Source organism: Phodopus roborovskii, unplaced genomic scaffold (genome assembly GCF_943737965.1).
Source record: "Phodopus roborovskii unplaced genomic scaffold, PHOROB, whole genome shotgun sequence".
NCBI classification, from domain to species: domain Eukaryota; kingdom Metazoa; phylum Chordata; class Mammalia; order Rodentia; family Cricetidae; genus Phodopus; species Phodopus roborovskii.
In genome coordinates, this window is record NW_026126459.1 from 20,050,449 (window position 1) to 20,194,627 (window position 144,179).

Below are 144,179 nucleotides of genomic sequence, written 5' to 3' on the forward strand. Positions count from 1 at the left end.
GTCCAGTTTATTCTCCAGGGGTGGAGGGTGGGGCAGACCAACCCTTGCCCAACAAGGACATATTACAGAGGACAGAATGCAACAGAACCACACACACACAGTGATAGCAGTAGGTGTCAGAGCTATCACATCGACTCACAGCCTCAAGTGTATAATCTTTTACCTATACCCGGGCTTAAAAGTCATTGCTACACTGCCCTCATGAGTTTGTAGGGTGTGGTACATGCCTTTAATCCCAATACTCAAGAGGCAGATAAACATCTGAGTTCCAGGCTAGCCTGATCTACATAGTGAGTTCCAGAACAGCCAGTACTTTGTAGAGAGATGCACTGTCTCAAACACACACACACACACACACGCACACACGCCATATAAATTGAATGGTATCAGCTTTATTCCTAATGAAGCTAGGTTGGGCTTGGACACCCAGAGATCTGCCATTGTAGCTCTGTAGGATGGGCTGTTATCATCAATAGGACAGCTAGCCTCATATCCAGTCACAGGAAAGAAAACAAACAAACAAAACCCAAGGGATCTTTGTGGTTACTATTCACAGAAAGAATTTGTGTATCGGATCCTGGCCTTCCTGCTTGTCCATCAGAACCTTCTTAAGGTCACAAGAGCAAGTGACAGAAAGAAACAGCAAAGCTCAAAGGCTAGATTTCTCCTCAGAGGTAAAATGTGTGTGTTGACAGGATTCTGGATCTCATGGTGGCTGCAATGTGAGCAGGGAGCAGAGTCCTTACTGCAACGTGACAGAAGTTGGCAATTCTGTGTCCAACCCACTCTGATTCTAAAGAACAGAGAAAAACACATATGCCAGATCAGATATCATTCAAAACAAAACAAAAGGACTTTGAGTATAGCCCAGGCTGGCCCACTCTCCATCATCACAAGTTGCTAGGGTCCAGGGCTGTATGTACCATCAGGCCCAGCTACAGTCCGGGTGCTTGAAGAGGAACGTCTATGGTGCAGAATCATGTGAACACGCCCCCCCCCCCCCCCCCCCCCCCCCGGTAACTTAGCAGCACACACAGCACCGCTGCCCTTTCATCATGGCTGCCTGGAGCATCACACGAAACTCACAAGTACTTTTAATTCACATTTTAATATTTTAAAACTATGTTAACACTGCCTTTAAAGAACATAACTTCTTACACTTTCTTATTTATACCACACCTGAAGGAGAAAAAAAAAAATAGCAACAACAACCCAATTTTATATGATGGACAGTGAACAGCAAAGTTTTGTGACTTGTGACTCACTTTGGATGCCCACCAGAAATCATTTACAAGATTTTTACATTAATAATAACAGTGGTGTGCTACATGTACTGAGTCAGAGGGAGCCTAAGACACACTGGACTCTAGAGATTGTATTATGTACCAATGGTTAAGTCTCAAGTGTTGGGTGGTGGGGAGGGGGGGACAGACAAGACAGTCTGTGTTGGCATCAACACTAAAAGGCAAACATGCAAGACCTTCCAAAGCGTAAATAACAAGATGTTTTCCTTCAAATCTGTGCTCATGAAATTCAGCCCTCCCCTGAGGATCCCAAAGTTTGGGAAAAGAGAATTCCATTTTGGAAAAAAACAAAACACCCTAACTTCTGTTTTCTTACATACTATGCAGTAGCATCAGTATGAACTGAAAAAGAACATTGTGAAGAAACAACTTCTCATTTGGGGCATATCTGTTTCTATGACAATGATTTTCTTCTAAGCCATCCTCATTTGTATCATCTAAATAATAGATCATAACACCAGCATAAAAAAAAATCAAAACAGTTATTTCTCAGCACTTTTTTCTGAACCATTAAGGTTTTAGGCCCCAGGTTTACGTTCACAGAACTATAGGAGAGAAGGTTAAAATTCTTCTAATTCCCAAACAAAACCACTAACATCTATGAGAATGTATATGTCCTATACGCAGATACTAGTGATCTCTATTTCTGTGTGGATCATCAACTGCAAAAATATACAGCCTCCTATGTATTTACAACATATTTACATACAAATGAAGGATTCCTAAAGAGAGCTTCATATGCATAGATTCTTCAAGCCTGTACACAGATAGGCCCAGAGCTCTACGGCCCTTCCTCAGGGAAACCCCAAGAAAGACATCTGCATCCATGCGAATTTTGCATTATTCAAGAACCCACCCCTTTAGATTTTCATCATCTTCAGTTATTACCCACAAGCCCAAAGTCTTTTATTACAATCAACAATTTACTTCATTTTAGAGGAGTATGTTCCATTGCAGGATTCTCAGCTCTGCCATCATGAGGAAACCACTGATTAATACTGCTAGGTGACAGTGTGACTTTTTCCCCCAGTGCCCAGATGTTCCCCTGAATAGGCAATGCCATTCTTAAAGCCTATCCTCTTTCTAAGTGGATGAATGGGCATACACCAGGCATATGATGACACCACCGACCCTGCCCTACTCCAGTTAACAACTTGCCTCACACCGTGTTCCAATGATATAGGCTGGCTCTTGCTCTCCCTTTACAGCCCCTGCAGCTCCCTCAGCAGTGTGGACCTTTCACTAGAACAATCATTGTACTGGTTTTATATTTTACAATGGCAGGACTGCACTTCACCAGGGCCTCGCACCTAGCTCTCTGCCAACCATGAACACAGTCCTCTTGGAGAACTGACTCCTGAAAACTCAACAGTGCTCTTAGAGTCGCATTTACAAAAAGACATTTTAATTTACCTACATTTTTTAAAGCCTCAATTTGGTATCTTCATAGCTGTAAGGAAATATATTAGTGCCTTACGCCATTTTCCCTAAAGTGCAGGCACTAGAGTTTCACTAATGCCCCTGTATTGCATTTCCAGCAAGAAGGGACTCGGGTAGGGTCCCCGCACTAGATGCCTCCTGCATTTGCACAGACACTGGCTGTAGTTCTTTTCCACCCTTTCTGAGTCCTGGCTCCAATTCCTCACCCCAGAAACTTCCTTCTGACTGACTGGTTCCCAAACTCGATGCCACTTGTATCACTGGGAGTCTAGACCTGATGCTTGCAGAGAGGTTTGTTTTGTCCAGTCTGGTGGCGATGAGGATTTGTATCCTGAGTCTGCAAATGAGGTCCATGCTGCTGGTCTGGGGGCCACAATTTGAGAGACATCAGCCTGAGTTCAACTTCAGAATTCTTGCCATAACTGTTGGATTCATCCTCTGAAACACTGAGACATCTTACCGCAGACCTCGGTCCTCTACAACCCATCCCAAAGGCGTCATTATGTTTCTCAATATGATCCATAAACAGACAAGATGGAGACCCCTTTTGTACTTTTCATCTGATTACCAAGCAGTTCCATCATGGTTGAAACAGAAGACATTGAGAGTGCTGTATGCTGGTCTCAAAGCTGACACCTGAGAGGAGCTTTGATGTCTGTCAGTAGCCAAGGAGGTGAACACTACCAGGGGAAGGCCACAGGACAGGAAGTGCCAGGCCAGGCTTGAGAGTTTCAGAGAAAATAAGAGGTGGTAGCTAAGGAATTCCTCTTCCTCCCTCATCACCATCCTACCAGCAGGTTTCTGAACTTAGTTCCTCTAAAGTTGCAGGAGCTCAGGTTTCAGGCCACTGTGGTGGAACCCCAAACCCAGTGTCCAGCAGATACTGTGGCAGAAACAAAGTCTGGATTCCACAACAACAGGCAGAGCCTTACTCCTGGTGACTCTGATGTGAACCCCACCCCCATGCCTCCATTCTATCTGGGGAGCTGGTTCTTCTGCGGCCTGGCACACTATTGTGTTTCAGCGAAACTGTGGGTTTGGTAGTCTCTTCCAGCTGCTCTGGGGGCCTAATCTTCACATATTTCAGAAAATCCATCCCAGGTTACAAAGCTTTGGAGTATGTTCTCCCTGTGACTTAGGGACTGCCCGTCCATGTCTAAAAGATGGGTTTTCTTTCTGCACACACTTGGCTAACCCTACTTCTAACCAGCAACACTAAGCTAGGAATCTACAGTATTCTGTGTTACAGTAGCCAGAGAACAGATCTAGACCCAAAGTATGAAACTGGCCCTGGCCAACAGTGTGGAGATCCTATGTGCCACAGGAAAACATTGCTCTACTGTGGTCAAGGCCTACTACTCCAGAGTCTACTAACTTAGCAGAAAAATGTCTATTGCATTTAACTGTGCTGTTGAATTCTACTGAACATCTGTGGTACAGGTACGTTTTTTGGCTACCAGTTCACTATTCTGAACAAGAGTAAAAACAGTATACAGGAACACCACAGAAACCATGGAATTAATCTGAGGTACCTGACAAATGACAGCAAGGTCTATTACATTCAAACAAACTCAGGTACATACATAAAGGAGCCTTAAAAAATGTAAATAATACATTAGTTTTACCAACACATAAAATCCAGAGATCCAAAATCACAACACATCCCAGAGTTAGTGATAGATTTTGAATTCACTTCACGAATGTAAAATTAATGAATGGTTACAAGATAATGAGGAAAACAGAAAGTAGTATAGCTTGCAAACCGAATCAATGTATTTTTTAAACAGTGCCAAACAAGCTACAAAGGTTGGCAAGTTTCCTACCATTCTCTGTGACATGGAAAGAATTCCCAAAAAGGGCAGAGGCAGCTGTGGGCTTTCCCCTTTTCCTGTCTAGGGCCTAGTGTTCAGTTGCCTGAACTCAAGGTGGACAGAACTCTGAAGCACTGTACCAAGGGGATAATGTGATACAGGAAGTAGCTTTTCCTTCTTCGAGAGGATGGTGGCAGGCGCTTTGATGCCTACATTATCTGTGGGACTTCAGTGTCTGAAGGGACTTCTCTGTGTGACTCTCATGAGATTCCTGGAGTTTGGGGGACTTCAGTGAGTAGAAACAGTGTGTAGAGCTGAGTGTCTGTGCCCTCTGCCAACTCTCTGTGTTAGATCTACCTGTCTCCAGGTAAGAAATCTGTGCTCAGTGCATTTTTGTATCTGAGAATTCAACCAGAATGCATCTGGATGCACTACAAGCCCTGTGTGCAGAGTGGTCGCACAGCAGGTGCACTCCCTACTGTAGCCAAGCCATGGGCAGCCACAGGTATGCCCACCAGCAGGACATGCTGCCCTGGGCTCCCTAGCTGCAGTGTCCAAAGCTCATGTAGTTTTCCGTCTCCTTGTCATTCTCTGGTCCCCTTTGAGGGGGCTAGGGAGACAGTAGAGGCTACTCTGCCCTCCTGTGTGGGTCACATGGGACAGGCAGTAAAGTGATAAAAGCAAGAAACACAGACAGGGAAGGGCCTCTTGTCTTCCCCAGTGGGAGCAAGAGAGGACACAGGGACTTCAGAAGTTCTCCACAAAGACTATCTCAGAAGGTTTACTTTCAAGATTGGATGGAGAGTTAATGGAGAATAGAAATGAGGCTTATTTAAGATACAAAAATCTTGTATTTGTAATAACCTAGATTTATAGATATAAAACAAGTCTTTTAAAGACTCCCCTAAAGTAAAGTACCCGATATAAAAGAGGATGACCTATCCTGGGTCATCCTTAGGTACATATTCTCTGTTGTAAAAAGCTGGTGGGCATGACCAAATGCTGCCAGGCTTATGAACCAACAAACCATCGCCCCCTTCAACAGTATGGACCCAGATTGAAGACTGTCTGCACCTGGAGTATTTCCTTAGGCATCTTGGGCAGACTTGTTTGTTACTGTGGGAGCCACGGGACCCCAAGCAGGTGACTCCACAGCCTAGAGTAACTGTTGACACCAGATGCCAAAGGGGTAAGCAAAGTTTAAATGTGTGAGCTCTCCCAAATGTGCATTTAATATTTCCACAAGTGCCATGCCCACCCCTTTCCAGCCACAGACACTCCCAGGGAATAGCTCCGTGTGGAAGCAGGATGGAGTACCAGCAGGTCTAGGACAACCCACATTGGGCGATCAAAGCCGCCTCAAATGATTCTCAGGGCAAACTCAGAAGCAGCAGTGGCACCAACCTGTCTCTCAAAGGATTACCCCTGTGTGCTATGGTAACCAAAGTAGGCAAAGTATTTATGAAACCTTTTTTTTGTTTTTTTTTTTTTCCTGAAACCTTTTTTTCTGTAAAGCAAAATAAATATATACAATTCAAGATTATTTTCTCTTCTAAAAAGATACAGAGAGCAGAGCAGGGATGCTAGTAGGAAAACGATTTTAGAACCTGGGTGTCTAACAAATGAATACACCTGATGATTGTGTTTCCAAAGTTCTAAGAGACAGAGAAGAAGCCACAGAACATAATGCGGAGAGGGAAAGATGACTTCGTGAAATCCGGAAAAGATAAAATCCACAATCCCTAAGTGGATATCCTGGGAGGACACGAGGCATTCTAGAAGCAGGTCTCTGTGTCATAGCCCGAGGGTTGTCATGTGCATTTCTGTCTGTCTGTAAACTTGCAAAGGCAGTGACGAAGGGGCCGCTGATGAGTGGTGGCTGGATGGGCAGGGGCAGGCGCTGGCCTTCCTTGCTGGTCTCAGTGGCCTTCGTCACTGCTGGATGAGCAAGCCCAGTCGTAGATGACCAGCGGGATGCTGATCAACGAGAACAACACCCCCAGTGCCAAGAAAAGGGCCGCCTGCAGCAACAAAACATGGGTTACTCCAGTGTAATCAACATTTCCCACATGCACATGCAGGAAGAGTGGAACTCTCCGCCTGCCTCCTTTGTGTCCCATGGTATTTGGAGTTCATTACAACCGTGGCTAAACCTTGAAGACTCTCCTACACCTGGGTAAATGCTGTCCTGCAAGGATGTGCAAACAGAAAGCAGCCCTGGTCTTCCACATTTTACACTTTGGCTTCTGGGTCACCACGGGTGTGTCCATGCTACAAATGACTCCTCATGAGTTCCTCTCTCAACGGATTACAACCTAATGAACCAGGTATGGGGTTACATGCCTTTAGTCTCAGCACTTGGGTTCCAGGCTAGCCTGATCTATACAAGAGGTCCAAGCCAGCCATGCATGGTTACACAGTGAGAACGTATCTTAAAAAACCTAAAAAGCTTTTGGAAGTGTATCAAGCCATTTTTTTGGCCATTACCTATCAACCTGCATTGTTACTGGGAAGCAAGTGTTTCTGTTTGTAATATGTGGCACATGGTGGCTCGATCTCAGTGTATTGGCAACAGGGCAAAACTAAGTTACGCAACTGAAAGTAATGTTAGCAGACTTTACCTGCAAGTTTAGCTGGTTTTCTAATCAGAAAAATTAGAGGGACAGACATACCCAAATTCTCTGAGTGCCTTTGTCTCCATCCTGGTTTGTGATTTTTAAATAAAGAGATGAAGGAAGAATGAAAATGAGCATGTTAGCAGACGTCACTCCTGCAAATTAAGAGAACAATTGTTTAGGGCCATTATTTGGAAGTTTTAATCAGAAACAGCTTCCAGATACTGTAAAACGACTATAAAACCGTACCTACGACTCCAAAAATATCCTTCATGGAGGGAATAAAGATCACCAACAAGTTGATAATCACCAAGAGTATGATGGTCACCAAGACATGGCGGCACAAGTGGAACTTGGTCTTCTTGGCCAGTTCAAACAACGATGAACGAACCTGCAGGAGAAGCAGAGATCCCAAGGGCCCTGGATGTTCACTGACTCTCTACTCTCATCAGACAGCTGAATTATTTGCCGATGCATGGAATTTGTCAAGAGTTTTCTTAATGTTCAGCAAACTTAGAGATGGCATAACAGTTTGAAGATACGGGGACTCGACTGCAACTGTTTGGATCCTCATGTATGACATAGCAAGCTTTCCTTAGGGTGGGGTAATTTCCACTATGGTAAGGTAAGGCAGAGATGCAACCACTCCACATTTTTTGTAAAAAAGAGGAAGGTGGATGGTCAGAATGCAGATCCAGCCCCTACATGCTCATATGGATCCCATTTGCTTGGGCTGAGCCAAGTGTCAGTGACCAGAAAAGCCTCTCCTTTGGCAGGCAGGCCTTCTCTGGGAACAGGAAACTGGAGTCAGAAAGAAAGTGCAAAGGCCAGTGTTTCTCCTATGACCCCAAGGCCCTTTACTTACAGTGAAGAATAAGACTGGTACGGTGAGGATGACAGCCATAATGACAGCCAGTTGCACAGTCAGGATGAGAATGTCATTTTCACTCTGGTACTTGTGAAGGAGGTCTGATTGCACCTTTTCTGAAACGACGGGGAGTCAGAAGGTTTTAAAAGGCGACCAGAGCACTGCTTAATGACATTTCACCTAAGCCACCAAGACTCTGTAAAGAGAAATGGAGCCAAGGTTTCGAAGCATCAATTACAACAATCCATAAATTCAAAGAAATGCCCAAATGGGACACCATCACTGCACATGCACTGTTAGCTAAAGGGATCTAAAGTCAGCACTAGAAAAAGCTGTGGACAGCTTCATTTGCACTAACACACACGGAGGATGCCCAAAGCCCTTCGTACCTGACTTTCCACACTGGGAGTTCATAGAAAATACTGTCCGTCTCCCTGCAGGAACCATAGGCCACACAAACATCTCTCCTTCCAACCGGCTCCCTGTAACTCAACTTCCAGTGGCAAAGCAGCAGAGGGTAAGCCAGTCAACCACCCTTGGGAAAGAACCCTTCCTATTCATGTTCATCTCTCTCACAACAGTCTTCAGTGCACAGATTCCGCTGATTTCCCTCAACTCACAACTGTGAAAAGTGTCATTGCTAAGGCTCTCTTGACAAGCGCCTACCCCTCATCACTCTCTTCCAGGGGTTCTCACTGCACCTGTCTCAAGGTTGTGGGCAAGAAATTCAGATTGTAAACAGTTTCACAGATCATGGCATCAGCTTCTGAAATGGGACTGGAGGCTGTACTAAAAGTCTCAGTAGATCCAATTTTCTTTACTCAAAATGCATAACCATCTATCTATAAATAGCTAATCATGTAAAAGGACCGTGTGTTCTATTACAGGTGTCAAGATGAACTTACAACGAAGATTAGTAATGAGCAAGGTAACTCAGGCCTTGAGTGCTACCTCTCGAGTCTCCCTTCACCCACCAGCCCTGTGATGCACGGAATCTCATATACACCATTTCTATAAAAACGAAATGGCAGAGGTTATGTCCTCACTCGGCAATGCCATCCTCTATTGCTTACAAAGTCAATGCCCTTTTCTTCAAGCTGAGTTAATCTGTAAAAGTGTTTAAATTTTATTTATTTTTATGGTGAGGGGGGAGTCCTGAAGAAGCACGTAATAGAAAAGATGGTAAAACCTACTTAAATAGTTCTTGAATTATGACAATCGGGGGCACTCCCAGCTGCAGGGTCAGCGGACGAGAAGCTGAGGCAGGAAAAGCCACAACTTATCCCGACAGTCAGCAGCACAAAGGGAACACACTTTCTTCCTCAACCTCTTTTCCCTTCCTGTGGGGCCCCAAGTTCCGGCGAACAATTAGCTGCTTTGTTTTTAATTAACGCTGAGTGTCATGAGTGTGGGCTCTGCTCTCTCTCACTTTCAGCATCTCTTTCTCTCTCTCTTTCCTATTAATGGAATCTGACCCAATTTTCAGTGTCAAGTAGGAAAGTCTGCTCTGATGCCGTTTTAAATTTTCCTAAGACGGCATGTTTCTAAATGTAATTTTTCTGAAGAGGAGAAAGAGCCAGAGGAAAATATTTTATATTATTTTTCAGTGATCATTCTATTATGCAGCCTGAATGAATACGGAAATAGCCATCAACATTTGCTATAAGGAAAAAACCAAAATGGAACAGAACAGAAAGCATGGACCCTTCTGTTGCCCTTTGGCTTCCGTGTGAGGTCACTTCAGTTTTGTTTTCCTGTCGATTTTAAATACAGAGAGGCACACACCACTGGAAATGACTTACCATAAAATGTCAAGTACCCAAAGATGGCGGTCAGGAAGTACATGACAAACATGGCAAAGAAGGAAATATTGGAAACCATCTGCATTTTTTTCTGTGATCGGCTAAAAACAAAGACCAAGGAATTAAAAAATTATAATAATAAAAATACACACACACACACACACTTGAAGCCATAAACTAAATACTGACAACTCAACTAACACACACACACACACACACACACACACACACACACACAGAGATACTTAAACCCTCTAAGTTTAGGACCATCAGGTAAGAACAAGGTATGTGTACAGAGATGTAGGTACTTCAAAATTTAGCCATTTGTCAGTTAAATAGGAAAGATAAAGACTGAATAGGAAACAGTGCCATGTGCTAAAGGACATCTCAAAATGGGAACGGCAAGCATATTGTGTCTTTCTTCTGAACTTAAGACTATGTGGGTGACCATCTTTATGTAGATGACAATGATGACTGTGGGCTGAAAGGGGAATACACGGGGAATTTATAGGCAGGCCTTTAGCTCTGCATATAAGGCCATAGGAAGGCAGTGGAGGTAGGATACTACTAGGAAGTCTGAGACATGGGGACTGTGAACTTGAGGGTAGCCTGGGCTTCCTAATAAGTAATATCCTAACTTAAAAATAACAAATTCACCTACAAAACAACCCTGAGTAACAAAATTCAGTACAGATACTTGAATTCCTAAATAACACAGTATTTACAGAAAAAAAAGAAAAAAAAAAAAACCCAAAAAGCCCATACGTGGGGATAGGGGGGTGTTGGGGAGATGGCTCAGTGGCTAAGAGCACTTGCTATGCAAGCATGAAGAAAAATTCAAATTCCCAGAAACCAAGTAAAAAGCCGGCATAACAGAGTATGCCTGGAACCCCAGTGTTTGGGGGTGGGGGATGGAGGGGGGTGGAAAATTGTCACTGGGTTGCTAAATGCCAGCTTACTTAGAAACTCTGTCTCAAGGGAGCAAGGTGGGGACAGTGACAGAACTTGAGTGCATGCAAGCGCACACTCACACACACACTCACACACACACACTCACTCACAAATAATTACTTAATTAAGGCCACGTGGCTTGTCATTTTCTTATTTATAGCCAAAACCACTGCAGATTTCAGAGCTTCCTTAATACAGAGCTTGTTCAGGAGTGGCAGTGGACATTGAAGTCAGATGATGAATCTGTGTTTATACTCACACAAAACCTGCCCATTAGTAGGAGGTGGGTAATGAATGAGGCATAACAATGAGACAAATCTTACTCTTTGAGCTCGCTGTAGATTGGCAGGACAGATGGGTGGCAGACAAACGCAAATGCAATGGTTGGTAAAGCATACACCGTCTATTTGAAAGAAAGAAAAAGACATACTGTCATATTTCTGAGCTGTCATTATGAGCCCAGGATCCTGGGATTATGAGGTTATTAGGAGGGTTTTGGTCTCCAGATAGAAGCAGCTTTTCCAAGAAAGCTCATCAAGCAGAGCCACAGGGCACTTCTGACAGACCGGCTTTACACACAGCTTCCATGGTGAGTATCAAGTGCCCCAACACACCTTTGCTATGCTTATGCTGCACTAGCCAGGTACATGAAACCCTAATGCAAATGGCAGCAGAGGGCAGGACGTTGCTACTCTCTGGCATCCATCAATAACCAAGGCAACTTGCCCACTGCACACTTAGAAAGACGATATCAAAGTCCAGCACGGTGATGCACACCTTCAATCCCTATAATCCAGAACCAGAGGGAACTGAGTTCAAGGCCAGACTAGTCCACAAGGCTAGTTCCAGGACAGCCAGGGTTACATAGTGAGACCCTGTCTTGACAAACAAAATAAACAAATAAACAGAAAACAGATGGTATCTAGAAAAAAAATTACTACTTTGGCTATATTTTTAGAATCAATGAAGAAAGACATCTGTTAATTTTTATTTTTTTCATTTTTTGGTTTTTTTGAGAAAGGGTTTCTCTGTATAGCCCTGGCTGTTCTGGAACTCTCTCTATAGACCAGGCTGGCTTTAAACTCAGAGAGATCCCCCTACCTCTGCCTCCTGAGTTTTGGGATTAAAGGGATGGACCACCACACCCAGCTCAAACCTACCTTTTTATACAAAAAAAAAAAAAAAAACCTGAGAGAAAGAAAGGGGCAGTAACATACATAGCTTTTCTCTAACCATACCAAGCACCTTCCAACTTGAACCTGAGATACAAAAGTAGGACCCTCATCTTCACATGGCAGTTGGGAGCCCCCTAAGGATTCCAACCTGTGTGACTGACTGCAGAGGCTACTACTGTCTTCCAAGCTGCCAACCAAACCCCAACAGTACGAAGGTCTTTAAAGTGTCTTTATGGAGTGTTCCCTCTCACATAGCAGCAGTAGGATGAGGGTGTGATTGATCAAAGTGCCAATCAGCACGCCACATAGGAAGAGAGATGTGGAGACCACCATCTAGAGAGGCCGTCACAAGGATGTGCAGTTGTCCTAAGCTAGATGAAGGGTATGCACAACAGTGTTGGGTGCTTCTAAAGAGTATTAATGGATTGTAAACTACAAAGGAGCAATTCTGTGATTCATTTAGGGATGAATACCTCCAGACAGGGGATTACAACAAGCACAAGAAATACTACCCTTACTCAAACAAGCAAACTCACCTTTGAGTTGAAGGTAACAAATTTTGGCGTACACATGTCAGTGACATTGGCACTAATTGTTGAGTTTTGTTCTATACTCATACATGAGATTTGAAATTTCTTGTAGATAACCTGGTATTGAGAAACACAGGAGAATCAGCAGAGATTGTATTAAAGCCAAATCACGAACTATTACAGAGCTTTGAACATCAAAACCATAGCAATCGCCTCAATCAGAACTTACCACTATTAGGAAAAAAACCATGCAGCTCAGGGAAAATCCACTAGTGTAGCCAAGATACCCTTTTTAAGAAGAAAACAATAAATTAGTATTTTATTAATAATTATTATTTATTATTATTATTAAAATATCAATTACTTATCCATATTACTTCAAGCATGTTTGGGACTTCATGATGTGTCCATATGAAAACAAGTTATATCATTTCCTAGTGCTATCTTATTTGGCAAAATAATAACAGTGATAGTAGGGCATATTTGTAAAAGCATATTTGGTATTTTGATTCCAGGCATCCCAGGCACATCCCAGAACACAGATTTCAGAATCTAGGAAGAAGGTTGTGTCTTTGTGTTGTGCACTCTAGTGTTAAATCAAAGCTCTTGTGCACCTACTGTGGAAATCCTGAATATTACTGATTAGCTTCTCTCTCAGTGAGAGGCCAGCACAAGTCAATGTGAGCTTCAAGGACAGAGCAGTGGTTCTCAACCTTCCTATGTTGCAACCCTATCATAGTTCCTCATCTGTGCCCCCCCCAGCATGAAATTAATTGTGTTGCTACTTTGTAACTATCATTTTGCTAAATATTATCATAATGTAAATATCTGTGTTTTCCAATATCCTTAGGTTCTTTGGCACTGCCCCCAAAGGGGTCATGACCCACAGGTTGAGAACCACTGAAATAGAGTATTTATAGACCTTACTCCTCCTGGAATACCAGAGAAAGGTGGTCACCACAACCTCCACAATGGCATTACATTATTATATACCGGGGAAGGATTGTTCTCTATAGTAACTGGAGGGTCAGAACAGCTCACAAAAATACAAAGAGCACAAAAATAAGTAGTTAAGAAAAATCTACTTGTAATCTTCATAGATACTGTCCAGCTCTAACATATCTTAGCTAAACTAAGACAAAAATAAATAAATAAATAAATAAAAATATTAAAACATCCTACAATTCATAATTATTTTTGAGAGAACTTCAATGCAAACATTTGCCTTGAATTAGCCCAGATTTTAAAAATGCATCTCCGAATCTTTAGAGAGATGGCAATCTGGCCTCATTATTCATTGTATGAAATTCCCGTAACTCCAGGCAAGCCTGTCTCCAAATATAAGCATAAAAACAAATGTCAAGACCAAATGGATGGCATGGAGATCATCTGCCATTTTTTTTTTTTTAAACTTTAATTTCTCTCTTTTTTCCTTTGGTGGGTGAAGTCACGGAGACTGGCTACACTCTAAACTGAGGTGTGATTCAAACATCCCTGTGCTGTCTTGCTGTAAGATTTGAAATCTCTACGTATGAATGATCAGAATATTAGACACTACAAAGCAGTCAAGGTGGGAAGATCTTGAGTTTAAGACTTAGGGAGAGCCTGTGTCTGAATTCACAGGGTAGGGTAGGGGTGTCACTCAGTAGTAAAGGACTTGGGTAGCCTGCACTAAGCCCCAACACTGTGAAACAAAAACAGGACAGAGCTTTTTAGGAGAATTCCATTTTCTAGACGTTTCTCACAGCAGCCTGTAAGCTGTGCTACTGAAAACAGGAAGAGTCTACTCCAGTCCTAGAACCACTGTCCTTTCAGCTCTGGTTCAATGAAGGGATTTCTCAGAAAGCCACATCATGTCTTCAACCTCACATTAAGATCAGGCCTCATTAATAGTTGCAATTTATGATTTATCTTGTCATTATGCTAATGAAGGAAGGCAAAGGTGTTCGTTTTTCAGTGTTTCTGATTCATCTGGAACCAGAGAGCCTGAGATAAAGGCCAGTCTTTGCTCACCCAGGTTCTTCAAGAGACACAGCGGGAGAATTATGCAGAAGGTAACCAATACAACCAGGACGCGGCCATCTACGTACCAGGCTCTGAAAGGCATGGAAGTGTCGAGGTTACAGTCTCCAATTAAGAATTTGTTTTTCCTCCAATGTAAAATTTCCCAATGTAGTATAATTATAATGACTTTCTATCGCTACCTTTTACTTTCTTTTTGAGGAGTATTCCTCAAAAAGTTATCCCCACTACTAATTTACTACTGCCTCATTCCCATGTGAATAACGAAAGGGGCACCCCCCACATTGGCTAAATGTGGCATTCCTATGAATTATTTACATGGCTTCAAAGCCATCTGTGTATGTGGCATTCTGTCAGATTACAACTTGTCCTATCAATTATTTAAAGAGAAAGTCCCTTTTTGTTTTGTTTGGATGCTATCAGCAGGAATGGAGTCTCCACTGGTAGGCATCCCATCCTGACTGACTCTTTAGATTTGACCTTGAACATAGGGAATTACAGCTTCCACAGTTTCCCTCCAAGAAAAATGGAGAGACTAAGGCTGACAAGGACTCTTAGATGAGAGGTCAAATGATGTGCCAAATGATAAGGCAGCACTCCCTAGGGTGAGCTACATTTTTTAATGATGTCAGTTCCCAAAATGCCACGAACTTTCTTTAAGAAAGAAGGGAGGGTTTTCTCTCTTTTCTTCTTCTTTGTATGCCTGACTTCTGTGTTTAAACTATCCCATGTGTATTCTCTCTCAAGACATAGATACACAGTCCAGGCTCCCTGCTATGTTTAGGGTAACAGATAAGGCCACGGTTAGTGGGTCTCTGCTTCTTCCAATTATATTGTCTCAGCACCCCAACCCACCCCACCAAAAAGAAAGAAAGAAAAAAAAAAAACAGGTTTAGGAGCATTTTATTTCTAAAACTTTCATAAAACAAAACTTGGTCATCCTTCATTTAAGCCAGTGGTTCTCAACCTTCCTAATGCTTCAACCCTTTAATACAGTTTCTCATGTTGTGACCCCCAACCATACAATTATTTATTATCATTATCATGATTACGTTTTTGTTTTATTTTTTGAGACAGGGTTTTTCTCTGTAGCCTTGGCTGTCCTGGAACTCACTCTGTAGACCAGGATGGACTTGAACACATAGAGATCCAATTTCCTCTGCCTCCCAAGTGCCGGGACTAAAGATGTACACCATCAAGGTCCAATGTATTATTTACATATGTATGCATGCATGTATTTTTTAAAATATTAGATATTTGAAATGCGACCCCTGTGAAAGGGTCATTTGACCCCCCCCCCCAAAGGGGTTGAAACCCATTGGTTGAGAAACACTGGAGCAATCTGTTTAGTTACATCACACACCAGAAGCAAGAAAAGGTCGAAAGCTTACGAAAATGCCTCCTCCTTTCCCATGAGGAATTTTATGGCAGAAGGAAGTTCGTTTTTTACTATGAAGAGGTAGCTCAGCATCGCTGTGGAAGGAGAACAAGTTTAGAAAGGCAATACCACAGCTCTCGTTACAAGGCACAAGAACAGTTGGTAGCTGTTCCCAAGTTCATCATCATTGCTAAGTGCAGACAACCTTAGCTCCCGCTGCAGTGACCAACAATGCCTCTGCTGTACTGGCCATGTGCCACGTAAGCAACAAGGGCTCTGCTTGGATTATGTCAAACTGCATGGGGACACCCAACCACCAGCACCAGAAAAGCCAATAACATCCATGTTCCCCCAAGTCTTGTAAGAGAAATAAGCTCTTACCGCCAGTGTTCTGTAGAGAGGTGGCTCCAAAAATCACCAGCTTCCCCGTGGTGCCAAAGACTTGTTCTCCCAGCTTTTCATAAACCATGCAGCCTATTTACACATTGAATTTGGGAGTATAAGAAATGACAAGGCTCTGAGAGTCAAGTGAACATCTTATGCTGCACACTACTCTTCAAGCCACTCTGGGCCTTTCTCAAACGCATACCTTAACCTAGAAGGGTTAAGGCACTGTCAGTTTGAACCACCCTGACATGTCTAAATGTCAGACACCAGCACCGTTTCTCCTTTGTCACCCTGGCTTACAGAATATTACAAGGAAAGGTTAGGTCATACTTAGTGGAGGGATCCCACACTGGCCTTCTCATGGATCTGGTATGTAATATTAACATCAAGATCTGAGTTTTAAAGACCCTCATGTTTGAGACTAATTAGACTGACATTCTCTGTCTTCTACTTGAAGTAGGAAGCCCACCCATATTTTGACACCCCCCCCCCCCGGCGCGCCAGTCCTGCTTCGCCATTTGAGGATAATGCCTTCCTGCTGTAGGGGCCAGGGGTTAATGCAGAAGTCCATAACAGGTCCCAGTGCTAAGGACAAGTGATGGTGGAGTGCTTGGCCTCAAATACAAAAATTCTATCACCTCTGAGGGTCAAGAATATCATGGAAGAGGGGTTGGAAAGAGCCAGAGGATGTGGAGGGGCACAGGAAGATACTGTCTACTGGATGTGGTTCAACTGTTGCACTCATGAGCTCATAGCACCTGTGGTTGTCTGCACAAAACCTGCACAAGATTAGCCCCATACACACCTCAGGCTGGGCAGTGCCCACATGGCTCCACCCTTCCCTGAGGGGCTCCTGGTGATTAGTGGTTGGAGAAGGGGTCATTTTCTTGAGTGGTGTAACCACCGACAGTGGCCCTTGCCCTAATAAACACTCTTCCACCCATGCATGAAACTACTAAATTCAGCAGGCCACATACAAGAGTAAGGAGGGGAGGACTTGTTGAGAAGGGTGCCAGTGGGAAGGGGTGGGGAAGAAAAAAGATGGGTGTAAAACTACTAAAATTCACTCTCGAAACTGTCAAACACTTTTTCAAAACCTAAGAGAAGTATCTTCACAATATCCCAGTAGTCCCCCCGTTCTAAATATAACTATGACCTTAGAAGGTCTAGCAGTCACTACAGAAGAGTTTTCACCACATGCAAATACAGTTCAAACATATGCAGCTGCCCAAGAAGCAGACCAGTCTGCCTGGAGAGAATTGTGGCTGTAGCAAAATTTCCAAGTGGCCAACCAGCTCATTTCAATAAACAGTAAATTTCTAAACCAATTCACACACACACACACACACACACACACACACACACACACACACACACACAAGTTTATCTTCCTTGATGGCAGTTCATAATTCCAAAATTTTCACAAGAAGCAATTGGGTCAGGCTATAATTAAACCTTTGCTCAACTTCATGTAAGACTGGTGTTTAAACTAGATAATGGCTAGACCCTGAATTTATTACAAAACATTCCAGTCATCTGTATACAATAGCTGGCCAAGGTGGCTTTAGCTAATGTAAAAGTCAGAGTATTACAAACATGATCCAGTGCCCCAGCAATAGAAAATAAACACTTCAGGTGTTACACTGCCCAGAGAACTTGAAGTCCCCAGTAGCATGCTCATTCCCACAATGCCTTTGGAGTAACATTTTCTCTCCGTGAAATACACACAAAGGAGCATGAAAGACCTGTTTGCTTAAGACCTTGGAAGCTGTGATATGAAAACACAGGATCTTTGTCTGAGGTTTACAGAGGCCCAAGGAAGCAGCAAAGCCTTTAAAAGGATGTGATCTCAAACTACAAAAAACAGGTACGATCGAGGAGAGTTCACTATAAATGACATGATACACATTGTCCATGAGCATCCTGCCCTCAATAAAACCGTACATCTCAGCTTACCCGTTTCCTTGGAACAGATCAATAGTAGGTTTATTGAGTATATAGACAGCAATGTCACCGAAGTCAGAAGTATCCTGCAGCAAAGAAAATAATCCAATTGTAGTATCTAGAAAACACAGTTTGGAAGGGCAAAGGTCTCCTTTTGGTTAACGACTAATTAGCATCAAGTTAGCTGCCCGCTTAAAATCCTCACGAAAATTCTATCAGATGTACCAGGACCCTTCTGTGATGTAATTCAAAACCCAAGCAGCCACATGGGGACACTCAGGTAACAGGACTGTAAGATCAAGTTATGAAGCAAGCCTTTGTAGCCTATGGCATGAATGCTCTCGGGTTACCTCTGAGTGGGAATGTGGTTTTGTAGATGGGGTGGCAGGGAAAGATGTCAATGGCCTTTCTTCAGAGAGTGACCATGTCACTTCAGCAGATCTGCTTGACTTCCATTAACTCTCATTTTCCACGTATGATCCTAAAGCAGCACGCCAGGTGATTCGACCTATCACTCAGAAGCTATTCCTCAATCTTCGTATTATGCTGCTAATTTAATTTTTTTTTCTTCGCACCTGGTTCCTCTTAGATAAATGCCAAGCCTCTAAAATGTGGGGCCTTTTCACAACCAAGCACAACACAACAAATTCCTGCTTTTGTTTTAGTACACCTGGCTCATTAACAGGCCTTTCTCAAGGAAAGGGATATTTGAAATGATGTGGGAGGTGATACAGATAATGTCTATAAAATGCTTGGGTAAAGCAGACATGATAACTGACAATAAAGCTTGTTTATTAAAAAAAAGAAGAGGAAAACACAATTCCAGTCCTTAAACAAAACCACTTACTTCCTCATACAAGGAACAATGCCATGCATATATTGGCCCCACATTAGCCTTAGCATAATTAAAAGCAGTTAATTTTCCTAGTAAGTGCTGTTGGAGAGGCATTTGGCATCGGGCAGTTAATGAGCCCAAGCTTCCAAATCTCCTCCCACTGCACACCTGTGGGCCTGCAGCTCTGGGGCCAGAGGCCACCTCTTCTGGCCTTTCTCCCCTTCCCCTGGGCCAAATGGCTGCTCTCTCAGATTCCATAGCATTTTGTTTCCCCTGCCCACCATGCTGCCTTGGAGAGATGAATAGGGAGTTCATGGTCCCCAGAACAGACGGACTCCAGACGCACATCCGAAAACAAGAAGGCCAAGTTCCATAGAGGCAAACCAAACCCCAGGAGAAAGGAGACAAAAACTGAACACTGGGAAAAGTTAAAGCACCTGCTGAAGAGGGCAGCTGAGGTTATTTATGACTATTAAGAAAGTGCATTCAGGGGCTGGAGAAACAGCTCAGGTTAAGAATACTGGCTGTTCTTCCAAGAGAGCCTGGGTTCAAGTCCCAACACCCACATGGCAGCTCACAACTGTATGTAACTCCAAGATCTGACATCCTCACACAGACATACATGCAGCAAAACACTAATGTAAAGAAAATAAAAATAAATTATATATATATGTATACAGATATACATATATATACATACATATATAAAGTACATTCAGATTTATATTTATTTGACAAAGATCCTTCATTCAGGCAGGAATGCCCACACACAAATTTTTTTTTTAAAATATCTTTTTTCTACCAGACCACTAAAAAGCAAATTGTGCATGTAAAATTCTAAGAATGTGGGCTACACCAAAGTCTAGCTGCTAATTTAGCAAGGTTTGGTTTAGATTTTAGAAAGAAGCAATGTTGTCTAATATGTTGTCTAACATACCTAGAAGAGTTTAAGGAACTCAAGTTAGAGATGCTTTAAAACCCAAACACCTGAAAGAGTGGGCCAAGGGGAATAATGCAGAAGTGTGTGTGTGTGTGTGTGTGTGTGTGTGTGTGTGTGTGTGTGTGTGAGATAACTTATCTGAACACTTGGGTTTCAGGCATAACAATGACCCTACTTGTCCAAATAGTCAAACACATAATTATGGTTTCCTGCAAAGACACAAGCCACCTAGCGATCACTCCAGCCCCCACACCACTAGGGAAGAGCTGGCTGTATGGGACACTGCATTGTAGAGGTGCCACTCTCTCAGTCTTATGTCAACTTTGCCAAGAAGGGGTCTAGAATGAGAACCTGTGTGTGGTAGGAGGGGGGTGAGGGATGTGGTTAGGAGTTTGAAGAATCCTAGCATCTGAGAGGCAGGGAGATCAGGAGTTTAAGGCTAGCCTCAGCTACTTGCATGTTCAAGGCTAGCCTGTGCTAATATGAGACAGAAACAATATGACCCCCAAATTGAGAATCTCTCCCCTAAGCTGTGGTACAGGAATATCATTAGGGGACTTTGTTTCTCCTGACAAGAAGCACAAGATCTCTGGATCAGAGCGCAGTCCTGACAGACTGCTCGGCACTTCACCCCAGAAAGCAGACCTCTGTGCTCTGTGTCAGCAGCAGATACCCAAATCTGCGATGCCTCCTAACAGGAAAGCAGTAGGCAACCAGTTTCATTTCTAGAAGTTCTGTGTGAGAGGAATGAGGCTGAGCCGACACAGCTACAATTACTTCCACACTTGTGTCTTCTTCACTTTACTTCTTGGCCTCTCTCCAAGTACCTGAACTCTAACGACAGCTCTGCTGAACCTGACTCTAACCCTGTGTGCTGGAACAAACACAAATCACAGCATCACTTTGTCTAAATGGTGCAAAGCATGATGGGATCTTTAAATTCTGAGCTGAACTTCATACAGTTGGGAAAAAAAAAAAAAAAAAGCTTGTTTTGGATTCATTTTCCTGGCAGTCATATGCTGCATTCAGATCTTTCAAGTCTCATGACAACTTCTTGAGTTGTTAATCCTCCTTATCCTGAACTGTTCATCTCATCAGCTTCCTGTCTTCTGTGCCTTCCTGCAAACCACCCGTAGGGACTGTGTAGAATCCCATGGACTACACATGCATAAAATGACACAAAATAGCCACTTGTTAGGCAACTATTCAAGCCCAAACCTGCAAGTCAGACAGACCCGCCACCTATTGTCTCAAGCCTCATGTCTTCCCAGCAGTAAGAACTATTTCTATTGCAAGCATGTCCCTCTGTGGCCGTCTCCCTTTTCTTGCTGAAACCTCCTCTCCATCAGGCATCCAGAATTTTCTTCCTGTCTTATTGTTTTACTATGTGTCTTCATCATTAATTACAGGTCAGGCAATGATGATTTAATTCACCTATTCATATTCAACATCAACATACAAATGAGCTAAGAACCAATGAACTCACAATTAGGATAATGTCTGAAGTTATTCAGGCTACACCAATACCATGGTAAAATCAAGATGCATCTATCTACCTAAGACAGTCATGTGACCTGGCCATTCACACTTATCTCAATGGCTGACATTATAGTCTGGCAACTCTAGAGGACAATGCTGGGGCTGTCTCCTGCAGCAACTGTTTAATCATGATTGTACATGTGAGTCTAGAGGCCAGAAGACAATGCAGGTGTCACTCCCTGGAAGCTCTTCACCTTGTTTTTTGAGATAGTTTCTCAGTGATGTAGAGCTTGCCAAGTAGGTGAGTCTGACTGGTCTGCAAATCCCAGGAATCTGCCTGCTTCCACCTCACCAGAGGATTATAAGTTTGAACCACCACAACACTTTTTAAAAACACAAGTCAAACCAAAACCAAAACCAAGTTCTGGGAATTGAACTCGGGTCTTCGCACTACATGTTACCAACGACACCATCTTCCTACACACCTTTAATTAAAATTTATTGTTATTACGTTGAATTATGTATATATCTGTATGTGGGTACCTGTACCTAGATGTCAGTGTCTTGGGGACCAGAGGTGTTGGATTTACTGGAGCTAGAATTACAGAGAATTGTGATCTACCTGATGTGGGCAATGGGACTGAACCCATGTCCTCTAGGAGAGCAGAATGTGCTCTCGAGCCCTAAACCATCTCCCCAGCCTCACTATCTTTTTAAAATGCATATGTCATTGTTTTGAATCTTACAGGACAATAATTCCTTAGACTTCTATAACATGTAAAGACAGTATAGATAGGAGGCAGGGAGATGATTTAGTTCTTATGTGAGGACGAGAGTTCAGCTGTTCCAGGGGCAGAGACTGGCTTAACTGGTGAACCCCAAGTTCAAGTGAAAGACCCTGCCTTAATATATAACATCGGGGTTGATCGAGGTAGACACCTTTGGCATCTCTATACATGCATACACATGCATGTGCAGCCCTGACATACATGCAAATGAACATGCACATCTGAAAAGATTATATAGGTAGCACGACTTTTAGATTGGGAGATTTGATTGAAAAGCAACCCTGAGCCACCATCACAGACAAGTATGTCATGATATATTAGGAGAGGTGACACTGGATTGGAAAGGTCTAATTATATAGCCAAGTGCTCACACCTCAACAGCTGAGCCCTTAGAAGAGAGGGGTGAAACAGCAGCCATTGCTGTGAAACCAAAAGTAGCTCAGGTGGCGGGTATCTGGGGCTGCTGCACAGCTGAGAGCTTACACGTCCTCTGAAGAACAGATCGCCCTTTCCTGCCCTGCCCTGCCCTGCCAAAGTCTGCACCACACCTCGGAGTGCAGCATGAATTACCGGGAGGTCTTGATAAGGTAAATATTCTATTCAGCAGGTCTGGAGTGGGGCCTCAGTTTGTGCATTCCTAACATCCCCAAGTGCTGATGCTGGTGGTCCATGGACAGTACATGAAGACTGGAATCTCTCTGCTGAGGAGAAGTGTATAAGGGCAGGACATCTCCGAGGACCTGCTGAGGGCACAGACCAACAACTCAAAGTGATGGCCTGTGTCTGATGGGAAAGCTCAATCTGGGGATTTTGCAGGCTCATGTGATAGAGATCTTAGCAGGGAGGAAAATGGTTAAACAGTGACAGGAGCAGGGCTGGAGAGATGTTTAGGGGTTAATGGTTTGTTGTCCTCCAGGGACCATGGTTTGGTTCCCAGCACTAACATCAGGTTGCTCACAACTGCCTGTAATTCCAGTTCTAGGGGATCTCTGGCCTCCCAGACACCTGCACTGGTCTGTGTACGTACACACACACACACAGACACACACACACGCACACACACACACTCAAATACATGCACATTCACACACATACTCATATATATACATAATCACACTTAAATACAAACGCATAGTTTCACACACATACTCATATATACATGCACACCCACTCACCCTCCCTCTTTAAAGTAATAAATCCTTTTTATTATTTATTATCTTGACCATACTCTTTTCCTGAGTAAGGGTGGACCCCAATATTGAAAGTGCTTGGGGAAAGAGACACCGACTACAGAGTCTGAGGGGTTCCAGCAGTGGTGGTCCCTGCCCTGGGGAGCCAAACCAGTGCAAAGTGTAAGTGCAGAGACAAGGGACACAGTGAACTTCACTTGCTGAGAACGCGACGGGAAGGAGACACACACTGAAAGTGAACAGGGGGACAAGGGTTTTTAGCAATCCACATGAGCATTTTAAATGTTTTGAAAAACTCAAAATCCTCTTAGATGAAAAGGAATTTTTAGACATTTAATGTCATGGGATCCCCAATATAATTAATAAAGCACTGTATTGGTTAATAACAAACAAACTTAGGAGTGTTCATCCTAAGCACTGGGTGTATTTCACTTCTCAGTGTTATCATCCCATTTACAGGTCACCAGGGCACAGAGAGGTTAAGTATTCCGCCCAAAGTAGCAGAGCTAAAGATTCAGTACACCACGATCAGGTGGTGTGCGATTACTTGTACTGTTTACACGACGGCCCAAGAAACGCCATGGTTTTTTTTAATCTTTTATCTGTTTCCTTGTAGACAAGTCTAAATTCATCCAAGCAAAATTTACTTTGAACAAGCCCCATGGACAGTTGGCTATTTCTGTCCAGAAAGCAAATCATCTCACTGATGTCTGAATCTAATATTACACTATAGACGGGTGTTTAAAAAAGACATGAAGACAAAAATAGGAAGCAGGAGGCCTGAGCTTGGAGGAGGAAGTTGTACTGGTTACAAAGCAAGCAGCTCCTTGTAATCACTTCCTGTTTTCTCAGTAATGGGTAGAGGACTGTGCATTTGTGCGGGACTTGTGTAACTGTTGACACTGTCCTCACTCCCCTTGCTGCATCCTACAAGGACAACTGGCTTCTCTTCTCTGCAAACCTACAAGTTTACCCTTTAAAATAATGTCCCGCCCACTTTTAGCCTCTGGAGATGTAACATTTCATGAAAGGTAAATTCTTTATAACAAGTGGAAAATGATTTAGACTGGGTTTAGATTCCAGCTCCAGAAGCCTATTGGGCATGTGCGGGCCCCGTCCATGTGCTCTCCCTCACTCCATTTCCATGGGAACTTGTGCAAATATACACCCATGGATACGAAGTTGATCAGGAATGCACAACAGATGACCCCTGGCCCCCAGGAATTATTGTCACTCAAGAAAAGCTATTTTGAATCTCAATTTCTTCATCTATAAAATGGGAGGGGGGAGGTGACAAATAAGGTTCTTGGAATTCCATAAAACTGTTTGTAGTTTATGGCTGTCTTCTTTATATTCTTTTCAAAAATTAAAGGCCACTCTCAGGTACATAATGTGATGCTGCTCTGTCGGCCACTGTGTGGCCACCCTTGACACAGATGTTGACTTTGATGCCATGTGTCTAACACAGAGCAAAGCAAAACCAACTGGACCACACAGGAGCGGTTCTCCTTTTTACTAAGTTGGTTGTTGCTCTGGGAAATATAAATTAGCTTTGCAACCTCCTATCTTCAGACTATATTTAACCTGCCCAGCTGTGCTGATGCATACCCTGTCTACTGTGAGCCAAAGTGAACGGAAAACCATTCTATGCATCATGGAGCTGAATAATGGGGAGAAGACAAAAAGATGACATAGTCGTCTTTTGCAAGCTAAGAAAAACACAGTAGGACAAAACAGAGGCCATGGTGCTTATCTTGATATGACTAAAGCATCAGAGGCAATGAAGTATAAGCAAGGTAAAATGTTGCACATGTGCATAGCACACATAAGCATATACAAACACAGGGGCTCCAACCTGAGACCAAGAGAATTGAATTCTTAGAACCAGTTTAGTTCATCAAGGGCATCTCAGATGATCCAAGCTAAGCAATAAGAATTCAACTTTTGAAAACAATGCATTGGGACCCATCTCCTCCAGTCAGCTCTGTCTGTTTACAAAACAGGCCTTCATTGTATTTCTCTATTTTTGCAAAGCTTCTAAATCCAATGAATTTCAATAGAGTTCAGCAGCTCTAGCCCTGCTCTTTCTACAGTTGGCAAGCTGACTGCACCCCATCTCCCCTCCTGTCATTATTCCCAAACAAGGGCCTCTGATGCCACTGGGTTTTGCTGCCAGCACAAGAACATTTTTTCTCTTCAGATCATTTCTAAGGAACCATGACTATAACTCAAAGAATTTTAAAAACAAGTAACTGATTGACAAGAAGGGGCATGAATATGACCATACCCAAGGACCTCCTAGGATCACCGGAAGAGTGAGGTCTCCTTGTTGTTGTTGTCCCATTTAACCACTCCATTTTTTATATTACATATTTGTCTTTCCTTGGGACTGCCCAGAGAGGATGACTTAGCATTAACAAAAAGTTTGATATGTAGCACATAAACCATCTTTGCTTGGAGCTAGATTGTCATCTTAGGGGGTATCCTTTTGGGAATACAGACATGAAGTAATAATGACAGTTTTAAGAATAGATGGGTCTTTGGAAAGATGCACCATGAACTTCAACTTTGGAATTTGTGATGTTGTTTAACTTAATAACTGGTGTTTAGCTTAATAATAAATGACTAGAAGTTCATACCCTTTTGAACGGGTTCTTTAGAAGGTCTTAAATTGAAGTGTGAGGGAGGGCAGGAAAACTGTGTGACAGCCGCAGTGGTGGACTGAATGGAAAATGACTCCTATAGGCTTGGGCATTTGAAGACTGTGTCCTGATTAGTGCCATCTGAGGAGGTTTAGGCAGTGCAAACTTGCTTGAGGAATGTGTCACGGAGGGTGGGCTTTCCAGAAAAAGCTTCCATTTCCTTTTCTCCCCCACTTGTTGCTGTGCTTGCCTGACCCAATGGACTCTTAACCACACTAGGACCTTAAGCCCAAATAAGCCCTTTCTTGTCTTGGTAATGATATTTTTATCACAGCAGCAGAAAAGGAACTCATAAAGCCGTATGCAGTTTAGAAGGCTTACTGTTTTGCAGTAGACTTTAGGCATGGAGTGTATCTGCTGCTGCTGGAAACTTAACTGTCTCAGATCTACAACTTGCACCATCTAACCCTGCAAAGCTGGTTCCCTGACTCTGGAAGATCCTAATCTTAAAGAAACATTAGCGAGATCATTTAGGGATGCTGGTGATTTCACCATCCTAAAGCTACATTACATTAGGAAGTAAACTGTAACTGACTGACACCCATTGGTAAGGTCGCATTTCCTCCAATGCATCAATAACATGTCTGGTTCCCGAGGATCAACAGTGAGGGCTGTCCCTTTTTAAACCACATAAGCCTAGATGGAATCCTGGCTCCTTATAGTCTAACTCACAGCCATGGATAGTTACTAAGCCTCAGTTAAGCTTGTGGGGATAGTTAAATGGAACTAATACTACACCTGTAGTGTTGGTGGTGGTGATTAAACAGGATAATGTGGTCTGTATATTTATCTATAGTTACTGTGCAATAAATGGACATAAGCACTTAGTGACTATTAACCTAGTACTCTACCAAATACTGACTACAAAGTGCTTCCTCTGCCAGGCACAACTGGCTGTCTGCATTCTTTCTCAACCACACACACTCACACATACACACACACACACACTCACACATACACACAGATACACACACACACACACACACACACACACACACACACACACACACACGCCTACCTCTGCATAACAGCCTGGGGTCCTTGGGGCCGGGTACCACTTACCACAGCTGCTCTCCCATGGCAGCTTGAAGAATGTGTTTTTAGACGCCTTACCCTTCTTGTTTCTACAGTCACTACCCAAAGGCAACCAACTTTTCAGGAAGCAAACCCCCAAAACACCTGACACTGTAACCAACCAAATTAAAATGTTTGTTTGCACAGACTGCCACACTGTTTCAAGAGTAACATGTGCAAAGGGTTGCTCACAAACTCACTGTCTAAAGTGAACTGATATTTCAGAAGTTGTCTCAGAGTGTACACTCTTCTTCATGGTTTTCAGTTTAACTGCAGGGTGAGGGAGATTGCATTGCAGATAAAAATACTTGCTGTGCAAAGCTGACAGCCTAAATTCAGTACCTGAGTAAAATGCCAGATGAAAGGCATCCCTCTGAGAGACCTACAGTGAGAGACAGGGTGTCTCTATTATGTAGCCCTAGCTATCCTGGAACTCCCTATGTAGATCAGGCTGGTTTCAAACTCAGAGATCTTCCTGCCTCTGCCTCTTGAGTGTTGGGATTAAAGACATGTACCGTTTTGCCAAGCTCAGTAAATTTTTTTTAATTCAAAGTGACTATAAATTTAATTTAAAGATAATATTGTTAAAATAAGAAATAATAAAAAAATTGATAAGATGTTATGTTAAAGGATAAAGTTTATTGCTTCACCAGATCCTGTCACTCAACAGAATATTTCATTTATTTAGTACTACGGAGAATAATATATTCTAAAGAGATTCAATCCTATAAAATGTATGCCTTTAACAAAAATATTTAGGAAATGTAAAAAATATAAATAAACACCATTCTTCCATATCAGTACTGATTGAGATTGTACTTTTGGTTTTTAGGGGCTATTTGTTGAGATGTCTTGCTGTGTAACCCAGGCTGGCCTCCAACTTGTGATCCTCCTAACTCAGTGCCTCCAAATACTGGGTTACATACAAGCAGGTGCCACCAGTACTGCTCAGCTCAGCTTATTATTATTATTACTGCACTTACCAACTTAGTTTATTCTAGGGGCACATCCCACAGTGCACAAGTGGAGATCAGATGACAACTTGCAGAAGTTGGTTCTCTTCTTATACCACAGGGGTCCTGGGGGGACCAAGCTCAGACCCTCACTGAGACTTGGCAGCAAGCTGCCTCGTCTGCCCTCAAAAGTGCTTTCTAACCCTTCGTTTTGCTAAGACGGAGCCAGGGGAATGCATGTAAAAAGACTAGGGATAAAGAAGAAATAATAGTGTGTCTTCTGCAGTTACTCCTTCATTGGAGCTCTACTCCTGTGCAAACTGCATTCTATGGTAACTTTAGCCTATTTTGTTTTCCACAGAAAAGGAACCCTTTCTCTGAGCTGTACTTTGTGATTCCTTACCAGCACACTTCCTGTTCCCTGAATGTAATGTTAAGGACCTAAAATCCAGCAAAATCCAAGCCTTAACTGTATTCTTCTAACAGGCCAGAACCCGTCGATTTAATTGAATTAGATGTGGTACATGGCAATGGCAGCCGTTATACTAGGCCAGAAACTGAACCTGAAACGCACCCAAGAAAAAGAAGTTACACCAAGAAGTCTCCAGGAGACCCAGTGAAGAGCTCTACACGAAGCGACAGGGAGGAGCCTTCCCAGCTGTGGCTCTAAAGCCTGGGCAGCCTTGGACCCCCCCCCCCTTCCCTGCTGGCCAGGGAGCCTGGACCAGGGCCCTGGAGCAGCTGATACCTAAGCCTGCCAATGCTCACTGGCTGTGAGCGGCAGGGGCAGCCGGTTTTAAAACAAAGCAGTGCTTCCTTGTCCTGAAGCCATGAAGTTCCATTCCATGCTCTGGGAGAAACTTTTGAGTGTCTACGACTGCCTTTGAGAGATTTCCACCCTGAGGTTTGATAGGCTGTGCAAGCTCTTCGTGTGTATCAAATAGAATGACTCCTAACAGCTTCATCCTGGGGAAACACTCCTCCACCGCCACCACTCCCCTGTTAAACACTAAGCACTGATTTACCCAATCCTTAGCTTCTTCCAGAGATTAAAAACAACACACGAGATCAATTATCCCTAAACCAGTATAATTAAAAGTCATTGATTTTCCTAGGAATAGAAGATTGGATTCAAGGATTTATTCCAGCTCCCCTGTGAAAAGCCATGGAGGGGATTTTGTCTTACTTTATTTGTACATTTTCTATTAAACTGCTAAGTCAGTGACACACAAGAAAACATCATTGGAGAAAGATTGGACAGAGCTGGAAACTGAACCGATAGAAGGGTCAAGACCAATCTAGATCATTCCAGAAACACCCAAAGGTACTGGAAGCTTTCCTAGAAGCCATCAGCAATGGGAGGGTGGGCTAAAATGTGCTGAGTATGTTTAATTTCCTTGAAGAAGCTGCTAGATGCCCCCAGACCACAATTATAAACCATAAAGACTGTTTTGGCAAAAATCTGAAGACGTTGGTCAACATATGGTATAGGTCTAGCTAGGCATAGTGGTACACATCTATAATCCTAGCATTTAAGCAGCTGGAGGCAGGAGGACTGCAAGTTGGAGGCCAGCCTGGGTTATACAGTGAGACCTTTCTTTAAAATAAACAAACACAGTTTCAAGGTATAGAATAGGCATGAGTTGTAACTCAAACTGGACATTCAGGAACACATACATGCTGGGACATTCTCCCTATTCCTTTGGTCCCCACAAAGATGGCAGCCATGGCCATGCTGTGCAGATAGGATAATCTGAACAGCCAAAGAGGAGAATCCTACAGAACCTACATTGTTGGTCCCTGGAGTGAAGAACTTCTGCAAGTAGCTCAAGGGAAGCTACTACCTACAAGCCCTGTGCATCTGTGCCGGGCTCAACTCAGCCTTGTCTTCCCATTCTAGACCAGAGACAAAGTGGGAGCACCACCTCACACTAAGGAAAATGTGACATGGAAGGCTGCATCCAACAAACAAAAGTTAATGGGGAGCATGGGGCTCCATCAGCAAATGCCAATGGCTTGGAATCAGTAGACAAAATTCCCAGTTTACCCAATAAAAGAGAGAATGGGGAACCATCATAGATTCGAAGGGACTTAAGGCATATCAGTCAACTGCAGTCTATGGACCTTATTTGAATATCCCAATTGTTTGTTTGTTTGTGGTGATGTGTACCTGTAATCCCAGCACTGGAGAGGCAGAAGCAGGCAGAGCTCTGAGTTCTATGAGTAGCCAGGTGTCTACATAGTAAGACACCACTGCAATAAAATAAAAACCACAAATCAGAGCAATTTTAATATCAGCTGGGTATTTGCTATTAAAGAACCATTTGCCTGTAGGTTTTAGCTACGACACTGGGGTGCTAACAATTTAGAGCAATGCATGGACATGTCTGTGAATGAAGTGGGGTGATGTGGCTGGCTTTTCAAGGGAATCTAGGGGTGGAGTTGGTCAAACAAGTGTAGTTGTAGAAGGAAGGGGACATGAAAATCTTTTTATTCCACTCCATGTTTGAAACTTTCCATACTAGAGAGGAGCCACTGTTAGGAGTCCTCAGAGAACATGCTGAAACCATGACACAGAGCCAAGTGACATGGATGCGAACAGTTTAAATAAGCTTCTCCAAAAGAAAGACTAACAGATGTAAAATAACCAAGAGTTAGAGGAAAATTGACAGCCTAGGAAGTAGAGTGAAGTCAGTAAAGGTGGGGAGGGGGAAAGGTCCAGAAGGTAGACAAAACAAAGATCACCAATACACAATGATGGAAGGAAATGCTCCCAAACGGAAGGCCATGCACTGAATTTCAAAATGAAGAAGATGACCAGATGTGGTGGTGAGCACCTTTAAGACCAGCGCTAGGGAAGCAGAAGCAAGATCTCTGTGAGTCTGAGGGCAGCTTGGCCTCCATAATGAGTTCCAGGACATCTGCGGCTATGGAGAGAGACCTTGCCCCAAAAAATAAAACTAAGAAAACAAAACAAAATGAAATGAAAAAGATGACCCAGGGCCTGATATGACTAAAGAAGTTTCACATCAAGGAACTGCAGGACAGAGGGGAAAAAGACATGCAGTACATTCCCAGTAAAAACAGAATGTGCAGAAAAGATCTCGGGTGAGAAGCACATGAGACCTCGCCACAGGAAGGCCAGACAGCAACTTCCTCAAAATCCTGAAGGCAAACTGTTGAGGGCTATGGCTGCCAAAACTGCTAATCAAAGACAGGTACATCAGAAGTATCATTCATACGGGCATGTGTCTCAGTACTGAGGGTGAGGAAGCAGGCGATGGATGGATACAGGACTCCAGAGATTTGGCAGGGAAGATAACTCCCAGGAGAGAGAGAGAGAGACTAAGACCCCAAGCCCAAGAGTCTCTAAGCATCAGTTCCATCATCTGTGAAACAGGAACAGGGAACCGGCAAAAGTACCTTTCCCCATGGTTGACACAGAGATTCCATGAAGACCCACCCGGTGCAGAGTCAGAGCTACAGGAGTGGTTGTGTCGGCAGGGAGGTGATGCTTAACACCTCGTCCACACATAACTTGATATATGTTACAGTACATTTAAAACAAACAAAAAAATGCTGAGGCATAAGACAGCTAGTTGAGTACAGGCATTTGCTTCACAAAAACCTGACGGCTTGAGTCAGGCACACATACACGCCGTAAAGGTGGAGAACCAACTTCATAGGGTTGTCCTCTGATCTCCACACTCATGCACAAGCCCCCATACTAATAATAGTAATAATTGAAAAAGAAGAAGCAAAGGAAATTGATAAAAATACACATTTCCAAATAAACAGATGGCTAGCACTGGAATGTCTGAAAAGTCACAGAGTCATGGGGATTTAGAGACTGGTAGCTCTCCGAGACACTCCTAACAAAACTTTATTTTCCTGGAAAGGGAACCCAAACTCAGAGGGGTCCAGTTAGCTGCTTAAGACAGCACTGGTGTACAGAAGAAGAGATGGGGTGGGGTGGGGTGGGGTATGACACACAGATGCTCTTCTGATGTACAACAAAAATCAACTGTAACTACCTAAGTGTGTCTGTGGCATCTTCAGAGGTTCAGAGTGTCAAGCAGGAAAAATAAATTCACCACAAAAGTATATTTCCAATATCACCACTTTATTCTTAAACTTGGTACCTGGCTTGCCATATATAGCACATGCATACATGAATTGTCTGTTTGTCTGTGTGTCTCTCTGTGTATACATTATCTGGCCAGTTTGGTCACTGCTTTGAACAAAAAACAAAGGTTCCATTGAAAGGACCAGAGGAGCACGGTGCTGGCCAACAGGAGGGTGTGACATCCCAGACACCTGAGCGTGAGTGTCAACAGTCAGGACATAGGACAATTTTCCATGTAGCCCATTTCAATCAAATTCCAACTGAAAATATTTGCCAAGCCCCACCTAACAGTTTGAGACAAACTTAGGCAAACAGAAAATTGCCTGTTGTCAGTGACTCTGAGGCAAGGTACACACCAACTGCTTGTCTCCAAAACAAACAATTCTTTGGTACTTGTGGGACAGTTACCACAACACAATTACCTTCCAGCCCAGTCCATGCCTCAAAGCAGCCCAAATACCAGAATGATGAAAGTCTGGGTTAAATATGTTTTAATGATGTGGCCATGTGGCTGAGATTTACAGTGACAAGAGTCCAGAAATAACAAATATGAAAAAAGTTAAAGCTAAGTTTGAATGTTTCGGTCTGATTAAGGAAGAATTTCTTCTTTATTGGAGGCACCAAGTGTAGACCTGAAGGTATGTACTGGTTCCTTAGCCAAATTAATAAAGAAGCAGATAAATAAAATTCTTTTTTTCTATGTCAAAATGGAAACATGCTCGCTCCTGGGTATGGCTGAGGAGGTTTTTATTATAGATATGAAGGAGAGTAGGGCCAGAGGCACATGGAAGAATCCAGACTGAACCAGGCCACGAGGAGTGTGTGTGCGGGGGGGGGGGGGGGGGGAGGGAAATAGACCAAGAGTGAAACCTAGACAGAGACCTAGGGAGGAGAGGAAAGAATCCATGGCTGAAATGACAGGTGTATATAGGGATAAGGAGCTGGGGGAAGGGAAGGGAAGCCCCCTGGGTGGGGGAGGTTTAGGGTAGGGAGTTGGGTGAGAAGTGCTGGGAGGTACTGAGTGAGCCTAGAGGCCAAGAATGATCTTTGGTAAGCTAATAGACACCAGAGTTAGCCACTCATCCTGGGTTTCTTTGGAATCTGACAGGAAGCACACATAAAACATGTAAAACAGAACACATGGTCATGTCAATACTCACAGGAAAAGGAGGATTCCAGTGTTGGCCAGGGCAAAGGCGAGTCCCAAAATCCCACTGCCCATAATGGCGTTGCTCAGGTTAAAGACAGACATGCTCAGGGAGGTCGTTCCTGGAATCTGAATGGTAGAAACAGACATGCTCACTAGGCACATGGTTGAAAGGCAGTTAGTTCTTCAAGCCAAAGCCTTCAAATGCTACTAAGAACCCAGACAGAAATGAAACTGGAAAACTTTTTTTTGCAGTCTAACTTTTTGAATGGGCTGCATGAGAAAACGCAGCCAGCAACACAGTCACATTTTCAGCGATGAGTTATGTGAATTAAAGTGCTGTCTCCAAAATGCATCTGACTTTTATACTACACACACAGAACCGCTGTCCCCAGTCACATGGCTAGACAGAGTCAGTGTGCACACCGGTGACACTTACATATTCATCACATTTCCTTTTCTCCAAATGGCTGTTGGTGAGACTTCTTCTGCTTTCACGGTCGGAGATGAATTTGCTGAAAGACACATAACACACCTTTACCTTTCTGCTAATGACTAAGGGTTTAGCAGCAATGCCACATGATTTCTTTCCCAAAACACCCTGCACACAGCAAGCTGTCAGCTGGATGCCTGTAACTGTCTTATTCAGCACCTCCCCACTGTGTGTGTGTGTGCACATGTGATATTCACACAGTAGCTACATTCTTGCTTTATCAAATAAACTCTAAGCACTCTCAGGGCAGGCCCTTCGCCTCGTTCTTTTTTCTATCTCTCACTCTACTATCTAAAAAGGTAATAGTAGCTTAACTTGAATGAGATAAGGCTGTTGTAAGCTCTAAAAGAGCTGTTGTACATTTTGAATCATTTTCAAAGTAAACTAAAACACCACACAAAATACATATTTAGTTTTCGCATAGATTTTTCACTAAGCAGAAAATTAGATAAAGCCAAGACTGCTATGCCGCCAGTATTAGAAAGAATACTGGAGGCAAGATTTCTCCTGGTATCCTTTCTAAACACAAATCCCCCTCTCCCTCTCTCTCCCTCTCCCTCTCCAAAAAGACAGCAGCTGTTTCACCATCAAAAGCTGAGTCAGGGGGACTGGGAAAGACCTCTAGGTTATCAGGATCGAGACCAGGAAGTTATGGTAGAGCAAGTGGACCACAGTGAAGAGTCAAAGCTGGGGTTTAAGGAAGTGTGAGGGACTCAGAATTTGAATTCAGACTTAGGCTAGGTCCAAGGGCCTGAGCCTTAGGGTTGTCATCTGTAAAATGGGAGTAATACTATCACAGTGGCTGTGGGAGAATGGAAGGGAAGTAGATCCAACAGCGAGCTCTGAGCAGGTGCAACAAAGGCCAGTGGTCCTCTCCTAGGGGCAGGGCTTGCATTGGAATGGGTGAGATCCAGACAGGGGAAGAAACCGCAGCAGGAGACCCAGACACAGCCACACAAGAGACTAACATAACGCATTCATGGTTACTTTCTGAACTTTAAGCTTGTCATCTGTAAAAAGTCAACATTAACGGAGAACCTCAGTCAAAGAAAAACCTGCACTGACAGACGGATGCTTTTATCCTTTTCTTGTTTGTGGGTGCAGACATGCATAGGCGTATCCTGTGTGCCATGGCACATGTGTGCATGTGGAGGTCAGAAGACAATACTGTGGAGTCAGTTCCCTCCTTCCATCTTTACACGGGTTCCAGGGATTAAATTCAGGCTACCATGCTTGCACAAAAATGCCTTTACCCACTGAGCCATCTCATGGCCCCTCTTGTGTATAGTCTTAAAACATTTTAAGAATGAGTTTTGGCCCTTGTGGTGATTAGTTTTAGGTCACCTTGACACAAGCTAAAGTCATCTGTAAAATGGGAGTAATACTATCACAGTGGCTGTGGGAGAATGGAAGGGAAGTAGATCCAACAGCCAGCTCTGAGCTGTTGAGAGCTGAGGAGACAACCTCAATTCAGAAAACACCTCCATAGTATTTGAGCTGTAGGCAGGCCTGTAGGGCATTCTCTTACTTGGGGATGGATGGGGGAGGCCCAATCCATTGTGGGTGGTGCCACTCCTGGGCTGGTGATCCTGGATTCTATAAGCAAGCAGGCTCAGCAAGCCAAGGGGAGCAAGCCAGTAAGCAGCACTCGTCTGTATCAGCTTCTGCCTCCAGGTTCCTCCTGTTCCTGTCCTGACTTCCTTTGATGAACAGTGATGAGGAAGTGTAAGCCAAATAAACCCTTTCCTTCTCAACTTGCTTTTTGGTCATGCTGTTTCATCACAGCAATAACAACACTATCTAAGACAACCCTTCTAAAGAAATTCAATCATCTAGTCATCGTCAGAATGAATCACAGTAAATTTTTCATTAGTAAATCTAAAACCACCTGAATCTAATTCAAAGAAACATCTTTAGATGGTGCTTAGAACTTTATATTTTTTTAAATAATGCTACATTTCACAATAAATGTTCTTTTAAATGAACTGTAGGTATCAGTAGCATCGATCTTACTTATCTGCTATTTTCATCTTTAACCGAGGGACCTGATTCTGACTGCTATCACTTCTCAAAGTGTTCACATTGTTTTATTAGAATAAGCCAAAGGCTGCTACGGATGCACATATGACAAATTTACTCTTGGACCCTTGCTTGGTGGGAACTGCAGTCCACAGACCCTGTTTTGCTTAAGGAAGAAAGAAAACACTGGTCTCCTAAAACATAAGTGATCATGTTCCAACTGAGAAAAGACCACCCAGCTAACACCTGCATAGGAGTGTGGGGGTGTACAGAATGAATATTAGGAATCCTAAGAAGTCAAAAGCAGGGTTGGGTAGAGTTAGGCAGGACAAACTCAGAAGCAGAAGCCAGAGTCAGAATTATTTATTCTCAGCAGGGAGAACAGGAATTTTGAGATAACTGGCATAGCATCATCCCTATCACTTCGTGTGGCCCTGCTTTTGTCCCCAGCATTTCAAATCTTTCTACTGAAGGGAGGCTTGCAGACCTGGTTGCAGAGAGGCAGGGAAAGCCAGCCCAATGGCAGATGGGTGTTGGGCTTGTCCAAATAAAGACTCCTGCTTAAGCTACTCAATAGACTCAACCAGGCTAAATTTAATAAGAAACACGGATCTGAGGTATCCTGGTAGAGCAATCTTATGGAGGATGCTTGTTTCCCAAAGAGAATTTCCACTGTTTTTTTTTTTTTTTAAACAGAGGAAAAGCCCAAGCACACCAATAAGTCTGATGTTAGAACAGACCTCAATTCCAGGGCTGGCAGCAGTCCCTGCAGCTGGAGGCAGAGGACTGCTGGACAAAGAAGGGAGGGGTGTGGGAGTGAGTGGCCTGACAGGAGGCATGGGGGCACAAGGGGGATTCAGCAGGCTCAAATGCTTGTGCAAGTAGAGAGGATGAATTCGGAGGCCTTACGCAGAACAAGAAGAGTGAAACTGACTCACAAATCATGGCCATCAGAATACTTTAAAACAATTCTGTCTCTCTCACCTCCCTGCAGCATAACAGTAGATTGCTCAAATATCTCTTTCCTATTGCTGTGATAAAACATCATGACTAAGGCACCTTATAAAAGAAAGCATTGGGGGCTCAAGGTTCCAAAGGCTTAGCATCCATGGCCATTGTGGTGGGTATCATGGCAGCAGGCAGGCAGGCATGGCACTGGAGCAGTAGTTCCTGATCCACAGACATGAAAAAAAGAGAGCTGGCCAGGTGGTGTGGGCTCCTCCAACTAGGCACACCTCCTACTCCTTCCAGAACAGTTCCGCAAACTGGGGACCAGCCATTCAAGCAGATGAGCCTATGGGGGCCATTCTCACTCAAACACCACAGGTGGCTTCTCCACTGAGCACTTTAGTGGATCCTTTCGAGTGCAGCTATGGTTATGATGGAGACAAGAAAATACAAGGCGACAGAAGGAACCTGCTCTCCCGACCCTGAGTATCCCCTCGCCAAAGTTCCCTCCAGCCAATTCAGACCCCTCAAACTATCACAAGTTTCCTGATGTTCCTGTGTGAACTAACCTTTCTGACCTATTTACTGCACCACTTGTAGTGTACACAATGCCCTGGACTCATCTAGGGCACCAGGAGATGCCCAGTGTCACTTACCTCCCAAAGTGTGCACCTTCCCACACAGGAACTCAGAAGAACCCTCTACTAACTAAGGAAGCATCTTCTATTAGTAATTAGGAACTACCTTAGGCTGCAGGAAAATTTAGCTATGTAAGATGGAAGTATTTAATTATATTTATTTATTTAGTGTAGGTGTGTGTGTGACCACATGCATGTGCATTCATCTGTGTGCAAACGCATGTGAAGATCAAAAGACAACTTTTGAGAGTAGGTTCTCTTTCTACCAGAATTAGAACTCAGGTTGCTAGGCTTGGCTTTGCAGACTCTAGAAAATTTATTTTCAACCTGTGTGTCAGTGTCTTTGGGGTACCAAAAGACCCTTTCAGGGGTGTCAAACATCAGATATTTATGATTCATAAGAGGTGCAAAAATAGTTATAAAGTAGCAACAAAGATAATTTTATGAGGAGCTGAATTAAAGGGTTGCAGTGTTTGGAAGGTTGAGAACCACTGCTTTAGAATGAGGTATTTAAAGATAAAGTCTCTTTATTCTCTTTATTGCTTTTTCTTCTCTTCAGTTCTTAAATCTTTACTTTGTATTCCTGTAAACCTAAAGAGAGAAAAACCAATCTCTCTCTCTCTCTTTTTTTTTTTTTTTTTTGTAATGGAAAATTCCATTCAAACAAGTAGGTCACACAGCTTTCCCCACAAGTTTTATCTCACCCTTTTAAAAACGCAACTGACTATTTAAAATCACTGACCTCTGGCACTGAAATTGACATAAAACTTCATTTTATTGACTTAAAAAGTACTGTGGGAGAAGGTACCTGTGACAAGTGATTTTAAAATGCAAACTTATTATAAAAAGAGTTTACTCTGGCTCAGTCTGTACCCATAAAGCAGAATTTGATAGAGCATCAAGTACTCCACTGCTCTGAGAATAAAACAAAATGAAACAAAGCCCTAAAACTGATGATTTAGTGGTTAAAAAAAAAAAAAAAGACTTAGCTGTTATATTCAGATACAATGTGAGAAGAGACAATATAAAGCTAATTTTTGACATTAAGAGTAAATGAACAGACTAGCTAAGGATGTGTTGTGCAACAGGGAGATAATTCTTAGACCAGCATCTCAACTAGCTGGGTTCTCATTAGATTATGGTCCTGGGTTTGAGGATTTACAACACAAGAGATGAAGAAGAGAACCTCAATGCTGGTTCCCAGTCCTTCCCCTGATGTGCAGATATGCTACAGAGAAAGAGAAGGGAGGAAGAGACAAGTAAAAAGGGATTGGGTCAATGTGGTGGCATGTGCTTCTAACACTAGCAATCAGGTGGCAGCAATGAGTTCCAGCTAGCCTGGGATATATGTCCTCCCCCCCCCATACATACATACATACATATATATATAGATACACACACATATACATACATATATACACATATATGTGTGTATGTGTGTGTATCTATATATATATTTAAAACACACCATAAACCTTTAGAGGTTTTTCTTAATCTGAATCTGTCTTTACTGTAAATCTTTATCTTTTTCTGGCCACGAGTCTTTTATCTGATGTATGTATGTATGTATGTATGTATGTATATGTACATATACACATATGTATGTTTGTATACCAAGAAGTATTGCGGGGTATCAACAAGGGGAAGACTGAGGGTAGACTAAACCTTAATTTTGTTACAAACTCTACTGACCACAAGAGAAAGAAAACTGAACTGTTACAGATTAGCAGAAGAAGCAAAGGAAAAATTTTCTGACATGTTTTCCGCCCTGGTATAGAAACTATTACAAACAAACAAAAAAAGCTAGGATAACTGATAGGCAATGTCCTTCTGTATATATGTTTCTCTTATTGGTTGATGAATAAAATACTGATTGCCTGATTGGCCAGGCAGGAAGTATAGGTGGGGCTAGGAAATGAGAAGAATTCTGGGAAATGTAGGCAGCACACGGAGTCGCTGCCATGTAAACTGCCAAAGGAGTAACAGGTCCCGCATCCGCTGGTAAGCCAAGACCACATAGACATACATAGATTAGTAGTTATGGGTTAATAGTTAAGACAGAGTTAACCAATAAAAAGCCCTAGCCACCAGCCAAGAGTTTTAAAATATACCGTCCGTGTGTGCACTTAAGGCTGAGGGGCGGTGGGACCAGCCAGGACAAAGACCCTCTTGTTACGGATAACTTTTCATAGGTTCTCTCAAGTTGATTGTGGGTATGATAACAATCACCTCAAGTTTTTTAAAAAATACATTTTAATCAAACCGTATTCCTGGTTCATAATAAATAACTACACACAGGAGTAAAGAAAACAGCACATTGATGGGGAAGATATATTTGACTTTCTGAATATATTTAAGACAGTCTCTCAACCCATGGGTCATGACTGTTATGATAAAGCAGGCGGGGGACCTTGGCAGTTTCCATGGCAGGCAAGTGTGACCGAGGCGGAGGGACAAACACGCCAGGCAGACAGAGCTTAGGCGAAAAGTTTTATTAAAAAGGGAGGGAGGGGGAAGGAAAGAGAAGAGAGGTAAAGAGACACAGAGAGAGGACAGAAGAGAAGAGGGAGCCAGGAAAAGTCCTGTCTGCCCCAGGGGAACAGCGGGAAAGAGAGTGGGGGAGAGAAGAGAGCAGAAAGAGAAGGGGTCCTTTGCAGACTACACAATCATGGAACCCTGGGCTGCCCAGGCTACTGCCTGAGTGCATTCTGGCAGGTGATAGGGGCAGGCCAGCACAATGCCTGACTCCTTATATTCCCATCTTTATTTGTTATTAAAAAGGTGAGGAGATAAGTGTGGCAGGTTAGGGAATAAGGGTGTGGAGTTCTCAAGACTACTTCCTGCTGATCTGGGGTGGGAGCATCAACTGTCTTTGGGAGACCTGAGAAAGCTGGGGTGCTGCCACGTCCTGGGGTAGTTGGTTGTTTCACTGCAGTTGAGCCTGTGTGGAATTCTTTGGTGCCTCTTAGATCTGGCAAGATGTTGGCAGCGCAGCGGACAAGGTTAAGTTTAGGGGAAAAAAACTTCTTAGGCTCTGGTACTTGAGGGAATAAGGATCATATGATGAGGGAGGGTTCCCAAAGGGGTCCCAGGATAAGGGAAGGGGGTCCCAGGACCAGGGAAGGTTGAATGATATTTATCTGGATATCTGGAATGAATCTAACCTGTTTGGGTGGGTCCAATTCGGCTCCCTGGAACTTACAAGAATCCTTTGAGTTTGGGAACGTACGTTTTAGACATATTATCATTTCCATTGTTTCTGATATGTACTGAAATCTGCATTGTAGAAATGGCCATATACTCATGTCAGAAATGATTTGGTTGAAGGCATTAACTCTTTTAAAACTGACAGGTATCTTTAGCACAATGAAAAGTACCTTAATTTTGAGCTTGCAGTTATCATATAGTGGTATAGTTTGGTGTTTTGTACTCTGTCTGAGTTAGATTAGTAGCTTATTAAGACTTTACTGATTAATGTTATGACTATGAACAATAGCATAATGAGAAAGAAATCTGATAACTTGCATATGTATACCTTAGTTTTTTTTATACCTTAAAACAATTTTAGATCCTTACATCTTAAGCTTTTATGTTCTTACATAAACTTGATACCTTAAAACATCTCTTTAAACAAAGGAAATGGTAAGAAGTTATACTGAAACCAACAGCCATCAAACAGCATCAGAGTTCTTGAGAAGGATAAAAAAAAATTAGCTGAATTAATTAGCTGGCTGAGATGTTTTTTGTATGAAATATGTGCCCTACCGGGCCCTGGAAAGGAACACCATTACCAGAACAACCATACAAAACAGCCAGTGAGAGAAGAAATTAGAGACAAAGAAATAAAAGGCAAAAGGCAAAAAGTGCATGAATTATAGCACCAGGGTTTGTTGGCAGAAACTGGCTAGACTGATGGAAGGGAGTAACCCATGGGTGGGTGGACCTACAGCTAGGCCACACGGTCATTTTCAGTCCAGATGGCGGCTGTCATAAACAGGTTCCCCATCCACTGGCAGAAGTTAGAAAAGTCCCATAAAGTCTTGAGATACCATTTTGTGGCTTGTTTCCCAAGAGTGAGGCAAAAAGATATGTGAAACTCACTGGACACCAGAGTCCAAGGAACAAGACATTCAAAAAGACCATTGTAGGTCTGAGAAACGAATGCACCAGTCAGTATGGATGGTGATAGGGTACAAAACCCGAAAAGCTCATTTGTGGGGAAAAGATGAAAAATAAAGAACTCTCAGAGCATCCTGAGCAGACGCTGTCTCAGGCCAGCCCTCTGTGAGCCGCTGGCATCTGCACAGAGAAGAAACACTGTAGAAGGGCGGCTGGGTGGAAAAGAGAAACCCTCCATCCCAGGCTGAATAGCTCAGCAGAGATCGGACAAACAGGAGAAAGAGACATTTTGAACAGGAGCACAAGATGTGGAGCAAAACTGAGTGTTCCCAGGCCGAGGGAGGATCCTGCCCTGAGAAAGGCTTGGCTAGGGTGGGAGGAGGCAGAGAGTTTTAGCATGCCAGGAACAGGAGGGAAACAGACAAGCGAAAAAGAGCAGAGGCTGCACTGCCAACTATGGGTCACCAGTAGAATGTAGGGTGCCAAGAAGCAGGCACGTGGTTTGATATGGGGCCCCAGTTTCCATGAGTGAGGCAGAGAAGATCCAAAGCCTATAATCTCTAGCATCCCAGAGGACTGGCTGAGAGGCACAGGCTGATTTTGCGATCAGTCGAGCACAAATCAGGGGCCAGGGCTCCTGGAGACCGAGAGAAGAGTAGTCACCCAGTAATAAGGTTTTTTTGTTTTATTTTCACTGGGCCAAAAAGGTGAGATACCACAGTCTCGATATGAGTCCTAACTCATGGGAACATCGGCAGAGGTAGAGAGAAAGGGATGAGCTTACTAGATTTGGCAGTGGTGGACAGAAGAATCCAGAGATCCTTAGTTGGAAAAGTGGCCAGGTTAAAGGTTACAGGGTCCGGGCATATCTCAGACTGCCACGGGCAGGAGGAAATGCCAGGTAAACTTGCTGGGTCACGTGCATCAATGTTATAATAAAGTGTGAGGGGGGCCTTAGCAGATTCCATGGCAGGTGAGGGTGACCAAGGCCGAAGGACAAACATGCCAGGCAGACAGGGCTTAAGTAAGAAGTTTTATTAAAAAGGGGAGGGTACTGCCTGAGTGCATTCTGGCAGGTGATAGGGGCAGACCCCTTTAGAGGGCAAAAGACCCTTTCACAGAGATCAAAATAGTAGATATCATACACATCAGATATGTACAGTATGACTCATGACAGTAGCAAAACTGCAGTTATGAAATAGAATGAAATAAATTTATGGTTGGGGTGGGGTTACCACTACATGAGGAACCATATTAAAGGGTCACAGGTTAAAAGGTTGAGAACAACTGATTTAGGGTAACCTACAAATATTTAACCAAACTGAGAACAGCCATAACAGCAATCATTAAAACCAAAAGCAAATCATTGCTCTGTGTGGAGAAGCACTAAGTCCTGGCCAGGAAGACAGGGCTACAGTTTTACAGATGCAGACACTTCTCATACTAAGAGGCTTAGAGCTGCCAAGCCAGACACCGGGCCAAGGGCTTTACATGGATGCGCCCATCCATTTTCATAACTGGGCTCGGTACTATTTTAGAGACATTAAATAACCTGATTGAAGTTACACTGCTAATTCCTGAGCCGCTAAACTAGAATCTGAACCTAAACAGCCAGTGATCTCAATCTACTGAATATACAGCTATGCTGATTCTCACTGCTCAATAGCCCGCCTCAGGGTGATAGGTAAGCCTCCCAGAGAAAAATCACAGAAAGTCTGTGACAGCACCAGGATTCTACATGGGTCTAAACCCAAAGCTATGCTGTCTCTCCCCATCTCTTCTTCATCCTCCCGTCTCTTCATTTACGATTCGCTAGGTCCACGCTGTGTCAGGTATGGTGGTAAGTAGTAAGTACAGTAATATCACGATGCATTAAGGGCTGGCTACTCAGTTTGGCTTCCAAAGAGCAGTAGGAGCATCTCTTCTCTAGCTTGCTAGAAATCTAAACTCAGGACCCACTCTGGACTTCCTTAAGGAGAACCTGCACTTTAACCAGCTCCTCGGGAAAGGTTTTCTGTACCCCAATATTAAGTCTCTAAGCCGAGGCAGTAAATCAGATCAGACTGAATTAATAAGATCTGGTTTAATCCGAACAAAGCAACTTCTGAGTGATGGGGGGAGGGGCATGTGGCAGGTCTGAGGACCAGCTCTTAAATGCCCCGTAGGCATGGTTTTGAGCAACTGGAGGAGGAGTGGACGGGGTGGCAGGGTTTGGAGAGGGGAGGGCGGTGAGGTGGAGTTTCAAACCAAACACTCAGTGTTACACACATAGATGAAAATGTCTCTGGTAAAGGTCTAATTGGCGATTTAGAAGCTTAAGCTCTTCACTATCAGGCAAAACTTAGGGCATAAAAGAGCTAACTGGCCTAGAATAATAACAAGCATTGTTTGAATGCGATTAATTAAACCTCAGAAATGATTGTTATTGTATCCAGGTAAGTTTCCAGACAATGCTATGAACTAGGTGACATGTCAGCCAAGATCAGTATCAACCATCTTTAGTGTTTTCTTTAGTTCCCTACAAAGAGACACTGACTGGGAGAAGCTCAGAGCTTGGGGGACTTTGTTCTCTTAGACTGATATAATTGGCCCCACCTTCCCACAAAGTGAGCTAGCTGCAGGAAGTTCAAAGGGTAGGCTGTCAAAGAGCTGGGACCAAAGACAGACTGGAATGCACCAAGGAAGAAATGCAGGTCACTCAATGGGGCCGTCAATAAAATTGGCTGCTTTTTTTTTTTTTTAATGTTTGTTTGCTTTTATTTGCTTCATGCTGCCATATGTTGAATTGTCAGAGTCAGAAATGAAGGGCTGGGGCTCTAGCTCAGTGGTCAGGCTCTTGCCTGGCATACACAAAGTCCTGAGTTCAATTCTTAGTACCGCTAAAACAAACAACAACAACAGAGCCAGAAATGAAGCAAGACTTCTGAATTATGTCAGTAAAGAGAATGAAATAAAATGAGGTTAAAACAAAACAAAAATATCAACAACAAATGCAAGGCACTGAGTTTGAGAGGGTGGGACAAAAATTCCATAAAACATCAGCCACAGCTCTCCTGCACCAGATGTGGGCTAGCCACCGTCACCATCTGTGGGGGAAGTGAGCTCACCCCACAGGAGGCCCAAGTCTTGGCGAGCAATGGGTGTTCCTTCCACCTACTGCAAGTGACAATCACCTAAAAACCCAATGAGTGGTTAGAGAATGCCCAAGAGCACAGTGCACAAACGACATGTCACTAACAGAGCCCAGACTTCTAACCAAAGGCCCAGAGGGACAGAGAAGAGAGACAGATTTAGACCAGTCAAGATGGTCCCTTGATTCACAGATTTTCTTACTTTAGGATGTTTGCTTTGAGCTATGGCCTAAGGATCCACAGGAGATATGCAAAACACTTAGACTCAAGAAATGGATGCAAGCTCTGTGAGTTCAAGGCCAGCCTGGTTTACATAGAAAGTTCCAGGTCTACATCTAGACCCTGTTTCAAAAAATCAAAATAATAGCAATAATAACAGCAACAATAATAGTAATAATAATAGTCATATTAAGGCAGTTATGAGGCCAGAGAGATGCTCTGTGGCTAACAATACTTGCTGCTCTTCTGCAGTAGTACCCAAGTTCAATTCCCAGCTCCCATGCTAGGAGGCCCACAACTGCAGGTAACTCCAGCTACAGGAAATGACACCCTCTTCTGGTCTCCACAGGTAACTGCACTCATATGCACACACTCCTACATACACATTCTCATATACATAATTAAAGACTATTAAAGACCACTCAAAAAGGTAGAAGAAGTAAGTAAATTTGATTTCAATATGAAGAGATGCCACTTAACACTGTAAACAGACTTGGCCAGTAATGAGGAAGTGTCTGTACGGGAGGCTTAACCATCACTACAGGAAGGAAAGGGAACAGTGTAAATAATGACAGCCTTGAGTTGGGCTTTCCATGGCACGCTACATCAGAATGTCCTGCCGACTGTTAGAAATGACTTTTACAAAGATGCCTGCTTGTGCCTATGCTGTCCCTTCCATCCCTGTGCCCTTGCAGCCTTCACAAAGTACACCACTGATGGTGTTCTAATAAACAGTTCTGAAGGACTGGTGAGATGGCCCACGGGTAAAAGGCATGTGCCACATTTGGAAAGAGGGGACCAACTCCCGCAGGTTGTTCATTCTTACCATGACGTCACACACATCCAAAACTTTTTTAAAGGAGTACCACTCTCCTCCAGCATTTTAGGAGATTGTGCCCCTAACTCCTGTAGAAGGGAGGCTTCCTGCTAAGGATCAATAAAAACCATATAAAAAGTCACTATGACCCAAGATGATCTCAAGTCATTTAAAATAAAATAAAAATAAAATTGGTTCTTCCCTGGTAATTTAACAGTCTTAGACTCAGGAATGGGAAGGACCCGAACCAGCCAGCCCTCTCCCCTCCCTCTATATTCTTACTTTCTCTCTCATGGACTATTTCTCTTCCACAGTCTTTCACAGAGCCATCTGGACCTACTGATGGCTATTATTATTTAAAATCCATAGTTCAAATGCTGTTCATGATGATGATCCCCTTGTAGATTTTACTCATTTGTATGAAGACCACACAAAGGCAACTTGGATAGTTTCTTGATTAAAATGTATAGCAATGGTTATGGCACATTTGGATATGAGATGTGATGAAATTCTATAGCTTGTCTAATTCACAGGCATAGAGTTTTGAGAAATCTGGGCTGGTTGGGGTCCAATGTATTTATACATTTTTATTAGACTCAATGGAAAAATTTGAAAAGATGAATAAATTACTTTCCTATTCCCCTCATCTGATATTCCAGACTATGTCCAACAGATGTCACATAAGAAATTCAAATTGCATCTTCAAATGAAGCATAACTTTAGTAAATGAATAATTCATGAGAAGAACTGAAAACCAGAACAATTTTCTAAAGCCATTGCTTCACAGAGTGACACTTGTGGAAAAATACTCACCTATTTATCTGGCCATTCTCTACTTCAGTGAAGTCATTAGACTCGTTGCTGATGTTGTCATCTTCGGGCACCGTCATGTTCTGCAACTCCGTTAACTCGAGGCCACTTTTGAAATGCATCATATTCAGGCGTCTGCAGTCAAAAAGTCAGTCCAAACTTCTTCCGCGATTAGTGTCCTTAGAAGTAGACAACAGCAAGTATGGATTCTTGAGACCCCTAAAACAAAGCAAAATTAAAGGATCCTTAAATTGATGAAAGACAGCACTCAAATCATCACTAAAAGCAAACAAACAATAGCAAAAATGCCACCTTAAGATTTTGCTACCAGATGTACTAAAACAGGGTTACCTCTGAATCTTATGTCTTTTACACATCCCCCTCCATTTTCAACTATAAAGCAAGTCACGTCCCAGGATCTTCAGCTCTCATTTAAAGAAACCTCATGTTAGTGACAGGAAACATACACTCTTTTATGAACCCGGGCTTAAAAATGAGAGCGTAAGGCCAGCAAGTTGAGGCACTTGCTGCCACCAAGCCTAAGGATCCAAGTTCAATTCTCATAACCCACACAGTAAGATGAAAGAATCAACCTGGCAATAGCTTTGACTTCCCAATGTGTGCTGTGGCACACACGTGCCCCAACCATAAATAAACAAATGACTTAAAATGTGACAAATCAGCCATCGAAGGAAAGTGATTTCAGTGATCTTCATGTGCTTGCTCGCAGGGCACAGAGGTCTGGACTGCAGGCACATGCGCCTTCATCCCGTGAGGCAATCCCAGATGAGTAAGAATGCAAATCATTAAGTGGCATCCCCGGGGATCAGTCTACATCCTGGACGAATTTTATTTTGGAATTTAGCAAATAGTTTATACGTCAACAGCAAGAGATTAAATCAATCTCTTCAATGAAATCACTCCATGTTGGGGAATTAGGGAATTAAAAACTGAGTCAGAGGATTTTGGTTAATCCACCTGCTACACCATTTTCTCGTCAGACATTAAAGACAACCAGAGATGGGCGGCTGTGGCATCAATTTCTAAGGCACCACTGACAGAACGAATGGGAGAGAGTTTGGGGACACTGCAGCAGAAGCCAAAAGGATGGCCACAAAGGCAAATGGAACTTCAAGTGCTACGCCAAACAGGGGTGGAGGCACAGGCCTGCCGGAGTGACAATCTACACTTATGTAGCAGGACTCTGCTTCACAAAGAGGAGGAGAGGAGAAGTCCTGTGCGCATGGCTGCCTCATTAGGTTATTCAAGTGTCACTTCAAGGACATCTTGGAATGTCGTAGCATGTCAAAAGGACATGCCCCTAGAATGTAGTGCTAGAGCAATGGTTCTCAACCTTCCAAACACTGTGATCCTTTTACACAGTTCTTCATGTTGTGGGGACCCTCAACCATTAAACTGTGTCCTCAACACTTTATAACTGCAATTTTGCTACTATTATGAATCGTAATAAAAATATCTGACAGGTAGGAGGATATCCCATATCTGACCCCTGTGAAAGGGTTGTTCAACAGCCCCCCCAAAAAAGTGGCTTAGATGAAGAGGAGTGAGGGAAAGTCAGTCTCCCCCAGGGACCAGTGTCCCGCTCCCAAAACATTATCCAACCCCAGTGGTCAACCATGAACACATATATATGAGCAGCACTAAATGGACACAGCAGGTTGTATTTACATTTGCACATATGTGTACAACAGTAATAATTAAAGAGGTCATAAATTTGAGGAGTAAGGGACATGGGAGGAGTGGCTGAAGGGGGAGAGGGTAGGAGAGATTATGTAAGTAACAATTATTCATGTATGAAACTCTAAAAAAATTAGATGAATGTAAAAAAAAATTGAAGTTTAAAGAAGTTACTACAAATAAACAAATTTTCTACGGACTACTTCCTTGAGAACATCTGATGTATTGTCTGACCCTGAATACCAAGAGGAACGTGACCTAGTTAAGTGAGATCTGATACTCCTATGCAGGCGTTCCGGAGGCACAGGCCAAGAAGCATTTTATCCACTGATCTCTAATGAACCCGCTGAAGTACCTAGAATAACACAATTTGAGGTGTAATCTCTTGGCACATGGAAACCACACGGTTGTCCTTTGCCTTCCAGGTCTCCCATGTAGAAGGCAATTCCTCTGGTGTCAGGTGTTTAAACTAAGCATAAGCAAACTGTAGTATCTCAGGTTCTGGGAGCCTCTCCCTTCTGCTGCACGGGCCTTCCACACCAGGCACCTCTGGGAAGTCAGAAAGCCAGGAAGGTGCAGCTGAGTCCAGCTCTGACTGCTTTGGGGTCTTCAGATAGCGGTATGGTCATCCCTGTCTTCTCTGGGCAAAACTGAGTGCATTCAAGAGGCTGAATCCACTCTCACCTCTGGGCCCCTTTAATGAAAACTGGCTACAAAGCAGGCTGGGTAATTTCTAAATTCGTGACATTCATTCTTGTTTCTAAAACTACATGATAGGCTACCGAAGTGAGGCTACACGCCAGAGAAAAGGGGATGGAATTTCTAATCTGCACTGAGAAGTTTTTCTTTCCAAACTAGAAGGTAGTGGGGTACCCGGCAGGGATTTTGTAAGAGCAGAAGTTAATCTTTTATATCTCTCAGTGTGTGCATGCACTTCCAAATTGCTGTTCATCACTGAAGGAAGTCAGGGCAGGAACACAAACAGGGCAGGAACCTGGAGGCAGGAGCTGATGCAGAGGCCACGGAGGAGTGCTGCTTACTGACTTGTTTCCCATGGCTTGCTCAGCCAGCCTGCTTTCTTACAGAGCCCAGGACCAGCCCAGGAATAACACCACCAACCATGGGATGGATCTCATGGAGACAGTTCCTCAACTGAGGCTCCTTCCTCTCTTAAGGAGGTTGTCGAGGATATAAAAGGAAGCCTAACAGGTTCTTGAAGATGAAAACTGGAGAAGGAATGGAAAAGCACAAAGTCCATCATGCCTCTCATCTCTCTTGGGCTTTACTTGGGAAATACCTGATGCTCAAATTATCAGTAATCGAGAATAAAGTGATGATAAAGTTTTAAAAACAGGATCTGGGACAAACAGTGTTATAGAAAAGTTAGTTGGACTGGACCATGAATCTTCCTTTTTTCCCCTGAGAGTAATATACACTTGATGTAGAGCCTCTAGAACAAACATAAAAGAAAGCCTGCCACCTAAAAATAGGCCACCGAAACTCGCTCATTTCCTCCTCCTCATTTTCATTCCTTTCTTTCTTGTCTCTTTTTCTACCTCTACCCCCACAACTTCCCCTTGATTTAACACTGAAGATTTTAGATTGTTTTTAACCTACTTTTTTCACGGAGCACCAGACTGTAAGGGTTCTGAAGGGCACAAGTGGTTTTGCTGAGCTGTTCGTTTCAGGGACATGGCTCAGGAGTAAATCACAAGAACCCAAATTCAAGCCCCCCAGTCCTCAGGGAAGAGCTGTGAACACTGGCTGTGTCTGTCGTCCCAGAGTTGGATCCCTGAAACTCAAACTGGGGGTGGGGGTTGAGGTGGGGGGGCTGACCTTTGATCTCCACATGCATTCGAGGGAGCATGAACACAGGAGCATCCACACTCCTGCACACACAGGAACATGGACACACATACACATAGAATATATGCATACATGCATATGCAGAAGAAAAGTCAGTCCCTTGATAATAAATAATAAAGGTTTTGTAAGAAATACGACGTTACAAAGGAAAGAAAACACATCTAACGGTGATCTGTTGTCTCGGCAAGCAGTTACGCTGCTGTCAGTAAGTCACTGTAGGTTGTCCAGTCTTTTGTGGAGATGCTGCCTCTCACAAGGGCACCCCCAGTAAACCTGTCAAATAAATGATGACTACAAATGAAAATGTACACAGTCAAGAAAATGAGATTCAGACAGTCCATTGAGAGATTTTCTTTCTTTCTATCTTTGTGTTTTGTTTTGTTTTTGGAAGCAGGGTTTCTCTGTGTAACAGTCCTGGCTGTCCTGGAACTTGCTCTGTAGACCAGGCTGGCCTCGAATTCACAGAGACCTGCCTGCCTCTGCCTCCCGAGTGCTGGAATTAAAGATGTGTGCCACCATCACCAGGAAGAGATTTTTTTTTTCCCCCTTCGAGAGTGTTTTCATTTTTTATTTTATTTTTTTAGTTTGCTTTGCTTTGAAACAGTCTCACATAGTCTAGGCTGTCTGAGGACACCCTTGAATTTCAGAATCCTTCTCCCTCTACTTTCCACTGCAGACATTACACTAGGGCCTCATCGTACTTGGCTCTGAATTTTTAAAAAATATATTCATTTTCATTTAAGGTGTAATTTTCTACCCTGAGTTCTGTCAACAAACACAAATCTACATGATCACTGCTAATGCCTGGTTAATGGCTTGATGCTCAGTGATACCCAAAGGTATGCAATGGTGCCCAATGGTACCCAACAGTATGAAATACCACCCAATGGTGCCCAATCTCTCACTAATGATGCTCAGATGCTTGATGGAGAGATTGACAGGTAGAGATGGGGCCAGAATTGAGACTTTTGGTAGAAGTAACACACTCAGTCAATAGAGATAAGAAGTACAGGTTGGATTTAAGAAAAAATAGCAATTATAGTTTCCCTGGATGATAAGAGCTACCAGCATTAAGGTAGTAGCACACGCATGTGATTTGAAATGTGGGGTACTAAAGCAAGGATAGTGAATGTGAGACCAGTCTGTGCTACCAGAGAGAGCCTTTGATTCAAAAGAAATGGGAAAAACAAAACAAACAAACAAAAAACAAAACAAAACAAAACAAAAAACCATCAGGATCTGGGGAGATGGTTCAGTCAATAAAGGACTTGCTGCATAAGCATGAGGACCCAAGTTCATGTCCCCATTGTCCAGGTGAAAGCCGGGCAGACTGCCTATTACCCCAATGCTGGGTTCAGGAGTTGAGGGAGAGGAAGGAAATTAATGTATCCTTGGGCTCACTGGCCAACCAGTCTAGTGGAAATAGTAAATTTGAGGTCCAATGAGATACCGTGTCTCAGAATATAAGAAGATGGCCCAAAGAGGGAAAGTAGGTCATGGGTAAGTAGGTCAAGGTGACACTCACCACCAAAGCCTAATGACCTGAGTTCAATGCCTGGGACCCTCATGGTGGAAGGAGACAGCCAATTCCCACAAGTTGTCTCTGAAGTCCACATGCTTGCTGTGGCATGTGTACACACACACACACACACACACACACACACACACACACACACACGCATGCACATGAATAAATTCATACATTTTTTTAAGTATAAAATGGGGAATGATTGAGGATAACATTTGATGTATACTTTTGGCTTCTACATGTTTGTGCATATACATAAACACACATGTGCACGTACGCACACACAAACAACAGACTATACAATTAATTAAATAAAAGAAAAAACACATGAGGATCTTAATGTTAACCTGTGTTACTACATCTCCACATTTAAAATAATTACAAATCATAGCTTACTCAACACAGAGCACTTTTTATCCTTACCACAAGAATCCTTGATCTTGAGGCAAGGATTATTATCTTGGTACATTTTAGCATAGCACTGATGTAAAATACATAATACTGTATTCTGTTATGTATTAGGAGGGAATATACCTCATCAGATAAACTCATCAGGCTCAAGCCACACAGACCCTGTTTAAGCACACAAGACCATCCCACATAAGACGTTAGTACACAATAAAACATTGAGGATCAGAGATCAAACTAACAGAACAAAGACAAAATCCAGGAAGATTTCAGAAATATACATGTACATGTATTGTATGCATGAGGACAGAATGATATAAAGAAAAGAAAAAGGAGGAAGAATAGGACCTGTAGAGAGTTTCTTAAACTGGGGGATGATGGTGAGGAGCACACTACTTACACTGGGGACAGTACTAATATGCTTAGTGCTAATATGAGGTGATGTGTTGGCCAGCTCAACATTACAGATAATTATCAGCTGCCCTGTGGTGCTGGTACCTGGGTCCTCTGGAAGAAAAGTCGGTGCTCTTAATTACTAAACCATCTCTCCTGATGTTTTGTTTTTATTATGAAGAACTAATATGATCATAGGTATCCTAACTGAGAGCCAGTAGGTATCCTAGGTCAACAGGTGGTAGATATCCTAGGTCAACACCTGGTAGTTATCCTAGCTTAACAGTTGGTAGGCATCCTAGGTCAACAGCTGGTAGGTATCCTAGCTCAGCACCTGGAATCAACGATAACAGCTAAGTCAGCAGTTTAAGGAAGTGTTAACAAAGAGGACATGCCAATAGCTACCCAAGACACAAAAAGTACTCAGCATCACTAATAACTGGGAATGCAAGTAAAAACCACAGAGGAACTACAACTTCACACCCCTTAGGATGGCACTCAGCAAAAACTCAAGAGATAACAAGCGTCCGTGAGGGTGTGGAGACAGAGAGGCCTTGTATACTGTAGGTGGAAACTTACATCGCAATTCCAAAGAAATTAAAACCAGAACCACCATATGACCTAGCAATCCCTCTTCTGGGCAAACACCCAAAGGAAATGAAATCACCACATCTTGAGGATATCTGCACTCACGTGTTCATTGCTGCATTATTCTAATAGGCAAGACACCAAAACCAGGGATGTGTCTACTGACTGGATGGATGTGGAAACAGTTACACACTCACACATGCACGCGAGCATACACACACACACACACACACACACACACACACACACACACACACCAGACAGGCAGGCAGGAAGGCAGACAATGGTCTTATTCTTCCTGGCTGCCTCTTCTCAGCACTAATTGAGTCTGTTTACACACTTGAGAGTTCCAGATCTCTGCACTTACACTACAGTGATAAGTATCCACATGCCATCATGGGTTCATTTCAAAAGGCCTCACCTCAGATAGACTAAACAAGTTAACTATCATGTCATCTTAAATGGCATTATAACATATATATAACCCATCTTTTAGTTGGGTTATCTTAATTAAAGGTAATAAGCCAATGTCACATATCACTAGGTAAATAAAACAAGAAAAAAAAAAACCCAAAAAACCAAAAACAAACACACACACACACACACACACACACACACACACACACACACACACACAGTAGATAGCCATCCTCAGTAACCCTTACACACAGAATCTGATCTTTATGAACCCAGAATAGGGCACACTTTGTAATCTCAGCACAGGGAGGCCAAGGCAGAGGACTGCTGCAAGTTCAGCTTGTCTACACAGTTAGTGAGCCCAGCCAGTGCTACACAGTGAGACCCTATCTAATGCAAAACTATAATAAACAAACAAATAAGCAAATAAAAACAAAAATCTGGGGCTGAAGAGATGACCCAGCAAAGGCTCTGAGCCTACATCAGGACACAGCTCCAAAGGATGTGACACCCTCTTCTGGATTCCTATGGCACTGCACTCATATATGCAGACAGCTATACACAGACACACAATACACATAATTAAGCAATAAAAACAAATCTTTAAAAAACTCAGAGATTGGGGATGGAGAAATGGCTCAGGGGTTAAGAGCACAAATTGCTCTTCCAGAGGCTCAATTCCCAGCAACCACATGGTGGCTCACAACCACCTAGAATGAGGTCTAGTGCCCTCTTCTGTCCTGCAGGCATAACACTGTATATATAATAAAATAAATAAATCTTTTTTAAAAAAGAAAACAACTCAAAGATCTAGTGCCAGCAAGATGGCTAGGCAGATTAATACGCTTGCCAAGCCTAATGAGCTGAGTCTGATCCTGAATCTGCATGGTGGAAGGAACTTGCTCTCAAATGCTGTCCTCTGACTCTTGAACGCATGCCATGGCACCACACCCGACACTGCTTGTACACACACATGCACACTCTAAATATAAACAAAACAAATAAGTATTAGGATGCATATGCTACTTCCATTAAAGTTTAATGTTGACAATAGAGACCTTTAAATCTTGGGATCCTTGGGAGTCAGGCAACAATAGAGACGGTCTGAGACCAGAGTGAGAGCAAACACATTTCAGAATCAAGTGTTTCCTCTTGTCTAAGGTCCCAGATCAGCCAACGCTAACCTTTGGAGCTTCACTAGAACCATGTACCCTCCGTCCTCTGGCTTCCTGGCTTCTGTCCTGGACTCCCAGAACACTGTACCTGCCACGTAACCTGTCCAGAGCTGCGTGTTGCTTCCAACTACCTCTAACATACTTGACCTCGTCTTCCCTACTCCCCTATTGTCAGATTTGACCAGCAAATTCTTGCTCCACCTTCTTTTGCCTCAGCTTCCCCATCAAAGAAATGAAGATACACTATTACCCTGGTCATATAGTTACTGTCTTAGTTAGGGTTTCTTTTACTGTGATAAAGCACCATGACCAAAAGCAACTTGGTCAAGAAAATGTTCACATGACTTGCCCACAGGCCACTCTTATGGAGGCCTTTTCTCGATTAAGATTCCTCTTTCCAGATGACATACACTGGTGGGCACAGTCATAAACGCCATGGTGCAGCCATGCACTGTACTTACTCATAGTGCCTGCCTGGTTCTGGTTCTGGTGAGCTAAATAGGCTTTCTTCAGCCTTCTTTCTCTTTGACTTGTGACCTCTCAACTTGCCTCTGGCTGCTTCCCCTCCTGCCTGCTTCTCAGTTGCTCACCAGCTGCCTTCCTCTGACTGCCCTAAGGGAAGGGGCCATTCTCTGACTCTGGTCTTCCAGAGCTGCATGTTCCAAACTCCCATCAGAGTGCAAGGTTTCATCCCATGAGCATCTTTCAGATCTCCTTTCCCAGTCTTTAATCCCTTTGCTATACAACAAAAGGATTTTCCCTTCCAAAATCTACTTGATAATGACCATGACCCTCAACATAAAACATGATGTCTTTCTTTCTTTTTCAATCTATAAAGAGAGGGTGCGGGAGGAGAGCAGATCTGTCAGTTTCTTCCTGCTCAGAAATTTCCATAAATTCTTTAAGTGTCTCGCTGCTTGCTAGACCTGTCCACACAGATGTTTGCTGTCACCACAGCCACTGCAGAAAGGAGGCTGAATATATCACATCACCTGACTTCAGTCAAACTTGCAACCTTTTCACTTTAATCAACTGTTTCACTTTAAGGCAACCTACCAAATCCATCATGAAGGCCTGCCTGTTTTCCTTCAAAAGGTCCCCATCCCTTCCCTCCACTCCTCACTGTTACACTCTCCTAGCTTTCCCACCTTCCTCTCCATGCCACCTCTGGGGCCCTCCGCTCTCCCAACTGTAGAAAAGAATTCTTGTGAAAGACACTTGCCTTGCACCTTTCTCTTCCCTACCGCCATCATGACTTCAGTTCCAAATGTGCACAGATGTGATTTCTGCATCCTAGAATTCAAAGCCTTGCTAGCCCCTAGCTGTCTCCTTGCTTTCCCTTCCATTGTGCTGGGACTGTGCATCCTACAGCGGGTCTGCTCCCAGGCAGTTCCCACGGGGTCCTGGCCACAGTCTCTCCCACTTTCCACCACACCTGTGCAAACTCAAACAGGACCTTGCTTTCAAAAGACTTTTGCTTTTATTGTTTTTACTAAGAATGTCAAGCCAACCTCTTCTGTAAAACTATCTCTAGTGACTGACCTATGCTTATTTATTTGTGATGAATTCATACATACCTGTTATGCAGATTACTCTCTGGCTTAGATTGAGGACTCAAATATTTTAATAATGCCTTTTGGTTTTTCAATTTCAGTTTTATGGGGGAGAAGTATCAAGGTAGCACATGTATGTAACATCATAGGAACATAGCATAGTAAATGTTTGTTAACACTCAAAATGATGTAATTTTTTTAAAGCTAAATCTGCAGACATACAATGATCCTAAGAAGCACAGTTTCTCCAGAAAACATAAATAAAAACAAGAATGTGAAGCAGCACAAGCTGCCCTCCTTCACCTTCATGAACTTGCGCCATTTCTTTCATGTTGAATCTGTATGGGACAGATGTGAAAATACATTTAAAACCATCGAGTGCAACATAATTGAAGGTATTTTCATCATATCCTGCCACTGTGCTGGAATGTGTTGTTTCTAAAAGTCCAGAGACGAGAGTGTATCAAAGCTGTCTGTCTCAACTGGGAGCAATTTGCCCATCAGGAGGGAGATATTTGACAAAACCTGGAGACGCTTCTGGTTACCACATACAAAGGGTCATTGCAGGCTTCCCGTAGGCCATGCTGGAAATGGCACTAAATCTCCACAGCAAAGGGGATGGGATCTGGTTCAAAATGGCAGCATGATGATGAAATACCAGCCCAGTCTTAAAGAAGGCTCACCCAGAACAAGCCCCGCCAGTCCCTGCAGACATAGCAGTAATTTAGAACAGACTGCCCACTGTACTCTATCCTATCCACTGTGTCCCAGGACCTGTTCCTACTGCTCCATTCTATAACTGTTCAGGTCCCCACAGTATCACCCAAGTTCCTGCTTTCAATATACCCAAGTAATGTTATCTGTGAATTAATATTCATATTTACATTCCAAAACGGTACTGATTTCTTTGAGATACAAACTCTGGAAGTCAAGTCAGCATATAACATTGGATGTAGGAAAACAGATGCTATACTACTGTAGAATAATAATAAATTGTATATAGTTGAAGTTTAATGAGAACAGTGAGTACACTAATGTGAACATATTACAACTAAAACTCCCATTAACTGAAATTGATTTCTAGAACACATGGATTTTTAGAATATTAGAAAAATATAAGGAATCAAAAACAATTTGGGACACTCTAAAGAAAAGTGTTGCTCTTTGCATATGTGTGTGTTTTGTTGTGTTGATCATCCTTGTACTAAAAGCTGTAGGCAGTAATTGTGCTGTATTTAACCCCTAGTTGAGCTCCTATGCCAAGGCCTAACAAAATGCCCCAGGAACAACAAATGCACAGGGCTGAAAAGCACCACAAAGTAGAACGTGAAAAGTAGAGCACTTTGACAAGGATATCTTTAAATATGTACCTTAATTTGAAAAGAGGAACAAGTCCCCAAGACACTTTGTCATGCAAACATCACACGATGGTGCAGAAAGTGAACAATTCCTTTTTCTATCTGGGTCTCTGGAGGACGAAGGAACTGGTGGTCTTTCAAGCTCTCTCCCAGTTCTCACATCCTCCGGTTGATCTGGCTGTTTCCAGGTCAACTTTAACTGCGCAGATGAACCTACGGATACCACTTCTTAACAGCTGACTCAAAACTAGTAGCTGTCATTCTAGCTGCACATAGGAACCAACCGGGAAACAAACACACACACACACACACACACACACACACACACACACGGAAATCAGAGATCAAGATTGACCTCATCCTCCATGGGTCTAGGATATTTTAAGTGCTCTTCAGGGAGTCTACCTGAAAGTCAGTCTTCAGGTCTACAGATTGAGATTAAAGGCTCAGATCAAATGCACCTAGTTTGTCTAGGCATGAAAGGAAGATGAGCACCACAGCATAGGCTCACAGAGCTGGAGAACACTGGCCCTATACAAGTCTCTCCAACCAGCAGCAGGAATAAACCCGATTTTTAGGGTTTTCATTTAGTTTGAGATAAGGCCTTATCAAGTAGCCATGGCTGGACTCAAACTCACAGAGATACGCCTACTTCTGCCTAGTCTAGAGTTCTGGAAATAAAGGCATGTACCACCACAGCCACTGACATTTGTTTAAAAGGAATGATGGAAATATGTGTGTAAAGTGGCATCCTAATTTTTACCCAGCAATTAACTCAAACAATGTTAAAAGTGTAACTCACACAAATCAGGCCATCACACACGCGCCCATCATCAATTTGCAATCACAACAAAAAATGACTTAAAGGCAACTTTTCTCAGTTCTGCCCTCTCATCAGCCCCTCTCCTTCCACACCTCAGGCCACCTATCCCTTTCCTTTTCCTTTCCAGCCGCCTTCACCACTGCAAGAGATGGAAACTGAGATCCTCACATTACATCTTCATGTGATCCTGGCTGTCTCGCTGGAAGGGCCTCCAGGCCTGGGAATAATACAGGCCACGTATTGTAACCTGAGGCTACAGCCCCATGATGTCAGCACCTGGGCGGTTTGGTAAAATCTGAGGTAAAAGCCAGTCAAGCTTATATAGCTTCACACTGCTAAGATTGCATCAGGCGACACCCAGACACCCTCATCTAATCTCTGATGCTAGGTCTGTGTACTCTGCCTTAAATCTAAACCACTACCCCTCCTGGTTTTGTTTGCTTGGGCTTTGTTTCCTTTTCATTCTCCTGTCCGGTCTATCTTTGGAGATGGAGTCGGTGCCTTGGTAGATTTTCAAAGACACAGGTTGAGTCAACTGTGGAGCTGGGCTGAGAACCACTAAGACTTTCTTCAAGTCTTCAATTGGCAGTGAACTTAGACTAAATAGGCCTGACTTAGCCAAAGAGTCCCCTGGCTGGTTCTCATTGTATCTTCACAGCTCTGGATGGAAACAGTGAGGCGTCTCTACCTGTTGACTGAGTTGCCCAGTTATTGCAACCTCGCTGGCAAGGAGACTTTCACTATAGTACCACCCTGCCCCCAAGCCATACTGGCTTCTCAGTAACTGAATTCCTCTACCATTAATTGACTGGCTTAAACCCCATAATCACCAGAAAACCAATAACCAAGCCATCAAATCGTACAAATAAGAATGTGTGAGTAACCTCATCTCCATCATCTCTAGGATAACTCATTAATGACCACTGGCATCATCCTCGTTTAATAAATGGCGCGGGGGGAGGGGGGGATCCTGAAGCACAGAGAAACTCAACGATGTGCCCCAAGTTCCCTAGGCCATTAAGTTGCAGCCGGCCAAGAAGACTAATCTAGCAGCTAAGCCTTGCCGTCTACCTCCCACTGCTGGAAGTGAGACTGACCAGGAGTGAAAGATCTTATGAAAATATCACTGAAGGTGGTCACTAAGCACTTCTAAGGGGCAGAAAAATAGGACCCTGGTTAGGCTGTCACAAATATACAAGACTTCAGGAGGCATTCTAGTCTGGAAGCTAAATAGCCTTTGAGGCAGAAAAGTACCTGGGGGCAGGTGGATTAGCCGTGTGCCCTGGGTGAAAGAGAATGTCATTTGGGAGAGGTAGAAAGAGGTAAGGGGTCAGACTGTGACAGTTCTGGGCACCTGGCAAAGGTGGGCAGGTGGGAACTCACTGGAGAGTGAGGGCTCTACAAAATGTGAACAATTTTTAAAACAGAATAAAACATAAGACTCTTGGAAGTGCCCAGATTGAGCTAGGGCAGCTGTGTTTAATATGGATAGGAACAACTGGGCAGCTGTTACATTGCCTTAGCTGACTGCTTCACTCCCGAACACAGAGACACTCAAGGCACCTCCCATCTCACAATCCCTACATTGCCAGGATTTACTTGATGGGCTTGCACATTTGCAGACACAATGACAAGTGAGGGGCAGTTTCAATGGCTCGTTACTGCTCAAAAGTGAGAGCTGAGGTAAGAGAAAGAAAAACAGATCAGAAGGACTAAAATGTTTCAAACTTAAGAGAAGAGGAAAGGGTTATGGGTAAAGGAAAAGGAGAGATGATCTATGGTACTGTAAAGGGCTGGGTGAGCTGCCTGGCCAAGGTCACAACCCAGCAAAAATGTATTTAAACAATCCTTGTGTCCCTGGCATTGGAGGAGGAAAGTGAGTGAGCACGGTAGCAGGTGCCAGGGTTAAGTCCCATGCTCCCTTCATCACAAAGCAAGGTAAAAATGTACATAAGCAGCAAAAGTTTAAAGATTCAAAAGTATCTTTAGATCTACTTGTCTATCTCTGAATTATAGTCACCCCTGGGTACAGCTAACACTGTTTCTTCTAAAATCTATCCCTAATGATTCAGAGAGTGTATCTTTTCTCCTCATTAAGAGAGGAAGACACTGTCACCTCTCACACAGCTCCTCCCAATGGGTCGCCTTATCACAAGCATCCTCGGGTCTCATGACCCTGTCTTATTTCTTCACAGCCTGAACACCTGGCATTTCTGTATTCGTTCATCCGTAGCCTGTTTCCTGGTGATAATGGACATGGCAAAGGAGCCGGAACTTGATCTGATTAGTTGCTGCCTGCTACACAGCATCCACTAAATTCAGCACCTGGCTAAAAAAAATTTTTTTAAAGACCTGTTAAGATTAATACCTCAATCAAACTAGGCTGCTTTTCCATTGCTTCCAGCCACACGGTGAGAATTAAGTAACTAAACAGCACAGTCATTTAAGTCATCTGAAGGCTGAGGTCGGGAGGCCATACCAGATGGGTGGCGGGACTTGCCAATTTCCCATAGGGTGAGTTATTTGACAATGAGGCCAGCCAGCTCAGGTTTTATTTCCGTTGTCCTTCTGACGTCAGAAAAAGCACGAGTTGCAGCACCGTTTCTTCCATCAAGGTGACAAATTACAGCCTTACTGGCCCTGCGTTCTGCAAACCATACATTTCTTTCCCCCTCTCTATATGTATGTATGTATGATATATATGTTTAACAAAACCATGCAGAGGTGCCAAATCTCGCAAATGCATACCGTTTCCTAGCAGTGGATCGTTTTGTCTCGTCCACGCACAACACGTCTATCCGTCTGAGAATAGTACGAGATCCCCAAAACCAGTGTGTTTTCCACCGAAGGAACAGGCTAGCGAAAGGCCGGGTCCATGCAGCAGAGCGAGACACAAAGGACCGGAGTAAGCGCTACCTTCCTCGGCCCGAGGCAGCTTGTGAAAGGCAGTCCACGGCGTGACGCGCTTACCGCGAAATTCCTTTTGCCGCCATATGCACTCGTGTGTAGTGAGAGCACAGTTGGGCCGAAACCAGGCGGCGGGCGATGCGCCGGGGAGGACCGCGCTCTGTTCACAAGGGTGCGGAGGAACCCCGCGCCTAGAGCCGGACTGTCTGGTGGGTGAGGGCGAGCTACACCAGATCTCGGGAGCGTTTCCTCCTCGCGTGGAGCCGGCCAGTTTAAAAGCCTTTTGCCGCAATGTTTGGGGCCAGGTGCGGGGGAGGGGAGACCAGGGCACCAGGCTCCGGGTCCTGCGCAAGCAGTGGCCTTTTGTTCTCCCGCCCTGGTGGACCCGGCTCTCGCAAAGGAAGTAGCCTATCACCGGCTCTTCTTCGGGAAAGAACCTCCAGGGCAGGAGGAAAGTGAGTCACTGCCAGCATCCTCCCATTAATCGGAGCAGAGACAGGGGCCGGCCGAGCACGAGGAGGTGCAGCCAACGTGCACCTGTTTACCGCGCTGGGCAGCCGGAGGCCCTAGAGGGTTCCGAGATGTAGACTGACTCACTCCTCGGTGTACCTTCCGTCCCTCTCATCGCATGCTTGACCCCTAAACCTCGAAAATGGAACTAGATCTGGTGCCACACTCCACCATCATGAAAAAAATAAAAGTACTAAAAGTAAGCCACGGTGCGCAAACGGTAGAATCCGGGGTCCCTGCGTTCGGGGAAGGGCACCGCCATGCTGTGCCTGGGTCCACGAGACATGGAGGATGTCCGCATTGTCGCTTCCCCTCCCCTCCACGCCGCCGCTCCCACTGCCCTCCGAACGCACCTTACCTCGAGAAATAAAGGGGAAGGCGCCGCCAAAGTGTCCGCTGTCCCCGGCAGTTAGATGTCCTTTGTGTCAAGGTCTGGCTAGGGAAAGGTAGTACCTCGTCAGCAAGGCTGGGCGGGGAGGATCGTCTTGGCGGGTTTCGGAGGAAAGTGAAGGGCCGGGTTGCCGGCGACCTTCAGGCAGAGTGGCGTGGCCGAGGCTGTCCGGGCTCTCCTCCTCCCGGGGCTGATTGCATCAGAGTTTCCCCCCCACCCACACTCTGCCCGCCAACCTCACACTTACATCCACACGCCTGGCGCGGAGAGGCTCCAGCCTGACTCATTGGCTACCGCAGGGCGCGACGCCCTTTTGCTTCTGCAGTTTGGGGACAGGAGCACGGCCTTTCAGACCATCATCCCTCCCTTCCCGTGCGCCCTACGAGCTGAGCTGCGTGTGGCGGAGCGGTGTGGGTCACATGCCTCTGGTCGCCGCACCTTCGAGCCTCTCTCCCTGGCTGTAGGACAACGCAGCGTCCCTGGTTGGCGGAAACCGAGCATCCACGAAGTACAGTGCGAGCGATGCAAGACCAGCGCGCAGATGCTGCCTGCCCGAGCTAGGAGCCTGCGCACCGCCCAGTACCTGCCCGCGTCCTCCCGGGGACTCAGCTGGGGCCACAGCTGCCGCACCCGCACCCTCGGGGTTGGAGGTGGAGCGGATCACTCGCCCAGGCGGTGGCAGGGGGCTGTCTCTTGGGGTACGCCAGGGCCGCAGCGAGCGGAGTTGCATTGTGGGAAGGGCTCAGCGTGAGGGTAGCCCAGCGACCCTGAGGCGGTGGCGGTCTATGGGACGCTGGGACACCTTTGGAAACCTGGTGTCCCGAGCCAGCGGCTAAGGCGCTTCCCCTCTCCCACCGCGACACCTGCAGTCCTCCTAGAGCAGCACTAGAGACCCCCTTGGGGCGCTGGGTGTGACAATGACCCAAGGGGTCTACGCCAATGGCCCTGATGCCCCAGCCACGTGACGCTACCCTTGATGGGCCAGAGAAGGGGAACAGGGTTCCTCTTCCTGCCCCCCTCTTTGTCTGAGGTGCAGCCCCTTAACTGAATAGGCACTGGCTGGCACAGTCTCTTCTCCTTAAAATGGCGACAGGAAATCCCACCTGCGAGCCAGCCAATGAGACCACCACCGCCGCGGTGTCTGCAGGATGGAACCTGAGCCCCTCTCACTCGATGGATCCTGTTACTGGTCTGGTCGGAGATTCCGCAGTTCGACCATTAATAAATTTTAACAAAGAAGAGGCTTTTTATTCAGATACTGGCGCCGGGTGGGGATTCCGGAAAGCAGCACCCAGCCACCTCTGCCAGGGGTTTATGAAGGCAAAGAATACAAAGTTACAATTTGTTCTCCTGCAAGCTTGTTTACAGAAGCAGAGCCAGCAATAAAAAATTAACCCTTAGTGGCCCTTAACATTTGGAGGTTTAATTTTGCTTCATACTTCTCTTAAACAGAGATTTTAAACTTTTAAACATAAAGTTAGCCATCAACAAAACGTTAGCAATTTCAGCTCCATCTTTCTGTTCCATCGAAACAAGAAAACGGCGGTTGAATCATAATTTAAAAATGAGTCTACCTGGAGCCTGTCAAGCAGATGAGTAATGCTGTTTTGCAGTGGTTACAGATTTTCATTTTCCACTGGAAAAATGAGAGGACAACCAAGATTTAAGCTCCTTAGTGACGAAAAGTCTTGCTCCCTTCCAATGGCAGTAAATGGTCGCAATTAGTTAAACACTGGCTTCCAGAGAAGCAAGTAGAAGGCGTGGTCTTTAACATGCCTGCAAACCGGAAAGTCATTGCAAACAGAAGGGCAGCTGAGTCCAGTACAGGGCAGTTTCTTCCTCAGACACAGTGTCTTTTCCCTGGGCCACTTTTGTCCTGTTGCTGCTGCTGCTTATGGAAAACTTACAGATCACAATAGTAATCTGTAGGTTTACACCAAAAAGTCTCGTTTTACCTTTCTTTCTAAAGGTTGAAAGTGATGTTTTAAGGTAGGATCGTAACTTTGATTACATTAGACTGAATAGGTAAACTGAGGCACAGCTCCATAAGCCTGTTGGAAGATGAACTTTGTTAAAGGAAGATGTACACTCATTTGTGTTTCAGAGAATCTGATCCCAAGACTTTTAGCTCAGATTTTAACTTAATTTGTCAGCTCCTGAACACAAACTAGTTGTCCCTTGATGTTTGAATACAACAATTAGGAACCCAAGTCCTTCATTCATCAGTTTCTCTGTTTAGCATTCACAGTTAATTTAATATTCACATTTAAACCTTTATACACCTCAATGGGGCATTAATTGTCCTCTCGATAAACAAGAAAGCAGATTCAAAGAGGTAAAATTGACCACATTGACAAAACACAAGAAGTAGAGGTGGAGAAGGGATTGTCACTCAGGTCTGATTCAGAGCCTGTTAGCCATCCTGAGAAGTTCAGTGCGATCAGACATGGGTCTTCACCCCCTCCCCAGGGCATTTGTTGACACTTGCATCTGGAGAGGAGAGTGTATTTCATGGTCCCTGTGTCAGAGAAAGACTCTTGCTGTGTGGAGACATCCTGGGAATATGGCAGAGGCAGTGTTAAAGAAGTGACTGGCTATAGGGGAAACTTCCCTTTTGAAGTCCTTTCAACCAGTCAGTAAGTTAGCCCAACTGCTGTAGTCTTACCGGGGGCCTTTGAGTGACGCCATAATGGTTTCCCCACTCCCTATGTGCTTAGTAAGAAGCCAGCAGCAGGGTAAGCATTTTATACATGGTTTCTCGTTTAATCCCCAGAACAGGACATGATGCTCTCTCTAACCCCTGATTAAAGGGCTAAAGAATTTATTCCAAGACCACACAGCTGAAATCTGCACATCTAGGTCTTAAGCCTAGAAACAGTTATCTGAGAGGTTCCTGGATTCTGGGACCACCCTGTTTCCAGGTGGGAGCCTCTGTTTCCAGTTTGTTTAGGCTCTGGGGGGCGGGTGTCAATTTGCCCTGTGTTAGATTTGTGAGCACCACAGGCATTGATGTTAGGATCTGACTTACCTATCTACCATTCCCAATTGAGCATACTGTCCAAAATCGTCAAATTTTACCAAGCTGTCCTAAGGGACAGAAAATAGAATTTCTTTGAAAAGACTAATTTCAGCTTTATAAGGAAACAACAACAAAAAACAGGATAACTAAAACTACCCTGACTATAAAAGAAATATAAAAGAACTGCTGAAGGTAGCACAGTCCCTGATTATCTATTATTATTATTATTATCATTATTATTTTGGTTTTTTTGAGACAGGATTTCTTTGTGGCTTTGGAACATGTCCTGGAACTAATCTCTTTAGACCAGGCTGGCCTTGAACTCACAGAGATCAGATCCGCCTGCCTCTGCCTCCCAAGTGCGGGGACTAAAGGTATGTGCCACCAACGCCCGTCCCATCCCTGATTTTAAGTTGTTCTGTGGAACTATAGTAATAAAAACAGACCCATTGAAGATCCAGACATAAGTTCACATACCTATGGACACCTGATTTTTGACACAGAAGCAAAAAATACACACTGGAAGAAAAGACAGCATCTACAACACATGGTACTGGTTAAACTGGGTGAGTGCATATAGAAGAATACAAATAAATCCATACTTATCATCTTGCACAAAACCCAACACCAAATAGATCAAGGCCCTTCCTCTAAGGAAGATACACTAAATCTGATAGCAGAGGAAGTAGGGAATAGTCTTGAACTCACTGGTCCAGGAAAAAACTTTGTGGACAGAATACTGGTAGCACAGGCATTAAGAACAACTAATAAATACATGGGACTTCATGAAACTGCAAAGCTCTCTAAGCCAAAGGAAACCATCATTTGGACAAAGAGGTAGGCTACAGAGTGGGAAAAGATCATTATCAATTACATATTCAAGAGAGAGTTAATATCTAGCATATATAAAATCAAAACTGGTCATCAAGGAAACACATAACCCAATTAAAAATGGAGTACAGGGTGGCAAGATGGCTCAGTGGTTAGGAGCACTGACTGCTCTTCCAGAGGACCCCAGTTCAATTCCCAGCACCCACATGGCAGCTTGAAACTGTTTCTAGCTCCAGTTCCAGGGGATCTGACACCCTTACATAAACATACACACAGGCAAAACAACAATGCACACATAATAAATTATTGTTTTTTAATGGAGTACAAAGCTAAACAGAGAGTTCTCCAAAGATGAAACTCAGACAGCTGAGAAACACTTATGGAAATGTTCAACACCTCTGCCCATCAGGAAATGGAAATAAAAACTACTCTGAAGTTTCATCTTACCCCAATCAGAATGGCCAAGATCAAGGAAACAAATGACAGCTCCACATGGCAAGGATGTGGAGAAGGAGGAACACTCAGGCATTGCTGGTGAGGTGCAAACTTGTACAGTCACTATGAAGACCAGTGTGGGAGTTTCTCAGGAATCTGAGAATAGATCTACCTCAAGATCCATCTATACCACTCTTGGGCTTATACCCAAAGGACTCTTACGTTCTACTACAGAGACACTCGCTCAGCCATGTGCATTGATTGCTCTATTCATAATAGCCTAGATGTTCGTCAGCAGATGAATGAATAATGAAACTGATATACTTACACAATCAAAAAATTTTCAAAATTCATGAATGCTCAGGTTAATGGATGGAGCTTAAAAAATCATGCTAAGTGAGATAACCCAGACCCCAAAAAATACTGTATGTATTCTCTAATATGTGTGTGTTAGCTTTTAAGCCTTTGATAAGCCATATGGCCATCTGTATATCCACAGAAGTTAGATATTAAGTAAAGGACTAAGAAAAGGGGAAGGAAGGGGAAATAGAATGTGTAGTTATAGAGAGACTGGAACAAGAGCATTAAATGAAGAGGGGGAGGAAAACGATAAAGAAGGGAACAACAAACACTAAGGCCATTTGAGGGGTCATATGAGAACCTACTGCTTTAGAAGCATCTTAAAATCTACATGTGATGGCTATTTTGGCTTTCAACCTGACTACATCTGGAATTAACTAAAACCCAAAACTGTCAGGGCACACCTGTCAGGGGCTTTTGCTTAATAAATCATTTGAAGTAGGAAGATCCCCTTCTGATCCAGATCTTTGAGGTAGGAAGATCTATTTTTAATCCAGATATTTTGAGATGGGAAGACCCATCTCTAATCTGGGCCACACCCTCTGCTGGTAGCCTGCATAAAGGACATGGAAGAAGGAAGCTTCACTCTTTGCCTGCTTGCTCTTGCTTTCACTAAGTAGCAAGTCCATTTTTTCTATTGCATTGGAGCCTACTTCTTTTGGATTCCAGTGTATACTGAAGGTCAGCTGAGACATCCAACCTTATACAAACTGAGCAACTACTGGATTCTTGGACTTTCTGTTCATAGGTAACCATTGTTGGATTAGCTAGACCACAGTCTATAAGTCATTCTAATAAATCATATGTATATGTATGTATACATAGATTCTATAAATTCTGTTAGTTACTCTAGAGAACTCTCACTAATACATATATGTGAAAGAAATCTCAATGGAGTCATCAAATAGCAGGAGACACAAGGCCCCAACTAGCCATCTTTCACCACCAAGCGAAACTTCCAGTACCAAGAATGGGCTACATCAAATTGAACTGTTGGCCAAAGGGGTCCCCTAGAAATCTCCAAACATCTTATAGGCTTTTACCAAGGCTATTGTTTGGTCTCCACAAACTGATGATAAGACTCTATTGCTAAAGACAACACATATATCTCACTGAACATGGAAAAGTCAAGCTGATGACTAACTAGAGGCTTCACCCCTACTGACTAGAGATCCAGCTGTAAAGCATTTTCTTAATTAGTAATCAATGGGGGAGGGCCCAGCCCATGGTGGGCGGGGCCATCCCTTGGGCTGGAGGTCCTGGGTTCTATAAGAAAGCAGATCTAGCAAGCCAGTAAGCAGCTTGCCTTCAGGATCCTGTCCTGTCTGAGTTCCTGTCCTGACTTCCTTCAATGAAGAACAGCAATGTGGAAATGTAAACTGAATAAACCCTTTCCTCCCTAACCTGTTTATTTTTTGTTTTTTAATTTTATTTATTTATTTATTTATTTTGGTCATGGTGTTGTCACAGCAATAGAAACTCTAACTAAGACAGGGACCTATCTGGATATCACATGACTTTGTCTACAAAGCACTTAAGTATACTACTTAGTGTAATAAATGTTCAATAAATGGCATTTGCTATGATTTTTGTACACTTTGCAAACATAAGCAAAGGTAGTGAATTTTCAACATCCAAACTTATAAGTACAAAGCATTCTACTGTGTTTGCCCTATACTGAAAAGGCTGCTAAATTCTCATTTCAATTAAATTCCTCCCACTGTGACAATGAGAGAGCGGGTATTAAAGAGTATCTAGGCCTTCCCTTCAACATAAGAGCTTTTCTTTAAGGTAAGAAAGCAAGTTTGGGACATACATATTGTAAGCATTTTGACAGCTTGGATGGGATGAGCAGGGATTCTGGCACTCGGGAGCCAGAATATTGAGTGTTACAGCTCATATGGAAAGGTATTCTGGCACTAGGGAACCAACGAATACCACAGGTCACAGAAACATAGCAGCTTACAGCCATGCTTCAGGGAAAGGCTTCTCCGGTGTATCAGCTCTGCTCTGGCAAGAGTGGGTTTCCTGGGGTGAAGTTGTTAGAGTTCTGCTGCTCCCCCAGAGAGTGACTATAACAACTTCACTTTGCGGCTCCACTCCGGTTCGTCTCTTTGAGTCTCTGGTCCAGCAAAAGTGGCAAAAGAAGGTCTCACCCAAACCTCACTCAAGAGATTTATCGGGAGGGAAGAATCCAGGAGAGTTGCTGTCTTGTTCCACAGTGGCAGAGGACAGCAGGGTAGGCTGAACAGCCATAGGCTGAATAGATGAGGGATTTATGTAGAGAGTTCTTCTGGGGATGGAGGTAAGGGGTGGGAGTGGGGGGGGCGTATTGGTCAGATTTCAATCCCTGAGTTCAGACTGGCTAGATATCATGCTCTGGGATTTGTTGGTTTTCTGCACAGGTTTAGGGTCAGATTTGGCTCTGGTTTCAGGGCCAAGTATGTTTGGCTCTGCTCAGGGTGTTCCTTTAGCTGGCCCTTTTCCCTTCCACATATGATATATGAATTGAATAGTAAAAGTGATCCCTAATTGAAGATGCCATTTGCCCATTTGCCCTTACAAATGCTGCTGTTGTAAACTGATAGAGCTTTTTTTTTTTTTTTTTTTTTTTTTTTTTTTTTTTTTTTGTGGGCCCATATTTTTCCAAAGGTTGGGTTGGTTTTTTATTGCTTGTTTGGTGTTTTGTTATTGTTGTTTTGTTTTGGTTTTTGGGTTTTTGTTTGGTTTGCTTTTTTTTGAGACAGGATTTCTCTGTGTAGCACTGGCTGTCCTGGGACTTGCTTTGTAGACCAGGTTAGCCTTGAACTCAGGAATTCACCTGCCTCTGCCTCCTGAGTGCTGGGATTAAAGGCATGCACCTCCACCACCTGATCCCCAAAATTGTTATTTTGGGTCCACAGCATACCTTACCTGTGAGCTTTTGAAAGTCACATGATTTCTTTAAAAAGGAAATAACATTAGTTACTCTGTTAGTTAGATTTGTCACTGTGATAGAGTACTTGAGAAAAACAACCTAAAGGAAGAAAGATTTACTTCTGCTTATCATTTCAGAGATTTTAGTCATAGAAATACATGGTAACATGTATATGCATGTCTCAGTAGCTCACAGTGCATGTTAAATATGCAATAAAAATTCATTCATTCATTTAGTAGTAGTGGTGGTGGTGGTGGTGGTGGTGGTGGTGGTGGTGGTGGTGGTGGTGGTGGTGGTGGTAGTGGGTTTTCGAGACAGGGTTTCTCTGGCTGTCCTGGAACTAGCTCTGTAGAGTAGGCTGGCCTCAAACTCGCAGAGATCCACCTGCCTCTGCCTCCCCAGTGCTGGGATTAAAGGCGTGTATCACCAACGCTCTTTTTTTTATTCTTTAAAACAGTCTTTTCTTATTTATGTGTCAATACAAGTTCCCACAGTAATTCTTGTTGTAGAACAATTTGACCACAAGTAGGGGAAGCCTAGGCAGTGTGTGTTTGCGTGTGTGCCTCATCTAAATGGCACAGAGGTCAAGAAGACGACAGGCTTTGGAATGAACCAAATAAAAATGAAAAGCATGTTAGAAAAATACCCTTTCAAGTCAGGCGGTGGTAGTGCATCCCTTTAGTTCCAGCACTTGGGAGGCAGAGGCTGGAGGATATCTGTGAGTTCAAGGTCAGCCTGATCTACAGAGCGAGTTCCAGGACAGCCAAGGATACACTGAGAAACCCTGTTTGGAAAAAGCAAAAACAACAACAAAAACTTTCCAATGCTAGAATGAGAAATTTATAAATGTCATTCAAATGAGATAGTCAGGTAGCTGGCCTTGGGGGAGCGCCACGCCTTCCGGAAGTACTTAGAGATGGCTTGAGAGACAGGTCGCTGGGCTGAACCCGGTAGATGCCAAAGGTACACTGAAAGGATCTGCATCTAAGATAGGAGAAGTGAACGTGACCACGGGGAAGCTATGAAAGATATCCAGAAAAGTCACGATACAGTTAAGAAATCTTGAAACCAAACAAGATGAAAAGCCAGGAGTTTCTGGAACGAGAGGAAAACACACAGCCTGGGTTTTCAGTGCAGGGTGCTCTGGGGCGTTTCAGAAGGCTGTGGATGGGCTGCTCTGCAGCAGGCGCTGTGTGAGCCTAAGGTTTTCCTGGGTAGAAATCACGTTTTGAATTTTCGGTGGGAAGGGCAGCTTTGGGAATGGCTGCTTTTGTCTTCTATCTTCCCTGTTGTCTTTCTACTGCTGACTGGATTTAAGGCAAGGATCCTATTTATAACTTGCATAGAGTAACTGTATGAAAAAAGAAATGAGCTTCCATTCTAAACGATTTTTCCTAAAATAAGAAACAAATTTTCAGTGTGCTTGATTTTTATAGTTGAGGCATAAAAGACTATTTCAAAACCACAAAGGAGGTAATTTTAATAAGAAAGATTTAAAATTGACGGTCTTCCAGGCTTCTATACTGGCAGTTATTTATACACACGCACTTCTAAAATAAAGCATTCCAAGTTTTCATTCAAATATGACATGTTAAAATTGAAGTAATTGTTCCTTTCCTCCATCTAAACTCTCTCCTCCAGTAAACCTCATCTTGGGAAATGACACCATGTGGTCCCCAACACAGGGATCTTGGCTCATTGCCTTCACTCTTCACAGATAATTAATTCATTCTTTTAATTAACATTTTTTAAATGCCAGGTATTCTGTGACTTTTCCGTGGAGCTTGGAGTTAAGCACAGAGATTGACATTGCTCAGAAGACCCCACCCATGAATTCACTAATGGCAGAAAGAGAGAAAAGCTCTTAGGAACAGAGAGGCAAGCCCTGACCCAGGGGCCAGTAAAGGCTCCCCCTAGGGACATGACCCTTGCTTTGACTCCACTCTTGCCTAGGCTGAGAACCAGGTGCCAGATACAATCAAGTGTGCATTTTTGAAGGAATGCTGCCAAAACTGTCATTCTGCCTCCTAGGTAGTTTGGTTTGTAGTCCTCCATGACATCTTGACATCCTCTTAACAACTGCTACCACGCATCTCTATCAACTCTGTCTTGGGCAAATTCCCTCCAAACAGTTCACTTAACACACTTCACCTTTGGAAGTATCTTGATTATATCTATTAATCCTATTGTGTGCTCGTATGTATATTGACAATAATGTGTTTGTATTTCTAGTTATCATTTACATTCCACACTTCTAAGCGTTCAAAATTCAAATACTGTGATGTTATGCCTTAGATTTACTTGCTAATATTTTACTCTAAGACTATAATGTATTCTTAACTATAATTCAGAGTGTAACATTTCAGTGGGAGAGACTTGATTCAATATACTTCATTTAACAGTGCCATTGAACAACACACAGGTTTAGTTCTAGATCTTGCTCATTTAGATTCCAGGGTTTAATGGCTGCCACAGATGAAAAGAGATATCCCTGGGAAAGAAATCTCCCAGAGACACATTTGGACCCAAGAAAGACCATGCCTCATGGGCTTCAAGCTTTGAGATGTCAAGGGGAGACTCCATTTCTCTATACTGTCTACTAGTTTATGATGATACGTTTTTATTGTGAGTTTACAAATATACACTAAGATGAGAGGAATTTTAAGGGGAATATTGCTTCCTAATTCTGAAATTGTTCTAACAGATTTCTTGTCCCTTGTGAGTGAGGGGGCATTGTCTTATCTCACACGCCCCACACTGTGTCACCAAAGAGTTCCTGGAGGGAGTGCAAGCTGACTCCACTGTTCTTTGTTTCCTTAAGCTCACGTCATCTTTCAAAGTGAGATTTGCTCAGAGCAATATTAAAAGTCTGGTTGTCCACCTTGGGAGGAGGTAAAAGTACATAAGTCAGATAGTCCCATATATAAAACCACTCACCTAGGTACCAAGACACCAAAGTACCTCTAAGCATAGTGAACAGGGATAAACTGACACAATGCCATTGCATCCCATGCTCCTTCAAGATACCTTGAATGTTATAAGAGCCATCTGATGTATGGACCAAGGGGGGTCCACCATCCAGCTAGTAATGTAGGGTTCCGACATGTTTTCCTTGTCATATGCTTTTTGGCTCTTCCTTAGTATTCCATGAAGGCCTTTGAACCGGACTGTTTGCTTGCTTTTGAACTCCACAGAAGCTTAGAGATTGGGAAGCCTCAATTAGGTTGTGTGTACTTCTGGAGAAGCTAGGTAAATGGTAGATGAATGGATGAATAATCAAGTATCTTTATAGTTATGTAGCTCTACTTACTTTTATATTTATTAAATCTCAGGTCTTTCAAAAGACTAAGAATGCATTTTAAAAATAACCCACCAACTATCAAACTTACATTTATCTAAGTTCTCAAAGTTTAGTGATCTATATAGGCAAGTCAAATAGCTATTTTGGGAACTGTTGTTAGTTTTTGTTTTTGTTTTTAACTCTTTGCTCTTTGGGGGCCTGTCACCCAGCTCCAAAACAAATACATGAAAACTTATTCTTACTTATGAATGCCTGGCATATTTCTTCCTTGTACCTTTTGCCTCTTGGCTTTTACCTTTCTCTATTCTATATCCCCTTTTTCCTTCTTACTCAGCAGCTGGCTATGTGCCTTCCTCTCTCTTTTTCTCCTCCTATTTATTCTCTCTGCCTGGCATCACAGCCTGTCCTGCTCCTGCCTAGCTATTGACCGTTCAGCTCTTTATTAAACCAATCAGGCAAGCAAAGTAACACAGCTTCACGGAGTTAAACAAATGCACCATAAAAGAATGCAACACATCTTTGCATCATTAAACAAATATTGCACAGAGTAAAAGAATGTAACACATCTTTAACTTTAATATCTTTAATATTCCGCAACAAGGAACTGTAATTATTATTTCTTTTAGAATCTTAATGTAACTAAATTATAGTTTTTAAAAATCAAAAGTACCTGTTGGATATTAGATTATTTTTAATAAGAAATCTCAACCTGTGTTTAAAAAGTAGTGTATGTGGTAATATCTTATTTGTACTCTAGCAATAAAGCGTGCCTGGAGATCAGAGAGATAAAGGTGCAAACCACGGCCACACTTTACCTCCTCAACTTCCCAGCCAAACAGAGACTGAGCTCCTGTCTCCTCCTGCCTGTATTCTTCCCTCTGTTCAGCCATCTCACATTATGTCTGTCTGTACAGACTTCCAGATCTCTATGGTTAGCTAGTTGCTAGCTCCACGCTCTGATCTTTAGGCAAGCTTTATTTGTTAGATTATAAACAAGATATAGGTAGGAGGAGACAGGAGCTCAGTCTCTGTTTGGTTGGGAAGTTGAGAATATAAGGTGTGGCTGTGGTTTGCTCCTTTATCTCTCTGATCTTCAGGCAAGTTTTACTGGTAGAGTATAAACAAGTTATCACCACAAGTATACCCCTTACCAGTTTTTTAGTATATGAAATTTTCCTGTAAATTCAGGACTTCACCATCTCACAGTCACTTCTAATGGGAGTGTGACTATTTTGCTTCCAGAATTATCTGGATTGATGCCAGCATTCTCCAGGCCACATTCTCAGTATGAAATGAACATTTATAATGAAGTCTAATTAAATGTTGTGCCTTAGAAGAAGAGCTGCATGCTAATGCTTTGCTGTTTCTGCTTGCCGTTACAAGTGCTTAGCATTTAGGCAAAATCCTGGGGTTCAGGTACGAACCACTTAGCAATATCAATTTAATAATGAGCTCAACAACTTGTTCCGGTATCCAGTGCTCTTATTTTAACAAACAAGTAAACGTATTGGTTTTTCTTCCTCTATGGTTAAAAGGGACAGAATGTCAGAAGCCTGCCGTCTGACCACTCCACATTCATTTCCTTCCTTCTTGAGTTTGTTCCAATGTCCTCCTTTTGCAGTTTTCTTCATTTGATCCTTATCTCCCCAGGACATACGTTTCCCTTTGCATTTATTTTCTTTTTATATTTATGTATTTGTGTGTGTGTGTGTGTGCGCGCGCGCGTGCGCGCGCATGTGCCAGAAAAGGCCAGAAGAGGGCATCAGATCCCTGGAGCTGGAGTGGTTGTGAGTTGCTCAGTGCCGGTGCTGAGAATCAAAGGCAAGCCCTCTGCAGGAGCAGCGAACACTTTTGACCACTGAGCCATCTCTCCAGCTCCTGCATTTTTGTTTTCTTTTACTTCTATCCTCTTCTCTGCTGGCTGTGAAGTAGTCTAATCTTAGATTGTTAAAGAGAAGAAGGAAAAAGGGAGAAAAGAAAAGGGAGGAGGAGGAAGGGGAAGCTGCCTGGTTCTTGCTCTCTCCTCCCACTCTCCTTCCTTCTGCTGAAGAACCAAGCCTCAGAGAATAGCTAGTGGTGCCTGCTCCTTAACGGCCCATGCATACACTTACAAAGTGTGCTCATTGTCGAACACGTGGAAATGCATTAAAATGTAGTGAAGAAAACTAAACTATCCAAACTTCATAGTACACACATAACTACTGTTGATATTTATTCACTTTGTATGGACTTTTATTTTTGACACTAAGAACAGCATCCGGTTTTGTAGTTGAATGCAATATTAAACTATGATCATTTCTCTACATAACTGAAAATTCCTTTCCCAGCACTTGTGAGGTAAAGGCAGGGAAAATATGAATTTGAGACCATCCTGGACCACACAATCAGACTCCAACTAAAAATTCTTTAAAACTATAAATGTTGATAGATAAAAGGTGCTCACAACATTTTATAATAACTGTCGCTGGCATCGGACTTCCACTTTTTTGTGTATGTGTAAGATTCTTTGTCCTAATCTCTAGAAGTAAAAATTCAGGGTTAAAATATGGGATCATTTAAAAATGTTTGGTACATTTCTCAGGGAAGAATTGTACTAAAATCCTCATTAGTGATGCAGGAAGGTGATGTAAAGGTACATTGTGAATATTCTAAATTTGCTTATTTTCATTAACTCAGTACTTGAAAGAGTTTTGACATTTAATTTTCATTTGTTTTGTTGCTGGCTTTCTTGAACTTTAAAAATTTGACCTTTTAGGTCTTATATTAATTATATCTTCAAGTACTTTGCTCATTTTCCCTGCTGGAAGATCCATTTAAGTATATTTCTTATGTATAATTGTTATATACAACTATATTGATGTTTTATTTTTCTTTTTATGTTCAAAATTTTAAAAGGTGGATGAAGGATTTTATTTGTTTGTTTGGGTTTTTTTTTTCTGTGTAACAGTCCTAGCTGTCTTAGAACTAGTTATGTAGACTAGGCTGGCCTCGAACTCACATAGGCCCACCTTCCTCTGCCTCCCAAATGCTGGGATTAAAAAGTGCACCACCAACACCCAGCTTGGCTTTAGTTCTTATGATTTAGGTTTGGAGGTTTTTTAAATAATGATTTAAATTTTATTTGTTTATTTTAACTTTTTGAGTCAGTATCCCTGCCTCAGTCAGGTGGCTTGAATAAGAATGTCCCCAGAGGCTCAGGTGTGTGAACATTTGGTTCCAAGTTGAAGCTGCTGTTTAGGGAGATTTATGAGGTATGGCCTTCCTGGAGGGGACTTTGAGAGTTTATAGCCTTACCCTACTCCCTGTTTTCTCCCCTTGCTACCTGTTTGCTGTTAAAGATGTGGCTTTCTTAACTTTCTGCTACTGCTGCCATGTGTTGTGAAACATTCCTTACACTGTGTGAAGATGTGTCACTGTGATTGGTTCAGTAAAGAGCTGAATGGCCAATAGCAAGGCAGGAAGAAGTTAGGCAGAACTTCTGGGGGAGGAGAGGTCTCAGAGAAGAAGAAAGGCAGAGTCACCAGACATAGAGGAAACAGGACATGTAGGAGGAGAGCTAAAAGCCATGATCCACCTGGCAGTACATAGATTAATAGAAAAGCATTAATATTTAATTCATGATTAATAAGTCTTCTTGTCATATTTGGGAGCTGGCTGGCGGAACAGAGAAAGCCTTTTTTCAGTTGTACCTCTACTGCCATGCACACCACTAACTGCCATGCCTCCCTATTGCCAAGATGAGCTCACGCCTTGAGTAAACCAAATAAACTCTTCCTTCCATAAGTGGCTTTTGATAATGGTGTTTTATCACAGTCACAAAACAGCAATTACTACGGTCAGCGTCTTGGGTACCAGGATTATAGAAGTGGACCACCATGGTTACCTTCCTTTATTTAATTCTTGAATCAGTCTAGTAAGAGTTAAGACTCTGCATGGATTTCATCCAGATCACTCTTTATGTACCAGTTGTAGAAACTTGCTTTTCCCTCAGTGCCGGCGCCTTCTCTATCATGTTATTTAGCAGAGTCCTACTCCTGATCCATCTCTCCTGCCCACTACTATCTAACCTTTTATTGTCTCCATTAGTTTATTTATTATGCCTTTGTGATGTGTTTTAATGTCAACTAGGGCATATTTTTTTTTTAGATATTCTTGTCTGTTTATTATTCCAGATAAATTTAGAATCATTACTAAGTCAGTAAAATAAAAACACTGGAATTGAACTCTTGTTATGCCTGTAAATCGATTTAAATAGACACATAAAACATTTACGACAAAATATATAAAACACCATAAAAGTCTCTTTATCAGAAATGTAGTTGTCCTCTATCTGTTTTTCTAAGAGTACAAACATTGCGGATAGATTCATGGAACAAAATGTAGTTCACTTTTGAGCAATCTCAGATATTAATTCATTTAATTTTTTAAATTTGTTTTTGCTTTTTGAGACAGGGTTTCTCTGTGTATTCCTGGCTGTTCTGGAACTCACTCTGTAGACCAGGCTGGCCTTCAACTCACAGAGACCCACCTGCCTCTGCCTCCTGAGTGCAAGGATGTGCCATCATCGCCTGGATATCCTAAATTAATTTATAGAAAAGTTATTGTGTATAAAGTCCTGTTCTAAATGAAAAATCACTGTCTAAACATGTGCAGCCATTATTGCTGTTTTTGGTAGGTTGCTTTCTGTATTAGGGAAGCACTGGTGTGAACCCCTTCTATGCTAATTTAACATCTACAATTATGAACATTACTACTCACAGGAAACATAAAGACATGACTCATGCTTGCTAAATGACAGAGAAAATCTTGGTCTAACCGACCACAGACTTTTGAAAACAGTCAACCAATTAGGTATCTGGCACAGGTTTAGTTCCCCAGGAAGTAGATTCTGAAACAGATAAATCAAGCCTAAGTATATGAGAAAGTGGTCTCCAGACCCAAACTAGAGGAAAGAGAGGAAGAAAGCAAACTCCAAGAAGAGGGAAAATCCAGATTCAGATACCACCCCAGCCAAGCCCTGGCCAGTGCTATCGGGAACTATGAGGCTGTCACAGCCGCCTCAGAGATGTCCTGAGCTAAGTGCAGGGGCACACAGTTTACTCCAATATCACCTGTCATTAGACGAAGGCTGTCCAGAGAGAGGGACCTGGGCAAAACAGCTTTCCTGGAGTGAGATACTTCCATAAGAAGGCAGGAAATGAGACCTGGGTATCCGCAGCAAGGCCAGCCACTATTCTAAAGGGATACAGATAGGGACTCATAGTGTCCACTATACTGTGTACTTACAGTGAGCCTTCAAACTCCTGCATCATCAGTGTGCACTCAGTGAGTGTTTGAAAAAGCATGTAGCAACCACCAAGATGATTTCTTCTACAGACGTAACTCATTATAGTTTGTGAGGTGAACAGGTGGAAGTAAAGGAGAAGTTTTGAGAGCCTCATTTTTCTGGTTTGGCTGATTTGGAGGATTTAAAAGTTTGATTGAAAAAGAAATGAATCTCCTCTTCTTTATTTGTATGTATTTGAGTGTTTATCTGGTGCCTTTGAGGCCAGAAGAGGGCGTTGCCTCCCCTGGAAGTTACAGTCACCATGTGGATGCTAGGAACCAAACCTGCATCCTCTGTGGGAACAGCAAGCGTTCCTAACCTTTGGGCCATCCCCAACCTCCAGTCTTATATTATTTATTAAAATAGCATAATAAAATGAACACAAGAGGCTGGGGGTATAGTGCTTACTGAGCTTTCACAATAATATCAATAATATCGAGAAAAAGACAGAGGGGGAGAAGAGGAGAGATAAATAAGGGAGGGGAGAGGAGGAGGGAGAAGGGAGTGGGGAGGGGAGAGAGAAAAGAGAGAGAGGGGTCATGGTAGCCACACACTGGACATAGCACAGCCGTTGCTTATAAGTCTTGCATGATAAGGAAAGTAGCTACATTTTTCCTTCTTCCTTTATGAAACTGAATTGGAGCACAGGGATGGAAGGAAGAAAAGAACGAGGGTGCTGTGTGCCTACTGAAGGAAGTGCTGGGAGGGCCATCTCTTGGTCATGTTGGCCGGCTGCTTCACACCCCTCTTTGAGACCAATGCTACAATAGTATAATCGTCAGTGGCCAGGAGAAACACCTTAGAGGCAGAGTGTGGAAGCAACTTAGCGCCTGGCTGTCTGTCCAGTCTTGTAAATATGAGAGGGAGAATGAGCCAAAGCATTCATAAATCATCTTTCTAGAACATTCAGTCTTATCCTTCCTCATTTTAACACTTGTACACTTTACAAGAGGAGCAAAGGGCGGTTTCACTTACAAATTGAGTAAACTTGTAGTATGCTGAGAGTGAGCTCTCTTAATTGCCTGGGCATTAGCTGTACTGTCTCACCCATATACACAGCAAAGCAACTGAAAAGTCCCTGCCTGCCTGCTCATGTTGCCTGTATACAAGTCAAGCCAGCATTCAAAAGATGTGTAGAGCATAGGCCGTGCTCTTGTTTTGGAGATGAAATCAGGGTATGGCCACATGAACAGGAGACCCGGGTTTTTGTAATGCAGGCTAAGTAAACTCATGGGCTATAAAGAGAACAAAAATTCTGGCTAAAAGGGGTTATGTTGAAAGAGGAAATTAGTCATTCTTTCCTCTGGTGTGGGGCACAAGACACAAATGTGAGCTTTGCTGCTTTGCCAAAGTCTAGTTCTGGCCATGTGCCAGTCACAGGTGTGGGCAAACTAACTTTTCTAACCTTGAGTCTCTTCATTGTGAAATGGGGATAAATAATAAGATTCTGTGGATTCCCTGAGACCCAAGTTTATATTTTTGTATCTGATAAATAAGCTCAGAGGTCAGCCAGTGGGGCTGATGTTCACTTGCTATTGCTGACAATATTTCTATTGAGCATTTAGCTAAATCTTCCATCTACATGGAAAACTACACCTGCTGGTTAAGGAAGTAGATGCTGGCACCAGATAGCCAGACATCAAACCCAGGCTCTGTCTGGGCCTTGCTATATGAATGTGGACAAGTTGCTCAACTAAGGGGCCCTTTGACTTCCTGGTCTGCAAACAAGGTCAGCCACTGTTCTAAAGGGGCACAGGCAGGAACTCATAGTGTCCACTATACTGTGTGCTTAAAATGATCCTTCAAACCCCTGCATCATCAATGTGTATTCAATGAATATTTGCGAAAGCATGTAGCAATCACTGAGATAATTAATTCTAAAAATGTAACTCTTTATACTTTGTGAGGAGAACACGTAAAAGCAAGAAGTTTTAAGATTCTAATTTCTCTTGTTATATAAAATAATAAAAAAATAAAAATAAAAAAAGATTCTAATTTCTCTGGTTTGGCTAAAATAGAGGATTGAAAAGCTTGATAGAAAAAAATTGAATCTCCTCTTTTCTATTTTCATGTATATGAGTGTTTATCTGGTGCCTTCCAGGCCAGGAGAGGGTGTTGGCTCTCCTGGAACTGAAGTTAAAGACAGTTGCCATGTGGGTGCAGCTAGTATAGCATGGGTCTTGCTATATGCTACTTATTTAGAGGTTTTACATATATTAATTCAATTTTCACAGCAACACTGTGGGCAGAAAGTTAAACTCTGCCGCCGCCACCACCACCACCATCATCCCCAATCATTGCTGGGGGTATTAGAGACATGAGCACCTCCAGATCAGCTGACATTATAAAACACACAAGCCCTCAGACAGGCACTGACATGCTGGTACACATTTGTACACCTGTCCGGCTCCCTCGCCATCCTTTATAGTCCAAGCACCAAGTTCCTTCTCTGAGAAGATCAGTCATACACTAATTCCCTTAAGAGACAGAGCCAGTTTCTGTAGCAAAATCTGAGGGGGGGAATGCAGAAGGAATGGACCGGCTCGGCCAGTTCACAGAAAGGGTGCTGTGGCCTTTCTTCTGACACTCCTACCCTCCACAGCTGCCCAAGGCCTCTCCTGTGTCCAAACACTGATCAGCAAAGAGCAGCAGCAATGTTGACTGGTCCCTTTGGGTAGGGGCTTGCAGGGAGCTCTCCATTTTTTTTTAAGGAGGGAGAAGCAAAGCATGCTGCTTTGTTGCCCTAACACTCCAGACCTGCCTTCTCTGTGTCCGTCCCAGGTGATGAGAGCCACAGCAGGCAGAGCTGTAGGGCCATTCTTCTGCCCCCTCTCCATCAGGACATGAGCTGACTCCCTTGACAAGTTTTGGCAAACAGGATCTTATCCTTTTGGTTTAGATCCATTCTTCCCCCCCTCCTTCCCCCCCCCCCCCCCCGTGACTAAGGATTAGCAATTGCTCTACCACAGAGCTACCCCCGCCTCCAGCCCAACAGAAAATGTTCTCATGAGGTATCTAGTCAGTCTGCCACTTCTGCTCCCACGGAATCTTTCTTTCAGTTTTAACTAGAGAGGAGCCCCACCGGAGGGATTGGATATTCATTGGCAACTCAGGGGCAACTCAGGAGATGTGACCAGAGTCCCAGGATGGGCAGCTAGAATCTCTCTCATAGCACATTCCCAGTGAGAATCAGGTCTCAGAACTTGGCACTAAGTGGTCTGCAAGGCTCTGTTTTTATTTGCTATCTTCCCTATTCCCTGCTCCACCTAGGTTAGCCGAGGCCAACCCCTCTCTAGTCCGTTTTTCTTCTCTTCCTCAATGCAAGTGCTTCAGGGCTGACCCCAAAGCACAAAATCCCAACGTGCTTTAGATTGTCACCTCTGGTCTACTCATTGCAGCTGGCCTATGTCAAACCATATGTCACAGCTTTTGTTGGAGATGTTGCTCTGGGCCACTGCCCTCCTGCCCCGAAGTCTCCAACACAGACCCTCAGTTCCTGTTCTTTTTCTCTCTGTTCAGCCCATTACAACTTCCTAAACTTAGAATGCATCCGTGAGAACTCTCGAGGTTAGTCTAAAGTGAATGTAAAACACAGGAATGGCCAGAATAGGTCAGGAGGGCAGCGCAGACAACAACTTCCAAATGGTGAAGAGGAGCACTGGGCTGGGGAGATGGCTCGGTGGGTACAGAGCTTTCTGCACAAGTATGAAAGGCCTGAGTTCGAATCCCCAGAACCCACATAAAAGCTGAATGTGGCAGCATGTGCATCTGTGACCTCAGTGCTCCTATAGGGAGATGGAAGACAGAGAGGAAATTCTTGGACATTTGTGGGCCAACTGTGTCAAAAAGATACCCTGTCTCAAATAAGGCATAAGGATTTACACTGATGTTTGTCCTCTGGTCTACACACACACACACACACACACACACACAAAGATAAAGTTGACAATTTAAAAATAAATTAAACAGAGGAGTACTGGTTTAGGTTCGAAGGGTAACAAACAGACAGTCTGTCTAGTCAGAGTTAGGGCGGAAATCCTGAATTTCTGGCCCTTACCAAACAGCTGGTTTCTCGTGGTTCTTCTCACTTTCCCCCCAGAGTTTCTGTTTTTCTCTTTTCTTTAAGTAATTGCCTGCTTTCCACTTAATGGCTACTCAGTCCTTCTTATTCAAAACCCATCAGCACTACTGTCCCCTGCAAGCCAGATGGAGAAGCATATTCCTGGGCTCCACCCCATACCTGTGGAATCAGAACTCTCACAGTGGCTAGTTCATACCACAGGCAGCAGGCCACCTTGGCTATATAGAATAGGCCTTTGGGAGGAGATGTGAAATCTTAAAATTACCTTAAAATTAATTTTATCAGTGATCACTTTATCTTGGACCTTGAGCATTATTCTTAAGGTTTGCGTAGACATATCCAATACCACTCAACTTAGGTGTAATTTACTGAGTACAAAGACATGGTCTTTATTTCTTTCTTCCTTTCTTTTTCACTTTTTTTTTTAGATTTTTATTTATCTTATATTTAAGGTTTTTTTGTTTTGTTTTGTTTTTTTGCCTGCACATATATCTATGTACCACGTGTGTGCCTGGTGCCTGCGGAGGCCAGAGGTTGTGTCAGATCCTCTGGAACTGGAGCTACAGATGATTGTGAGCCACCATGGAGATGCTGGTACCAAAACCCAGGTCTCTGAAGAAGTACTCTTAACTGATGAGCCACCTTTCTAGCCCGTATTTCTTTTTAATATTTTAATTTACACTTTGGCAATTTCATACATGTCTATAACATATTTTGATCGGAGTTACCTCTCATTCCTTGCTCTTAACCTGTCTTAACCTTTCTAGAATCCTCTCCCCAATGCATTCGTCCCATGCCTACTTGTAAGTCTTAAAAAATAATAATAATCCCATTGGTAGTGGTGGTGCACACCTTTAGTTCCAGCACTTGGGAGGCAGGAGGCAGAGGCAAGCAGATCCCTGTGAGTTTGAGGCCAGCCCGGTCTACAGAGAGAGTTCCAGGACAGTCAGGGTTATACAAGGAAACCCTGTCTCAAAAAAAAAAAAAAAAAAAAAAAAAGCAACAACAACAAAACCAAAATGATAATAGTAACCCACTAAGTTTAATGGCTATTCTTAGATGTCAAGTTGACTACATCTGGAATTAAAAAAAAAAAAAACACCACCAACAGCAAAAACCAAGTTGCTGGGCACACCTGTGAGGGATTTTTTTTTTCTTAAGTCATTTGAAGTGTAAAGACCCATTTTTAATTCAGATCTTTTGAGGTGGGAAGATTCTCCTTTAATCTGGGCCACACCTTCTGCTGGAAGCCTATACAAGAACATGCAAGAAGGAAGCTGGCTCTAAATAGAGCTTGCTTTTTCTCACTATTAAGTCCATTCCTCTGCTGGCATTAGAGCCTACTTCTCCAGGATTCTGGAGTGGAGTGTACTGAAAACCGGCTGAAACATACAGCCTTTTGGACTGAACAATTACTGGATTATTGAACCTTCTTGTAGGTTGGTAGAAGGCCATTGTTGGAATAGCTGGACAATAGCCTGTAAGCTGTTCTAATAATTCCAATATATATATTCATTCTATTAATTCTTTTCCTCTAGAGAATCCTGACTCCATGTAGTCAGCTTTTACAACCTAAGCTAAATGAATGGCTTTAATTTTAAATTACACACTCTTCCGTGTCTCTGACTCATAATAATGTATGTGTATATATGTGTGTTGTGGTAATTATTTGCTGAAAGTAGTCAACAAGTTAAAAACAACCTTAAACAAAACAAATACTTCATAAATGTTGGAGGCAACGTGTGGCTAAAGGTTGCTAACATCTGTGTGAGGTTCTGAGTGCTGTTCTGGGTCAGTGAAGTGACTTCTTCCCTCTTAAAGCCCTGTTAAAATTTCTGCAAAGAATTCCCTATTTCAGGGTCTGTTCTTCCATAGGACCTGTGTTCTATTCCTACCACTCACACGATGGCTCACAACTATCCCTGATTCTGTCCCAAGGAATCTGGCACCCTCTCCGACCTCTGAAAGCACCAGGCATGCACATAATGCACAGACATACAGACAAAATACCCATATGTATCAAATAATTTTGTAAAATTTTCATTTATTTTCTATACAATGTTTTCTGTCCTGCTTAATAAATATAGAGTAAAACCCTTTGTTATGGACAGGTACAACTCACAAGTACAGGAGTAGATCTCTCTCTCTCACACACACACACACGCACACACACACACACACACACACACACACACACACACACACACACCAGACAGACTACACACAGACCAGTAACCACAAATTACAGACAGAAGACATTGGGAGAGACATGAAGAATTCAAATCTGGTCTCATTCTTGACCTAATAGCCCCAAGAAAAAGTTATTGTTTACATTTTAAAGCCCCATCAGTGTATTTGGGTGGCCCCTCTGAGGTTATCATTAATCAACACATTAATAGATGATGTCCTGAAATGTCACTCAACAGCCCTTGATTCTCTACATTAACCCCCTCCCTGTCCACTGCAAAAGGAAGCTTCTCTGATCACAGCCAAGAACAGCATTAGTTTGTGGGTATCAACAGATATCTAGAGGGAAAGTTGAAAATACCAAAAATAACAAAACAGTACTACTAGGCTTCCTTCCCTCCATGCACCCCAGGACCTATGTATGATCTCTCTATCCTTGGGCTTTGAGAAGGCTTACAGTATCAGGTATGAATTCCTTCCTGTGAAACTAGCTTCAAATCAAATCAGAAAGTAAGTGGTTAGCCCCACAATGGTCATGCCACTATTGAATCTGAGGGTACATCTTGTCTAGCAGGTCAGTATGACAGGGTGAACTGCTGAGTGTAACCATGGATGACTTTTCTCCCGAGTGGCCACATAGCACCTTCCACAGCAGAACTAGTGCTAGCCACTAGGAAGGAAGTGTCAGTATCAGTTCCTGCTTGACATTTCTATGCCCTATGACCAAGGCATATGGCATCTTCAGCAATAAAATCTTATTATCATATCTAGTGGACAACTAAGAATAATGGCAGGAGACTACACTGTTTGAGGGTGCCTCCTTAACCAACAACTCTTAGCAGTGTATTTCATACGGCCCTGTATTGCTTCTAGACCCAGGCATTATGCACCCAGAAAGTGTACCTCTGCTCAAACTCCTTTTTTAAAGTTATGTTTTATAGTTAGTTTACAATTAGTGAGTTTCTATAAGGCTTTTCATTCACTCTCACCCCTCCTCTCTTCTACTTTCTTGCTTCCATTTACACTTAAACATTTCCATCTTGTGTTTCCCTTACCTCTGTTTCATATCACAGGTGTTCTACTATCCCCTTAAGGCAGTGGTTTTCAACCTGTGGGTCATGTTCCCCACAGAGGTCGTGTGGGGACATCATGCATATCAAATATTTACATCATGATTCCTAACAGTAGCAAAATTATAGTTATGAAGTAGTAACTAAATAATTTTAGGGTTGTGGGTCACCACACGAGGAACTGTATTAAAGGGTCACAGCATTAGGAAGGTTGAGAACCACAGTCTTAAGGCCTCTCTCCCTCCTCATCTTCACAGGTCCTTTCTAGATTCATGACACCTACAGACACCCAAAATTAATCATAGAAATCTAAACAGTCAAAGCTAAGATCCACTGATGGAGAATGTCCTTCTGCATATATGTTTCTCTTATTGGTTGATGAATAAAGCACTGATGGCCAGTAGCTAGGCTGGAAGGATAGGCAGGGCTACCCAACCAGGAGAAGGCTGGGAAGAGGAAGGCAGAGGATGCCATATTGCCTAAACAGTAACATGCTGGATTATGGGTAAGCCACAGCCTCCTGGAAACACATAGATAAATAGAAAAGGGTTAATCATTAAGACAGAGCTAGCCAATAAGAAGCCTGAGCCATCGGCCAAACATTTTATACTTAATATAAGTCTTTGTGTGGTTATTTGGGGCTGAAACAGCCATGGGACCTGGCGGGACAGAAAACCTCAATCTTCAAATGATGCCACCAACTTGGGGCAAGAGTTTCCACATAAAACGGAACTGCAATGGGCTTCCTAGTCTCACAGTCTCATGCAGGCCATGGTACACAGTCACTGTGGCAATTGGCCTTGAATACAGGTTGGTGGGTTCCTGCCACAGTACACAGAGGCGGCATCTCCAAGCCACCGAGCATGCTGCATGCTAGATTTAGCTTTTACTCATACAGACCAAAAGAGTTTATGGACAATGTGCTACAAACTACTTGATGACAGCATAGACAAGGTTGAGGCAGTGAGCACAGCTCCCAGTTGGAAACTAGCAGCTAAAACATCCTAAAACGTCCTCTTTCACTTTAGCCATGTTGTTTAGCTGGTAAGACTCATGTGGTCAGAAAAGGATAGAGATAAACAGTAAAGACTGATTCAGATAAAGAAAAATTTTTGTGTGTTTATTTGGAGCAAAGCGGTTGTGGGATCAGGCAGGATAGAAATCTCCATCTCCAATCCACATATAAGAACATGTAAGCCGGGCTTTGGTGGTGCACACTTTTAATCCCAGCACTGGGGAGGCAGAGGCAGGCGGATCTCTGTGAGTTTGAGGCCAGCCTGGTCTACAGAGCAAGTTCTAAGATAGATTCCAAAGCTCCAGAGAAACCTGTCTCCAAAACAAAACAAAAGGACATGTAGCATTTGTCTTTCTGAGCCCAGGTCACTTTATTTAGTATGTTTTCAGTCCCGATTCAATTTATTGAACATTTTATCATTTAATTTTTCCATACTGCTAAATAAAATTTCATTGTGTATCTGTGTACATGTACCGTATTTTCACTATCCATTCATCAGTAGCTAGACATCTGGGCTGACTCCGTTTCCTAGCTGTTATGCATAGAGTGACAGTGAGCATGAATGTACAATTATCTTTCTAGTAGGATACAGTCTTTTAGATTTATGCCCAGAAATTGTGTAGTTGAGTCATACGGTAGTTTTTTTTAGCCTTTTGAGAAAACTCCGTAAGATTTCCATAGTGGCTGCACCAGTTTACACCCCCACCAATTTGACTATGCACTGTGATAAAAATACCTCGAACATTCTAAGAGACTAGAACTGTTGGTAGCTCCCACAGCCAGAGATAACGGTACATATCAACTTAAGATTGATATCTACTGTTTACTCAGCATGTTTGTTTAACGTGGCTTTAAAAGGCTTTAAAAGGACCTTCCTTGCTTTGGGTTTCTCATGTGTGGTGGTTTGAATAGGTGTGTGTAGCATGAATTCTGCTGGTATTAATAATACAAACCCAGAGTCAGATATAGGGGTTAATGCTGAAAGAGCAGAAAAGCAGAGCGGCCAGCCATTAGAGAGTTCTTACCTCTACCAATGCTCAGACCAAAGGGGCAACCCTGTCCTCAGACTGCATCCTCAGACTGCTTCAGACTGATTGCCTTAGACTGCCTGCTCCTCAGACTGTCTGCTAGACTACCTGCTGCTCAGACTGCAATGAGCTCCTGTCTCCTCCCACTTTATATTCCTCTCCACCCAGCCATATGCCTTCCTGTCTCCACCTCCTCAGTGTGGGATCAAAGGTGTGTCCCACCAAGTGCTGGGTTCACCTTGTGTGAGTTCTGTTTCTCTTTTAGACTGGATGAATATTATGTTGCCTGGGTGACCTTGAACTAACACAGATCCATCTGCCTCTGTCTCCCAAGTGCTGGGATTAAAGGTGTGTGCCACCACTGCCTGGCCTCTATGCCTCACTAGTGTGGTTAGCTTTGCACTCTGATCTTCAGGCAAGCTTTATTGTTAGGTTATAAACAAAATATCACCACAAGTATGGGCCCCCAAAGACTCATGAGTTTGAACATTTGACTCATAGAGATTGGCACTAATTGGTACCTAATAGGAGGTGTGGCCTTGTTGGAGGTAGTGTGTCACTGTGTGGGTGGGCTTTGAGGTCTCATATGCTCAAGCTATCCGCAGTGACCCAGTTGCTCCTGCTGACTGTGGATCAAGATGGAGGACTAAGGCCAGGTGGTGTTTAATCCTAGCACTCAGGAAGCTGAGGCAGGTGGATCTCTGTGAGTTAAAGGTCAGCCTGATTTACAGAGTAAGTTCCAGGAGAGCCAGGACTACACACAGAGAAACCTTGTCTCAGAAAAAAAGAAAGAAAAAAAAAAAATAAGATGCAGAACTCTCAGCTCCTTCTCCAGCACCATGTCTACCTGCACACCACCATGGTGAAAAAAATAAACCTCTGAAACTGTAAGCCAGCCCCAATAAAATCTTTCCCCTTATAAGAGTTGCCATTGTCATGGTGTCTCTTCACAGCAATAATAATCGTAACGAAAACAGCATGTAATCAACTATTACAACCTCAGCTAATGCATAGGTGTAATCTTAAATTGCGTATTCTCCCATACCCCTGACTCAGATAATTGACATGTATCATTTACTGAAAGCAGCAAAAATAGAGGTTGAAAGCAATCTTCTAAAATGAATATCCACTGTAATCATTGAACACAACATTTGCACATTGGTTGAGATACAGTGATGTTTGTAATTATCTGATTCCGTTGGCATCAGTTGGAGTAGTAGCTTAGTCTTTTATAAAAGTCTGTTAAAGATTTCTGTAAAGTGTCCTTCATTTCCTTCCCCATGTGATGCTTTTGGTGCTGTTCATTAAATACAGAGCAAAGCCCTTTGTGAGAGACAGACACATAGACACACAGTCACGCAACACCCAGACTCACAAGGACAGATTCACAAGATAGGGTTCAGGCAGACACAATTCCGATTCATGGAACAGACAGACGGAAGCTGAGAGACACAGGGGCATGAAGTAGAGTTCAAGCCTGGGCTCACTCTTGGCTAAATGACCCCAAGGGAAAGTGCTTCCCTTAATACAAAGCTGGCACATTTTTGGTGACTTGGATTAATTGTTAATGTCCTCAAACCAACCACACCAACAGTGACCAGGGGCTCCTCTTTCCCCACACCCCCAGTAGCATTTGTTGTCACTAGTTTTCTTGAAGATAACTATTCTGTGGGGTGAGATGGACTCTCAAAGTAGTTTTAATTTGCATTTTCCTTGGTGGCTAATGATGTTGAACACTTTTAAAATGTTTACTAGCCATTTGTATTTCTTTGAGGAACTTTCTGCTCAGATCTCTAGCCGTTTTTTTGTTTTGTTTTAAATTGGGTTGTTTGTTTTCTTGATGTTTAGTTTCTTGAGTTCTTTTATATTCTAGATACTAATACTCTGTCATATATATTGTAGTTGACATTTCTCTCCCACCTGCCAGTTCCCAAATAATCACTCAGAGGCTTAATATTAATAATTGTTTGGCTGATGGCTCAGATCTATTACCAGCTAGCTCTTACATTTAAATCAGCCCATTTTTATTAATTTATGTATTTCCACATGTCCCATGGCTTACCCGTGCTGCTCTGGCATGTAGTTCCTTGGACTGCTGGATGGCATCTCCCTGATTCTGCCTTCTTTCTCTCTATATCTCTGCTTTGATTTCCTGCCTAGCTATAGTCTGCCCTTCCATAGGCCAAATCAACTTCATTTGTCAACCAATAAAAGCAATACATATTCTCAGTATACTGAAAGATATCTCACATCATCATATATGGCTGACAAGGATTTTCTCCCATTATGTAGGCTGCCTCTTCACTCAGCTGAAGCTTTCCTTTGTTGTACAGAAACTCTCTAACTTAATGAGGCCACATTTGGTGATTATTGGTCCCATTATGCTAGTGATTGGAGTCTTATTCAGAAAGTCCTTACCTGGGTCTCTATCTTGGAGTGTATCCCCTAACTTTTTCCTCTAGTAGTTTACAAGCTTCAAGCTTTGTGTTGAAGTCCTTGCTCCATTTTGGAGTTGACATTTTTTATAGGATGGGGGAGAAAGATCTATAGCTATTCTATTTTCCTAAGACTCTTTGTTGAAGATATTGTCTTTCCTCAAAAAAAAAAAAAAATGTGTTTTGGCCACTTTGTCAAAAATCAGATGACTGTGAGAGCATTGGGCCCATCACTTCTAGTCCACTGGTCAATGTGTCTGTTTTTGTGCCAGCACCATGCTATTTTTATTACTGTGTCTCTGTGATATAACTCAATATCACCAGTATATGTTTTGCTTGGGATTTCTTTGGCTATTTGGGACCTTTTGTGTTTTCATATGAATTTTAACATTTTTCCCATTTCTATGCAGAATTATGCTGGAATTTTTGCTGGAATTACACTGAAAATGTAGATTATTTGTGGTGGCATGACCATTTTCCCAATATTAATTCTTCTGATCCATGAGTACAGGAGGCCTTTTGACCTCGTAGTGTCTTCCTCAGTTTCTTTCTTTGTGTTTTAAAGTTTTCATTGCAGAAGTCTTTCACTGCATATGGTTAGGTTTATTTATTTATTTTGTATTTTTGCTTTGGGCTATTGTGGATGGGATTGTCTCCCTGATTTCTCTTATGTATATATTTATCATTGCTGTATAAGAATGCTACTAATTTTCTGTGTAATTTTGTGTCCTGACATTTTGCATCTACAAATTAAGATGCTTCTCCTTTTCTATCCATATCTGCCTTATTTGCTTTGCTCATCTTATTCATCTAGCTAAGATTTCTGTTCCTATACTGAATAAAAATTGAGCTAGTAGACATAGTTGTGGTGTGTGTGTGTGTGTGTGTGTGTGTGTGTGTGTGTGTGTGTGTGTGTGTGTGCACATGTTCATATATGAGCACAAGCCATGTGAAGGTCAGGGGAAATTCTCAGGAATTGGTTCTCTCCTACTGTGTGTACCATATGAGTTCTGGGTATTGAACTTGGGTCATCAAGCCTGATGGCAGGTCCCTTTACTCACTGAGCCCCCTAATCTGCCTAAGTTCAGTATTTTTAAGACTTGCTTGACAACCTGATTTATTATCTGATTTAGAGATAGTTCCATGGATTCCTGGGAAGGATGCATAATCTGTACTGTTTGGGTGGAATGTTCTAGAGAGGGTGAAGATTTAAGTTTCCATCTTATGATAGAAACCATAGCAAGGAATGGAAGAAGCATGAAGAGTATCAAAGGTTCCTTGGGACTGGAGCTGGCTTTGTGGGCTTGGGCTGGAATAGCTATGCTTGGCTGTATGGAAATGGATTAATACACATTTTACCCATAGCTAGAATGTGGAAGCCAGGTGGGAGCAGTTAATAAGATACTTTATGGACATTTGAGCAAAGACAGGGTGATTTAAACGGATGCTATGTGACTGGGAAAGACAATGCAGAGTCTCCATCTGTGTTCTTGCTGAGGCCATTGTTGGTTTAACTAGAATTTAATTCTCCTTGATAGAGACTCCCATGGAGAATTACCCAACTCTATTCTGGACCCAAGGCCAAGATGCTGGCTAGATTAGTTTCTGTTAAACTGTTTGCTTATGTAAACCTCTCCCTGAAGCTGCTGAGTGAGACATCAGGATGTGGTTTTTGACTTTAAAAGCCTCTTGGTCTAAATCAGCAGTTCTCAACCTGTGGGTCCCAACTCTTTTGGGATTGAATCACCCTTTCACCGGGGTTGCATATCAGATATTTGCATTATGATTCATATATAGCAAAATTACAGTTATAAAGTAGCAAAGGAAATAATTTTATGATTGGGAGTCACCACAACATGAAGAACTGTGTTAAAGGGTTACAGCATTAAGAAGGTTGAGAGCCACTTGTCTAAATGCTTGGAGCTACACTTAGGTGCTGAATACCTGTAAATTTCAGGCAACTGAAATAAAGTCTTCCAGTTGATTATAAACTGTATGTGAGTAGTCATCTCTGATGGGATTTCCATAACAGTTGCAATTTATTATTTGAAAATGTATCAAGAATGGACAGTAATTTTCCCCATTCTCCACTTTTCCATCTGTAAATTGGAGGGTAATGCCTTTGGGCAGACTGTTGTAAAGAATGAAGATAAAATACTGGGTGTGGAGATATGCTCCAATAACCCCAGCACTTTGGAGGTAGAGGCAGAAGGATCATGAATTCGAGGCTAGCCTGGTCATCCAAACAAACAAACCCAAAAGGGAATAAAATGAGCTTAGACTGGAGTTGGTCCATTTTGTTGCTGGGATTTCTCTTATTCCACCAGGTCCTGCCACTTCAGTCCCAAATGAACCACAGAGACACTATATTAATTATAAAACTGTTGGCCAATAGCTAGGGTTTCTTACTGGCTAGCTCTATCTTAATTATTAACCCATTTCTATTACCTATGTATTTCCACATGATCATATCTTATCTGAGAAGGGTCTGGACCTGTTACTCCTTCCTCCACTACATTGTGTCTCTTCACAGTCTATCTCTGCCTCCCTTTCCCAGAATTTTCCTCGTCTCCCAGTCCCGCCTCTCTTCCTGCCTGTATTGGAAAACAGCGTTTTATTCATCAACCAATAAGAGAAAAAAATATATATAGAAGGACATTCCCCCATCAGCCCATAGGAAGTGCTCACACGCCATAGAGGTGACTGTAATCATTCTTGGAGGGACTGGGAGAATAGAGGTGACAGCTAGGAACCTTCTCTGTGTTGGTAATAGTGACACCACACAGGTCAGGTGCTCACTGCATGTTGGGCACACTCTATAGAAAGCAACACCTGAGCTCTCATGACCACCACAGGAAGTGGGGGATGTCAACCCTCCTGATCAGAGTAGGACTGAGGACAAGGAAGGGCCAGTGACTTGTTAAAGATACCACAGATGGAATCAAACTCCCAGTGTGACTTCAGATCTGGGCAGGACGTGTGTGAGTAGACAACTCTGGAGGACTAGAAACTTCCTAGAGCACTCTGGGCTGATGAGGAGCCTAGAAGAGAGCTGCTTTGTTGCTGTAAAAAAAAAAAAAAAAGAAAGGGGGGGGGGGAGTAGTAGTTTGTGTTCAGCTGAACATCCTTGAAGTGCTTAAGATTCGATCAAAATCCCTCAGGTCAATTTGGAGCTCTAAAGACTGACTTTGAAAAGTGGGGTTGCTTATGTTCTTTGAACATAAGGAGGACTGAGAACTGGTCACCTGACAGGCATTGTGTATCCAGTGATTAGTGTTATCCATAGATGAGCTTTTCTCTCAAGTAGCACATGTTTAAAGAGCATAAGTGCCTTTTTCTCACACCCCATTGAATCTACGCTGGTTTTACCTCCCTGCACAGATGGCCGGTTTTTCCTCTTCCTAAGCTGAATTCTCACTGAAGCCAGGGAGTGTAAATTGTCCAGGAGAAACCTCTGCAGCGCAGATACAGGGTAGAGCATCAAATGGAGCTGTTGGTATCAAGAACCCTGCAATGGAATGGTTCTGAAGTCACCAGGTGACTTCATAAAACATTCGGAAACCTTGTTGGCTGTATAGTTGAGAAAATGGGAGGCTTTGGGTGATGACAATTGAAAGTAAAGTAGGAAGCTTATACATTAGCCTGATTTCCAAATGTCAGAATTCAAAATGTTCATGAACATGAAAACCTCACATCTCTTAAAGAGTGTGCGCTTATGACGACACAAGGAAAGAGGAACCTTTATTTATGGCTGTTGGGAGTGCAAACCTGTGCTGTCATTGTGGAAGTCAGTGTGGAGATTTCTCAAAAACTTAAAAAGCAGGGGCCTGGAGAGATGGCTCAGTGCTTAAGAGCACTTGGACTTGCTACTCTTCCAGAAGATCTGAGTTAGGTACTAGCATCTACACTGGGAAACTGACAACCAGCTGTAACTTCAGCTGCAGGGATCCCAAGCCCTCTTCTGGCCACCACAGGTCACAATTTACACCCATACACACACACACACACACACACACACACACACACACACACACACGTAAATATAAAAGTAAAAAAAAAAATCTAAAACTAGAGTTACCATATTATGTATCTAAACCACTCTAGGGTATATGTTTAAGGGACTCCAAATCAACACACTACAGAGATACATGTGCACTTGTGTTCACTGTGGTAGAGTTCACAACAGCTAGAAAATAGAGCCATCAGAAGATAGATAAAGAAAATGTCATTCACATATACAAAGGAATCATATGCAACTGTGAAAGAATGAAATTTGCAGGACTGGAAAACATTACATGAAATAAGCCAGATCAAAACACAAACAAACAAAAAACCACCACCACCAACAAAGAACAAATAATTTCTCTTATGTGCAGGGACAAAGGTATGCAATGATATTGTTTATTTATGTGTGTAGGTTATTAAACTGGAAAGGGGGTCATGAGCAGAAAGGAATGAGAAAAATGACAGTAATGACATACAAAGGATAAGAAGAAGGGAAACTATTTGGGGGAAGAAAAGGAAGTAACATCACAATGGATAGCATTAAAGAGTCATGATGAAGCTTGGTACTTTGGATGTTAACTTAAAATAGTAATTTTGACACACTGTCTAGGGGAGGCATGCCTTCGATATCTCAGAGCAAAAGCTTATGGGTTGTTATGTGGGATTAGGAAGTACTACCCCCTAGAGGTCATCTATATGATGTAAGCAGGCAGGCTTCCTAATCGAACTAGAAAGTTGCAGAAATTAAACTCTAGTGGAGGGTTCACAAGAGATACCAAACTGTGTTTTCTGATTTGAGGTGATACGGGGATTCAGTGGGAATGTGCTAGATAATTTATCTCATAAGCAGATCTTACATTTGAGCTGGATCTAACCTGAAAGCCTCTTTCATACATTCTAGTTTCCTCGGTACCAGAAAATACTATGCAAGCTGCCACGGCAGAGAAGCAGCAAACAGTCCTGCCAGCTGCATCTCCTATGAGCCACAATAGTGACCAGCAGAGCAAAATATCTGTAAAGGTGCAACAAGTGGCACTTTCCTGTCTGGCACTAAAAACCTAGCTAGCTTCCCAGAGCTAGTCAGGGAGTGGACTGCAGGAAAGCATCTACTACTGCCACTTTGCTAGACAACATAATTCCTTACTGCACCCTAAATCTTATCCTTGTCTTCTACAGACAAGGGTAGCTGCCAGCCCTCGCCCAAGAAGCCTCCATTTACAGCAGACAGAGGCCATTCCAGAAAATAACAGCAGAACACAATGCAGCCCCAGTGGAACACCTACATCATAGCTCCTGCATTTATGGGTCCGGAAATACCGAAGAAGAGTGTGTGGAAAGAGTCTGACCACCAGGAGGTCGCTGAGAGTCTCAGCCCCGCAGCAGCAGCTCCCATCCCACACTCTTAGCTTCTGACAGGCAGTTAGTTGTGCTTTCATTCCCAAAGGGGTGTATATACTCCAGGGGAGGGGGTGAGGAGAGGCAAATCAATAACAATAACAAATTAAAAAACACATATTGGGATGTGCATGTTGCCTGCTGCTCATCGTCATATAGGTGGAAGGGAGCAGGCAGACATTGGCGGTGCACCCCCTTTCCTTACTGAAGTCTCCAGCTCCTGCCTAAAAGAACTTCAAGAACATTGAAGAGTCTAACACTTTTCCTTTCCTTTGTTTTCCCCTCTTCTTTTGGAATCTTACACCAAGGACTAGAACATGGTAATGCAACTGCATGTTTGGGGAAGTTGGGGAGTCTGTGTGTCCAGGGAAAGATGTGTGCTCAGAAGAAAACCTAGGAATACTTTACATTTGCACCCAGAGCAACTCTTATCACAGAAGTAGACACTACAGCCAACAACCAAGTGAGGGGGAAACTAAACGCGCTTAAGAAAGCGTCTGCTGAACGGTGGTCTGCTGTGTAGTTACCATGCTACTGGGTTAAAATCCTAGGTTCCAATACCAATGAGAAAAGCACAAAGTATACAGAGGACTAAGGATGCTGCTGCATGGTGGTGGTGGCAATGGAAGCAGCGGCAGCGCCATACACCTTTAACTCCAGCACCTGGGGGGCAGAGGCAGGTGGATCTCTGTTAGTTCTGTGCCAGCTTGATCTATAGAGAGAGTTCCAGGACAGCCAAGGTTACACAGAGAGGTCCTGTCTCAAAAAACCAAGAGAGAGAGAGAGAGGTAGAGAGAAAGAGAGAACTAAGAAAGAACTGAGAGAGAGAGAGAGAGAGAGAGAGAGAGAGAGAGAGAGAGAGAGAGGGCCAAGATCTATTAGCTGGGTGTGGCTGTACACACTTGTGATCCCAGTACTTGGAAGGCCGAGGCAGGATGGCAGGATTCTAAGACAATCCTCTAGTTAGTGCCAGGCCAGCCTGGGCTTCCCAAGACCCTCTCCAAACAAAACAAAACAAAACAAAACAAAACAAAACAAAACAAACAAACAAAAAAACTCACTCAAGTGTGTGTGTGAACAAAAAGGTGTCCTTGAAAACTATTTAATGGTAGAGACTTTCAAACCCCTGCCTTATAAGGAGGTACTCAATAGTAAAAGGACTAAAAGAGGATATGCAGAATGTCACAAACACACACAAACACACATACCAAAAACAATTGAGCAAAACAAAAGTATTAACAAAGAGATAGAAATTTATAAAGAAACTCTGGAGCACAAAAGTGCAATAAATAAAATGAAAGAAAAAAATCATTGGGAGTAAAAAATGTGTTTGAGCAATCAGAAGGAAGCATTGGTGAACTTGCAAATAGGACAAGGGAAATTGCCCAGTTCTAGATATAGAAAGAAAACATTGGAGTAAACCCTAGTGAGTATTGGAAATAAAACCCGGAGTCCAAGGACCCAGTCAATACCACACAGAGAACAAAGGGAATGTTCACTGGTAAGGCAGCGTTTTCTTCTGTAAAAAGCAGTGTTGGTAAGTTAATATAGCAAATACACAGAGCCAGAAATGTGATGGGTGTTTAACCTAATGTGAGGAAACTGTGCCTCTCATGGTTTTTGGAGTTGCCTAGCTTTTTAAAACTCTGAGAAAAGGAGTTGAAGGAAGTGAAGAAAGGGACTGGATGCTCCCAGCTGTTCCTTACCATCAAGTTTCAGGAGCACATTGGGGGACACAGCAGGGCCATTGTAGACAAAAAGCTTCACAAGGTAGAAGAGGTTTTGAAATAACACTACAAAGTTAATGCTCCTGGGGTCCTTCTTTGGATATAAAAGAGATAGATTCCTCGTAATTATTTCCCTCAATACCCCCTATTTATCATACCAGCAAATTCTTCAAATTTTGCCATCAGCTCTTGCCTCGTTTTTCTTTGTCCCTGGTAAGAGTAGATGACTTTGGTAAGGGACAGGAAGGACATTGTAAAATCAAAACTGAGTCTCTGGACTAAGTCTGGAACATAGAGAACTATGTCACACCCTCCTAGAACCATGACTCCAACTGTTACACTCAATGCTAGTAACATGATGCCTTCCAGTGGCTGAACTATTGTAAAGGGGCTATCTATCCCTGGATTTTCTGTTAGTTCATTAGGGAGGCCATTGGGACCTTGGAGAGCCTTCAGTAATGGTCCCATCTGACAATGTTATCCTACCACCATTACACAGTCTCCACCTTCTTTTTTATTTATTTTTAATTAATTTTTTATTTTTTGTGCATTGGCATTTACCATAGGTGTTGGATCCTCTGGAACCAGAAATTACAGACAGTTGTGAGCTGCCATGCGGGGGCTGAGAATTGAACCTAGGTCCTCTAGAAGAGCAGTCAGTGCTCTTAACCACTGAGCCATCTCTCCAGCCCCCAGTCTCTACCTTCTAAAATTGTTTCTAACATTAACCTATTCTCCCAAGCTATTTCGCTCATAGGGCTAAGGTGCTCACCTATTCCATTGTCAGCATCGCTAGTAGAGTTAACAAACCTCTGCTGGTTGTGATAAACATGGCTAATACAATCTACATTTTTATTAATGACCAACCACGCCCACCAGGTCTTCTCAGAACCAGCAGCTATTTGGTTTCTGGCTTTGAATCCATTTGTGACACCCTGGAGCACTCCTTTAGTGTCTATGTACAGATGGGGATCAAATGAGAGTTCTGGAGTCACTAGCTCTCCTGGGTTGGGTTGGAATGTCTACATGAATAGTGATAAGGGATGGCCACTAGACTAAAGTTCGAATCATGCTATAATGGACAGGCAAAACTTCAGATAAGGGTCCTCCACGGTACCTCCAGATGTCTGCTCCTGTGACTACCAGAGCTGATTGGTTAGTCATCACTCTAAAAGACTGGCCTTCACTGTGCCCAGTTACATTGTCCACTGGAGTCAATTGCTCCCCACACCTAGGGAGAGCATGCAAAGTAATCAGTCAGGGAGAACAATAGGACCAAGCCCTAGTCCTCTGGTCTTGGAAGAGAGATCATGCAGTGCATGCCATTCCACTCAGCCCCATTCCTGGGAAGAGAACTATTTGAGCCTTGTGTCTCCCAGCACACATGCACAACAGTTGCTTTACTGAGTGTGCGAAGGGAATATTTTACCCATTCAGCCAAGCGTTTGTGTGTCCATACCCTGCCCCAGGGGTGTCTCAGGTATTTAACTATAGAGATTGTTACCTAGGTGGGGTCATTCCTAAAAGACTTTGGAACATTTAATGGTATGAGACAGGGGAAGGAGCCAGAAGTGGAAGAGGAGAATTTGGGGACAAGATAGGGTTATTGACTATCTCCTTACATACCAAGTCCTGGACTTTGCTACTGATGAGAACCCATTCTGCCCAGGTTTTTCCAAACATTTGGGCCACTCTTAAGGTGTACTTGGAGTCAGTGGAGATTACGACTTCCTTCAGTTTCAGGTATTTTAGAGCTTGTTTAAAAGTGAATAAGTCACACATTTGTGCTGACCACTTATTAGGTAGTTTGCATGACCCACTGAAGACTAACTCTTTCCATCCATCATGGGGTACCATTATGACTTTCCCTTGACAGCTCAGGAGGATGAAGCTGTAAAGAGCTTGAATCCTTCCTGGAATAGAGCTCCTCCAAGGTCAGACTGGACCAGGGTTTGATATTCTATCAGCTCTGTGCTCCAAGGGGCTCACTCCCTACAGAGACTCCAGCAGGTTTGAGGGAACTGTGGGGAGTAAAAGAGAGGCCGTTTTTTTTTTTTTTTCTACAAGTACAACATCATATCTGCAAACTCTAGAGCCAGCCAACCATTTTTTTTTTTCCGCTCTCTGGTGGAACACTAACCTGGTGGTGGGCATTAACTCCCCAAATGTCAACTTTCTGTTTTGACTAATAGGTGATGGCTGTTGCTGACTGAATACATCTGCACCATCTTCTGGTGACAAGGAGTTTAGATAGGAAAGCTACAGGCTGCCTTTCCCCATCTCATGTTCTTGAGTTAAGATCTCTCAGTCACTCCCTGTTTACATTCACAAATAAGAGGAAAGGTTTTTCAACACTGGGGTTGAAATGAGAGGCTGTTAAAGGTCCTGAGCTTGATCCCCACTGGTGCCATAACGGACCACTGGGTTTGCTTTCTAATAGCGCAGCAGAGGTCCTTCGTCCTGTGGACACAAGAGTTTATCAAGGGGCTAGAAAACAGCTCAATGGTTGAGCATGTACTGCTCTTTCTGAGGACCCAACTTCAGTTCCAAGCATTCACACAGCAGTTCACAACCTCCTGTAACTCCATCTCTAGGGGACTCAAAGCCCTCTCTGGCATACACCTGCACTCTTGTGCCGATACCTAAACACACAAATATACATTTAAAAAAAAAAAAGAGTGTCGAGTTTACAATATCCAACTAGTCCCAGGAATTTGCTAAGGTCTCTCTGTGTAGAAGGAAAATTTAAATTAGCAATCCTTTCTATTCACTCAGGGCCCAACCTTTATTTATCTTTACTGATTAAGTGTCCCAGATAACAAACCTGATTTTCAACAAACTCTAATTTATTTTGGGAGACTCTTAAACTTTGGTGATCCAGAAAATTACGGGGAGCAAAGATGATCCAAGTGAGCTTTTCCTTGGAGGTTTCTTACAGCAAAAGACCATCTACCTATCGGATGAGATGAACTGAAGAAGGGAATTCTAGCTTTTCTAACAGTTGTCCCAGAATTTGTTCAAATAGTAAGTCCCTGGGAAAAGAACTGTCCATCTATGTTGATTCTTTCCTGAGAAGTGTCCATTCAAGGGCAAAGGGCGTGTTGGTATAAACCCTAGACTCCATCCAGAGACCTAGACACTGGGTGAGCTGATGAGGCCACTCAACACCAAAGAACTGCAGATTAGGTCTCCGCAGTCAGCTGCATGTCTCATTCACTCTCAGCTTCTGAAATAGCCAAGGTACTGAATGACTTTTCTCCTCTTCCTCCTCCTCCTTTTTCCTTTTCTGTTGTATTGAGAAAAAGTCTTTCTATGTAGCCTTGTCTGGTCTCAAACGCATCGAGATCCACCTGTGTCTGCCTCCTGGGTGCTCAGATTAAAGGTATGTGCCACCACATCGAACCCCACGAGTTTTTCTTACCTTAATCTGTGCACAGAATTGTCTAGTAGCTGGGGTGCTTGCTTGGGCCCTCTGCTAGTTTTCTGAGGCTTTCTGTCTCTACATCATTACCTATTGTCGTAGTTAGGGTTTCAATGGCTGCAGCAAAACACTATGACCAAAAAGCAAGTTGGGGAGGACAGGGTTAACTTTGCTTACACTTCCATATTACTGTTTGTCATGGAAGGAAGTCAGGGCGTGAACTTAAACAGGGCAGGATCCTGGAGGCAGGAGATGATGCAGAGGCTATGGAGGGTGCTGCTTACTGGCTTGCTTCCCTTGGCTTGGTCAACCTGCGCCCAGAGATGGTACCACCCACCATGGGTTGGGCCCTCCCCGACTGATCACTAATTGAGAAAACTGTGTTATATCTGGATTTCATGGGGGCATTTCCTCAACTGAGGTTTCTTTCTCTCTGATGATTCTATCTTGTGTCAAGTTGGCACAAAAAAACAGCCAGTGTACTTATCTAGGAAGTACTGATTGCCTACACCACCATGGGCCTACCACAATAGGGTCCTGGGACATGTCTACCAAAAATTAGGATTCTTTACTTCTTCCCAAACAGAGTTAGAATCTTGGGGGGCTGGAGAGATGGCTCAGAGATGAAGAGCATTGGCTGTTCTTTCAGAGGTCCTGAGTTCAATTCCCAGAAACCACAGGGAGGCTCACAGCCATCTGTAATGAGATCTGTCGCCCTCTTCTGGCCTGCAGGCATACATGCAGGCAAGACACTGTATACATAATACAATTTTAAAAATAAAGATCATTAGAACCCTGGACAAACCCCCAAATTGTTGGAAATAAAATCCCACTGATAACGTAAAAAGAACACGAGTACACTGGGGTTCTTTTGTTTTGTTTGTTTTGTCAACCTGACACAAGTTAGGGATTTAGGAAAAGGGCACCTCAATTGAGGAATTGCCTCTATAGATTGACCTTGGGCATGTCTTTGAGCTGTCTTCTTGATTAACTGTTGATGTGGGAGGGCCTAGCAAGTTGTTGACAGTGCTACCCTTGGCCAGGTGGTCCTCAGTTGTAGAAGAAAGCAGGCTGAGCGAGTTATGGAGCACAAACCAGTTAACAGCATTCCTCCATTCTTGAAGCAGCATTCTGTTTCAAGCTCCTGCCTTGGCTGAAGATGAGGCCTAACCTGTAAGATGTAATAACCCCTACCCCCAATTTGGTCAGTGTTTATACAGGAACGGGAAAGTGAACTGAAATGATGGGTACAAAGTGAAAGCAAGTTTGCATGCACCTTTTACTTTTGCTTCATGGAGCAGGATGGTGATTCAGTTTTATCCTGCTAAGAAGGAACTTTATCTTTGTCTTAGTGGCTGGGATCTGACCGTAACCTTCCAAGGCTGGGTAACTTTTTTAAAATGTCTCAAGGAAGATGAGGGAGAAATGGGGAGTTGAGTTGGTTGCTCCTGGTGGTCAAGTTTTGGGAATGCAAAAGTTGTGTAAACAGAAAGTTTTACAAGGTGGGGAAGGTTTCAAAATAACATTGCAAAGGTTACATTCCAGGGATCGCTCTTGATAGAAACTATTTAGATTCCTTGTAATTACTTCCTTCACAAGCTAGGCTCAACCACTAGGCCTCAATAAGGCAATTAAAAGAGTCAAATTAACAGTGAAAAGCAGAAGGGGAGAGATATTCTATATTGTCACATTAGAAAGAGGGACAAAATATCCAATGACTACCTGCTTCCCTGTTCCAGTTTGTTTCTGGGGTCCTGACATGAGATTTGGGCTGAAATAGAAGGCAAGAAGTGAGTGTAGTTAGGGAGTTACAGTCACCCAGCCATGGCGGAACACAGCTTTAACCCCAGAACTTGGGAGACAGAGGCAAGGGGAGGGATCTCTGTGAGTGGGAGACCAGCCTGGTCTACACGGCGAATTTAAGGACAGTCAGGCAGTCAGGGCTACACAGGGAAACCCTGTCTCAAAAAAAAAAAAAAAAAAAAAAAAAAAAAAAAAAAAAAAAAAAAAAAAGAAAAAAGAAAGAAAACAAAAAAGGAGTTACAGTAAAGTGTGCTCCGATCCACCCATTGTCTCAACTCCAGTCTCTTCTTCAAGGTCTTAAGACAAGGTTCAAATCTTTCCTGGAGGCAAGTTCACCCTCTCTCTGAGCTCAGACAGAGATTCCTGTGAAATTCCAGTTTCTTTGGGTCCATTCTTTCAATGGCCTGATAGTCAAAGGGAGGGTTCACGTATTTCTTCAGAATAGCTTTCTGCAAGAATGGCTCCAGAACTTCTGGGCCACCATTAAGCAGGCCAGTCAGTGGAAGCATTATCAGAGCCACAGAGGTATAACAGAAAAGAGAATATAGAAAATACTTGAAAAGAAAAAAAATGACAAGAAAAAACCCAAAGTTGATGAAAAACATGAATATAAATGTCCCAGCAGCCTGGATGTTCCTCAAGTAAGAGAAACTCAAAGACACACGCACAGAGGACAGATGATAATTAAACTGTTAAAAGATGAAGATGGAGGGGTAACTGTGAGAGCAGCTAAAGGGCAGCAACTTGCCTCATGCCAGGCAGCCTCACTATAAGAATGGATTGGATGCTGCCCAGGTCATGCAGATTTGCAGCCTGTGTCTCTCCTCCCTCATAGCCCATTCTGTGTGCAGGGCCCAGGCGACCAGTGACACACCACATATGACAGACACACAGACAAAATGGGTTCATCCTCCCACTTCTCCCAAAATGCTCACGGTCTGTTTTACTGTTCCATTTGATGCCCAAACCTGAGAACTTGCATTCATTAAGAATATCAGCAAATTTCTCATGTAAAGTGAAGGCCAGAAGTCAGTGGGCTGAGCCACAGGGTTTAACGGAGTGCGATGGGCATCTATCTATACACAGCTCAGTGGTCACCCTGGATCAAGGGGACACATTAGAATGGAGCCAATGTATGATCTAGTGACTCCAAATCTGAGGTCACACCCAGACAGCAGAATACCTTGCAGCGTTATTCATGGTCCCTGAAACAAGGAAGTCACCCAAGCGTCAGCAGGTCAGTGGGTTAAGTCAAATGCTACATCTGTACAATGGCATATTAATTAGCCTTAAAAGGGAATGAAATGCTGAATTATCTCATGACATGGATAAACTCTAAGAGCATTATGTTAAGACATACTGTATGAGTACATGAAGGTAAGATATTTAAAGTGCTCAAAATTTCACTTTCACAGGGAAACTGTAGGGCTATTTGTTGTTGTTATTTGATATAGATTCTTTTTAAAATAATACTTACATGTGTTCTTTGAAAATTTATGAGTTTATACAATGTATTTTGGTCATATCTATCCACCACTACCTCCCTTCCACTCTCCCTAGTGTCCCCCTGCCCTGTGGCCCTCCCTGGGATGGAGAGATGGCTCAGTGGTTAAGACTATTTACAGCTCTTGCAGAGACCTGGGTTTGGTTCTCACCACCCATATCAGATGATTCTCTATGTCCTTCTCAATTTCATGTCTATTTTCTTTGTTATAGTAACTACCCAGGGTCCAGTTAGAATGGCCCATCTATGTACAGGTGTGTGGCCATGCTTAGGAGCATGGGCAACCCACCAGTGGCTTAATGTAGATTTCCTTTTATTTATAATTATTGTTGTTGCTGTTGTTGTTTTGAGATAGAGACTCTTTCTATAACCTTAGCTGTCCTGGAACTCTTTGTAGACTAGGCTGACCTCAAACTCACAGAGATCTGCCCGTCTCTGCCTCCTGAGTGGGATTAAAAGCGGTTTAATGTAGATTTTCAAACTTGCAAGACTAGAGGATTTTTGGAGATGAATGGTGATTGTTGCATAAGAATATAAAAGTACTTAAGGATCACTGCCTGACACACTTAAACATGGCTGTGATGACATATTCTGCATTGTGTACATTTAATAAGTTTCAGCGGAAGAACCTGAGGAATGATCCTAAAAAAAATAAGTATAAATAATGTATTGAATTTATAGATGCCATTTTGGCTACATATTTTTTTTTTACCAATTACTAACTTTATTTTAAACAATCTAAGTTGTCAATAGCTGAGTTTTAAACCTTTGAAGGTCTCAGCAAATTTTCCTATAGATGTCTTTTTCTCTTATTTAAGTTTGTAACTTTAAATATACTATAATGATATGGATAAAAATGTAGGCTTTGGTGTTGGTGGGACAGCTCAGTGGGGAAAGGCACTTGCTGCCAAGCCTGGTATCTAAGTTTGATCCCTAGGACCCATATGACCTTGGAAGGAGAAGACCATCTTCTAAAAGTTGTCCTTTGATCTCCACATATGCCTCGTGGCATGCATTCATGCACACATACACTAAACAAGTAAATAAGAAAATATTTTTAAAAAAAAAACAAACTTTAGAACAAGAGTGATCTTGTCTTAACTTTGAGATCCACAGTGTCTTTGGGAAGTTATGTAACTTCTTTCAAGACTCCATTTATTCATCTGTGGGTAATTGATAAGTTAGCTTTGGGGTCTCTGATGAGGATTCAAAATAAAATGACACCTGGAAGCCAAAGTCTTTGGTGACACTGAGCTGCTCCAACAGGGCAGGGAGAGCACTCACACTTTCTAGTTCTGATGAGGGATGAACTGGCTGTTTCAGCATAGTAGAGGCCATTCACTCTGCAGTGTGGAGTGGAGTCAAATCCTAAGTGGCACTTGCTTACTTGCTTTATTTATTTACTTACTTTAAGACAGGGTTTCTCTGTGTAGCCCAGGCTGTCCTGGAACTCACGCTGTAGACCAGGCTGGCCTTGAACTCAGAGGTTTACCTGTCTCTGCCTACTGAGTTCTGGAACTAAAGGTGTGTGCCACCACTGTCCTGAACTTTATTTATTTTTTTATAAATAGACAATACCAATAAGCTGGGGATTTGTAATTGATTTTTATAAAAGAAACAATGCTTTTAAAACTTAAATTTGGAAAAATATCTGAATTTCGCTCAAATTTACCCCACTGAGTGTCACCAACTGAGTAAGCACACAGCTTTTCAGAGCAAAGGTAAAACAAAATCTCTCAGGACTGAGCCATACAAAGTTTTTTTTTTTTCTTTAAAAGATCCAGAAATGAGATAATTAAAAGATACCTTCTTTACATTTATTTAGTGAGTGTGTGTGTTCCTTTGTGTAAGTATGAGTTTATATGTGTCACAGCAGACATGTGGAGGTCATATGTGTAGGGATGCGTGTATGTGTGTCACAGTAGATATGTGGGGGTCAGAGGATGAGCTTGGGTGTTAGTCTTCACCTTCTACCTTGTGAGAGAGGGTCCCTTGTCCACCACTGTGTGACAGACGGGCTAAGTGGCTGATGACTTCTGGGATTCTCTCATCTCTGTGGACATGACTTGATCCTCACACTTGCATGGCAAGCACCTCACCCACTGAGCCATGTCCTGGATTTGTAGCATTTAATAAATGTCCTGAAGGCTGAAGAGCTTCACCTTAGATTTTCCAAGTAGAAACAGGACCAGCAACGAGTTAGTTCCAACCCTTCTGGATGGAAATGTCTGTCTGTCTGCCCTTCCATTTTCAGTGTCAAAGCATCTGAAGCAATGTGTGCTCCTTCAACATGGCCGAAAGTGAGCATTCTCCTTATTAAGTGTTACAGCAAACAGCTGGAGAGATGGCCCAGCTGTGAAGAACACTAGCTGCTTTTCTGTGTTCAATTCCTAGCACCCACATATCATAACTTTAGTTCCAGGGGATCTTCTAGCCCCAAGTACTATATGCACATTGTGAACATACATACATGTAAGCAAAACACCCATCCATACACATACAAAAACACCCTTAAATTTCTTTTAAAAAGCAATGCCAACACAGCATCATTTCTGACATGAAAAGTTTAGGACCATAACATCAAACCGCCGTTTCTAACTTCCACCTCTATTCTCTAATAGCAAGCATGAGTCTTGTCCTATACTGATTTATTTAAGCAATGGATTCTTCCAGCAAATTGTGAAGAAAGAGCTCTAGGAACATAACCTCTGGAACAAGATATATTTAGTAAAAGGACCCTATGTCCTTTTACTAAATCTTACAAGATTCTTTCCTGGGTCCCGATAGAATTCTTTTCAGCTGATAATTCCATAATTCCATGGCCAGAAAAGCTGAGGGCTGTGTAGACAAAATAGGCAAAGATGATTCACTTGCCGTGCCAGCTACTTGCCTTTACCCCTCAGGGACACCTGAACCCAGATGTATGACCCATCAAGCCTTCACGTGTGGCACATTTTAAAATTTCTGTCTCCCTTTGTGGTTACTCCTGATGGACATGCTCCCATGACATCTGGTATGCTACTGAGCCACTGTACCTATGTCTGATGCCCTGGCACTCGCTTCAGTGAACCCCAGTTTTCACCAGTACTGCTCTTGAGCCATCCTTGCATCTGCCCTGTTCTACACAGCAACCCGACATGACCCTCCTCTCACCAGCTCTTCTTTCCAGCCATTCTATTTCCCATCCAAGGAATCCATTGCTCTGTTCTCTCTCTTTACATGGCAGTTTTGAAAAATAATTTAAAACTCTCTGGGGGTTGGAGAGATGGGTCAGTGGCTTATGAGCAATGGCTGTTCTTCCAGAAGACCCAGCTGCAAATCTCAGTTCCCACACGGTAGCTCACAACTGTCTGTAACTTCAGTGCTAGAGGATCCAGTGCCCTCTTCAGACCTCCATGGGCACTGCACCCATGCTATGCACATACATACATACGTACCCACATAAGATAAAGATTTAATTAAATTAAACAAAACTTTCAGTAACCACCTGCTGCCCTGGTCTGAACACCTTAGCCCAGCCCTAGTAGCATGAGCGGCCCTACTTGTTGGTAGATGTTCGATGGGCAGCTGGGATAGCTTGGGTATCACACCTCCATGAGATTTGCCAGCAATCTTTTAGTTTTCTCATGGGACATCTGATTTTATGTCTATTATCTGTTCTTCCCTGTGAGTTTCCCTGCAGTCTCCAGTGCTACAATTTCTCCAGAACCTTCATGTCTTGAAAAACCATGGGCAACAGTTACAATGTCCAGATCTCCAAGTGCTCCTATAGCATAAGGCATAAACACAGAAGTAAGCATGTGGAATGGTGGGCTCTTGTTAGGCTTTTCTCCCAGACAGCATCCCTGCATGTGTCCCAAGCAAGAAGACAGAAGCACCATAGTCATCAGCCAGCTAGGCCTCACTTTCCAAGCCAGCTAGCCCCAGTCTGTACCTATCAGGTGCATTTACCCCACCAAGATCTCTATTCCCACCGTATCGTGGAGCCCAACCTCAATGTCTAATGTTAGAAGGCAAGTTCAGTATAAAATACAGTCAATGAATAGGAATAATCAACACATTGGATTGGGCATAGTGGTATTTACTTGTAATCCTAATACTTAGGATGCTGGGAGTTCACAGCCTACCTGGGTAACACAAGAAAACCCTGTCCCAAACACACACACACACACACACACACACACACACACACACAATGCAATAGCAACAATAAAACATTGACAACAAAAAATCTGGACAATAAAAATATTGGTGAGGATGGAGAAACTGGAACTGTTGTATTGTTGGTAGACACACAGACACCTGTCAGTCCTTTATATGCGCACTGGGTGACGAGACGATGGGTCAGAGTGGGCCTTCAGAGAAACTACATTTACAGTTTCTAACTTACAATTTGGAGTAACTTACATCAGGGCATAGTGTAGGTGGAGTTTCACTTTGTCCAGGAAGTTGCTCCCAAATAACAACTCAGAGATGTAATGTTAATTATAAATGCTCAGCTGATAGTTTAGACTTATTACTAGCTAACTCTTACATTTTAAATGAACCCATATTTCTTATCTACCCTCTGCAGAGTGGCTGTACCTTCTTTCAAAACATCACATTCATCTTGCTTCTCTCTGCTTCTCTTGGGACTTCTGATACTCCACCCTTCTTCCCAGGGTGTTGTTATCCCACCCATACCTCCTGCCTAGCTACCAACCAGTCAGCTCTTTATTAACCTAGTCAGAAGGTGCCCTGGCAAAGGCACATCTTCACAGAGTACGAAAAGATTATTCCATAACAGCATAGCTTGACTTTAACACTCTGCCTCCTAAGCATTGAGATTCCAGGTATACATCACTGTGCCTGGCGTCCTAAGAGGTACACAAATGCTTTAGGCAACAGTATGGCAGTGATGGTCAAAACACTGGGAGTTGCCATGTGACCCAGTAATTCTCCTCAGTGTGCCTACACACACAAAATCCTGTACTTGAATATTCACAGCTACACAGCCCAGAATAGTGGAAACAATCAGATATCTATCATCTGTTGAATAGATGAACAAATGTAACAAATTCATACAAGGAATGCCACTCAGTTTTATAGAGGAATGTCGTATTCCCAACACAAAGAAATGACAAATGTTTACGGCGATGAAAATAGTAATAATTACTCTGGTTTGGTTGTCACATCACAACATACATTGAAAAATCACACAATGTTTTTGAGTCCTTTTCTTGAAAATCGATAAGAACTGAAGTGCCAAGGCATGCTGCAATGGCAAGATCTCAGAAACATTGTGCTAATTGGAAGACAATAGTAGTAAAAGTCACACATTAAATTTTCTATGAAACATCCAGATAGGCAAATTCATAGAGAAAGTAGATTGGTAGCTGGTATCCTACCCTTTACCTGTGTGTCTGTCTTCCTGGCTTTGCAGAATCCATCACAGTGGAAAATTCTCTACCCATTAGTCCTTGATACACACAACAGGTGGCCAAATGACAGGTCAGTGTTGGCCCTCTTAAAAACAGAAAACAAACAAACAAAAAAAAAAACAAAAAAAAACCAAAAAAACAAAACAAAACAAAAAACCAACAACAAAAAACAAAACAAAACAAAACAAAAAAACAGTACTTTATATAATTGGGAGAAACTTACAGCAGGGCATAGTCTGACTTCAACACTCACCTCCTGAGTGTTGGGCTCCCAGGCAGCACCACACCTGGCTCTCATAGGTTGTCTTTTTGCCACTCCTTATTCTCTGGGCATAACTACATTAATGGCTGGGGGTACAGGAAGGCTTGCTTTTTTTCTTTTCTTTTTTTTTTTTTAAACACAGTTCTTTGCTATTTGTTCTTTAATTGTTGGTAGCTTGTAAACGGAGGCTTTTTGTCCCATCTGATCACAGCCACTTTAAAAAAAAATACTCAGGGACTTAATATTAATTATAAATGTTTGACCAATGGCTCAGGCTTATTACTAGCTATTGCCTAGATTTAATTAACCCATTTCTATTCATCTAAGTATTGCCATGTGGCCATGGCATTATCAGTCTGCTGGAGGGTTGTTCCTTGGGAAGCTGGATGACTCTCCCAGACTCCGCTCTACTTCTTCTGTATCTCTGCTTGGATTTCCTGCCTGGTTCTTCCCTGCCTTGCCATAGGCCAAAGCAGCTTTATTAATCAACCAATGAGAGCAACACATATTCACAGTGCACAGAAAGACATCACATAGCACTAGTTGGCAGCTACTTAGACACAGGGCCAGGCTCCTGTATCTAGGGGGAAAATATTGTTTCTTCGTTTTTTTTTTTTTGTTTTGTTTTATTTTGTTTTTCTGCCAGTCTGGGTTTTACAACCTGAGCTAACTTTAACTTTCTCACTAACTTAATGACACACACTAGACATGTCGCCTAAGCAAGAAACAAGCTTAGGTAAAATGAAACTGCTGGTGTTCTGAGGATGATTTTTGTTCATTTGTTGATTGAACCAGAGCACATGAATGGCCAGAGCAGGTCTTGAATGCCATGGGAATTTGCTTTAATTAAATCCCATACTATGACACCATGGCAGGAAATCACTACATAGGGTAGTATGTGGTGAACACTGGGGGAAGTGAACCGCATGTAACAGAGAGTGGATGAAAAGTCCTTCATAATGTGCAGGCTTGCAATGGCAAAACCTTCAGAAAAAAAAAAAATGTTACCTGAAGTAACATAAAAGGCATATGGCTATTAACATGTGACTTTACAGTAAGAGATCACAAAATAGAATGATAGGCTTTGATGCTAGCTGATGGCTGTGTTTGATAAGGTATCATAAGGAACAGATGAAGCTAAGTGTGGTGATGCACACCTTTAATCCCAGCACTCTGGAGGCAGAAGCAGATAGATAGATCTCTGTGAGTTTGAGACAGCCTGATCTACATGTACAGTTCCGGGCCAACCAGGGCTACAAAGTGAAATCTGTTTTCAAACAACAACAATAATAAAATAAAAACAAATAAAAACTGTTAAAAAAAAAAAAAAAAAAAAAAAAAAAAAAAAAAAAAAAAAAGGAAAGACCACAGAAAAGAACTGGCTAGTTTGCAAGCCAGAGATGTCCACTAACCCAGAAATGATGGTCAGTACTGCAAGAGAAAACCATTTCTGTCTCTCAGACAATAAAAAGTGACATAGAGGAATACTCTGATCTTGAAGTCACACATCCCTACAAGAAGGACCAAGTCAGGATATCCCTGGACACATGGTTAACTTGGTTAACTGCCTCCTTATAGCCGTAAGTGGCACCTGCTTTAGCTTTTTGATTGGCTTAAATGATTCAGATTAATAATAATAACAACTAAGAATAATAATAACTAACAATGTGACTTTCCCTCTGAAGTTAGTCCCAAAGTAATGGCTACTAAAAAGGGGGATGGGAATGGAGAAGAGGAAAGAAAGGAAGGAAGGAAGGAAGGAAAGAAGGAAGGAAGGAAGAAATTGGGCAAATTCATGAATGCTAGGAGACCTGTACTTGGGTTTCAAATGAGGAAATTACATAAACACGTAACAAGCAAAAGTAAAAGGAAAACAGCAGGTAGCTGACAGACGGAAGCAGCAGATGAATAGTAAAGCACTGTCTAGTCAGTTGCTTACACCGTCCAACAGAAATGCCAGGGAAACCCTGCTTCAGCTGCTGCCCTGGAGTTCCCAAGTGAGTGCTTTGGGAAGTATTCTCTTTGTGCCTGAGCATCCAGCTTCTTGTTTCACGGCTGGTGTTTTGTCACTGTAGGGTAAACAACAGCTGACTCAGCTGTTTACCGTTGGCTATCTGCCTTATCCCTTCAATAGCCCTGCAATAGCCATGGGGGCAGTCTGCCCCAGGAAAAGGCCTTGGAAACACATAGGATAAATGTGTTTGAGGCTGAGGTCTTGCCGTGGGGTCAGTTCTCCACGAAGGTAAACAGTATTGGATATTTTATAACAACTAAAGAGAAATGAAAACTGAAAGTTCATCTGAAAGCTGTAAAAAATAATGCCAAAATGTAGAAGCAACCCAAATGTCACTTGACTGATGGGCAAATGAAACATTCCTACATAATGTAATATCTTCAACCGTGAACAAATTAAATGCAGACATACCATCATATGGATGATTCTTGAAACACTATGCTAAGTGAAATAAGCCACCCCTGCAGTGTATGATGACTCAGTTTGTATAACCTAGCCGTAATGGATACATAAAATAAATTAGATTGGTGGTTACCTATATCTTGGGGGTAGAGTGAGGTTAGAGCGGGGGTGAGGTGGAGAGAAATGAAGAGTGTGGAAGTTCTTTGTGGGATGAATATAATTATTAATTGTACAATGCTGTGACTATACCAAAGTCCACTGAGCTATACTTTTTAAATGCTTAAACCGTTTATATAGAATCGTACATAATATGTCTCAAGATGCATCTGTGAATTGGCAGAGGAATTGACTGGATGCATATAAGAAGATTCCTGAATTTTTGAGACAGGGCCCCCTAGCCCAGAAGCAGAGAACTGTTCAAAATTGAAAATGACTCTTGACCTAGCCCACTATGAGTAGGAATCTGGCTAAGAAATCTTCCCTAGCCACAGTAAAGGTGGTGTATTTACTATATCCATTTCTAATGAAGCCAAGAGACTATCAAGAAAAAACAGAATCTCGCCAAGTGTTAATTCAAAGCCTGTGAAAATGAGCCTGTAGACAAGGAGCAACAATGGGAGCTTAATTAAGAAATGTACCCTACCTCACAGTAGCCAGCCTTCCTGCAATTGATTGTGGACGTGGTGCAGAATCTGACTTCAGAAAAAGCATTTCAAACTTGTATGCTGCCCCAGTGCACATGGGCATGGTCTCTCAAGGGCTGGAAAGCTGGGATTTTATTTCTTGGGACTTGGAGAGGTGCTGCATCCAGGCTTTACACCATATCATGAACGCCGTTCTCCACACACAGGCCAGCACAGTCATCTTAGATGCAAGTGTTCTCTGCAACCAGAGTCTTCATGCTTTGTGTCCCTCAGGGTGTGTGTGTACTGAAACAGATGGGAGAAGAACCAAATGGCTGGTGACCGGTAAAGTGAACCGTGTTTCATCAGTATTTTCCACAAAGAACACATAGCTTGGATATGCAGCAAATATCAACTAAGTTGAGCCATTGGCTGAGGTGCTCAGTGGTTTGAAACCAAAATGTTCCCCCATAGGCTCATGTCTTGAATCCTTTTTCCCTAAACTAATGTGGAAGCTGTGGGACCTTGTGGGGGCAGAAGTTGGCTAGCTGAAGTAGGTGACTAGAGGCAGGCCTCTGAGGGAGATACCCACACTTCATTTGGAGTCAGCTCTGTGTCCTGTCTTCCACATACAGTTCTGACTACTGATGTTCTGACCACTGAGGAACTGACCCCACCATTGCACATGCCTTCTCCACCATGGTGGACCAGAACTCTCCAAAACAGTGAGCCAAAAGAAATCTTTCCATCCTTAACTTGCTTCCATCACATTGGTGAGAAAAGTAAGGAATACAAGGCTTTGGTTGCTATAGCACCGCTGACTCTGGTCCATGGAATAAGATGAACTGACTGAAGCAGTAAACACTAGCACTCAAACCCTGAGGTATTAAGTAGGTAGCATTAATTAAGCTGTTTCCAAAGCAGGTTTTGTCCCACTGAAGAATCATCTAGGGGAAGGACATCCTGGTACAAAGTTATGCATTCATGTACACAGAAGACCTTCATCAGGGCTGGAGAGATGGCTTACGGGTTAAGAGCACTTCCTGCTTTTCCATAGGACCCGGGTTTTAGTCCAAGAACTCATGTAGCTGCTCACAACTGTCTGTAGCTCCAGTTTCAGAGAATCCCCTCTCCTGGCCCCCTTAGGCACTGCATATCCAGACATATATGTAGGCAAAATACACATAAAATTAAAAAATAAATAAATCTTTTTTCCCCCTTTTCCAGACAGGGTTTCTTCTCTGTGTCAATCTGGCTGTCCTGGAACTCACTCTGTAGACCAGGCTGGCCTCCAACTCACAGAGATCAGACTGCCTCTGCCTCCCAAGTGCTGGCATTAAAGGCGTGCACCCTTACCACCTGGCTGAAATAAGTAAATCTTAAAAAGAAAAAAAGATCTCACTGACCCATGATTCCTCACACTGTCATCTGTTCATGACTCTGGATCATCCCAGACCACTCTTTTCCATTTTACCAGTTTCTATAGAATTCATTTGTGTCAGGAGAGGGAATAAATTGTTTCTCAGTTAGGTTTAATTTGTTCCTTCATCTAATAGGGGTTTATAGAGACTATAATATGGGCTTCTACAGAGATATTTTTAAATACAAGTGTATCCTCAACTGCCTATTTTTAAACACCATTTTTGATGATTTTCCAAGTTCTGCAGTGAGCTGTATTTTATGAATAGCACAGGATTTTTCATACTGGGACACAGTTTTAAAAAGTGTGTGCCCGACTTAGTGTATTGGGGTTACCTTGGGAAGAGTGTTTGGAAGAGGTTTCGGTTTTGATCAGATGTCTCTGAGTTCTCAGTGTCCTATTCAAAGATTTGAGAAAAGCACACAGTGAAACAAACATAGCACTTCTTATCCAAAGGAAAGCACACAGGAGATGTGCTGCTCAAGAGCCCAGTTACTGTTGGGACTTCTCATTAAGCACCCCAGGACGAGGAATTGGTTGCCAAGAGTGGGGAATGTGTGGTTTTTGCTTTTGATTGACAGGCTTAGGTTATGTAAGCTTGCCCATTCCCATCATGCATCTGATTTTAATACTACACATGGAGGTTTTCTCTAAATGTTTAGTCAAAAGACACAGTTGTCTTTCTGTAGATGAACTCCAAACCAGTTTAGACTAGATTAGCTCCCTGCCTCTAGTTTTCAGATTATGTTCTAGGACATGTTTGAATGGAAACAAACCACAAAAGAGTAATTACTGAAGGTTTCTAGGAAGGAGCAATTTACTGTATTGTTTGGAGCAAAGGGTACATGCAGCTTGATGAGTCCTAGGCTGACAAATGCATTACTGGGAAACAGATGTGTGGTACCTAGCCAAGTGGAGTTTGCACACGCTGAGTTTTCCTACTGTTTGCCCCAAATCTACAGAAGGTTCTAGATAGCATCTTTTTTTAAGAAAATAAAATAAAGGCCAGTGAGATAGGTCTGTGGGTAACAGTTCTTTCTGCCAGCCCTTACAACCTGAGATTGATCTCTGGGACCCAAATGGTGAAATGAGAAAGCCAACTTCCAAAGTTGTCCTCTGACCTTCCACATGCTGGACACACAAACACAAACAGAGAGAGAGAGAGAGAGAGAGAGAGAGAGAGAGAGAGAGAGAGAGAGAGAGAGAGAGAGAGAAAGAAAGAGAAATTATTTTTAGAGAGAAAACAACTTTGAAAATTATTATCATTTTAAACAGTATCTCACTATGTAACCCAGAGTTATCTTGAACTTTTGATTCTCCTGCTCCAATCCCTGAGAGCTGGGGTCACAGGTGCATAACATACCTAGCTTACCTAGCTTAACGTTCTTCTTTGTTAAAGTCCCTTTCTTGTATGCCACATTGGCTTCCTGCCCCATAACTCTTCCTTCTCATCCCCCCTGCTTGCCACTTCCAAACCTTTCTTGTCCACACTCCCTCCTTCTTTGCTGCCCCCTTTAACATACCCTCTAGTTTTCCGAGCTATGTTCAGCAAACATATATATTTTTCTTCTTGCCCAGAGATCTCCTTTTAATTAGACCGCCGAGTCTCTGAAGCTGAAGACAGTCATAATTCAATGGTCCTTAGCAGGGTGGCTATAATGGGAAAAAGAAAGGAAAGCAGGTATTGGAGAGGAGGTGAGGAGGTGGCCACCTTCATGCATTGCTAGTGTGAATGTGCAGTGGTGCTGCTGCTGCTGCAGGAAATAATGCAACAGCTTCCCAAAGAGGTAACCGAGAATTAGCATATGAGCCAGCAACGCCACTCCTGCAGGAAGAAGAAAGCTTGTATGCTGCTTTTCCTTGTAACATTTTTCAAGATTCATTTATTATTATTATTGGTGTGTGTGTGTGTGTGTGTGTGTGTGTGTGTGTGTCCATAATATGTGTGTGGGCTCACATGTCACTGTACTTTTGTGTGAGGGTACTGACAGCTGCAAATAATTCTTTATGTTTGAGACAGAGTTGAGCATAGTGACACCCAGCTAGGGAAGCAAGAGGAGTCCTGGTCATGAAGGGCCACAGAGTTTGGAGATTTTATGCTGAGGGAGAGTTTGCACTGGAGAGAAGTGACATGACTACATTGGTCATGGGGGAAACTTGATGTGGCTTTAGTGTGAGAAGTGGCTTGTGGGCTGCAGAGTCCAAGAATTAGAGGAATGCCAGTGCCTGAGAAGCATCAAATGACATAGGGCCCTGTCGTAGGAGATGCAACACAGATGTCAGAATTGGAATGAAGAGTCAATGAGGTCCAAGCTAAGCAGCCTGAGCAGGCAGGGTGAAAGCGGTACCGGCAGGAAGCCTGGATCCCATGACTGGTCCAGAGGGAATGAAGAGATTTTAGCATCCAAGGAAGCCTTAAGACAGTTATGTTTGTCTGTTTGTTTATGATGGAGGAAATATTTATTTTGGCTGATGATTTCAGAGATTTTTACCCTATAGGGAGGACATGGTATAGCATATAGTTCACTTTGTAATGGCCAAAGTACAGAATGCCTCGGTTGACTGGCTTTCACCTTTAAAACCCTGTAGGATGGTGTTGCCCACATTCAGGGCAGACCTCAGTCTGCTTGGTGGAGTTCTCTGGTAGAGCCCTCACAGACACACTCACAGGTGCTCTGAACTAATCTATTTAAATTAATAATCAAGACTGACCATCGTGAGTCCACTGTTGATCAACTTGACAACACAATGCATCTTAAATCATGGCTTCCATCCCTGGCCCCCCAAATGAACCCTTTTTCTCTCCTAGAGCCTTTATACTTTTTATAGTTCCAACACTTCATAAAATCAAAGTTTATCTGGGATTTGCAGCCAAGTCTCTTTCTGCTTGTTTTTGTTATATGGGACAGCATCTCAGTAGGTAGCCTAGGCTGGATTTAAGCGACAATCTTCCTGCCTCAACCTTCCAATTGCTAGGATTACCAGACTTGTAGTACCATGTGTGGCAAAGCCAAATCTTAACTGTGAGCCTCTGTTAAATTTTAAAAGTGAGCTATGTACTTCCAACACGTAGTAGCACAAAGCAGATCTTTCCACTGCAAATGGAGAGGAATAGACTACCAATGAAGGAATGGCCTAGCGCAAGACTAAAGACCAGAGGGAGATACATTGCATTTGTAGCTCCATTTCAGGCATCCAGGTGTAAGTGCTGCAGGTGATGGTGGTGTAAGTACCTAAGGGCTGGCATCCTTGGTTATAGTCCACATGGCCTGTTGTGTGGGCTGGTTCTTTTGACTGCCCAAAACTTTCCCCAGCAACTGTTATATGTTTCTGGCATCTTTAACTAGCTGGCTGCCTGTAGGAATCTTGGCCTTGATGCACAAGGCTTGACCCAGCCTTACTTTGAAATTGGTCTTGTCATCTGCCTCTGTGACTCTAGAGCTCTCACATTCTGCATCTCCAAAAAACCACTTTCCTGTGGGTAATGGCAAGGTCTGCCACCAACTCAGGCTTCTTGGACCACAGTTGCCATTGCTTCTGGGTATCTGGATGACTTGGTACATAGAACCATTTCCCTGTTGGCCCTGTGTGAGCCGAGAACATGAGAGATATCTTGTCAGGGCAGTATTCCCAACTGAGTATACCAGGCATGTTTTGATGTTCTCTATTAAACTAGTAAATAATACTTGGCTTCTTTTTAATATTTTTAGGATCTGTGCCTTCCTTAGCCCCAGTTTTTCAAATGCTCCTTTTCTAGGTTAAATATAAGGGAGATATATATGTTGCCGGAGTTTCTTTCCAGCCTGGTCCCACTGCCAATTAACCCCAAATAAACACACAGATGCTATATTAATTATTAAACTGTTGGCCAATGGCTAGGCTTCTTACTGGCTACTTCTCTCTTAATCATTAACCCATAACTATCAATCTATATATTTTCAAATGGTATTATCTTACCAGAGAAGGGTCTGGACCTGTTACTCCTTCCTCCACTACATGGCATCTCCCTCTGCCCCTCTCTCTCCTCATTCCTCTCGTAGCCTGCCTATACTTCATGCCTGGCCAATCAGTATTTTATTCATCGACCAATAAGAGAAACATATATACAGAAGGACATCTCCATCACACACACACACACACACACACACACACATATATATATATATATATATATTTCTGTTTCACTTTTTCTTCCAAATCCTCTCTCCATAGCCTGAAGGCCTGAGTGCTTTGAAATTTCCTTTGCCAGACCAATAGGTCTTTTATCTTATTTATTGTTCATTAAGTCAGGTTTTGCTTCTTTTTTTTAAAGACAGGTGTAGGCAGACTCTTGTTAGGTAACATTACAACCTTCTGGGGTCTTTGATGGAGTTAAAGACTACATGATTAGACTTAAAAGTTTCCTTAGTTATGGTAAAAGGCACATTAGATATAAAAATTTAGACTCACAAAAATAAGATAGATAATAGAATATTTTCTCAAATGTTGCCAAATACAAATGGACTGGATATTGTCATTGTAATTCTTACTTATTAACTGTTTTTGTTATATGTAGTTTTACTATGTTAAATTTAAAAACTTCCTTGTAGCATGAGTTCTAATAGGTCTTAATAATAAAATCCCAGAGTCAGATATAGGGGGAAATGCTGAGAGGCCAGAGAAACAAAGAAGCAAACCACAGACACCTTACCTATTCAACTTCCCAGCTGAAAAGAGACCGAGTTCAAGTTCCTGTCTCCTTGCCCCTAAATTCTTCTCTCTGCCCAGCTATCTCACTTCCTCCCTGTCTGTACAGACCTCCAGACCTCTATGATTAGCTAGTAGCTAGCTCTGCCCTTTGATCTTCAGGGAAACTTTATTTAGAGTACAAACAAGATATCACCACACTTCCTTTTTCATTAGACAAAAAGGGAGAAATGGTGCGAAATGATTCTTCTGTGTATTGTGAAAATGTGTTGCTTTCATTGTTGATATAAGGCTGATTGGCTAATGGCTATCAGGATTGGGGGGGCGGTAAAGAGAAAGCTGGGAAGAAAAATGGCGGATTCTGGGGAGTCACGAGCCAGACACAGAAGAAGCAACCTGGGAAGGTCATAGATGAAGTAAATGAGCCTCAAGGCAGCACACAGATGAATAGAAATGGGTTAATTTAAGTTGTAAGAGCTGGCTGGAGACAAGCCTAAGCCATTGGCTGAGCTTTCGTAACTAATAGTAAGTCTCAGAGTGATTATCTGGGAACTGGCTGGCAGGAAAGAAAAGTCTGCCTAGGTGTCTTGGTAAATAATTCAGGCCTGCCTGTTACCTAAGACCCTTTTGTTTCAACCTGCCAAGTGCTGGGGTTACAGGTATGTGCTAACTGGAGAGATGGCTCAGACAGTAAGGACTGGCCATACAGATGGTAAGGACTGGTCATATAGGTGTGTCTCATTGAATTCGGCCTCACATGGTCTCGGAACAAAGACAAAATAAAGATGAGGGTTTGCTTTGATCCCAGGTCCTAGCATGAATGTCCTCTTACCCAATTCCCATGAGAGCCCTGCCCTCCAACTGCTCCAGAGCCCCAAGGTCAGGTGGCTACAGCAGCAGCAACTCTTTTTCTCTTTTAGTTTCTGTGTCTGTCGCTTTCCTGTTGCTTCCACAGAAACCTGAGGAAAAACTACTGAAAACCGGGAAGAATTTGCTTTAACTTAGTTTCTGAGGCTTCCCTTCAGGAGTGTTTCAGGCACTCACCTCGTGGTGGCCAGGTAATGGCAGGACAAGGTCATTTTAGTATCTAGTTTTTTAAAAAAGATTTATTTATTTTTGCGTGCATTGGTGTTCTGCCTACATGCATGCCCATGTAAAGGTGTCAGATCCCCTGGAACTGGACTTACAGACAGGTGTGAGCTGACATGTGGGTGCTGGGAATTGAACCCAGTCCTGTGGAAGAACAGCCAGTGCTCCTGTGCTCTTAACCTCTGAACCATCTCTCCAGCCCCAGTATTTTTTTTTTAAACAGGGCCTCACCAAGTAGCTCAGGACTTCAACTCATGATCCTCCTGCTTCCTCCTACCAGGTTCTGGAATCACAAGTGTGTGCTAGGTGAGCCTGTGCCTTTATGATGCTGACTGGAAGCAGTTCCGTGATGCTCCCTAAGTACTGGTCCATGTCTGGTCTCCTTCACCTTCCATAACCAGTGTGGGCCCTTCTCTAACTACAGTGAGATTGAATCATTCCTAAATTCTAAATTATTAAACCTGTCACTTTCACAGCACCCTTGGGACAAGAGACCAATGTTGGAATTGGGATTGGAAAATACCTATCTTCCTCAAAGCCTGGGATGATGAACTGCACCCTTTATGTCCACCCCATCAAACAGACTGGAGGAGTGAATAGAGACAAATGTTGACTGGTACATGTTAGCTCAGACTTTACGACACTTCCACTTTTACAGATGAAAAATCCATAGAAAATTGGCAGTGTCCCATGGGTCCTGTTTTACATTTGTGTCAGAATTACTTTGTAGGCATTAGAAGCACAAATTTAGGATAAACTTTGTCCTACAAACACCAGAGAGCTAGAACACTGGCGGTCACTTCTATCTGCCTCCGTGCTTATCCAGCATATATGCCCTCTTCCTCATCATCTTGAATGCCTTGTATGTCATTCTTCTCTTCCTGCCGTGTGGCAGCAAACAGGGTGGCAAGCTAATAAAGCAAACCAGGTCAATGCTTTGTTTTAGCTGTTTTGAACTTTATGAGGTTAGAGAACTAAGCACTTGTGAAATTAGGGGGCTTGCCTTTTTCATTAAAGTTTATTAGAAAAATTAACTGTAGGGCTGGAGAGATGGCTCAGAGGTTAAGAGCACCAGTTGCTCTTCCAGGGGGCCTGAGTTTAATTCCTGCCAACCACATGGTGGCTCACAACCATCTGTAATGAGATCTGATCCCCTCTTCTGACCTGCAGGCGTACAGACAGAACACTGTATATACAATAAATAAATAAATCTTTTCTTAAAAAAGAAGAAAGAAAAATAAAGTGTAGTTTATTTTCAGTGCTACCCAAATATCCCACAGTGTGAGACACAGTGACAGGCACTTTATTTAATATCACTAAAACCCAAAATATTGGATGCTTAATACTTTAAAGGTGAAGGGATTGGTCCCATGGGACTTGAATCTGGGCTTCTGAACTCTACCCATCATAAGATCCTTCAGTTAAAAAGTGGGTTGAAAGGCATTTTCCGGAGTGGGAAAGAGGGCTAAGTGGTGAAGAGCCTGGCTGCTCTTCCGGGGTTCAGTTTCCAGCATCCATAAAGCAACTCATAGCTGTCTACAGCCCAGTTCCAGGGGACCCTTTGGCTTCTTTGGGCACTGCACGCATGTGGTGCAAAGATATATATGCAAACAAAACACTCATATACATAAAACAAATTTTTAAAAAAGAAAAGACTTGGGGTGTGGTGGAATGAGGCTCTCAACACAGTTCTGCCACACAGCACAGAATCGTGGGAGTTCTGTTCCACTTTGTTACCAGTCATACCAGTTGAGGCATAAACAGGCTAAGGAGCTTGCTTAATTTCACACTGGTGAGGAATAGCAAGGGAGAACTCAAACTCATTTCCCAACAGCCATAAAGTCATACTGTCCCCTCCAACCAGGAGAACTCTCTAGAGACAGGGCACAGGGACATGAAGCACAGAACGATTGCTTCTCTCCGAGTTGATAATCCTTCTCCCACAAACACTGTAGTAAAATCTTATTTGGCTTATTGGAAATTGGAGTCTTTGGGGGCAAATTCCTGTCTGTATGTGCTTTCTTTTTCTGAGAACAAAGAACGCTTTTTTAAAAAATGTGATTCGTTGTCTCTCCCCCACAAGCAAGATGGAATGTGTGCTTGCTTCCTTGCTTTCAATGCACACTGTCCATACTAAGCATTTCCTTTTGGAGCAGTTCATGAGAGAAGAATGTTTCAAATGCATGAGGCCCTCACATTTCCAGCAGAGATTTTCATAGTTCACATATTTCCTTCTTTGGATCTTTCTATTTAGGGATCGGTTTAAAAATACAGATCCTCCGTCTGGAAGCAGAAGGGTTGTGAACTGTGGGTTCCACTTCTCTGGAGACTCCAGTCACTCAAAAGGGAAATACAAAGCAAATGAAAGGAAAAGGAAAAGAAATAGTTTCTTTTTGGCTTCGACTATAACATGAACCCATGACAAACTGCAATAAATCAGAGAAACCATCATAACATTTGTAATTTATCAGAACAGGGCGGCCATGTTTCTGCTTGAGAAAAACAAATGGTTGTTTATTACACCTTTGGTGTAATTGGTTCCTCTTATTGCCTATTGATCAGATACCTCACTTTTTAAAAAGGGGAGATGGCTCAGTAATTGGGAACCTTTCCTTTCCCTGCAGAGGACCCAGTTTTGTTTCTCAGCCTCCCACACGTGGTGCACATACATACACTCAGGCACGTACACACATTTAAAATAACTAAGTGAAGACTTTAAAAAATATGCTGGTTGTGGGTACCTAATAGCTACTTAGAGAGAATTAGTCTTCCCCAGGATGAGCCTCATAATTAGTTATCCAGCGCAATGTGGTCAGCCCTGAAATCATTACATACAAACAACAGTAAAGGGACGTAGTTATCTATTAATACATACAGTATTATGTATTAAAAATATCAACTAAAGAGGCCATGAGCTAGAGGGAAACAAGGGGGGATATTGAAGGGGTTGGAGTGGTAAAAGGGAAGGGGAAACTGGTATAAATCATATTTTAATTTTAAAAATTACAATATATACATATTGGTGTGTTTTGCTACATATTTAGCAAAAATATGAAACTATAGCCCTGAATGTTTATATGTGTATTATGTACACACACACACACCAGAATATTTCCCCAAATCCTTAAGCAATGAATGACTATGAGGATTGATTTATGATATCTTTGGAAATAGATGCGATTGAAGGACAGGTTTTTATTTTTTTATTTTTTATGTGTCTCTCCACCTATTTCTGCCTGCCCAGGTAACCCTCTTTAATGATGTATTGTTCACTAAGGATCATATAAGATTTTGTGGCATCTGTGTCTTTCCTTCATCTGTTCGGCAATAGAGACACCAGGAAGGATTCGTGTATACTGGCAAACCTGTTTGCCTACAGGGGGACCAGTTTCCCTGGGAGCTTTGGGGTAATCAGAAGGTCATTGGGTGGTGCTGAAGTAAAGACAACTGGGTCTAGGCAGGAGCTAAGGGCACATCTTGCTAATAAGCGGACCCTGTGGCGCCAGACTTAGGACTCTCTGGAGGGCTTGCTCTGAAGGAATTTGGATCTGGAGATAGCACATGTCTTCTGTAGGGCCCTGGGGGAAGGTGGCCCTTCATGTCCCTTGTGGAAGGACATTGAGGGGTTGAGCTCAAGCATTTGACATCAGCGTGCCATCACTTCCGCCTTAACCTGTATCATAGACTGGGCTCTGTTTCAGTGATGTTCAATCAACTCCGCTCAAAAAACTGAGCTTACCAGAACTCCTTTCAGGATAAGCACTGAATGTGGGTAGGAAAGACACCCTGAGAAGTCACTTAGGAAGGGTGATTGTAGGCAAGACCCCCAAGAGCAAAATGCAAAAGGAAGCACTCGGTCAGTACACTGTCTTCTCTGTAAGGTAAATTCTGGGGGGTATTTTCAAAGCTTTCATTTCTTAAGCGTAGGCAGGTCTGAAGGCAGAGCTGAAGCCCACTGGGATGGAGAGGCAACAGGCTCTATCTGGTTTGGAAGGGCACACAGACTCCCCGCCCCTGCCTAGTTTACAGCCCAGCCTAAGAACGTGGAAGGAAAACATGTCCAATGGGACTTTTTGAAGTTGCTTGCAGTAGAGCGTGCTGTGAAACCTTCCTTTCCGAGCTAACTTTACGTTGAGGTTCTGAGTCTCCAAAATCGCTTCTTCATAGAGATGACAAGAGGCAACATTGCGGGGGGGGGGGGGGGGCAGAACAGAACTTATTTGTGTCACTTGCTGATGAAGTTAGATTCCTAAGAAACAAAAGCAGGTCATGCTGACCTCCATGGTTTACTGTAGGAAAGTGCACACAGTAAAAGCAACAGGAACAGATGCAAAGCAGAGGATTCTGGGAGCCCAGCACAGCCTTCTCAGACACTTCTTATCTGAGACCACAAAGGGGAGCTCTTTTTCTTTTTCACCTGACTAGGGGACACCACCGAATGTGAAACAACCAGAGCCAGTCTTAAGGCTCCCTGGGAGAGGGGTTGCTTACAAAGCAGCACTGCTGTGCAACTTGGCAAAAATCAAGACCCCCAACAATGAAACCAGGTGCACATACATAGTTTAACTTGGTATTCACGCAGAACAGCCGGACCAACCAGTATGGCATGTCTGTTATTCCAGGGTGATTGTCACAAAATCCTCAATGCTAACATAAGCAACCTTCCAGTGGCAAATTTCTAGGAATCACGGAGAGTCAGCAAGCAGGCTCGTTGGGTTAACCCTTCACAGTTGGTGAGGGGTCAGTCAAAGCTGAGACTTGAACAAACCACTTCAGTGGTAGAGGTCAAAGACAACTCCTGCCACCCTGAGGCCGACCATGGGTTAGACAAGAAAGCACCCAGCTGTAATTTTTATTTTTTAATCATTCTCTAATATTATGGCATATGCTGTATTTATCTTGCATTTACTAAATTCTTGCTTCAAAAAATGTGAATAAGGGGTACTGATTCATTTGACAGTTATGTGGAGTACCTTGCTGAACTGTAAACTCCTGAAAAGTAAGGTGTGAAACTTATAGGAAAAGGGGGAGCTGGGTGATGAGGTAGCTAGAAACAGGAATAATAATAATGGTCAGTCATAAAAGCTAGCCGGTGTAGGAAATCCAAAGGACACAGTTTATTGGGATCATGGGATTGTCTTATTGAGATGTTTTCTTGCCAGGAGCCACCCACACTGGTGAGGCCTGAAAGGGTTTACGTGGATACTCATTAATGGTGCAAACAGTGGAACACGTGTCTCAGTTCCTAGACCGTCACACCCTTCCTGGGTGAGCTAGTCACCACACCTGGCAGCATGTGTAGGGTCTCGTGCCCTGCCACATTTATCTGGAGATGAGGGTACAGGCTTGAGTCTGTATTGGCCAACTTGTTTGTCTGGAGAAACTGCAGGGGTCTGTAGTCAATGTCCCACAATTGCCATTGGTTACTAAACAAGCTGTTTTTAGTATTTGCAAGGCCACTGATATAACGTTTGTCTAATCCTCTCCAAAGTTCTACCAGCCAATTTCTGCTTAAACTAAGTCAAAAGTTTCCTTCAACTTCCTTCCAGAAATGCAGCAAAGCCACAACTCCAGAAGTGAATGTCCAACTCAAGACACACAGCCTTAGTTCTTTAGGAATAAATATTTCTTGAATGTTCCAGGGGCTTTGTGGAACCTCTTGGAAATGGCTGGCTCACTGGTTAGGATGCCACTCCATACTGAGTAGACCTACCCACATGTATCCCTAATTTTAAATAAGTTGGTACTTAAAATGTAGTCTAATAGAAGGGCGTGTCTTGGAACCAATGTTGACAGAACACCATCGTCATTCCATGGTAACTGCACTGTAGTGTCCAGCGAATGCCTGCTCAATACCTAAGAGCTCTCTCTGCCATATCGTGTAAGTACATTCATTTCTCAGGGCTTTGTCTATGGAAGCTTCTCAAGCTATTTTAGCTTTATATTCCCTAAGTCCATCAAAACCACCCTAACTTTCCTAAGTGTGCACTAGGGTAGCTTCCTAAACAAAGCACTGCTGTGGACTTTGCCACAGAAAAAGGTTGTTATCTCCAACTACAATGTAACTCTGTAAGCTCAAGAAAATTTAAGACAAAGTTGTCTTCCATAGCTGGAATAGTATGTACACACTTCAGAAGTGCTGAGCATGGCTTTACAAGGCACCTGATAGATCTCATCCCACTACCTGAAAGAAAAGCTCCATACGCAGGATTAAGTATGTATTTATTTTAGTTCAGTTAAAACAAACATACAATGTTTCATTGAAACCGGTGTAGCACTCCTTGCCAACAAGCCACAGTGGCAAGTTAGCCTCTAACAGTACAGTGGAGACATTTACACTATATACACAACCAATGCTCTCATGACTTCCATTGTGATCACATTTGACATATTTTCAAGATAACATGTTGTAGCTACTGCATTTTGAAATTTTAGACCTCATTTAAAATTTAAATAGGATTTGAACTTAAGTCGATGTCCAATCAAGTTTATTGTAAATACAATTTAAACAATTTCAGTATTTATTATACACAATGTCAATTTCTAATATTGAATTCTCTGTACAAGTACTTTGGGGGCTTATATATAATGTAAGTTCATCAAAATGCAGTTAAGAAACTTGTGGGAATATATACATTTGAACCCAAGACCCAGTTCCAACGGTATGTACAATCTATTTACAAATACATATGGACAATGTATGTACAGTTTATCATAAATATTGAAAAATAGGTTAGCTTTAATGGATTAATGCTGCTCTATAAATAGTACAGTTATAACTGAAATGTCCATGGAAGACAGCAATGCAAAAGGAGGTGACAGGACAGTGGCTTTAATACTGAAGACTTCTCACCAATGGGAATTCAGTTTAGGAAACTTGAGGCTGATTAAAAAAAAAAACAGCCCCAAGCATTGCAATTTGGCCTAAAAATTCATTTTGAACCTTAAATTGTGCTCCCTCACAAAAAGGTTTGCAAAGTCTCTCCACACTGATTGGCTGTGAACAGGATTTTTTCCTTCTCTTCCACTTACTTCTGCCTGGTTGCCATGGCACCTTCTCTTGGATGCTTGTTTCTCAGCATCCCTGGCAGGTCTTATCAGCAATTCTTTCCAGGACTTCAAGCAGAAATGCTAATTCTTGAACTACAAATGAGGTTCTGGATTTGAATGACAGGAAAGCAGCGTGGTAGAGTGTCTTCTCACTGCCTCTGCTTCCAGATGGTCCCCAGATGTCATCTTTGGGACAAAATGGATCATTGGTCTTACCCAATGAAGCACTACCAGACGTCTTCCAGTCTGCAGGGATCTTTAATAGCAGACACATCTTGACTATGAATTTAACCACATATACAAGACTGTGTAACAAAATCCATGGGTGCCACATTTCTGACCCTGGTGCCTCAAACTAAAAATATTAGTTCAAGAGATAACCTCAAGAGCCAGATGGCCAATTGATGATTCCACTTGCTTCCCTCAACCACTTAATGGAATTATGTTATATTAGATCTTAGACATTATGACTGATGAGTGAAGTACCACATTATTTAATAATATATTCACCATACACCGTTAACATACAATAAATGTGCTCCTAAAACCAAGCTTCAAAGTAATGTTTTCACTTTTAACTGGAATTGAAATGGAAAGGTAAGCATGCAGTTGGACCAGAAACTAAGTACAACCATGTTGTACTACTTCCCCTAACTAATCATTTGTTCGATGTAAACAAATAATTCTGCATTGTCCAAGAATGAGATGACAATCCAGTGCGAGTTTTTAAAAAGCTTACTGCATGGGAAACCCAGTGGTCTTTCTGACGAGAACTCGCAGTGTGCTGGCCTTGGTGCATCCTGTGGGTCAGACCTCTACTGTAGACACAGCAGGAACACAATTGAGCCACGTGTTGTCAAGTAAATGGAGCTTCCAGTAGGTGAGCATTTGAAAGTTGTACTTCCTATTGGAGAGTTCTGGCCTACTGCCATCAGATGCCCATTTTCACTTCTGGAAGCAGTATTTTAAAGGGCGGGCCCAAAAGCTTAACCCAGAGCTGACAATTCAACTCTGGAGACAGACGCAACTGAATAAACCCTGTTTTACCCAATTGCACTAACTATTTGGTACCTCAAAAATCAGTTATTTCATTTCCAACAGAAATATCTGCACTGTTTTTCAGCCTAATAGGTTGAAGACATAAACATTTTAACTTTAATAAACCAATTATCTGGAGGCAAAGAAAGTGACGAACAGCATTCGCCTGATTCGGTGCAGCAGCTACCAATTATCCTTTAAATGAAATCTGAACGAATAAAACAAAACTATGCTAATTCATGGTACAATTTTTAACATTTTTCCGAAAATGATTTTGGGTAAAAAAGTATTTGGCTTACAATGCCTACAAAAAAGGCAAATAATTTCATAATACTAATATTCATTTTTAAATATCAATGAGATTGCTTTACGGAGTTTATCGACAACTGGTTCTGGATAAAGTTCAAAAAATGCAACTTCTTCAAAGTAAAATAGTGCTTCTGAGGTCTTTTAAAGTATTTTCTTTTTTTGGTACAAAAAATAAGTGTTTTTCTCAATGCTTATTTCAATACTTTTGCTGTAAATTAAGTGTTTTTCACATCGAATGGTTCCGTTAGGCACATTCAAGTAAAATCATAAAATATCCAAGTTAAACAATGACACAGCCAAGCATGTGGCTTGATAAAAAGTTAAAAGTTCGTCCATTCTCTGGAATGGAATAAATAGTCACTTCCCTTAACCCAAGACTCGTGGTTTTGCTGTTAATATCCATTCCCTAACACACAGATAAGTTTCCTTAAAAAAATAAAAAAACAAACAAAAACGAAACAAAAGTTCCACTTATTCTGCATCCAGAAGAACCAGCGAGGAATCTGCACTTCAAAAGGAAGTGAACCAAAAGTATCAGGTGGAATATCTGAGCAAGATGAGTGTTGACTCAACACTGGCGGCAGGCAGATGGACCATTGAGTCTGAGTGGTACCATTAGTGGCCACCTGTAGAGGCATTGTGTACCCAATCCAAAACAATCAAGGCTATGCTTCCACACATCACCACTATGCCACTTAGGAGAAACAGCAGAGCCTGCAAGAAGCAGAGAAAACACATCAGCCTGGACGCTAAAATCACATCTTTATACCATACCTAAGTATGAACTGCTATAAGTGATCAAAGTTGTATCACAAGAGGCCTATGTTGTTGATGCCTCTTTTTGAACTTCTGTTATTTTTTCGTACTTTTTTCCCCCTCAAACAAAAAGCCTTCCTGTTGAAACAAGAGTTGGACTGACTGGTTTTCTGTATGTGCAGTTTTGACTTTGAAGGGCAAATATGTCACAAAACCAAGCCTAAATCTTAAGAACTGGAGGGAACAAAGATGGACATTTTCTTGAGTGGTATAGCCTCTCAGACATCTGTAATTCCTCACCCATGTCCCTATAATAAGTAAACTCACAGATTTAAGGAGTTGGACTCTAACGAATCTTTTCCTATCCTGCCAGCCAGCTCCCAAATAAAGACATGGAGACTTATTAATTATGAAAGTTCTGCCCATAGCTTAGGCTTCTTCCTAAATAGCTCTTATAACTTAAACTAACCCACTTCTATTAATCTATGCCTCATCGAGTGGCATATCTCTCTTCCATCTTGCACCTCCTGTTTCCTCTCTTCCATTCTCTCCCCAGAAATCCTGCCTATACCTCTTGCCTAGCTATTGGCTGTTCAGCTTTTTATTACACCAGTCACAGCAATACACCTTCACAGTGTATAAACACCCCATATACACCTCAGTTTGCAGGTGCTGCCTGTGCTCAACAGTTTATCTCCCCAAGAAAAGCTCACCCCCGTTTACTCCTAACTTCATTCTTCATACCAGAGTAGTAGTGGACAGCAGGACTGGTAGTCTCTTACTCCACTAGGATTCTGGTACCAAAGGTCATGATTTTTGTGCTCAGCAGTTTCTTTCCCCTTTGAAACAACATGTTACTAAACCTAAGCATGAATATACTGGTTTTCTGTATGTGCAGTTTTGACTTTGAAGGGCAAATATGTCACAAAACCAAGCCTAAATCTTAAGAACTGGAGGGAACAAAGATGGACATTTTCTTGAGTGGTATAGCCTCTCAGACATCTGTAATTCCTCACCCATGTCCCTATAATAAGTAAACTCACAGATTTAAGGAGTTGGACTCTAACGAATCTTTTCCTATCCTGCCAGCCAGCTCCCAAATAAAGACAAAGAGCTCTACTCAAGGATGGCCAATCTCACTTAACTAAACACACCTCACCTTCCTATAGTCTACACACCTGATGTGCCCACTATCCCTATCACACAGGGCACAGATAACGTCGATTCCTTTACATTGCTCTAACTTTCCTTAGTAAACTTTCTGCCATTGTGTCATCTGTTGCACAGCAAACTTCAACCTCCCTTTGCCATCTCTCCTGGTAAGTACTTCACAAGTCAGACTGAAAATAACTGCTGACTTGACGGTCACTGCTCACTCACCCCAATCTTCTGCACAGATCTCAAAGATTCCTTCTTCACTAACTTGATGTAGAAGGCAGAGGGAAGAATAAAAATCAGCATTGCAGCTGCTGACGCACCTGGAAAAGAACATTTACATCCTTTGAGAACTTGAATCTATTTCTCAAGCCTAACACCCCAGGTATGTGAATCAAAACTTACCAATGAAACCAAAGATATCCCTAATGGTAGGGACAAAGATGACAAGCAAATTGGTAAAGGCCAAGATAGCCACGGTGATGACGCTGTGTCTCCACCAACTGAACTCTTTTGCAGCACACAGTAAATGAGTGACGGAACTCCGGATCTGAAAAAGAGTACCGCTTCTTTATTATTTAACAATTCAACTGTAAATTAATGCAAAGAACTCACAAGTAATTTACAACGTTATCCATGACATTTCTCTAGAAAACTGAAATTCCCTCCTGTTTTCTGACACAGGGCCATCTGGAATCTTACACTGTAGCACTAATAATAAAACCCACAGACCGATATTGGGGTTCAAGCTAAAGATCAGAAAAGCAAAACAGCCTGCCAATAGCTCTTACCTCTACCTCAGACTGAAAGGGCTGTCCTGTCTCCAAGAATCCTCAGCATGGCTGGAGACTGAATGATACATAAGACCCTGTCTTATATACTTCTCTAGTGCTGGATTAAAGGTGTGCACTGCCACTGCCTGGCCTCTATGTGGCTAGTTTTGCATTCGATCTTCAGGCAAGATTAATTAGATCATTAACAAAATTATAACATACTACACTGCATTTTCCACCCTGCCAAACCATCCCTAATGTGGCAGTACTGTGAATTTAATTTCCCTCCTTAAACCTCCACACCCAGACTCATCATAGTTGTTGCAGGAGCAAGTGGTTACTTACTGGGAAAATAACCACTGGCACTGTGAGTGTGACAGCCATCAACACAGCCAAGCGGACAACAAGGAGAAGAATGTCAGTTCCCACAACTTTAGAGTAGGTATGGAGCAATTCCGACTCGACCTGTCCTGTGGGGACACAGACCAGAAAAATCTTTCAGTGTGGTTTTCTCTGGGGATCAAGGAAAAAAGCTAACTTACAGTGAAATCTGCACTAAAATGATTAGCTGCTCACAAAATGACTGTAAACTAAGAGGCTGATAAGATTAATCTGGAATTATAGCTAATGCAATTAAAGTAACATTGGAGGAAAAATTTTCTAAATACTGAGATTTAGCCATATGACCTCCAGTAAGAACAGGGGCTAAGTACCTAAATCCCACTCTGGCTTAGCGTGTTTGTGCCCACACACCCACATGTGTGTTGTGTTAGTTACAGCTAAATATGGGAGCAGAGGCAAGGATATCACATAATCCCCACCAAATGGCTTGTGTCTGCCTCAGAATCTAAACCCCAGGAATTAGAGATTAAACCAGATTGGGACTTTTTACAATAAAACTACACATTTGATATTGGTTTCACTCCAGCAGACAAGTCTTTCTCTTTGTTAGGTTAGGCATATTTACCGTAAAATGTCAGGTATCCAAAGAGAGCAGCAAGCAGATACATCAGAAACATGGCGAAGAAAGAAATCTTGGACACATTCATCATCCTCCTCCGGCTGCGGCTGCATGATCACAACAGAAAGTAGAGTGTGTCAGTCAACGAAACTAGCAAGGTAAAAGCCACCCACTGTTTTAGTATGTTCCCAATCAACACAGCCAGAAAAGACAAGTACCCTTTCAGCTCTTCATAGATGGGAAGGACAGCAGGATGGCAGACAAAAGAAAACGTCAGGATTGGCACGGCATACACGGTCTGAAAAAGACACACCACCACTGTATTTACAACCCTGTGACATACCCTTGTCAGTTCCCAGCTAGGCTTCAGAGGATTTAAAAACTAAGCACAATTGTGTTTACCAAGCAAATGGCATCTGAAATGTACTACTTCGATGCCATGGACTTTTCACTTGTGTCCCTGGCCTACACGAGAATCTGAAACTTTTGTCTAGTCCCCTCCCCCGCTCCACCTTAAAAGCATCTATCATCCAGCCTCAATTTAAAGATATGTTAAAATTCCTAATGGGTGGTTTCTTTTTATCCTATCCTTCCTTAAATATTCCTCTGAAGAGAGGCACGAAGATCACTGTGAGTTCAAGACCAGCCTGGTCTACAAGAGCTGGCTAGTTCCAGGACAGCCTCCAAAGCTACGTAGGGAAACCCTGCCTCAAAAACCAAAGGAAAATCCAAAAATATAAAATAAAACAGCAGGACTGCAACTAGTTACCTGTGAGTTGAAGATAAAGTAACGCGGCCTGCAACAATCAGCTGTGGTGGTGGTGTTCAAGGTCACATTAGACACCAGGAGTGCCAGCGCCGATGTGGCATTCACAGTCTCATTGATCATCAAAGCTTCAGGGCAAGGAATTTGAAACTTCTTGCAAATCACCTAAAATGTATTTTTGTGTTTGTTAAGCTGAGTCATTTGATAGAGCTTTAAAAGGTTATTTTCTAAAAGGAAAAGTACCACCTACCACGATCAGAAAGAACATCATACACAGCAAGGAGAGGCCACTGGTGTACCCCAAGTACCCTGGAGAGGTGGAAGAAAGGGGCTCTGGGTTAATCAACAGGGATGGAGAACAGCGAACACAGTGTAAGGCACCAGGGCCACTGATGAAGTTTTATGACCACAGCTACATTTTAAAAGGGCTGTGTCCCACTGCCATCCGACAGTCGTCTAGCCTTAGCCTTCCTTCAGTAATTTCTGGTAGGCCGCCAAGTAGTTGGTGAGAGGTTCACCACAACACCCTTTAGAAATTGCTTGATCGCCAGGCCAACAGTGACGGCACATGCCTTTATCCCAGCACTTGGGAGGCAGAGGCAGGGGGATCCCTGAGTTCGAGGCCAGCCTGGTCTACAGAGTTCCAGGACAGGCTCCAAAGCTACAGAGAAACCCCATCTTGAAAAAAGCAAAAACAAAAACAAAAACCAGAAAGAAATGTGCTTGGCTCACCTAGATTTCTCAGCAGCGACAATGGAAGGATAAGCACCAAGGACACCAACAGGACCAGATAGTCACCGTTCAGGTACCACAGTCTGAAGGAGGAAAGCCAAAAGTCAACTACGTGTCTAACTCAGAAGTAACACACCACACATGAAAAATCAACTACGTGTCTAATTCAGAAGTAACACACCACACATGAAAAAGGACAGGGTTTTTTTTTTGGGGGGGGAGGGCAGCATTCCTTATTGGAGTGGAGACAGGACTAACTCTGTAACCATTTGTTTCATGAGCTGTCGTTCACTCAGGTTAGACGGGGGAGGGAAAGCACTAGCTTCTGTGTCACACTTTGCTCTGGGAAGACTGCCAGTTGATTCATAACAGATCACGGCTTACAGCTTGATACTAGCGTGGGGGACAAGGCTGCTCTGTGTATCCAGAGTGGTTATCTCTCCAGACTTTTGAGAAAAACTGTACACTAACATTATAGTTCTTGCCTGTTGTTAATTCCTAAAACCACAGCAAGAGTCTTTGGGCATTTGTTAGCAAGTATATTCATTAAGCATTCCAACTAAGGAAATTTCTGTTTATATTAAAAATGCACAAGCAACCACTATCCTCCCCCCAATTAGACTGAATCAAACACCCACTCAACCAGAACTTATTCCAGATTATCACTGTAACACCTTGACCCACCTTGATGCCAGGAAAAAAAATATAGCCAAAGGTAATTTCTGAAACTGAATGTTCCCTAAGTTCTATCACTCTTTATTTTTTAAGTAACCAAGGCCTAGTCTTGCTGGGCATAGTAGTACGTGTACTTGCATGTCATAAGCAGAGGCAGGTGGATCTCTTTGGGGTTCAGGTCAGCTAGAACTAAACAGAAAAACCCTGCCTCAAAAAACAAAACAAACAAACAAAAAAAACAAAACAAAAAATCAAAACAAAACAAAAATGGCCATTCAAAAAACACTATTTCCAAGTTCTAACTCCCCATGGACTCCACTCTACTCATGGCAGTAACAAGGGACCCATAATAAAACAATGCTGAAAGATCAGTGTGCTCGACTAAATCTCTAAGGGCACCGTGGAGAGTCATACTTCTTAGTTTTGAGAGAGCAACTGTGTACAAGTTGGGAAGCAAATGAGCCTCAGCTGTTTACATAGGCCCTGCTCCTCCCTAGGATGAGCTAACTTTTCGGGAAGACAATGCTCTCTACAGCACAGCTGGACAGTTTCTGGTTTTCTTCATTAACTATTTTAAGTATGATTGATCTTTCTGGCTAACCGAACCGGTTCTATATTCAGCAGCTCTAACAAATGTCAATACAGAGATGAATTCAAGCACTAGGCAAGTCCTGCAGCCAGTTTTGTCTATTTCCTATCCCAAGTTAAGAGCAAACTGCTGCAAAAGTCCTCAGTTTGTGGGGCACTTCCTTGTCAGTAGTTAAATAATGACAAGAATACATGGGAAAAATTTATTGATGAACTGTTTTATATCCAACTTGATAAAAAAAAAAGAAAAAGAGAAAAAAAAAAGAGAAAAAAATTATATGCAAGTGTTTCTATGGAGTAGCCTTACTTAGCACCTACCCATTTTGTTCTTCAATGTTCATTAAGGCCTTGATCACCAAGGGTAACTCATATTTCACTATGAAGAGGTAGCTTGACATAGCTGGAGGAAACAAAATTAAACCATTACAAGTGCAAAATGTGGCCTGTGACACCAAAGTCATGTGTCACACCACCTTGCGCTACCAAAATGAAGCCTACCCAAAAGTGCCTTTTCAAAACACCTACCTCCAATGTTTTGCATTGTAATTGATCCAGAGGCTGCTAGCTTCCCAGCCAGTCCAAATGCCTTATGGCCTAACTGTTCATACAGTAAAGATCCTGCACCGAAAAACACAAAGGAATGAAATGCCTTGGAAGCTCTACCCTATCCCACATCAGGACAAGTAGAAATTACTGGGGATGAGGGGGGAGATCAAGAAGAATGCTACTGTACCTCCTTCATTGGCAGTCTTCAAAAGGAGATGGACAGAATACAAGGAAAATATTGACACAAATGTCAAGAGAATTCTGAGAAAAAGGAAAAGGAATGAAGTTATAAATAAGCAGGGCTATCCATTTCACAACACCTCCTGCCTATTAACAGCACTGGCGGCGGTCCCTCTCCTGACTCTTGACTGACACTAACTCTTGCCGGTTATCAGGTGAGCGTCAAGAGTATTAAAAGCAATGTCCATTCTGTGTCCAACGCAGGGGACTCTGCCCCAAGTCCTAGGGAGTACACAATGGTATTCTGGTACCATAATTATCTATATACCTTCCACGTGTTCCTAATAGTTTCACTGAAAACCTGCCATTAAACCTGGTCCATAAGGCGTTTTTACACCATTCAATAAATGGGTCAGGAAAGGCCAAGACCCCATGGACCAGACAGAGAAATGAGACTGGTGGAGGTAGAACTAACATTTAGTCAACTAATTAAAAAAAAAAAAGACCTTACTAACAAATCAGAGAAGTGAGAGCTGTGAAGACGCAAAACAATGCAGCCCACTATTGAAGAGTAGCACGAGTGAGTTACGAGGCTCCACCTTCCACTTGGACTGGACAACTATCGGGAAATTAAGGTGTAAAGGGCTCTAACACCACTGTTTTCCTTGGGGGTATAGGTTTCTCGGTCAAGTTCCACTTTCCTCCTTTGAAGGCAAACAGGGCAGTGATTAAAACAAAAAGGACAAAAGCCAGCAAACATGCAAACTGATAGCTTCATAAATGTTGACCTTGTATGGGCAAGCTGTACATTATGTAAGGTGGAAAAAAAGGAGAGGGAGGCAGCACCAGCATGTCATAAAGTATAGGCCGTGACTTAGGACACTCAGTTCTGAGGTGACACTTTACCTTCCGGGAAAAAGCCAATTTAATTAAAAAATAAATAAATAAAGCCATTAAAACAAATTAGGTACTATGTCCTACATGGAGATAACAGTAGATGTCATGCCCTTTGAGGTCACTTTCAAGATTAACTTCCCTTAAAAGGTCAACTATAGCCATTTTGGCATGTGGCTTTTGGTCCATTTACTATCTTTACATGTAATGTAAATATGGATGAATAAAAACTCACACAATCTTGGTATCATTTAGCCATTTATTAAAATGGTTAATCCAACACATAGTAAGCTATTAAATTAGAATTCCAAAAGTTCAAGGGTAACATGGTTAAGTTTTACTTTCACTTATGAAACAGTTACCACTAACCACAATGGTAGCATTTTAAAACTTGTTTCCAGTTTTCATGGCAAGAGCTAAGGGTTTCAAGTCCTTAGCTTTGAGTCCAGCCATTCAGATTCTCATTAAAAAATGAAATTTCAGGGTGTTCTGTACCTAAAGTTCCTGAGGCTTCACCTTGACAAGAAACACCCCTAAATCCTCACCCTAATGCTTCTGGTCCCCAAAGCCAGTCTTAACACTGGTGTGGAATTTCACAAAGCTGAGCCAGCCTCTCTCCTCACCAACATTTCATCATGTTGGAGAAAGTAACTTGAGTGGGACGTAGCTGTCAACTAACCAAGATGCAACTGTCACAAAGGGAAGGGACAGTTAGAGTGCCTGTTTCTCATCTGTGTAAGATGATGGTGACCTCAGAAAAGCTTATACAGAAACTGTATCATCTGCAGGCACACTCAAACCTGTACATGCTCTTGCATGTGGGAATAGCACTGGGGATCTCAAGCGTGCTGGGCAAGCACTCTCCCACTGACTGGCCCCCAAGGGTCAGTTACCCTAAAATGGGTAAGAACCACCTTCCAACCTCCAAACACAAATTCTGGAAACCAGATGATCAGCCAAGTAACTTAACTTTTTAAAAAATTAGTGGGGCTCAGCTCATATTTAAAATATTCAGGAACCACAGATCTGGAAAACCATTTTCTTAAAAAAAAAAAGTGATTTTGCTTTTTAGCATCCAGAAAATTATGACTCACTCGTGCTAAAACCAATATGTTCTAGGCTAGGCAAATACCACCACACCTTTATCCAGAACTTTCCTTTCCTTATGTCGGTAAGGGCTACAGGTTTGGAGACTTGTCAACTTACGAAACCTATTTGGAGTCACTTCACTTACTATTAATTTTGGCTTCTGTTTTTAATCAAACATTATAGCAGTCTCTAAACTCGATATGTCTTTAACTGCCAGTTCCAAGTACTACCTAATACTCTAACTTGCTTTCTTGATGCTCTATGATGTATATGGTAAAACAGAGTTTTGGATTTCTCCTACATCAAGTTTAAGCCTTTTTTTTTTTTTTTTTTTTTTCAATCCACTATTTGAACTGTAAATTCTGTTTTCTGGAGCCAAGATAGGTTTGTTATATTAACTGCCCTGCATGGCAGGCTCACTACTTACACATACTTACATAAAAAGAGCAATTCCAGTATTAGCCATGGCATAAGAAAGCCCAAGGATTCCACTGCCCACAATCGCATTGCTCAGATTAAATACTGACATTCCAAAGGAAGTAGTACCTGGATGCTACACAGAGGGAAAACGATAACCAAACATATAACAATAATTAAAAGGAGAAAAACCAGCTTTGGGCAAGTTAGATTTGAAATCTCAAAGTAACACTATTCTTTTACACCATAAAAGCCAAGGCACATCATAACAGCATTTTAAACTTACAAAGTCTGTTTCATACTTCTTCTTCCCCAAATTTGATTCAAGTAAAAAGTTCTGGTTTTCGGGATCCACGTCTACATAATGGCTGCAAAAAAAAAAAAAAAAAAAAAAATTAAAGGTAAGTGTAAACTGACTTGGGATATGAACAATCGTATTTAAAGTAAAACAGCCTTTTGATTCGCTTGTATTTCATGCCTAAGGAGTAATCACCCGGGGTACTTTTTTCCCAGTCGTGCAGTAACAACAGGGCAATTTAGGAGGCTACCATCTCCGGAGGTATGTGAGCAAAAGGCTGGGGCCGTAGGTTAAGCCCCGGGTGTGAGCGTTAGATTGTAACCGATGAGCCATCTCTCCATCCCCGAAGCAACCATGTGTACAAGCTTTTTTTTTTTTTTTTCTCATTTTGCAAAGCGCACTTTTCCCACCTTTTCAGAGAGGCCTGCTTGGTGGGGTACGAGTAGTTGAAGTCACTGTTGGAGCTGTAGCTGCTGCTGTCCTCATCCGGGGAGATGTTGAACCTTCCCATTTCGGTCTTCTTCATGCTGATCGGGATCGGAAATGTGCGCGGCGTCCGGCGCAGGGTTCCTTTTGTCCTTGGCGGTGCACTGGCCCTCGAGGCTGCCTGCCTGCCTGCCTCCCTGCGAAGGTAGAGGCGGCGTCAGGACTGCGGCGCCCGCCCGCCCCCGACCACGTGACGCCGCCGGGCGGCGCAGCGCGGCTGATTCATTCCCCCGCCAGGCGAGTGGAAAAGTACCAGGCGAGCGAGGGGGGCGGGGGCGCGGAGAGGGGCGGAAAAGTACCGACGGCGGGGACCGCGAGAACAAAGATGCGCCCGCCTCGGCGCCCCCTCCAGCCGCCTCGGCGCCGAGCCCCGTGTCCCCCCCGGCCGGGGCTTGTTTACAGGCAGCACGCCGAGCCCTCCCAGCCGCTCCAGTCTCCGTGGGTCTCCGGTCCCCGGCCCCTCCTCTGCCTCGGGAGGAACTGATGCAATACCGAGGGGCGATTGTCAAGTCCTCGCCGCTCGCCTTTTTTTCTACCCCGGTGCCCCGACTTCACGATTGGGTCACCAGACCCAGCTCGCAGCAGCCTAGCGGTCCCGCTCACCCGCGCGTGGCTTCCCCTCCCCCTTAACGGGAAGCTGCGGCCGGCTGCTAACCCTCCCGCAAACCCCACTCCCGCCGCCGCCCCTCCCCCGCCTCACCTCGGCGCTCTCCCTCCGGGCTGGCCCACCACACGGCAGAGTCTCCCGCAGGCTGCCTCGGTCACCCCAAGATCGTAAAAAAAAAAAAGAAAAAAACAAAAACAAAAAAGCCGAGACGAAAATAACAGCGACAGATCCCCTAAAAGATCCCCGCAATCCAACAGGCAAAAGAGGTTGATTTTAATTAGATTACTATTTTTGTCTGTCTTTTGTCTTGTCTTTTTGTCTTTTTTTTTTTTTTTTTTTAAAGAGGGGAATGGCGATCACGATCCTCCGGCGGAGACCGAGGGGAGACGGTGCGGGTGGTGGCGGCGGCGTGGCGCGGTGTGGAGCGCCCTCGCGAGCGCGAGTTATATCGGCGGGGCCGCGTCAGTGGGCGGGGCGGGCCGCTGCTCTCCTCTTTGTGTATCAACACTACCTGGGCTCCGCCTCCGGCCCGCCTCCCCCCCCCCCCCGCCAGGCTGCCCCGCACCCAGACTCGGGGGCCCAGTCGCACCCGGCATCCCGATGCCCCGTGGGTGGCCGCCACCCCGCGCGCGGCTGCCATCATCAGCCAGCTCCCAGAAGCTTCCCTCCCATCCAGTCACCAACACTGCGTTTCGGGGGACACATCGGCGTGGGTGACAGCCGGACCCCAACCCCACCCCCCTAAAACCCTTTCCAGCCGGTGACTTAAGACGTAGGGGAAGGGTTTTCTCCCTCGGAACCTGAGCCAGCGCTGCCACGTTACCCCGATGGTCGGATTGTGTTCTCGATCTTTCCACCTAGATCTGCTTTCACTCTCCAGAGCTAGCCTGGTGATGACGGCGGCTCTCAGTTCGATGTCGGGGATAGACTTTTGCTGTGCACGTGCGACAGCCAGCGTACTGGGGAGGTTTACATTTGAACAGAAAGTCAGACACCACCCCCCTTGAAAAGGGGTCGGGGCTGGGGGGGACCTAGCTCTTCTGAGACCGCCTAGGAGTGTCTCCCTCTTGCCACCACCCCACCCCAAGCTGAGAGCTGCTCCCAGACTTCCCACCGAGCTCGCCCTTGCTGGAATGCAGGCCTGGAGCTTTCTCTGCAGCCCAGATCCCTTGCTGGGCTGTAGTCTTGCTGAGTCGGACGGCTCAGGGGTCCCCTAGACTAGACTATTCGGTGCTGCAGGAGAGGCGAGGACCCTTCCTTTTCTGTTGAATAAAGACCCCCGCCTAGGAGAGAGAAATGCTAGTTGAATAAAGGAATAAACAAACGAGTTTGACCTAGTGCTCTCTCTTCCTTTGGGGGGGGGGGACGTGGGAGAGACTGGGCTGAGCACAGAGGAAAGGACTGGGTGTGATCAAGATTTTTGCCTTCAGCGTTTTCCTGAGGAAATCTGTAACGCTGCCTATTTCCGTGGCACGTAAGGCTTGAGGTACCTTCAGCCTGTGCCAGTGTTCGTGATTGACGGGGCAGGACCCTACTTCCCCTCTACACCCTGTGTCCCTCACCCTAACCCTTCTACTCTGGTCCAGCTCGTCACGCTTAAACAATAGTCTTAACTTCAATGCCGCACGTCTCCTCTTCCTTCTCAAGTGCCACTGTCACTCTAGGCTTAGTCGTTAAGACCCAGGAAAGCCTTTTTCGGGGCCTGCCTTAATGCGTCGCTCCTCAGAGCTCTGCTGTTTTCTAAGCCATGTAGTGCACGGCTTTGTAAACCTGTGCTGTCTTGTACGATCCTCAGATTGTTCGAGTGTGTTTGTAGTCTTGTGCTGACAGTCTCCCCGTGGAGACGGAACTCTCCATAGGAGAAGTTAGGAATTTGACATATAATCAGGGCTGAAAAGTCTTGATTACCTTCCTTCCAACTACACCCCTACTAACACCCGCTCTACTTTTGTCAGAAAATCTTGGTGGTGGGCTCCAGAGGAGTCCTGGGAAATTCCTTCCTATCAGGTTTCAACTGATAAAAATCAAAAGGTCTTAAAGCACTTTTTCATTCCAGGTAAATCTTTGCCCCCTGTCAGAGGAGTTCAGGAAGTTCTCTCATTTGATGCTTATGGCTGCAATTTGCAATACAACTAGATCTATTGTCCTTTGGATTTATTGGTGGTTCATATTACAGGTTAAGGGAGAGCCATACCTGTGAAACCAAGTGTGTGTGTGTGTGTGTGTGTGTGTGTGTGTGTGTGTGTGTGTGTAAGCTTTTGATCTGAATTTCTGAATGGTCAGAACCTGAACAGTACACGACCAAACAAAACAAAAAGTGGTTTTTCTATCACCCCCCCCAAGGCTGTAAAGCTGATGGTCTGCATTTTTCAAACTGCAAAATGGGACCAAGTGATTGAGACTGATGAATTCTGTGGGTGTCTACCAGCTTACATTCTACTTCAACATGTAGGATAGATTTCCTATCTGTAGCAATACTGAGCATTTTGCTGTGAAACTTGCATTTTGACTAAAAATGATTCATTTTGAGTTGTGATGTAAAATGTACTTGGGGGTGTTTTTGAACCAAAATTTCAAAAAACAAAACCAAACCAAAAAACAAAAAAACCAGAACACTTCTCATCTGGGCTGAGCCGGAACTCAGGATCTACTTTCTTTATCTCCTTTCCTTAACACCTGCAGTTGGAATTACAGGGGACGCTGAGGTTGCTGCATTTACCAACACACTTGGTTTTGTGATGTAAAATTTATTTCTTGCAGGGGCCAAAGAAGTCTGAGAGCAATCAGATAGCCTATCCTATTCGGGAAAGGCAACCACACAATAGCTCAGATTTTACTTGAGTTCATTGTCAAGGCAAGATGTTGCAAGTTTTGTTGTTGTTTTTATTTATTTATTTATTTTTATTTTTTGGTTTTTCAAGACAGGGTTCCTCTGTGTGGCTCTGGTTGTCCTGTAACTCACTCTGTAGACCAGGCTGGCCAAGAACTCAAGAGGTCTGCCTGCCTCTGCCTCCAAGCCACATGCTCACAGAAGCCAGAGGGATGGGATCCCCCCACACACACACACTGTAGTTAGAGCCTATTGTGAGCTACTGACATGGTTGCTGAGAAACTCTAGTGTTTTGAAAGATCAGCACATGACCTTCACTGCTGAACCATCTCTCCAACCTCCTCACTGCTGAACCTTGGTTACAAAAAGACACTGGCTTTCATGAGAGCTGGAGAGATGGCTGCTTAAGAGCTCTGTTATTCATGCAGAGGACCTAGGTTTGATTCTCAGCACCCTCATGGTGGCTCACAGCCATTCATAATCCCACCATTCAAGAGATCTAATGTCTTCTTCCAACATCCACGGGCACATGCTTATACACACACACACACACACACACACACACACACACACACACACACACACACACCACCCCCCATAACACATAAAATCATAAAATAATCTTTCAAAAAAGGTTCATGGCTTGCATCTTGTTCCTCTCCACACTCCCTCTCTTTAGCTTTCTTCTGCGTTTCCTTCAAGGGAAACCAGTCTCCATCTCTTGAATTATCCCATGGGAAGATCCATGTGGCAAAAGCTGTTATCTCTGGCAAAACCAGGGACTCCCAGATGCTTGCTGGAGTCAAGGATAAGCTTGGGGGCTTCCTCCTGCTCATTCTGTCCTTGAGATAACTTTGACCTGAGGGGAAACCTTCGTCACAGAACTCTGGATTCTTGAGCCATAGAAACAAGTGACAACTGTTCATTCTGGAATAGTTTACTACTTATCAATAGATAGTCAATATATCCCTTTCATACTCCGTGCTTTTGCCAAAACGTACTGCTTATTGTTTTCAATTACAAATCATTTCCCATTTAAATCACACATAGAATGGTCTTCATGCTCCCTTGCCTTTCCAATGTGTTTTTTGTCTTCTCTTAGAGACTCAACTTCAATGCCTCATTTTTCATTAACTCTTCTGGATTTGGTGATTTCATTTGAAAGTGGTCTTACTCTATAAAGAGCTTTTGGATGCCCCTTTTAGTGTTGTCTGTATACTGGTGGTTTGGTTTTTTGGGTTTTGGGGTTTTTTTTTTTTTTTTTTTTTTGGTCTGGTACCAGTGGAAAAGCTCCAACCTTTTCGGGGCAGCCTTTGTTTAATTTTCTCTAGCCTAGTCACTTATGAAAAGAAGGTTCTTTTCAGTATGTGTTTGAATGAAATGGTTTATTGTTTTGTGTTGTTTTGCATTGCACCCATTGACTCTGCAATTATGTTAAATGTGTGTGTGTTTATTGCCTGCTGGCTTCCTTAGAATGTAAAGGGGCTTAATCTAGTTTGATCACCATATCTCCTGAATTCATAAATGCAGGAACAGAGTTCTGAGTTTCTCTAGAAGCAGAAGAAACCTATGATCTAACATAACTGGAGGGCATCTATCACATCCCTTACAGAGCACAGCAAAACTCTTGATTTCCCTATCAAACTGTTCCTTTTAAACCTAGCTAATTTGGAGGAATGTTGCAGTGATGGATAAAAGGGCTCAACCCCCAAGCCACATACTCACCTTAGACTCTCATTCTAAGTCTGCTTAGAATGAGAGTCTATCATTCTAAGTCTGCTTAGAATGAGAGTCCTCAGCCTATCAACAAGTCAAGCTCATTGTCCTCCTAGACATCCTAACCTGCATTTGAACTTTGATCTTGTGTGCTCATGGTCCATTTCCTATTTCAGAAAAATCTCGGGATGTAAGTTGAATCTCTCTTTTTTACAGGGGGTGGAGTGGGGTGGTGTTCAAGACAGGGTTTCTCTGTAATATCTCTGG

At 42.9% G+C, this 144,179-nt stretch overlaps 2 protein-coding genes across 6 annotated transcripts; both read right to left on the bottom strand.

Moving 5' to 3' along the window:
• Nucleotides 1–1,089: 1,089 nt before the first annotated feature.
• Nucleotides 1,090–62,666, bottom strand: Slc38a1 (solute carrier family 38 member 1). 4 transcript variants are annotated; one of them, XM_051189744.1, is made up of 17 exons: nt 62,518–62,666; nt 62,238–62,315; nt 46,659–46,874; nt 33,901–33,976; nt 33,475–33,590; nt 18,240–18,313; nt 16,278–16,370; nt 15,910–15,991; nt 14,510–14,592; nt 12,726–12,784; nt 12,503–12,613; nt 11,115–11,194; nt 9,841–9,941; nt 8,036–8,154; nt 7,420–7,561; nt 7,228–7,325; nt 1,090–6,576 (listed from the first exon to the last, which is right to left on the bottom strand). In XM_051189744.1, the coding sequence occupies exons 3-17, from the start codon at nt 46,778–46,780 to the stop codon at nt 6,475–6,477; spliced, it is 1,458 nt and encodes a 485-aa protein (XP_051045701.1). In that variant the 5' UTR covers nt 46,781–46,874; nt 62,238–62,315; nt 62,518–62,666; the 3' UTR covers nt 1,090–6,474. The 4 variants fall into 4 exon arrangements, with proteins under 4 accessions (XP_051045701.1, XP_051045702.1, XP_051045703.1 ...); XM_051189745.1 differs by having other exon boundaries at nt 62,238–62,311; nt 62,518–62,647; XM_051189746.1 differs by lacking the exon at nt 62,238–62,315.
• A 63,585-nt stretch (nt 62,667–126,251) lies between these two features.
• Nucleotides 126,252–138,896, bottom strand: Slc38a2 (solute carrier family 38 member 2). Of its 2 annotated transcripts, XM_051189747.1 has the most exons (15): nt 138,684–138,896; nt 138,262–138,343; nt 137,996–138,111; nt 135,583–135,656; nt 135,375–135,467; nt 135,168–135,249; nt 133,587–133,669; nt 133,105–133,163; nt 132,858–133,019; nt 132,307–132,386; nt 132,095–132,195; nt 131,473–131,597; nt 130,760–130,904; nt 130,580–130,677; nt 126,252–129,157 (listed from the first exon to the last, which is right to left on the bottom strand). In XM_051189747.1, the coding sequence occupies exons 1-15, from the start codon at nt 138,797–138,799 to the stop codon at nt 129,059–129,061; spliced, it is 1,515 nt and encodes a 504-aa protein (XP_051045704.1). In that variant the 5' UTR covers nt 138,800–138,896; the 3' UTR covers nt 126,252–129,058. The 2 variants fall into 2 exon arrangements, with proteins under 2 accessions (XP_051045704.1, XP_051045705.1); XM_051189748.1 differs by lacking the exon at nt 137,996–138,111 and having other exon boundaries at nt 138,684–138,833.
• Between the last annotated feature and the right edge of the window lie 5,283 nt (nt 138,897–144,179).

Bases quoted from the DNA above. Each gene is read 5' to 3' on its own strand.
- Slc38a1 (XM_051189746.1), bottom strand. From the start codon at position 46,780: ATGATGCATTTCAAAAGTGGCCTCGAGTTAACGGAGTTGCAGAACATG. The intron at 33,591-33,900 runs GTAAGTGTCACC...TCTACCATTCAG, and splicing joins AAAGGAAATGTGATGAATAT to ATTCCAGGAACGACCTCCCT. The intron at 9,942-11,114 runs GTAAGATTTGTC...CTTTGTTTTTAG, and splicing joins ATCTACAGCGAGCTCAAAGA to CCGATCACAGAAAAAAATGC.
- Slc38a2 (XM_051189747.1), bottom strand. From the start codon at position 138,799: ATGAAGAAGACCGAAATGGGAAGGTTCAACATCTCCCCGGATGAGGAC. The intron at 131,598-132,094 runs GTAAATATGCCT...GTGTCCCCACAG, and splicing joins TGGATACCTGACATTTTACG to GACAGGTCGAGTCGGAATTG. The intron at 130,905-131,472 runs GTAAGTAACCAC...ACTCTTTTTCAG, and splicing joins TGCCAGTGGTTATTTTCCCA to ATCCGGAGTTCCGTCACTCA.